The sequence below is a fragment of the Arachis hypogaea genome, chromosome 9 (assembly GCF_003086295.3).
Source record: "Arachis hypogaea cultivar Tifrunner chromosome 9, arahy.Tifrunner.gnm2.J5K5, whole genome shotgun sequence".
Classification (NCBI taxonomy): Eukaryota; Viridiplantae; Streptophyta; class Magnoliopsida; order Fabales; family Fabaceae; genus Arachis; species Arachis hypogaea.
Genome location: NC_092044.1, coordinates 110,766,480 through 110,902,032, shown reverse-complemented (window position 1 = coordinate 110,902,032; position 135,553 = coordinate 110,766,480). Strand labels below are relative to the sequence as shown.

The 135,553-nt window shown below is 31.0% G+C and overlaps 12 protein-coding genes across 22 annotated transcripts; 6 read left to right on the top strand and 6 right to left on the bottom strand.

The window, feature by feature from the left end:
• Nucleotides 1-24,056: 24,056 nt before the first annotated feature.
• Nucleotides 24,057-30,991, top strand: LOC112711806 (linoleate 9S-lipoxygenase 5). The gene is made up of 8 exons (XM_025764528.3): nt 24,057-24,554; nt 24,911-25,203; nt 27,958-28,537; nt 28,627-28,712; nt 28,942-29,049; nt 29,207-29,511; nt 29,623-29,886; nt 29,969-30,991. The coding sequence occupies exons 1-8, from the start codon at nt 24,350-24,352 to the stop codon at nt 30,735-30,737; spliced, it is 2,610 nt and encodes an 869-aa protein (XP_025620313.1). The 5' UTR covers nt 24,057-24,349; the 3' UTR covers nt 30,738-30,991.
• On the bottom strand, nt 30,861-33,678 carry LOC112711807 (thermospermine synthase ACAULIS5). Its single transcript, XM_025764529.3, has 10 exons — nt 33,371-33,678; nt 32,812-32,878; nt 32,642-32,736; nt 32,457-32,559; nt 32,277-32,365; nt 32,006-32,162; nt 31,838-31,913; nt 31,665-31,723; nt 31,414-31,550; nt 30,861-31,328 (listed from the first exon to the last, which is right to left on the bottom strand). Exons 1-10 carry the CDS (start codon nt 33,484-33,486, stop codon nt 31,256-31,258), a joined length of 972 nt encoding a protein of 323 aa, XP_025620314.1. The 5' UTR covers nt 33,487-33,678; the 3' UTR covers nt 30,861-31,255.
• A 9,073-nt stretch (nt 33,679-42,751) lies between these two features.
• LOC112711805 (photosystem I reaction center subunit II, chloroplastic) lies at nt 42,752-43,587 on the top strand. The gene has a single exon (XM_025764527.3). It carries the CDS (start codon nt 42,752-42,754, stop codon nt 43,382-43,384), a length of 633 nt encoding a protein of 210 aa, XP_025620312.1. The 3' UTR covers nt 43,385-43,587.
• Nucleotides 43,588-44,191: 604 nt separating this feature from the next.
• On the bottom strand, nt 44,192-47,614 carry LOC112711803 (uncharacterized protein C24B11.05). 2 transcript variants are annotated; one of them, XM_025764526.3, is made up of 7 exons: nt 45,710-47,614; nt 45,456-45,619; nt 45,329-45,366; nt 45,153-45,240; nt 44,847-45,056; nt 44,688-44,753; nt 44,192-44,577 (listed from the first exon to the last, which is right to left on the bottom strand). In XM_025764526.3, exons 1-7 carry the CDS (start codon nt 45,747-45,749, stop codon nt 44,404-44,406), a joined length of 780 nt encoding a protein of 259 aa, XP_025620311.1. In that variant the 5' UTR covers nt 45,750-47,614; the 3' UTR covers nt 44,192-44,403. The 2 variants fall into 2 exon arrangements, with proteins under 2 accessions (XP_025620311.1, XP_072059974.1); XM_072203873.1 differs by lacking the exon at nt 45,329-45,366 and having other exon boundaries at nt 45,153-45,253; nt 45,446-45,619.
• Nucleotides 47,615-56,957: 9,343 nt separating this feature from the next.
• Nucleotides 56,958-59,713, bottom strand: LOC112711802 (thermospermine synthase ACAULIS5). 2 transcript variants are annotated; one of them, XM_025764525.3, is made up of 10 exons: nt 59,201-59,713; nt 58,735-58,801; nt 58,556-58,650; nt 58,371-58,473; nt 58,166-58,254; nt 57,862-58,018; nt 57,703-57,778; nt 57,563-57,621; nt 57,324-57,460; nt 56,958-57,258 (listed from the first exon to the last, which is right to left on the bottom strand). In XM_025764525.3, exons 1-10 carry the CDS (start codon nt 59,314-59,316, stop codon nt 57,243-57,245), a joined length of 915 nt encoding a protein of 304 aa, XP_025620310.1. In that variant the 5' UTR covers nt 59,317-59,713; the 3' UTR covers nt 56,958-57,242. The 2 variants fall into 2 exon arrangements, with proteins under 2 accessions (XP_025620310.1, XP_025620309.1); XM_025764524.3 differs by having other exon boundaries at nt 56,958-57,239.
• A 4,001-nt stretch (nt 59,714-63,714) lies between these two features.
• Nucleotides 63,715-69,596, top strand: LOC112711801 (amine oxidase [copper-containing] alpha 2, peroxisomal). 2 transcript variants are annotated; one of them, XM_025764522.3, is made up of 5 exons: nt 63,715-64,236; nt 65,749-66,595; nt 67,160-67,544; nt 68,555-68,668; nt 68,740-69,596. In XM_025764522.3, exons 2-5 carry the CDS (start codon nt 65,835-65,837, stop codon nt 69,451-69,453), a joined length of 1,974 nt encoding a protein of 657 aa, XP_025620307.1. In that variant the 5' UTR covers nt 63,715-64,236; nt 65,749-65,834; the 3' UTR covers nt 69,454-69,596. The 2 variants fall into 2 exon arrangements, with proteins under 2 accessions (XP_025620307.1, XP_025620306.1); XM_025764521.2 differs by having other exon boundaries at nt 63,717-64,236; nt 65,744-66,595.
• Nucleotides 69,597-72,328: 2,732 nt separating this feature from the next.
• On the top strand, nt 72,329-75,445 carry LOC112711799 (amine oxidase [copper-containing] alpha 2, peroxisomal). Its single transcript, XM_025764519.3, has 5 exons — nt 72,329-73,141; nt 73,792-74,176; nt 74,245-74,358; nt 74,472-75,010; nt 75,091-75,445. The coding sequence occupies exons 1-5, from the start codon at nt 72,357-72,359 to the stop codon at nt 75,287-75,289; spliced, it is 2,022 nt and encodes a 673-aa protein (XP_025620304.1). The 5' UTR covers nt 72,329-72,356; the 3' UTR covers nt 75,290-75,445.
• Nucleotides 75,446-75,490: 45 nt separating this feature from the next.
• Nucleotides 75,491-77,847, bottom strand: LOC112711800 (primary amine oxidase 1). Its single transcript, XM_025764520.3, has 3 exons — nt 76,673-77,847; nt 76,354-76,467; nt 75,491-76,267 (listed from the first exon to the last, which is right to left on the bottom strand). The coding sequence occupies exons 1-3, from the start codon at nt 77,831-77,833 to the stop codon at nt 75,560-75,562; spliced, it is 1,983 nt and encodes a 660-aa protein (XP_025620305.3). The 5' UTR covers nt 77,834-77,847; the 3' UTR covers nt 75,491-75,559.
• Nucleotides 77,848-87,206: 9,359 nt separating this feature from the next.
• LOC112711797 (heat shock 70 kDa protein 8) lies at nt 87,207-89,846 on the top strand. 3 transcript variants are annotated; one of them, XM_025764516.3, is made up of 2 exons: nt 87,207-87,422; nt 87,830-89,846. In XM_025764516.3, exon 2 carries the CDS (start codon nt 87,841-87,843, stop codon nt 89,557-89,559), a length of 1,719 nt encoding a protein of 572 aa, XP_025620301.1. In that variant the 5' UTR covers nt 87,207-87,422; nt 87,830-87,840; the 3' UTR covers nt 89,560-89,846. The 3 variants fall into 3 exon arrangements, with proteins under 3 accessions (XP_025620301.1, XP_025620302.1, XP_072059591.1); XM_025764517.3 differs by having other exon boundaries at nt 87,244-87,422; nt 87,812-89,846; XM_072203490.1 differs by having other exon boundaries at nt 87,247-87,422; nt 87,712-89,846.
• Nucleotides 89,847-92,299: 2,453 nt separating this feature from the next.
• On the bottom strand, nt 92,300-95,768 carry LOC112711796 (uncharacterized). 2 transcript variants are annotated; one of them, XM_025764515.2, is made up of 7 exons: nt 95,264-95,768; nt 95,043-95,160; nt 94,681-94,769; nt 94,556-94,602; nt 94,374-94,462; nt 93,807-93,940; nt 92,300-93,377 (listed from the first exon to the last, which is right to left on the bottom strand). In XM_025764515.2, exons 1-7 carry the CDS (start codon nt 95,369-95,371, stop codon nt 92,727-92,729), a joined length of 1,236 nt encoding a protein of 411 aa, XP_025620300.1. In that variant the 5' UTR covers nt 95,372-95,768; the 3' UTR covers nt 92,300-92,726. The 2 variants fall into 2 exon arrangements, with proteins under 2 accessions (XP_025620300.1, XP_025620299.1); XM_025764514.2 differs by having other exon boundaries at nt 93,807-93,949; nt 95,264-95,605.
• A 17,382-nt stretch (nt 95,769-113,150) lies between these two features.
• LOC112711795 (probable serine/threonine-protein kinase WNK9) lies at nt 113,151-117,499 on the top strand. 5 transcript variants are annotated; one of them, XM_025764511.2, is made up of 9 exons: nt 113,151-113,603; nt 113,733-113,768; nt 114,096-114,251; nt 114,388-114,425; nt 114,598-114,825; nt 114,922-115,142; nt 115,312-115,469; nt 115,564-116,005; nt 116,143-117,499. In XM_025764511.2, the coding sequence occupies exons 3-9, from the start codon at nt 114,171-114,173 to the stop codon at nt 117,153-117,155; spliced, it is 2,181 nt and encodes a 726-aa protein (XP_025620296.1). In that variant the 5' UTR covers nt 113,151-113,603; nt 113,733-113,768; nt 114,096-114,170; the 3' UTR covers nt 117,156-117,499. The 5 variants fall into 5 exon arrangements, with proteins under 5 accessions (XP_025620296.1, XP_025620298.1, XP_072059588.1 ...); XM_025764513.3 differs by lacking the exon at nt 114,388-114,425 and having other exon boundaries at nt 113,494-113,603; XM_072203487.1 differs by lacking the exons at nt 113,151-113,603; nt 114,388-114,425 and having other exon boundaries at nt 113,654-113,768.
• LOC112711793 (pentatricopeptide repeat-containing protein At2g22070-like) lies at nt 117,500-121,760 on the bottom strand. The gene has a single exon (XM_025764510.2). It carries the CDS (start codon nt 121,592-121,594, stop codon nt 119,228-119,230), a length of 2,367 nt encoding a protein of 788 aa, XP_025620295.1. The 5' UTR covers nt 121,595-121,760; the 3' UTR covers nt 117,500-119,227.
• Nucleotides 121,761-135,553: the final 13,793 nt, after the last annotated feature.

The window sequence follows — 135,553 nt, the reverse complement described above, 5'->3', positions numbered from 1 at the left end:
AAAATTAAATAATTTTTGAATTTATGAAAAAAATTAATAGGATGTATATTACTAAATTTACACTTTACTGTTTCTCATCTTTTTTTTTAATTTTTTTTATAAATCTTTTTTTCTCTTTTTTTCTTTTTCTTCTTTCTTTTAATTTTTTATTTTTTTGTCTCTATTTTGTTTAACATATATTTGACTCATTATTTTTTAATATGTATGTATGTATCTATATATATATATATATATTGTTATTTATAAAGCATAAAGTAATATTTTTTCACTGATTATTTATAAATGTATTAAGAGAAAATATATTTTTTCTGATAAAAAAGAGAAGAAAGAAATCATAAAAAGAATATCTCACAATAACAAGAACACACATATATATATTCTCTTTTTTAAAACTCACTAAAATAATTTATGTAAGAGTGATAGTTATTTAGAATGTTTCAATTTTCATTCTATTATCAGAAAAAAAAAACTTTCTTTGTATAAAAAAGGGAAATAAAAATAAGCACAAATTATAACACGATTGAAAAAAATACATCTTTTCAATGATTTTGAGGTTCATTCTTTATATTATTGTATACATTTAAATAATTTGTAAGAAAAAAAATATATCATATATATATATATATATATATATATATATATATATATGTGTGTATGTATATGTATAGACTTTTTTACCTAAATGCGCATCTAAAAAACATTAATTCTCAAAATGCGCATGGCTGGAAATCTTTCTGAAAATGCGCATTGCCATTTCTTGGCCTGTGCCCATGAAATGGATTTGAACTCCATTTCACTGAAGGTGCCCATGAAATGGGCAATACATGTCAGGGCCAGCTCCCACGAAATGACTATTCCATTTCCATGGTGGCAGCAGCAAAATGGAAGGAAGAATTCTGAGCAGGCAGGCGTGAAATGGGTGTACTACCGAGTTGAGACTCCATGTCTCATTGATAGCAATACTTGTGGAAATTTGTCTTTGTTAAAATTTAAATGTGACAACTTTATTTATTGATATTATATTCATTCATGAAGTCAAAATAATATGATCAACGTTATTACCGATTAATATTTCATATTTTATGACATGATTTTCAAGTTTTCAAATATATATATAGACTTATTTATTTATAAAAAGCTATTACATTGATTAATATTCCTTAGTAATATTACTAAAATACTATCGTTGAGTATTAATTTGTGTGAAAAAAACCATAATAACTTTGGTATTCAATATAAAAAAAGTGTTATTCCTAGATTGATAAATGTATTTTTTTTCCATTTTTATACCAGTTTATTTGCCAATAATTACGTTAACAAAAATGGATGACTATACTATCTTAAAATATGGGAGAAAAATACATTTTTGTATTATATTGGCAAATAAACTGGTATAAAAATGGGAGAAAAATACATTTATCAATCTAGGAATAACACTTTTTTTTATAGAATAAATTATATATATTTATTGAATACCAAAGTTATTATGGTTTTTTTTACACAAATTAATACTCAACGATAGTATTTTAATAATATTACTAAGGAATATTAATCAATCTAATAGCTTTTATAAATAAGTCTATATATATATATATATTTGAAAACTTGAAAATCATGTTATAAAATGTGAAATATTAACCGGTAACAACGTTAATCATATTGTTTTGACTTCATGAATGAATATAATATCAATAAATAAAGTTGTCACATTTAAATTTTAACAAAGACAAATCTCCACAAGTATTGCTATCAATGAGACATGGAGTCTCAACTCGACAATACACCCATTTCGCGCCTGCCTGCCCAGAGTTCTTCCTTCCATTTCGCTACTGCCACCATAGAAATGGGATAGCTATTTCGTGGGAGCTGGCCTTGACATGTATTGCCCATTTCGTGGGCACTTTCAGTAAAATGGAGTTCAAATCCATTTCACAGGCACAGGCCAAAAAATGGCAATGCGCATTTTCAGAAAGATTTATAGCTATGCGCATTTTGGGAATTAATATTTTTTAGATGCGCATTTAGGTAAAAAAGCGATATATATATTAACAGAGATGGATTCATGTGTAGGGGTGTGGGGGCAATTGCCCCCATTGAACTTTCAAAAAACTAATAATAAGTATATATGTGTAGAGAATGGATTTGGATCTTCTAAAGTTGTAAATTTTACTTTAGAAAATAAAGTGTAATTTTCTACCCTTGAATAGTTTTTCTTTTATATTTATTTTTAGTCCCACCTATGAAATTAATAGTGAAAGATCACACTTTACTCTTTAAAGTGAAATTCAAACTTTAGAGAATCTAAATTCATAGAGAATTGCCCACATTACAATAATTTATTTGCCCCCACACTTCAATAAAAATCATTGTATTATATAAATTCAAAACAAATATTAATAATAACTAATAATAATCTAATGATTTAATTGCCTAATAAGCTTAACTTTTTAAATATAAATGAGATTATTAGTATTTAATACTTTTTTATAATTTATATAATTTATTTACTTTTTATTGTTTTGTTTAATTTAATTTTGTTTATACATACATATAATATTATTTTCGTTAAAAAAATTTATTATAATATTATAAAATATCAACTTTGCAATTAAATATCAAAAAATTATTTGATATTTGTTTAATAAAAAGAAATATATTATTTTATCTATACCTACGTATAAAGATAATTGTGATTGTTTAATTTGAATTTTTATTTTTTTCATAATTTTTTTGTCTCTCTCGCATAATTTTAGAAAAAATTCAAACATCAAAATAAAAAATAGTCAAAATTCTAAATTAATTCATTCGAGTTATATTCCTTATAAATTTTTTAGCTATTGAGTTATAATTTTTTTGTATCATAAAAAATAATCAATATAAATGTAATTTGACGGATATCAGATGCTTGACTAAGCGCAAGTATTAATAATAAATATATTACTCATACAATATTATCGAAATATTAAAATAAAAAAATATTTTCAAATTAAATTACTATACTTTTAGATGTATCAATTATATTTATTTATTAGAAATTTGATTAGCTAATACATTCCAAAATTTAAATATCTAAATATATTAATATTAATATATATTTTTTATTTTTTTATTATATTATTTTGCTCCCACTTCTAAAATTTTCTGAATCCGTCACTGAATATATATATACCAAACAAAGCAAATGTCTATATATAATAACCATGGTTTATTCAACAACACAAAGAAACATACCCACACATAGAAATTTAAATATATGAAAGAGAACAATAAGTTTCATAAATATCACAACTCCGAAAATGAGTTGATATTACATACCAAAATAGATATGTTGACAATAGATTTTACCAATTTTCTAACTATTTAACACAACTAAACAAACTTCTGACAATTTTTTACAGAGTTGAAATTATATTATAGATATCTATATATATTGTAATGTAACAAATGATTAGCCACTACACTCATCCATCCTTTCAACAGCCTCAACAGTATTTTCACATTGTCCAAAAGCACTCCAAAGCTCTTCCCTAATAGTGAGAGGCTGATAACTCCCAAATAAATTTGAACCTTGTGAGGACGAGATTCTTGCATGAAAATCATGGTTAACAGCCTACAAATAACACAGCAAAATATAAGAACAACGAATGAAGAAGCCACAAGAAAAAAGATGAGAAATAAACCAGGTATGATGAAACTTTGAAGAGTAATAAAACAAATATTAAACAAATAAAGTGAAAAAATTTAAGTGATACATATGTAGGAATATATCTGTTACTGTTCACATAGTTTAGCAAGAGATAAAGAATCAAAGTGCATTAGGTCAACAAATACCCAACAATTTCAGTTGAGAACAGAAATGGGTGAAGCCTGACCCACTGCAGGACTTGAGCTTGATGAACATTGAATGCTTGCATTGGAGTGAAACTGAACTGGATTCTTAAATTCGAAAGAAAAATGAGGAACAAAGGGATTCAGATCAAATTTCTAAATTGAACAACAGAGAAATAACATCAGTAACCATTAACACATGACACATGAAAAACACAGAATAATATAGCCAATTCAGGTTGACCTGATTAGAAGCAAATTCGACTAACTCTCCCAGGAAAAGCTCGAACGACCTTCAACGAAAGGGTACCTGTACCCGAAACCGACACCGGTGGGTAGGTAGAGAATACCTAGGGGCGCGAGACAACTCTCTCTAAGGAACTCAGCAAAATAGCCCCGTAACTTCGGGAGAAGGGGTGCCCCCTCATAAAGGGGGTCGCAGTGACCAGGCCCGGGCGACTGTTTACCAAAAACACAGGTCTCCGCAAAGTCGTAAGACCATGTATGGGGGCTGACGCCTGCCCAGTGCCGGAAGGTCAAGGAACATCAGATTCACTTAACAATCTTATCACCTGCTGTTGATTATCATGGCTAGAGTCCTCCAAAAACTTCACAATTTCAACATCATCACATACTGCACGAACAACGTGAAGAGATGTATTCAATTCATATCCAACAGGTCTAGGATCCACTATGAAAACAATTTTCTTGTTCATCAACTGAGAAATCATCCCATTCGAAACAGTGTAATCGTCGGTTGACTAAGAAAAAAAAGAGAAGGTACATTAGCAAAATTCACATACCTGAACCATAAATACTAAAACAAAAAGAAGGACAACTAAATTAAATTAAAACCAAAATGATTACTTGGGAGGATTTTCTTTCGTCTATCAAAAAGTCTGAACAACTCTTTTTGAGTAATTGCATCACCTCATCATCCTCAAGTATGAAAATATTGCTGCCATTTGAATGGGAAACAATAATTTTGATCCGATACCTAAATAATATAAACAAAAAATATACAGTAAGAAATATGTGCAGAAGATGCAATAAACCAAAAAAAACTGGTACCAACAACTCTGAGAGATAAAATAGATACCTTCTTATGCCATCAACACACTCAACTCTACACAGATAACAATAAAATACATTTCCAACATGAGAAACAGGTGCATTTCACAAACAACAGTAGTACCACCACTTCTGATGTTTCAACACATCAATAATATCACCGATCAAAAAATAAATCTGATCCTGTAGACAAACAATAATTGGTATATTATGATACATATTTTATTATATTACACATTTTGAAACACAGTTCAGATGGTTGAAAATAAAAACATAATGCTAACATTTTTTGATGTAGAAGAATATATCTTAGCACAAAGAATGTCAGCAAGCATCTCTTTAATGCTATGTAATTGTATTGAAACACCAGATATGAGTTGGTTCTCATAACTTCTAAGCTGTCCATACAGAGAGAAGTCTTCAAATATTGGGCTAAAGGCCAAATCAAAACTAACATCCTTAAAATTTGGAAACAAAACATGAATTATTAAATGCAGCCAACTTTGTAAAGTATGAGGCAAAATCATGTTGGCATGTAAAGCATACCATTCAAAACAACAGCCAAATAATTAGAAAATTGGGATCAACAAACTATATATAAAAATGACTCCTAAATTCATCCATACCTAACATAAAGAAAGAGTACTAACTTTGATGCACTGATCACCCTGAAGTTTGTTGAAAAAATGTGCATCACTAATGACATTGATGACTTTAAAGGTACCACAATAATCTTGAGTACTAATCCTCTTTACTTTAACTTTGAAAATAATTTATTTTCCAAGGAGTTTATGAAAAAACTATGGACAGTATCGGTGCTCAATTCTCTGTCATAGATATTGAAAAGTGATCACTAATTAGTGGACAAAAATGAAGTATAAGAAATACTTATTCATAGAGTATACAGCAATAAAATCTAAGTGGATAAACCATACGTCCATTTCATCTTCTAACAACAAAAAAACATCAGAACAGGTTCTCCTTAATAGCTTAGGCAATCACATCAACATTCATGAAATGGATGATAATGAAACCTCATACCTTTATAATAATTCCCAAATTTTCAATTTCTAATAAAGAATATATAGCACAACCTTATTATGTGTGGAGAACACATTTTGATGGGAAGACTAGCTGGTGGATAGTTTTTTCTTTGGCTAAGGACATGTGCTAGTTAGACAAAGAATACCATGACCTATTTTACTTGCACAAGGCTATTCTTTTCTCAATGAACCTCTTAACTTGAGGCCAAGGAGGTGTATGTCCATCTAACAGCTAAAGTATAAAACAAATTTAACACAATCAACAGAAAAATTTAATCCAATTCAGTTGAACTTAAAAAATAAATAAATAAACAACAGGCTACACATCAATTTTTGTGAATCACATCACCACTGATAAAATAGATTAGGTACAAAACTGATTTCTTCATAATTACCCACACAACCCACATGCAATCAGAAGCACAAATAGTGGAGTGATGCCATAATTTTTTTCTCTAATTATCAATAGAAAATAAGAATAGAAAAAATTGGGAAAATTAGTTAAACTTTGGGACAGACCTAGTAACACAAATAGTGGAGTGATGCCATCTTATTCTAACAAAGTCACTTTCTTTGTGAATGACATCTCAAAATCAAGAAAAGACTCTCATATCTTTTCAAGAGGTGAAATACAAAATAATTTTTACATAAATAATAAAAAAACTGAGAATGCAATTGAGTTGAAAAAAAAATATTTCATTCAATGAGAAAGATGCTACGAATCAATTTATATCAATCACATCAATACTCACCAAATAGGTTAGATAGAAAGTCCATACCTTGAGAGGCATTTTCACATTCTTATCTCCATTTAATGGCATAGAGACAACTAATCATAGGAGCAAAATCTGAACCAACACAAAAACAGAAAAAACAAGTGAAACTTTCAAAAAATCAAGAAATAAGGACCAGAAATTGAGATATGAGACCATACCTACTATAGTGCACCTACACGTCATAAGACCATAGGGAAGGCAGTAATCAACTACCCCAAATAATGATTGTACTCATCACAATGAGAGTTGATAAATGTGTAGGTAAGGATACATTGAAAATAGGAGATGAGTGAAAAAAAAAAGTATAGACAAACATGAGTAAAAATCTTTCAATGACATCAACATTCATGAAAGGGATGAGATTGAAACCTCATACCTTGATAATGATTCCCAAATTTTGAATTTTCAATGAAGAATATACAGCACAACCTTATTATGTATCCAGACTATATTTTCATGTGAATATTACATCAAACATAGATAACAGAACATGTTTCTGAATACAGAAAATAGTTTAAAAACTCAAAGAATTTGTTGAATGTACACAAAATAAAAAATTAAAAATATATTCATGAAAAATACAACACACATGCAACAAACAATTCAACAGGTAACAAAAGGAGATCTGATAATAAGTTCAAAATGAAGGTTAACAGCAAGTCCCAAAAAATGTAACCAGGAACATGAACCCACAAAAAAACCAAGTCACAAACACAATTTACAAATTAAAAATTTCACAAACCCTAGACAATAACATATGCGTTAAACATCGAACAGATACCCAAGACGATCACAATTTGCAAGATTAGGAACTTCACAAACCCTAGAGAATAAAATGTCGCTTAACCATAGAACAGATACCAAAAATGATCAGAATTTGCACAATTAGAAATTTCACAAACCATAGGCAATAAAACCTAGGTCAATCATGGAACAGATGCCAAAATTCATCACAAGGATCGACACAATGAAAGAAAAAGAAAAAGGATGAAGAGGAAAATAGGTTTGGATGCACCTGATTGATTGATCTGAGATCTTGAATCTGAGCGGAAAATTAAAAAATCACTAACCCGGATGAACGGCAACGAACAAACTCCCAGGAAAACACAGCTCATAGACAGAGTTTCGTACGGCAGACGAAACAAAATTTGGAGAAGAAAGCAAAGCTTCTAGGGTTCAAAGAAATCATTACCTATTCAAACAGATCCATCAAGAAGGAAGGTTACCTCAGTGATTCGGTGAAAAGGATGCGAGATTGCATGAGAGAGAAGCTGAAAGGGATAGTTGACGACTACTGTCAGAGGAACACATGCATCCCTGAACGCGAGAAGCCAGGTGGAGGAGGTGCCACCGTGGAGGAGAGCCTCCACCTGGGACTGGAACTGGCGTGGGGTGCGGAGAGCTCTCCAATTCGAAGATGAAACTACGCCTATCTAGTGTATATATATATATTAATGAAATTTATTTATTTTTTGTTTAAAAATAAACTCAGTACGAATAATATTTATTTGGATTAATTATATATAGGAGAAAGTAAAAATTCAAATACAATTAACTTTACGTGAAATTATAAAGTTAATAATTGAGAACTGCTAAATAATTTAATTGATTTAATTAAATTTTTATCTAATAATTTTTAACTATTAATTTCACGAAATTAACTATAATTGAGATTCCAACATAAGAGAATTAGTAGTTAGTTTCGTACCATCAAAAGATACTTTTGTTTATTGAGAGTCAAATAATCAAAAGACTAGACCAGAAAAAAACACAAACAGATGATTAGAAGACGGCAGAGGCTTTTGTTTATTCATGTGGCTTGGTGGTGAAGAATGAAGATTGCCACTTGCCAATCTGTTCCTTCTATTATCAGCATTGGAGAAAATGAGCAAAACCCGTTATTATTATATTAAAAGTTTAATAACTTGTATCATGTACAAAAATTATCTTTTAATAAATTTTTATAGGCATTTTAGAATGAAAACTTGTAAGACTAATTAATCTATTTTAAAAAATTATAAAACAAATTTTAACATTTGGGAAAAGCTATTCTAATATTTGTGGCCCGACAAGATAAAAAGGCTGAGACAAATCACAAATGTATGAGCACTTTTGTCTTCTTCATCTGTTAACTATTCTGGAGGCTCAGCTTCAATGCGATTCACGAGTGCCCCATAATGGGGAAAGCGTAGCAACTTACCTGTAATAGTCCAAAGCCAGAAAATAAAAAAAAGTGAAATAGAATTAGGTTTAAGTGTTTAACTACCATCTATTAAGATAATATATTAAAATAATTATTATTTAGTATAAAATTTAAATTGTTTTAATAAATTTATAATAAATATATTAGAAATTTAAATTAAATATATTTTCATAAACATTTTTTAATTAATAATTTTTAACAAATATTCTTAGCTAAATGACTTAAAATTTATAAAGTTAATCCACTAATCATTAAGAAAAAATCTAGCCTTTAGCATTTTTATTAAAATCTTACCATCATTTATCTAGTAAAAAAAATGAATAATTCTACGCTATTAGATATAATCTTCCACTATTAAAAATATTAATGATAATTAATTAATGACTACAAATCACAAAATCGGCAATAATTACTATGAAGCTATATTAGTACTTTTAGTTAGACCTTCACAAATTAATTTAGAGGAATGCTGGGGCAGTAATTTTGGTGTTTTGTAACCATCAATTGGCTATCAATAGTATTTTTAATAGTATGAGATTACATCTAATGGTAAAAAATCACTTACTTTTATTTTGATGGTTAAGTACTGATCAAAAAACACAAAAATTACTGACCCCATAGACTTTTTCATTAATTTAAGTTGATCGAATTGAGTTGATTTATATATTTAAATAAATATTTAAAATTTAAATTTTATTATATATATATATATATATATATATATATATATATATATATATATATATCAATTCGTTGGTTCTTTTAAATAAAACTCAAATCTAAATTAATCATTGGTCTGTTACTACTTACTATAAAAAAAAAAGTTAGATCACAACAATGTAAACATTGATAAAGCGATTGACTTTAACAATGTTAATTTCCTACTAAGATCTTTTATTAATATTCCAGCAAAGCCGCTTTTATTAATAAATAAGATAAAGTAAATTGCATTAGCCAAATTATATATTTTTTTTTTAGTAATTAGGTCCGTTTAAATAAGTGCATAAGTTATTTTTTTAATTTATAAAAAGGTATAGTATTAATATTTGATATAATTTTTAAAATTAAATTATAATTTTTTAAAAAGTTATTTTAGTGTTTATAGAAAAGTTAAAAAAATGACTTTTTTCATAATAAAAAGCATTTTATTACTTTTTTTAAGATAAACTAGTGTATGTTCCCATACTCTACACGGAGTAATACATAAAATTATATAAATTTTTTTATTAAAATTTAAATGAAAAATATCTATTGTAATTATTATTATAAATATTTTACAACTTAAAAATATTAAAAATAATTAATATTTGTTTTAATCAATTTGGATTAGTTGAATGATTATCTCATTTGTCCGCTTAAGCAAGTATTTAGAGTTCGAATATCGTCTTGTGTATATAACAATCCATTAGTTAGCGACAGACTCTTAATAAATAGAGCATCAATATGTGGTGGATTAGTTCTCGACTTGTCGAATTAGGAAATCCATAGAAAAAAATTGTAATTATCTTTAAAATAAAATAATTTTTCATTAATAGCAATTGCCAATTTTATTTGTTGGTATCATATTCATTCTTGAAATCAAAACAATATGATCAATATTGTAACTTGTTAATATCAAATAATTTTCAAATTTTCAAATTCATAAACTTATGCTATTACAAAAGTTATTAGATTAATTAATATTTCTTGATAACATGGTGTACCAAAACACCATCGTTGAGTATTAGTAAGTGTAAAAAGAAACTAATAACAACTTTTATTATTCAATATATAATTTATTTTATTGAAAAATAAATTAATATTTTCTAAACTTGTAAATATATTTTCTTCTAATTTCTTACACCATTTTACTTGACAATATTTACCATTAAAAAATAGTAAATGACCATACTATCCTATAATATATGTGATGTACAAAGTGATTTCTTATCTTGAAATGAATTCTAGTTAGTGAGATAAAATTTAAAATATTTTTTATTTTCTTATTCAAATTTAAATTTAAATTTAGAATTGATTAATAACTCCTTCTTTTTTAATTTCAGTAAAAAAAATAAATTGGTTAGATGCAAAGTATTCAACATTTAATAATTTAAATTATTTAAAATTTAATTACCAAAAATTGGATTAAAAATTAATTATAAACTCAATAATCGATAATATATATATATATATTAGTACGTAAATAATAATATCCAATGTATTGATTATTTTTTATAGAATTAATGTATAATTTATTGAGAATTGATTTATTATTCAAAACTTTTTTCATAAACTTTGTAATATGTGATAATAGTGATCTTATTTTTTATTATTATTTAAAAAATTCTTCATAATTTTTTAATTATGTAATTAACTTAATTAATAACATTTATTATTATTTTTATATTAAAAAAATATCAATTTATACTATTTACATATTTTTTTAACTATTAATAAATAAATAAATATTTATATTATTATACTTATTATATTGTTTTAGATGATGACTTAATTAAAATTACTTATTTTATATGTTAAATAATATTTTGTATGTTAAATTTATTAAATATTAAGATAAAAAAATTATTCAATAAATTATACAAATAGTCATTACAGAAAAGAAAAAAAATTATATATCATATATAATAATCCTTGATATATATAGTGTCATGTATATATTAAGATTATTTATTTTAATTATGTGAGTGATTATTGTTATTTTTATTTTTTTCGTTACATTATAAAATAATATTTAAAACTAAAAAAAAGATAATTAATTTTTTTAATTTGAATTAAAAAAAAGTCTTGTAAATATGTCTAACTTTTATATATACTAAGTGTTATAATATTAAATAGTATAGTATTTGCTATAACAATGACTCAAAATATTAATCTAAGATATATTTGGACCTAGTAAAATCTCAATGCAAGCAAGATAAACTAAAATTCATTGTTAGGGTCTCAAATCTGACTTAGATTCATTACCTTAAAGGCCCAATGCAGATGAAGTCCACGTGTCTCCTTTTAAATCGGCTCAGATTGGATCTCCGTTGCTAGTTAGATATGGTAATGAGTACTCAGGGGAGCGTGAGAAGCCCCCTTTTCATCCCTCACTCCTATTTAAAAGAAAATGCCCCCATTCTTTCTCTGTCATTGCAAGTTCTTGTTTAATTACCCCTTAAAAAATACAGATCTTCTCGAGTATCTATATTCTATAAATATTCTTCGAAAATTTTTGAAAAAAATTAACACAAAAAAATATAATATAATAATTATAAAATAATCAATTCAATATAATTCAACAGAATTTATAACATATTCTTTATGAAAAATAACATTTCAAAAGGAGAAAACATAAAAACATATTCCAACATAATAATATAACATAATTTTTTGGAATTATATTAAGCAACGTAGTGACGAATTTGAGAGGTATAGAAAGTGAGTTAGAGAGAGATGATCGAAGATGAGAATGAGTCTGAAAGAAAAAGGAAAATTTTGAATTGGAGGCAGAAGGTAAGGTTACTAAATAAAAGAAATGGATTTATGTATATATATATAAATTAGGATAAATTAATAATTTTATATTTGCGTATATTTAATAGGTTCCATGGGGCGAGTACTTATGTCCGTGTCCCCATTAGGGGTGGCAAATAGAAAAGTCCGTCCTATCTCGCCAAAAGTCCTCCATCTAGTGGGCTGGCCCGTCCTGCCCTGCCTGATAATAAGGCGGTCCTGAATTTTTCTCCCGTCCTGACTAATGGTAGGCTGGCAGGCTCTCCTTTTCTTTTTTTATAAACCGTTAAATATTAAACAATATATATAATTTCACAACAATTTCAATAAATTTATAATTTTTAAAAATATAAAAAATATATTTTTTAAATTCACACACATTAAAGTCTTTATAATTATAAATATGTAATAAACATAATTATAAACCAAATTTTTTTGAAACAAAATAATAAAATAAACATTGTCCAAAGTAAAACAAATATTATCCAAAACATATAATTAAACATCTTCAAGTTTATAATCAATCAAACATAAAACATAATCCAAAATATAACTAAGAACATCTTCAATTATCATCTTCACCCTCTTGTAGATTAATAATATCATAGAAATTTGTAAAAAAAATGGCCCTGATAAATTAAAAGCTTAGCCTAGTAGGGAAGTCAGCCCTACCCCGCCAAAGCCCATGAATTAGGTGATGTGGGGGTAGATGGGATTTTTAAGTTTGGCGATCTTAAATTTTCAGCCCAATCCACCTTTTTTGGCGGGTTATACGGGTCAGCCCGATGGGTTTCACCCCATTTGCCACCCCCTAGTCACCATCTATTTTCGCATGGCAGGTCGTGAGGATTTCACGAGTCCCCATCTAATCCCAAAACACGAGTAATCTCTGCAAATACCTGTTTTGGTTGTTTTTGTGATCATCCCTATTGCTAGTACTCATTGGTTCGTGACGTGGAGCTATTTTAGCCACTCAATAAATTCTCAGATAATCAATTTAGGTTATATCATTTTTATAAAATTATATGTATTATTGTTATAACAATATTAATAGAAGATAAATGGATAAACACTAAATTATTGTTTGGATATAAGATGGAAAATAAGAGGATTGAAAGAAAATGAGAGGGAAAAATTTTTTTTGTGTGTGTTGTTTAGATGAAGAAAAAATGAATGAAAGGAAAATAGAAAAAAAATTCTTTTGCTTTGATGGAAGGAAAAGTAAGAAGAGAAAAAATTATAATAGAGTAAAATTATATTAATGTTTTTATATATTATATATAAATTATAATTCAAATGGTAACTCTGTATTTTTATCCATATTTGCACTTCTGCATTAGTTTTCTTCGCAACTTTGAAGAGAAAAAATTTGCATGAGCTCCAATACACTTTTATGTTTTCAATTCAATTTCTTTGTTCACTACTACATTATAGACATTTAGTAACATTTACCTCTTAACATTTATTAAAATGTTAGTAATTATAAAAAAATTACATCTTACGTAACATTTACGCTAAAATGTTACCAAATACATTTTTTTAAATGTTACCTATTCCTAATTATTTATTCACATTTATAGGAACAAAGAAACTTCTTAGGTCATAAAATCAAAATCTCACTCACACTACGATCTAATCACTTATTTTTTCGCGCATTTGCTTCGATCTCGCTAGATTTCAATTCCAGTCTCACTCTTGCTCGATCTTAATCTCGCTCTCGCTTGATTCTCGATACTCGATTCTTGCTCTCGCTCTCGCTCTCGCTCGATTCTCGATGGAGCCAGCAAGTTCGACTTCACCGTGCAGAATGACGGTGATCAAGTCACGCTCAAGACCAAGATTGTTACTGCCAAGATCGCTGGAACGCTCATTGACGAAGATCTGCTCGCGATCTACACCATTGATAAGGTTCTGCTTCCCAATGAGCTTTTCAAGACCCTGGCTCTAATATAACTAAAAAAATGTTACTAAAAATCTTTTGTAACATATTTTAAGTGTTACAAAAAATATCTATGGTAACATTTTTTGAAGTGTTACAAAAAATATCTATGGTAACATTTTTCTAAGTGTTACATAAAATATCTATTGTAACATTTTTTAAGTGTTACAAAAAATATCTATGGTAACATTTTTCTAAGTGTTACAAAATATATCTATTGTAAAATTTCTTTAAGTGTTACTAAGAAAGGTCTATTGTAACATTTTTATTAAATATTAAATCCTTAGAAAAATGTTAGTAAAACTCTTTAGTAACATAGGGTATATTTAACATTTGTTAAAATGTTACTAATATACATAGCTAACATTTTAATATGATTTTGTATCATTTTTTAAATGTTAGTAAAAGTCAATTTTGTAGTAGTGGTTGATCCAAACAATAACAAATTGATTTTTTTTATCCATTTTTCTCTAACATTTTATTTTTCTACAAATTTTTCTAATCCAAACAATGCATAAATAAGTCACATTTTTCATATATATAACAATAACAAATATCACATATTAGGTTAATTTACGTTGATAAACCAAAGTCACCCTAAAATTACCTAAATCACCCAAATCTAAAAACGTTACCTAGTTGTCTCCATTTACATTTCTATATAAATCGAATTTAATGAATTCGAATTAGGGTAATAAGTAGTAAATCGAATTTATAGGATTCGAATTACTTGACATTGAGATTCGAAAGTAAATTGAATTCAAAGAATACAAAGTAAATATAATACCTACAACTTTTATACTACCACGATAAGATGATTATCATAAGTCTTTTTAGCATAAATTAATCAAAACAACATATAATAATAAAGAAACAATCAAATCCAAAAAAGTTATAGAACACATGTCATACATTCCGACTATTAGTATTGAGAAAGTTTTAACCATTTATTTTTTTATTAGCTACCTATCTTTTTATCTACTCTACACTTTATCTACGAATATGTTAAGGACTGAACCTATGCTTCAACCTTTGAAAATCTTATATATTATTGCTAAACACAATATTATTATGCCTTTTTTTTTTATAGAAACCATTGAATAGAAGAACATTGGTAAAAAAATGAGATTCTCTTATAATATGTATGACTTTTTATGATAATAAAATAAAAATAAAAAGCATGAAATAATATTGTGTATATTTAAGTTAATTTTAATCTTTTTTTAATAACCAAATTTATCATAACGTAACTGATAAACAATGACAGTTAATACGGATTTGATATGTTTTGAGTATGCTATACATTTTATGATTTTGTACGAAACAATATTAGTTTTAATTTATATATTTATTATTGGGTATTAAAAATAAAAAGTATTTGTATTGTTAGTATTTTTCAAATTTTACTCAACTTTGACCGTGATTAGACCTAAAATTAAAGATCACCTACCTCGTTGGAAATAAATGTAATCCAATCAATTTTTACCTGATAGTGCTATACATTCACATAATCATAGGAGAATTAATTTTAGCAAGATAACAATATAGTATTTAGTTATTACTACATGATGAGTATTTTTATATATAGAATTATCAATCAATTATGTATGACTTCTGATTAAAATAATATATTCAACATGGATATTATTTGTTAGGTAAAAGATAACAGATTGACAAAGAAAATTAATTACAATGGGTATATTCATTTTAAAAAAATTTTTCTATGTAATATTATAAAAAAATATCATGGTCACCCTGAATTAATACAAGTTCAACTTTCATCGACAGCGGTAGAATGTCTAAATTGAGACATTTTCAAACTATAATATTTGTCAAACAAATAATTAATGAAACACGAATTTCGCTAGAGAACCAATGGAGTATTTGTACAATGTGTACAATGAGCTATTTATTTGGCCCAATATGAGTTAAAAAAATGAACATCCACGGTAAAATACTACTAATTTCTCAAACACAATACACTCATACTATCCAGAATAACCATTTGGGTACCAGGGATAATAAACATCTGATATTCTACTGAATCAAATATCTCTAAACCCCCCATTGTACACATTGTATAGATACTCCATTGACTCTCTATACTTCCTCATGAAATACCCATCCATACCTTCTCATTTTGAGTACATTTATACATAAAAAAAGAGTTGAAATAGCAAAAGTGATAAAAATAATAATTTTTATAATTTTGTGTGGCTATTTATATATAGAAGACCAGAAGACCATAATTATCTAACAAAATTAATTTTATTTATTGCATTCAATTTGAATAAGTAAAAAATCATCTTATTTTAATTTAATCCTTAATTCACATGATTTAAATTTAGCTCAATAAATATAATTTGATTTGATTTAAAATGATTTATCCAAAAAATATACCTCTTTTTATTTAAAGTAAAAAATCAAATATAAAATAACTTATTTATAAATTATTTTTAATATAAGTATTTATTATTTAAGTTATTTTTTTAAAAAAAATTTAATTAAATTATTTACTCAGATTAAACCTTAGTTTAATAATATATTTAAGTAAAGATTAAGAGTTTAATTTTTATCTTATACATATAATAATTTATATAGTAATTTATTGATTTGCAACGAATCCTTTCAGAATACTATACAAATCAAAATTAATAAATAACTTGCATATATATGGAAATAAATTATCAATCTAACAGTAACAGTCACTTTCTATGACACGGATCTTCATAACTGGATAATGCTACCGGAGAATAATATTGATAAATCTTCTCTTTTTTATTGGAAAAATAATTTTTTTGTTACTGGCTGGTATTTGTGGAAATGAAAAAATCAAGAAGTTCACTCTCCACCTTTTGATAGACCTTGAAATGATGTGTTAATAATTAGAAATGTCATAAATCAGTCAAAGAAAGCTTTCAAAAAATTGAACATGATAAAAGAAGGACAAGTGATAGCAGAGACAAAAATTGAATAACAATCTCCCCTTATTAGATGGGTGAAATTGAATACAAATAGACCAGTAATAGAAAGTGTGAGGACGACGGGTTGTGGTGGATTGATCCGGACTCATGAAGGTGATTGGGTAGGAGGATTCACGACAAATTTAAAAAATTGTCATGTCTTTCTGGCAGAACGATAGGATATTTTTCATGGTTTCAATATGCCATGGAACTTGGGGATGAGAAAAGTAATTATCGAAACTGATTCGTTGGAAGTTTACAAAAAAATTAAGTAAAGGAAGAAAAAGCTAAAATGACAAATTTTTTTTGTTAGAGAAATTCAAAAATCGAAAGTCTTAGGAGAACAAAGTCATGCATATACATAAAAATGACCATGTTTGACTACTTGGGCAAAGTTAGTATAAAAAAATAATTTAAATTTTATTTTTTTGATAATCCACCTAAAGAGATGAAAAATATCCTTATAAATGACATAAATAGGGGCATTAACCCCTTCAATTAGTTCTCTTTTTCTTTTTCTTGGACTTAGACCTCGCTGATTTACCAAAAAATAAAATAAAATAACGTGCAGATTTTTTGTTTCCCTTGTAGTGATTCATCATTCATAGCACAAGTACCAACAACTTCATAAAATGAAAAGAAAAAATACCAACGAAATGAAAATAATAGTTTATCTTTCACAAAGTTTAACTAAGGAATACGTATTGTTTTGGTCTCTAACATTTAGGATCAGAAACGAAACCGTTTTTAACGTAATTTTTTATTTATAATCATTCTTAACATTTTTTTCGTATTAAAATCAACTAAATTTTTTATTTAGAATAATTCTTAACATTTTTTTCGTATTAAAATCATCTTTTTTAATAAAATTTTTAATTTTATTACTAAATGACCCTATTCTAATAAAAAAAATTATAAAATAAAAAAAACAACGCTAGAGGAGAGGGGAGAAAGGAAAGGGGAGGGAACGGGAAGGGAGAGGGGGGGAGGGCAAAGCTTGGAGCCGCCGTCGCCATCGGAAATCGCGAGGGAGAGAGGAGACGCAAGCCACTGCCGCCGCTGCTCTTCGCTGCTGCACCTCGCCCCCTTGCCGTCTCGCTGCTGCACCTTTTCGTTTCTGTTTTTACTTTTGCTTCTTGTTTTTTCTTCTTGTTTTTTGCTTTTGCATCTTGCTTCTGTTTCTGCTTCTTGCATTGTTGCTTCTGCTTTTTGCTTCTTATTTCTGCTTCTATTTTTGTTTTTGTTTCTACTTTTAATTTTGATTTTGATTTGTTATTTTTTGATTTTATTGCAGTTGTGTGTTGATTGATATTATTATTTCTGAAGTTGATTATTAGTATTTAATGACAGTAAACTAAGGGAGATGGTGGTGGTGTAATAAAAAAAGTAGTGGTAATGATAAAAATAGTGGTGGTAGTGAAAAATATTTTTATATGTAAAAAATTAAAATGATATTTTAATACGAAAAAACATTAAGAACGATTATAAATAAAAAAATTACGTTAAAAATAATTTTAATTTTGATCTTAAACATTGAAGATCAAATAATACTTATCCCTTTAATTCACGAAGAATTACTATTAATGTATCAACCACCCATGCATGAATATTGCATTTGCATTTACCAACCAATTTGATTTTATTGAATCTTCTAGAACAAATATATAATAATAAATACAGAACTCATCTAAAAGTAAGAAAAAGTAGTCTCTATTGCTCTATATTATTATTTTATAAATACAAGATATATATTAAACAAGAAGGAATGAAGAATAATCCTTTCCTTATTTTAGAAGTAGTTTTTTTTTCCTTAAAGTTGATTTTCTTTTTAAACATTTCAATTCCTTCTTATATCATCTTTAATTTATTTCTATACATCAGCCACCAGCTTATTGCCAGTTTGTCACAGTACATGACAATAAGAGAATTAGGGATAATAAAATGGATCAAACCCATCAAATTCACTAAAAAAGACAAGTGTGCTAAGATTTAAAATTTATTGAATAAAAAAAAGTCAAACTCGGACTGTTAAATTTATAAATTTTGGCGGAGCAGATGGACGACTCGTCAGATTAAATGTTTATATTTTTTATTAAATAAAAAAGTTATTAATATTACAAAATTAATAATTATATAATTTTAAATTTTTATTTTTATTTTTATTCTTTTTTTAATTATTAATTTTATTTATTTTATTTTATACTTTTGTATATATGCTTAAATTATGCGACTTAGTTTTTTTAAATAAAAATAGTTTTATTAACAAATATTATTTTAAAATTTTTTATTAAAGTATAATTTAAAAATAGATAATAAAAAGAATTATATTGTAATTTAATTATTATTTTCTATTAATTTTAATAAATTTTATTTTTCTAAAAAAAGTCAAATAAATTAGCTTAGAGTACATCTTAGGATTTTGGAGTTTACTAAAAATCGAACTCTTGACTTTACAGATCTAGAGTTTTAATACCATGTTATGATACCACTAATTCCAAAAATTTTAAATGATAAAAAAATGTAACACTAATAATTATATCTCTAATATTTCCTAAACTTCTATTGTGCACATTATAAATATATTCTATTAGCTCTTTATACTTTTTCATTAGATTATAGATTTCTCAATCTGCCATAAAATGAGGCGAACTAACGTTTTGAATTTATCTTAATTAACGGGAGACGGGTCGATCCATTCCATTTTATGATGCGGGTTTAAACGGAATGGATTAAGGCAGACTGACCTGGTTTGCGATCCCTACTGAGAACAATGTTAAGTTGTTTAATTTTTTGGCTGCTGGTAAACTAAATTTAGTTAGTGAGTACCCATATATAATTTTTTTGCTTTTAAATAACATCGTTTTCAATTTGAATTTGATCCCTTCCATGTCCAACAAGAAAACCAAAATAGAGAGTATCAAACTGTATCTAATAAAATTAATCAACTTTACTTTTGTATATTGCTTATTAATCATCTTTATACATATATAGCAACATATAAGATGCATGCAGAGGATATATGTCTTCATTTTGTTGCATCGTGAGCCTCGGGGTCTCACAGTGATATATATATATATATATATATATATATATATATATATATATATATATATATATATATATATATATATATATATATAAATTCAGTGACTACAAATGATTATAAGTTGACTAGTTAACAAATCTAAATTTAACACGTGGCTTGTTTTAATTATCAATTTTGTTTTACATTATTAAATGAAAAATGAAAAATGACAAATTGTCTGCTGAGCATAATGTGCAATGTTATACAATAATTGAAATGATATGATGTGCTCAATCTATCTTAAGATATATTGGTGGAGTTAAATTTCACGTTCATCATGATGAGAGGAATAAGTTGTACTGATTTAATTTTGATTTTTTAATTATTATAATTTGATCTTTTAATTTTTTAAAAATATATTAATATAGTTTTTCGTGATCAAAGTTTAATTTATTAGTGCTGTGATCTAAGTCTTACTGTATGTTAGACATATTAAAATAAAAAAAGTATAAGTAGATAGTGAAAATATTAAATAATGTGAACAATGAATGTATTAAATGTTCATTATTCTAAGAGCAATACTAGGGAACCAAAATGGTATTAGCCAAAAATCAGCCAAATACTTTTGGGGTGAATTCAAAATTTTTACGAGTTAATATATATGGATGTTTCTTCTACTAAGTATCAGAATGTTTCTTTTTCATACTAAATGGATGTTCTTTTATATATTTTTTGAATTTTTTGTATTATAAATGTGAATGTCTCTATTTTTTTAAGAATTTTATATTTTTTTTAAATGTTATAGATATTTAATTATTTTTACTAAAATATAACTGAATATTTCTTTTGTTAATTATTAGGATGTTTTTTTCATATTAAATGAATGTTTTTTTTTACATTTCTTTCCAAAAAGATCAACTAGGCATGCACAGTGCTCTCTTTCTACTCTCCTGGATCCTCACGCGCCGCAGCCCTCTCTTTGTCTTTGCTCTCTTCAACGCTATCATTGCCGCCCTCCTGGCCCAGTCTGCCCGACCGCCTCCGATCACCGCACGTCCGCACCTCCCACTCCGAACCTCAAGCAGAGCACCGACACAATCAACTAATAACGGATCGAGCTGTAACGGATACGTGTACGGACAATGGTTCATGTGCCGCGGCGAATTCAGGTTCCAATTTCAGATCCCAGAGAGTTTTCCAGCGGATTCGATCGGAGAAGTTGGAGGAGGATGAGGGAAGGACAACGGAGAGGAAGAAACTGCGGCGATCGGAGACGGAGACAGAGACGGCAAAGGCGGTTGTTCTTGTCGACGGTGGCGAATCCGACGAGCTAGATGTCGGTGATAGAAGAGGAGTGCATCGCGGTGGGGAAGTAGAGAGGGTCTGACGGTGAGAGAGATCTGTATGTGTGATTGTTGAAGGTGAGTAGGTTAATATGAGAGAGAAGAGAAACGTTTTTATAGGTTTTAATTAGGTTTACTTAATCAATTTTAAATTTTTTAAATTTCAAAATTTTAAAAAATTAAAATTAATTATTAATACAAATTAATGTGATTTTGTTTAGTTTTTGGCTGATAACCTTTTGGTTCCACATACTTTTCCTTATTCTAATATTAAGATTTAAGTGGATAATTTGGAGATTTAGTGTATTTTTATATGATTGGTGATTGTTCATGTTATTCAAAAAAATCATTAATTACTTAACATTGCCTATTAAAATAACATCGTATGTATTTTAGCGATTTAAACAATTAGTATTGTTAAAAAGGAAAGATGTAATGTTTTAGTATTATTCAAATCCTCAAATAACATCATTTTAATATGTTTAGCGTGACAAAGCTTGTGCTAGATCATTAATGGTGTTAAACTTTGACGATATAAAATATACGAAAAATTATATTATTGGTATACTTTTTTTAAATTTAAATGATCAAAGTATAACAATTAAAAAATTAAAAACTAAATTAGTACAATTCGTCAATCTTAAAGACTAAAGTAGGGTTTAATATTATATTAGTGATAGGATTTAGATCTTCTAAAGTTTGAATTTCATTTTAGAGAATAAAGTGCGATATTCTACCCTTGAATAGTTTTTCTTTTATATTTATTCTTAGTCCCACATATAAAATCAATAACGAAAAATTATATTTTATTCTCTAAAATAAAATTCAAACTTTAGAGGATCAAAATCCTCAATGATATATGTAATATGTAACATGTTTACATATATATGAAATAACAGCAACCAGAAGGAACCCTACTAATAACTAGGTTATGTTTAAAATATACAAATTAAAGGGCCCATGCTAGCTGGTTGTTGTTAACTACTAAAGCAGAAAAGTCTAGGCTTCTAGCCATCATAGAAGGATAACACTATCAGAAATATTTGAGTATTTAGTATTATTACAACTTTGAAATCTATATAATTGTATTGTTATTTGTACATATCACTCGTCAATCTAATATATTTGTCTTTAGTTTGCAACTTGCAAATCTATGTAATTCTTTGATAGCTAAGTTATATATTAATATATAATAATAATATTTAGTTTTTTTGGTAACAACTCCGCTATGAATTATGAGTATTGCACAAATAGTGCTGCAATTTTGTTTTATTTCATCATAAATTATTATGGGTCTAATTACCCTGGACTTTGATGTGACTTGGTGGCATGACAAATTGACAACAAAACATAAAAAATTGAAAATGTTAAAAAGATAATATTCAAAATTATTTTATATAATATAATATTTATAATTATATATATAATATATATAATTATATGTTTATTAATTTAATATTATATAATTATTTTAATGATAAGTAATAAATATTAATAAAATAATTTTAGTCTATTTGAATTTATATAATATAATATTTATAATTTTATCCATATAATACGTATAATGATATATTTATTATATTTAAAATTATATAATTATTTTAGTGATAATTAATAAATAATATTAAATAAGAAACTTTAATTTGTAACAAAATTAAATTTCAGTAAAAGTTTTTTTTACAAAGTTTAATTTTCTTATGGTGTATATGTAATACTAATAATTCTAAAACGACCAATAATTGACTGGAGAATATATAGCACATGGAGAACATTATTTTTGCTAATTCCATACCTTCTTTGACCTAGCCATGATGCATGTGAATGAAACATATGGATTATGTGGATGAAAGAGACCCAATAGTCATCAATATATATTATAACATGTGAAACTGAATGTAAATATCTAAGCATAATGTTGATAGATGGGAAACAATTAGTCATATATTTTTTTCCCCACAAATTTGATGATATATCTTTTTAATGTGTTGATTCAAGATAATTGTAAGATTGTGAAAATAGTTTGAAAATAAACATGAACATAATTAAAATTGATACCTAAATCAGTTGTAGTCAATATATACTAATATATAATTAAGTGATCAACTTATTTATCTACTTAAATAAATGTTAAGAATTTAAATTTTATTTTATATATATAATAATTTATTAGTCAACAAATTTAGATTCGCGAAGAATTAGTTCATGTTTGGTCCAGAAAACATGAAAACAGATAGCAATAAAAGTAAACATGAATATAAGATTTTATATGTGTGGGAAAGATATGCAGAATTAAATAGTAATAGAAAAACATGTAGCTTTAGAAGAACGTGAGATAGGTAGCCCCAAGCCAATGGTTGCTTTAGAAGAATCAGGTCCTTTAATTATCTACTGATAAAATTAAGGAATAATATTTAGTATTAAAAGAGGTGTAATAACAAATAACAATACTATAATAGTATAATACATACAAAAGCATATGGGTCCCCACCAAATGTGACGCCACATTATATTACAAAAAAAAAGGACCACTCATGTATGTGATTATTTATTTAACCAATTGTGTGAAGACAAGCAAGAGAAGAGAAGGAAGAGAAGCAAGGGCAAAGCAAAGCAATACTCCGATCCAGAAGTGTATGAAACGGTAAGAAGGAAGAAGCTAAGGCATGGAGAATCACAAGCAGCAGAACGGTGTGGGTGGTAGCAGCAGCAAGGAGAAGAAGAAGACTAGTGTAAGAGGGAAGGTGGTGTTGATGAAGAAAGGGGTGCTGGATTTCCATGACATCAAATCCAACGTTCTTGATCGAATCCATGAGTTGATGGGCAACGGTGTCTCTCTTCAGCTTGTTAGTTCTCTCACTCCTGATCCAGGTTATCATAACTTAGCTTCCTCTCATTCCTCAAACTTGCCAACTCCACAAGAAAAGAATTTTTATCTCTCTCTGTCTTGTTTGACTTGGATCTCACTATCATACCATAAATAAAAGGTGAAAACTCGTGTGGAATGGACTTTACGCGAAATTGATAATTGAAAGTTGTTAGATGATTTAACTGATTTGACTAAATTTTTATCTAATAATTCTCAATTATCAATTTCATGTAAAAATAACTGCACATGAGTTTTCACCTAAATAAAAATTATTTGTTTTATGTTATCACTTTATTCCTTGCATTTGGCTGTGAGATGACTGAAGCTTATAAGTAACAATTTAATTAATGATATACAGTGAAGGGGAATAGAGGAAAGCATGGGAAAGTGGCATACTTGGAGAGGTGGGTTTCAAAAATAACATCATTGACAGGAGCAAAAGAGACAGAATTTGGGGTGAAATTCGATTGGGACGAGAGCATTGGGGTGCCAGGGGCAATCATAGTAAGGAACAATCACCATAGCCAGTTTTATCTAAAGACAATCACCATTGAAGACATTCCTGGCCATGGCTCTCTCCATTTTCCCTGCAATTCTTGGATATACCCTGCTCATCGTTACACCTACGACCGTGTCTTCTTCTCTAATAAGGTCATTCCCATTTCACTCTTCAAAACATCACATTTTTAATATTTCATTCTTCTTCTTATCCTATATATATATTCTCAATAATGATGTTACTCAACCACTATTATGGATCACATATAATACCTTATCAAAATAATAGTATTAAAAAGCTTTTAAATATAAACGTTTAAGTAAATATTAGCCGTTGATTGATACATTTAAAATTTTTTCAATAATATTTATATAATTATATGTGCCGTGCACTTACTTTTATATATATTTATCTTGCTCTTACTGTCTTACACCCACTTCTTTTAGTTTATTTTATTTTATTTGTCTTTTGTTAAATTTTTTCCCTGTCACTTCTTTTTGCAACATGTTTTAAATTTTTTTTCTAGTATTGTTTTTTTTCTAAATTAAACCTAAACTAACCAAACATCTCTGGCAAGAAAAACGGGTAATAAATCCCTTAAATGGAGCTCAGTATCGCGTCGGATTAATTCTTGACCTGCTGGATTAAGGGATATCGTGAAAAACTAAAAAAAAAATAGGAGAACAAATAACTCGGTGCATTAACTATGAAAAAAAATATATTTATACCAATTTTTATGTAAAATTATATATATATATATTATTTTTATAATATAAACTTATATTTTTATTTCTATTGAATTTTTATTGATTAATTTTAATACAAAATGAAGAACATACAAAAAAAAAAAAAACTTACACAAATATTAATTTGATTCCCCTGAAGGTTGGGGTTCATTGTGGGAATAGAACAATGAATAGATGAAAACTGAAACCATATGTGGTTTACTCACTTGTGTCTTGTGTGCCAGCTGGGTCATGTAGTTCCCGTCTTGCATGCTTTATTTTATTATTATTATTATTATTATTTGTTTAAATTCGATCCAATTGGTACAAGGTTATTTTATTGTCACTGTCAGTGGAATGCATCTCAACATATTCTTGTCATTATTATTATATTATTTTATTAGAATGGATCACTCCTAATCATTCTCGCAAAATAGTCACTCTGATAGAGATGTCAAAAATGTATTTTTAAAGATATTTTTTAATAATTAAAATTTAATACGTATAATTATTTAGAATATGTTATTTTTATTAAAATTAAATTAGATAAATTAATTTAATTAAAAAATTAATAAATTAAATTTTAAATTAATTTAAATTATTTTTTTATAAAAAATTGATTATAATATTTTTATTATAAAAAATAATTAAAATATTCTTATTATATATATATATATATTAATTTTAAAAATTTTAAATTTTAATTCTATAATGATAGAAAAGAAAAGAGTTAAAATTTAAAATTTTTAAAAAATTAATATATAATAAAAATATTTTAATTATTTTTTATAATAAAAATATTATAATTATTTTGTATGAAAAATAATATTAATTTAGATCAATTTAAAATTTAATTCATCTTTTTTTTGGTTAAATTAATTTGTTTGGGTGAATTTAAAAAAAAATATTTTTTATATTATCTTCTTTTAAAAAATTTTATAAAAAAATAAAAATAATTTTATATTTAAATAATTCATACAAAAAGATTAATTATGTTTAGATATAATTATATAAAAATATTTTTTTATTTATTTATTACGTAAAAAGTATATTTTTAAAAAATATAAATTATAATTTTTTAAAATTTTTTTGATTTTTTAAATATTTTTATTTTTATTTTTATTATCAAAAATTTATTAAATATACTAAAAAATAAAAAAATTATATTTATTAAGAAAATTATTAATTTAATGAGACCAAACAAACATTTCATTTGAGTGGCTCCTTTCTCGCAATCTTCTGACCCAGTTGAAAAGATAAGGTTTTAGGATTTGGGGTAAATCTGTAAATTCGAGTATAATGAATTGTTGGGTTATATAATATTGTGATAAGTTTGGGTTTCGTTATAATATATAAAAGTTGTTAATTAATTATTAAAAAAATTCTAAATGATTCTGAAAATTATTTCGAAAGACAAAGAGGTTTAAAAATAGTTTATAAATAAGTTATTTTGTGTTTGAATTTTTAGTTTTAAAAGTGTTTATTTTATAAAAATATGATAAAAAATAGTAGTATTATGAGAGAAATTATTTTTTTAAAATTTTTTTATAAGTTCTTAAATAGTTTTTTATAAACCCGCAATTTTGTTTTAAAAATTGTACCAGATATTAATACTACTACTTTTTATAAGTCAAAAGCTCAAAAAAATTACTTTTAAAATTTGTCAAACAATCTTTAATATAATCATTTATTATTTAAACTATTTTTTCAAAAGAAACTTATTTAAATTATTTATCCAAAATAGCCTTAATCGCACTTATCAAATTATATAACAGTTTTAATTAGGGCTGGCAATAGGTACGGTAGGGTTAAAAATTTTATTAAAACTCTACCCTACCCGGTTAAGAATCTCTCAACTCTAACTCTACCCGCTCCCTAAAACTCTAAACTCTACCCTACCTTACTCTACTCGCAGAAATATCAAATTTTTTTTAAATAAATATAAAATTCAATTATTTTAAATTTTATACATTTTAATAAAATAAAAAATAAAAAATTAATACTCTAAATTACTAAATTAACCAACTAATTTAATAATTATTCATTTATTATAAGTCATCACATAAATAAATTGCCAGCCCTAGTTTTAGTATATCAACTTTACACAAAGATTAACTCGACACGAATTTTCACCTATAATATTATGTTAATTATTATTGCAATTTTGTTGGCTTAATTCAGGCATACCTACCAAGTGAAACACCGGAGACACTTAGGAAGTTGAGGGAAGAAGAGTTAGCGACGCTTCGAGGGACAGGGACCGGTACCCTTAACGAATGGGACAGAGTCTACGACTATGCCTTCTACAACGACCTTGCTCTTCCTGACAATGGTCCCCATTTTGCTCGTCCCGTTCTTGGTGGCTCCCATGACCTTCCATACCCACGCCGTGGAAGAACCAGTCGCCACAACTCCCTCACCGATCCCGATACTGAGTCCAGATTGCACCTTTTCAATCTTGACATCTATGTTCCCAGAGATGAACGCTTTGGTCACCTCAAATTCTCTGATTTTCTAGCTTATTCTCTCAAATCCATTGCTCAAGTTCTTCTTCCTGAGATCAGATCTCTCTGCGATAAAACCATTAACGAGTTTGACACTTTCCAAGATGTTCTTGATATTTACGAGGGAAGCCTTAAGCTGCCCAGTCCAGGTGTCGCTTCTCAACTTCGAAACCTCATTCCATATGAACTGTTTAGAGAACTTGTTAGGAATGATGGTGAGAGGTTCCTCAAATTCCCAGTACCTGATGTCATCAAAGGTAATGCTTGCTTGCTTGCATATGCATGCTTATCCATTCCTGTCTTTGATTATTATGAACTAAGCTTTAACGAACTACAAATAATGCAGCTAGCAAGACTGCATGGAGAACCGATGAAGAATTTGCCAGAGAAATGCTTGCCGGTGTTAACCCTGTCATCATTCGTCGTCTCCAGGTACTATGCAACAACCATTTATATATACAGATGACTACACGTGGAGTTGATATTTAAAAATCGTTAGATAATTTGATAAATTCGACTAAATTATAGTTTAATGATTTTAACTATCAACTTTACATGCAATTGCACGTGAGTTTTCATCTTATATGTAGTTGTATTCTTGGTTTGGATATCATTAGAAACCTTTTGGTATTAAAAAATAGAAAGTGATTTACATCTGCAGGAATTTCCCCCGGTGAGCAAGTTGGACCCTGAAATCTATGGAGATCAAAATAGTACCATCAAAGCAAAGCACTTAGAAAACAGTTTGGATGGACTCACTATAGATGAGGTACTAACTACTTTCGTCTTGCATTGTATTTAGTGTGTGTCTCGTTTTAGCAAAACATTTTCTTTTAAATATTCTTAAAATGTGTCCTACTTGAAGAAGCAACACCTAATCCATATTGAAATGCTCTGTGTATTTGATTTTGATCATTCTTTTATAGGCGCTTGAAAACAAGAAGTTGTATATACTCGATCACCATGATGCATTGATGCCATACTTAACTCGAATAAATTCTACAACCACAAAGACTTATGCCACAAGAACACTCTTGTTTCTACAAAATGATGGTACATTGAAACCATTGGCTATTGAACTGAGCTTGCCACACCCACAAGGGGACCAACATGGAGCAGTTAGCAAAGTTTTTACTCCCCAAAAAGAAGGAGTACCGGCTACTGTTTGGCAACTGGCCAAAGCTTATGTTGCTGTCAATGATTCAGGATACCATCAACTAGTTAGTCATTGGTATGAGACTATTTGAAACTTCATTCATTAATCTTCTTGTTTTCTTTTATGGTTCCCAATAATGATGACTAAATAACAAGAAAGCCATTAAGCCAAGCTCATTATTTGTAGGTTATTCACTCATGCAGTGATTGAACCATTCATAATTGCCACAAACAGACAATTAAGTGTTCTTCACCCAATACATAAGCTTTTGCAGCCACACTTTAGAGACACAATGCATATAAATGCCTTAGCTAGACACACTCTCATTAATGCCGGAGGGGTGCTAGAGAGAACAGTTTTTCCCGGTAAATTCGCCTTGGAAATGTCAGCTGTTATATACAAGAGTTGGGTTTTCACAGAGCAAGCACTTCCTGCTGATCTTCTCAAGAGGTGAGTTTTCAAAAAACTTCATACCAGAAAATGATTTATATGATCATAACCAAATTGTAATTCTGTTATTGCTGAATTTTAGAGGGATGGCGGTTCCAGATTCAAGCAGCCCTCATGGACTTAAACTCATGATAGAGGATTACCCGTTTGCTGTGGATGGCTTAGAAATCTGGGATGCCATTGAAACTTGGGTGACTGAATACTGCAATTTCTACTACAAATCTGATGAGATGGTTGAGAATGACACTGAAGTCCAATCTTGGTGGAAAGAAGTCCGCTATAAGGGTCATGGTGACTTGAAAGACAGGTCATGGTGGCCAGAGATGAAGACTAAAGATGAACTCATTCAATCATGCACCACCATCATATGGATAGCTTCTGCATATCATGCGGCAGTGAATTTTGGACAGTACCCTTATGCCGGATACCTCCCTAACCGGCCCACGGTGAGCCGCAGATTCATGCCAGAGCCAGGGACACCGGAGTACAAAGAGCTTGAGTCGGATCCTGACTTGGCATTCCTGAAAACAATCACAGCACAGTTTCAAACATTGCTTGGTGTGTCACTGATTGAAGTTCTGTCAAGACATTCAACAGAAGAGGTTTATCTTGGGCAAAGAGAGAATCCTTACTGGACTTGTGATGCTGAACCATTAGCAGCATTTGAGAGATTCAAACAGAAGCTCATAGAGATTGAGAACAATATCATGGAAAGGAACAAGGACAAGAGATTGAAGAACAGGAACGGTCCAGTGCAGATGCCTTATACCTTGTTGTATCCAAATACCTCAGATTATTCAAGGGAGGGTGGTCTCACTGGAAAGGGAATCCCCAACAGTGTTTCTATCTAAGTAGTAAGAATTTCCCTGTTTGCCAGGATCCCTTCTCTTATTGGGTTGTAAAAGATGATTGTTTTTCAGCTTAGTATTTAAATGTAATTGTTTATGCCAAGACTAGAGTATATGTGAAATCTATATGTTAATAGGCTTAACATTATCATGTTAGCACTTCATTGATTTGTTGGAACTTGTACAATAATACATCATGTAATGGTTTTGATTCCAAACTTGAGATATACTAGTAATGATCCTTCTTCTTTTGTTAAGTAGTTGACTTTAGTTTTTTTGCATTTAGAGTATTAGCATAATCGTTGACATGCTCATACACAAAAGCACAAAATAGAAACCACTTTTCGCTCATTCATATATAAATATATATGAGCCTTTTTGGGGAACTACACACCAAAAGGAAAAAGAAGCTAACAAAAAGAAAATACATAGAATCAAAGAAAAACTCAGAGTCTTTTCACTTGCGTTGTGTCTTATCTTCCTTTTCTTTATGTGTTGTGATACTTGTCAAGCTTGGTTAATTAAGCTTGCTTGCCATGGCCATGTATGAACCTTGCAGCTTCCTCTGTATATACATGAGTTTCATTGTCCAACCTGCCAATAGTAAAACATTTATGTCTGTCAACACTAGTATATGAGATTGGGAAAACTTCTTGTCATAGGTTAGCATTTCACTTACGATTTACGAACAACTTTGCTCAATGTTGATGCTGAAGAGAATGTTCTGCCGTCCAGATATCTATTTTCCCCTTTAATTCTTTGTCTCATTCTGTTGTCTAGCTCTTCCACACTCAGATCTATTGGAGAATCTGAGGCCTATTGTATTCCAACAGAACCCAAGAAAAGAAAAAAGTCAGCATCAACTCATCTATTTCATTCTATGATATTGCATGCCAATTTGTCTCGAGTCTTATAAAGAAAGATGTTTACCATGACCCAGCCCCAAATATCAGCATAGGATGGTATGTGAGCTGAATAAGGCACAACATCTGCAAACAATAGGAAACGTGATTGATTTACTATAACTGGGTATCAAATGCAACAAAAAGAAAGGACCATATCTAAAAAGGGAAATCTTTCGAATGTCCTGGAAGATTTCTTACACTTAAAAACCTGTCTCAAGGTGTTGTAGATAGATGAAAACACCTCAGTGTGGCTGAATATTCCAGCTGGTCCTGCCTGAAGTATAACAACAATGTAGAAATGTTACTTTAGTTTTGTTTCCTCTAATAAGTGTTTGATTCATGTTATGTACACTGGTCTTATAATACCTGTGTTACAAATATGCCACCCTGCTTCAGTCTAGGCTTGACAGTGCAATCATAGAAGGACTTGGTGTAGAGTTTATAACAAGGGCCTCCATCAATTGGGTCTGCCAAGTCCCCAATTATCACATCATACCTCTCTTCTCTGCTTTCTAGCTCGGCCCTTCATATAATGACACATTGCAGTAAAATTTATCACAATTTTTGCATTCATGGCTGATACCTATTAGAACTTGGTAAATTCAAGAATCATAAGTTATAATTTTGATTAACAGACCTGGCATCATTGATGATGACCTTAAGTCTCGGATCATGGAATGCTTCCCTGTTTGCCACTAAGTATGATTTGCAGAAGTCTACCACCTCCTGATCAATAAATAAAAGCTTTGAAGAAATGAATTTTGATAATATAGCTCCATGGAATGTATATTATCCAACTTAGGAGACATTAATTTACCTCATCTATATCACACATTATAACTGTGTCAATGGTATTATGCCTGAGCAATTCCCTTGCAGTGGATCCCTCTCCTCCCCCCATAATAAAAACATTCTTTGGGCTGAATGAATAAAAGTTCTAGGTAAATCACATGGGATTGGGAATAAAATAAGATTCTTAAAGAGCATATAGGAGGGAGTTACTTAGGATGGTGAAGGAGTGGTGGATGAACAAGACATTCATGGTAGATGAATTCATCTGTCTCAGCACTTTGAAGCTTCCCATCAATTACCAATGCCTGTAACAGCCACATAAACTTAGTTTCCTCTTCATAAAGGTAGATTTAATTCTTTTGTATAAAGAAGATGCTTACCTTTCCAAAGGGCTTAGTGTCCAATAGTGCAATGTCTTGGTATTGGCTAGTTCCTGTATGCAATATACTACAACCGATCCAAAGAAGAAAATGAAATTACTCTTACATTAGTGTGTCTTCATAATAAAAGCAAATAAGATAATTGAAATATAGCTACACTTTGCAATATAAAAAAAAACTCTTATTTTCATTTATGTACTGTTTGTATATGTATGTATGTCTGCCTTTTTCATAGCCATAGGCAAAAGGAGCTTATCATTTTTTAGGATCACTTTACTTTTCCTAGCATGAGAAGCTGCAATCACTAAAGATTGTTCCACTTGTTCTATTTTTGTCTCATTTGGACTCAAAGAAGTTCTTGCTTCTCTTACCATATTGTCTCTGGCTTTATTCTTTTCATGAATCTTCTAAAGTCAATAAGAAAAAGTTATAATAGTAAATCATAAATAAACATGAAAAGGCCAAAATGCTAGTGTGGTATTTCATGTGACAGTTAGTGATATGAGGTTTTGGATTAGCTAAGAACAGGGAAGAAAAAAGAGTAGTTAAAAAGATGTACCTATTAAGAGCAAAGCACCATCTTAAGTTGTCTTCAATCTCTTCTTCATACCAACAACTCTTCCTGTAACCATTCATAGAATGGCTCTGCCCATTTGAGAGAGCTACCTCACCCATATCTCCCTAAGCTTTAACAAATCAAAGAGAGCTAAAGAAGAGAAGTGCAGTGGTGAACATATATATAGAAGGTGAAGATGGTCGTAATAAAAAGGAACAAGAGAGAGTGATGATTATGTGAGGAAAAAATCTAGCAAAGTAGAAGCAATGTATTCAATACTTGAAAAGAACAATATTCTCCTGGAGTTTCGTAAAAGCTACAATACAAATAAGCTCTATATATCTTGTCGTTTTTTGATGTTGATGCTCCGGAATATACGAGTAAACTATTATTTTAACTCTAAAAAAATTTAATTTTTGATCAAATTAGTTTTCAAAAGATAGAAATAACAATTTATCCTTCTAAAAATAATCTCAGTTAGACAAATATATTCATGATATAGCTAACATGTACCCTTAGGACTTTTTTTTCTAAAAAGATGGGAAGATTTGAACTCGGGACTTCTAAATAAATATGGAGAGACTATGTCATTTGAGTTATAACTCGTTGGCTTAAATTTTTTCATTTAATAGATACAAAACAAATGCATTAAAAACTTAAATTTTTTGTATTTTCAATAAAAATTTGTCAATTTGTAATCTTAAACTATGACTTTAGGACATATGATTGATAAGCCTAAAAAAATATATAAAAATCATATCTCAACATAGTCTTTTGTAAACTTACTTGAAAAATATAGGATATTTTCTCCTTCTAATTTTAATAGTTTTATAATTTATACTAAATGAATATTTTTAGGAAATATTTTACACGAATGCCAGAAGATTAAAAAAAATTGAAAACAAGGTCTAGTAATAAAACAATTTTTTTTAGTGTACTTGCTAAATAATTTTCTGATATTTCAATAAAATTTGGACCAAATACATGAGATGTATGTTTGTTTGTATCTTATTAAATAAAATAGTACATTTGTGTTAAACTAAAATAATCTTTAGAGGACCAAATAGTATTTTCCTTGCAATTTGTGTGTAAATAAATAAATATATAGATTGCATGCATGCATGCATTATGCTGCAAGTTGCATTGACACGTTGGAAATGTATGTGTAATGTATAATATTGTCCATCTTATTAGAAGGAAAAAAGATAAAAGAGAAATGGCTAGGCTAATTATTAAAAAAAAATATATTCTCTTATGAAGTTTGTGAAAAGATGGAAACATATTCATGCAAAATTAATATTTAAAAATAGTTAAATAATTTAATAAATTTAACTAAATTATTATCTAACCATTTATAATTATTAATTTTATATGAACACTAGTATATCTAAGTGTTCTTTCTTTCAAAAAATAAGAAGAGGGAGAGAAGGAAGCAACAAGAAGAAAGCGTGCCTCGGACATAATCATAAATATTCTCGTTTTGCATCAAAAGCTATGGGCGAGAACTGCGCATGCCAATTAGCATATAAATATATTTATTGATTTATTCCCTTTTTGGTTGCAATTGAACTGCGCATGCCATGGCATAAGTAATCATCATCACTATCACAATCAACCCCAACCCATGAATAGGTAGCATGATGTTTCCACATACATAGGCATTGATGAAGACAAGGGAGACAAGAGATATTGTTGCTCATGCTGCCCAACCATGAATTCACATAAATCATCCTTGGTTTCGGAGTTCTTTCGAAGCTATCATGGACTCATTGTCCTCGTGTGCTTCCTCCCTCAACACTGAAATTAATATATATATATATATATATATATATATATATATATATATATATATATATAAAATAAAACTAAATGACCCCCTAATAATATAAAAAGTCCTTTTATGTAACATTTTTCTCTGTGCTACAAAGCCAATTTCTTTCTTCCTCTTGAACTCTGTTATAGGCCACTACTGTTCTTACTTTTCATGATCCTTATTTCTTTTTTTCACATGAACTATCTCCAAATATAATTAAGGCGATATACAGTATATGTATAACATGATCTTCTTTTCTTTAGCTGATAGGGATGAGGCTGGTAATCTTATCTTGTAAATGCATAACTTTATCATCAAACATAAATGACTTTTGTACCTAAGATAAGTTTGGTTTGATCCTAAACTACAGGAGATTATAGTGCCATTGATTAGTACTATATATTTTTGTATGCTTTAATTTGATCAATTGATCTCCCTTTGGTTATGCGTTAAAGTTCCTTTTTGACATTTGCCTATCACTCAAAGCTAGTCTAAATTATCGTCTAGCACATAATAGTGTATTCTACTATTATTAAAATATTATTTGTACAATATAATTAACTACTAAAATCAACTATTAATATATTTGTGTATAAATAATATATATTATTCAATTTATTTTTTATATATATTTTATATTTTATATAAATAACTAATTTTAGTAACTGATTTTAGTATAAATTATATGGATGGTATATTATATATGTATAGTGCAGTGTTTAATTTGTTTGACAAGTTGTTTGAAACTTATATCCTCTTCGTGAAATAAACAGGTCGCATAAACGATAAAAGCTGGGACTCCTTACTTTATAACAAATCACATTCAGTTATGTACAAATCTTCACATGAATATGTGCCTTTTCTTCTTCTTTTCTGTTTGTTTTTTTTTTTTTTCTCTCTTATAATTTAGGTCTAAGTTTACCTACCCATGCGCTTCAAGTCACCTCCATATGATGACAGGTTTGTTATAAAATAAAGGATATATAAAATAAAGATGTATAAATAGAAGACTCTATTATTAATATAATTAGTTCAATAATTTTTATATATATATAATAATATTATATGTTGTATTGTGTATATATATACAAAGATAAGAAAAAGTATTAAAAATAAAGAGAGAGAGAATTGCATTTGATACTATCTCAATATAATAAAGATGGTTAATATTGCTATTAATATTATATGTAAAGAGTAATAGAAAATAGAATTTAAAATACTTATAAAATAAAAGAAGAGAAAGAATTGTAATAGTAATATAAGGAGAAGAGTATTTGATTGCAACATAAAAGAGGATTGATTTATTTGTATGAAAAGGAAGGAAGAATAGTATTTTGTTATGTTGTTATGTAACTTTCAGAGGCTTGGACCTCTATTTATAGATGTACATAGGATAGATTTTCAAATGCTTATTAAAAGCATTCTTCCTTGAGAATACTACACCGCCCATCATAAATGGGCATCCACGTAACAAATCTTATCTCAACACTCTCCCTTGGATGTCCATTTAGGATTATTGCCTCGTTAAAACCTTACTAAAGAAAAACCCAGTGGAAAAAAAAAACCTTAGTGAAGGAAAAAGAGTACAATATCCTTTAGTGATGGGGACTGCCTCATTAAAAACCTTGTCAAGAAAAACCCAATGGGAAAAAAACCTGACCAAGGGAAAAAGAGTACAGTCTCCCCCTCTTGCCGACATCATTTAATGTCTCGAAATCGGCGCATTCCAATCTCATGTACCAATCTTTCAAAGGAGGATTTTGGGAGTGACTTTGTAAATAAATCTGCCAGATTGTCACTTGAACGGATCTGTTGGACATCAATTGTCCCTTGATTTTGAAGGTCATGAGTGAAGAAGAATTTGGGTGAAATATGCTTTGTTCTATCACCTTTGATGTATCCACCCTTAAGTTGAGCAATGCATGCTATATTATCTTCAAACAGGACAGTTGGAGCTATCTTATGATCAATCAGTCCACATGATGATAGAATATATTGAATCAGACTCCTCAGCCAAAAACACTCGCCGACTAGCTTCATGAATCGCCAGTATTTCAGCATGATTAGAGGATGTTGCAGCAATCGTCTGTTTCGTGGACCTCCAAGATATAGCTGTACCACCATATGTGAACAGGTATCCTGTTTGAGATCTCCCTTTATGTGGATCAGACAAGTATCCGGCATCTGCATAGCCAACTAGTTGTGACTTGGATCCATAGGGATAAAACAATCCCATATCAACCGTTCCATGAAGATATCGAAAAATTTGTTTGATTCCACTCCAATGTCTTCTGGTTGGAGAGGAACTATATCTTGCTAGTAAATTCACAGCAAATGATATGTCAGGTCGCGTATTATTAGCAAGATACATTAGCGCTCCAATGGCACTAAGATATGGTACTTCAGGACCAAGAATATCTTCATTTTCTTCTTTAGGACGGAATTGATCCTTTTTCACATCCAAAGATCTTACGATCATTGGTGTACTTAATGGATGTGACTTATCCATATAAAATCTTTTCAAGATCTTTTCTATGTATGTTGTTTGATGAATAAAGATTCCGTCTTTTATATGCTCGATCTGCAGGCCGAGACAAAATTTAGTCATTCCAAGATCTTTCATCTCAAACTCTTCTTTTAGAGTTTTTATAATTGTTGGAATCTCTTCAGGAGTCCCAATGATATTTAAATCATCAACGTACACAGCAATTATAACGAATCCAGATGCAGATTTCTTTATGAAAACACATGGGCAGATATCATCATTCTTGAATCCGTTTTTGGCCAGATACTCAGTAAGACGATTATACCACATTCGTCCAGATTGCTTTAGACCATATAAAGATCTTTGCAATTTGACTGAGTATATCCCTTACGAATATTCATTGGATGGTTTAGATATCTTTAGTCCTTCAGGGACTTTCATATAGATATCCCGATCTAATGAGCCGTATAAATAGGCTGTTACCACATCCATTAAATGCATATGCAGTTTATGATATGCAGATAAACTGACCAAATAACGCAAAGTTATCGCATCCACTACAGGGGAATACGTTTCCTCATAATCCATACCGGGCCTTTGTGAAAAACCTTGTGCCACAAGTCGGGCTTTATAGCGCACAACTTCATTTTTCTCATTTCGTTTTCTCACAAATACCCACTTATATCCAACAGGTTTTACATCTTCAGGTGTACGGACTACAGGTCCAAAGACTTCACGTTTTGCAAGTGAGTCTAATTCAGCCTTCATGGCTGCTTCCCATTTTGGCCAATCATTTCTTTGTCGACATTCTTCAACTGATCTTGGCTCAAGATCCTTACTTCCATGCATGATATCTAATGCCACATTATATGCAAATATTTCATTGACAATTGTCTTATTTCGGTCCCATTTCTCTCCTGTAAAGACATAATTTATCGAGATCTCGTCATTTTCACAATTTTCAGGTACCTGAACGTCTTCTGGCGTTATATCAGAATTTTGGATAACTGCAGGTGTCTCTACTATGTCTTTTTCAACAGGAATATTATTTACCTCTTTTCTCTTTCGAGGATTTTTATCTTTGGAACCGACAGGTCTGCCACGCTTCTGGCGTGTATTTGCTTTCGTGGCTACTTGTCCTGCTGGGACATCAATTTGAATTGGGGCATTTTCCGCCCTGCCACGCTTCTGGCGTGAATTTGCTTCAGTGGCTACTTGTCCTACTGGGACATCAATTCGAATTGGGGCATTTTCCGCTAGTATATAAGATTTGGTTATCCTCTTTGTATCGAAAAATGCATCAGGCAATTCATTTGCTATTCTTTGCAAATGTATAATTTTTTGAACTTCCAGTTCACATTGCCCTGATCGAGGATCTAAATGCATCAATGATGATGCATTCCAGTTAAGTTCCTTTTCAGGAAACTTATTCTCTCCCCCTAATGTTGGAAATTTTGATTCATCAAAATGACAATCCGCAAACCGGGCTTTAAACACATCACCAGTTTGTATCTCAAGATACCTCACTATAGAGGGAGAATCATATCCAACATATATCCCCAATTTTCTTTGGGGTCCCATTTTGGTGCGATTAGGTAGTGCAATGGGAACATATATCGCACACCTAAATATTCTTAAATGGGAAACATTTGGCTGCTGGCCAAAAGCTAATTACATAGGAGAGAACTGATGGTAACTCATTGGCCTCAATCGAATAAGTGCTGCGGCATGTAAAACAGCATGCCCCCAAACCGAGGTTGGGAGATTTGTTCTCATAAGTAAGGGTCTAGCAATTAATTGGAGTCATTTAATAAGTGACTCTGCTAACCCATTTTGTGTGTGAACATAAGCTACTGGATGTTCAACACTTATTCCATTAGCCATACAATAAGCATCAAAAGCTTGGGAAGTAAATTCACCAGCATTATCAAGACGAATTGCTTTAATTGGATTTTCTGGAAATTGTGCTTTTAATCGAATAATTTGAGCCAGTAATCTCGCAAACGCCAGGTTGCGAGAAGATAATAAGCACACATGTGACCATCTCGAAGATGCGTCTATCAGGACCATAAAATATCTAAAAGATCCACATGGTGGATGAATAGGTCCACATATATCACCTTGAATCCTTTCTAGGAATTCAGGGGACTCAAATCCAATCTTTACTGGTGATGGCCTTAAAATTAACTTTCCCTGAGAACATGCAGCACAACAAAATTCACTAGTTTTAAGAATCTTCTGGTTCTTTAGTGAATGTCCATGAGAATTTTCAATAATTCTCCTCATCATGGTTGTTCCCGGATGACCCAATCGGTCGTGCCAAGTTATGAATTCATTTGGGCTAGTAAACTTCTGGTTTACAGTGGCATGTGATTCAATTGCACTAATCTTGGTATAATACAACCCAGATGAAAGTGAGGGTAATTTTTCTAATATAACTTTCTTATTTGAATCATAAGTTGTGATACATAAATACTCATGATTTTTCTCATTCATCGTCTCAACATGATATCCATTTCGGCGAATATCTTTGAAACTCAACAAGTTTCTCAGAGACTTGGTAGATAATAGTGCATTATTTATTATAAATTTTGTTCCTCCAGGAAACAAAATTATAGCTCTTCCGGAGCCTTCTATCACATTGCCTGAGCCAATAATAGTATTAACATATTCCTCTTTTGGCACAAGATGGGTAAAATATATATCACTTTTAAGAATAGTGTGCGAACTTGCACTATCCGCAAGGCATACATCTTCATTACATATCCTTGCCATTTTCTTCAAAAAAAAAAAATAATAAAATGAGTAGTATGCACAGTTAAATTGAATACTTGATCAAAATTATTTTTCTAAGAAACACTGTACATAAAATAATGTCATATACTAAAATTTTATTTTAAAACATAACACATTTAATGATTTCAAAATTCATAAACATTAATATTTCATTATTTATGTACATCACATTTGAAACTTAAATACATAGAAAATAAAATTTAACAATAAGTTCTTTACATTATTTATTTACATAGATACTTCACAATTTCACATATTAAACTATTCCATCATTGATCAAATGGCCAATATTTCCTTCAGGGTCCTCAAAGAAATCAGATACATCATAATGAGTGGTGGAGTTCTCAGCATCATTTGAAACAAAATTTGTTTCCTTTCTTTTGTCGTTCTTTTTCAAAGATGCCTGGTAAAGATCGACTAGGTGCCTTGGGGTACGACAGGTACGTGACCAATGGCCCTTTCCACCACAGCGGAAACACTTCTCCTCGGTTGATTTATTCTGCCCGATATTCCTTTCTTTATCCCACTTCTGGTGAGATCCTCTCTTTTGAACATAATTATTTTTCCTTCCATAACTTTTCTTGTTATTAAAAGCTTGCCATTTACCTCTTCTGGGGTAATGATTTGCCGCATTTACTTCAGGAAATGGGGCGGCGCCAGCTGGGCGCGCTTCATGATTTTTCAATAACAACTCATTGTTGCGTTCAGCAACAAGAAGGTAAGAAATTAACTCAGAATATTTTTTAAACCCCTTTTCTCGATACTGCTGCTGCAGGAGCACATTCGAGACATGAAAGGTTGAGAAAGTTTTCTCCAACATATCATGATCAGTTATTTTTTCCCCACACAATTTCATTCGTGAGGTGATCCGAAATATTGCAGAATTATATTCATTTATAGATTTAAAATCTTGTAAACGCAAATGCGTCCATTCATATCGGGCTTGAGGAAGTATTACCGTTTTCTGATGATTATACCTTTCTTCAAGGTCTTTCCAAAGATCTGCAGGATCTTTTAATGTAAGATATTCATTTTTCAATCCTTCGTCAAGATGACGACGAAGAAAAATCATGGCTTTAGCTTTATCCTTCTGGGATGCATTATTTTCAGCCTTAATGGTATCTCCAAGATCCATTGAATCAAGATGGATTTCAGCATCTAGTATCCATGATAAATAATTGTTTCCAGATATATCAAGAGCATTGAATTCAAGATGAGAGAGCTTCGACATAATGAAAATATTACCTGAGTCTTCCTAAAAATTTGATCAAAGTCTCGTGCTGATAACGTGTTATAAAATAAAGGATATATAAAATAAAGATGTATAAATAGAAGACTCTATTATTAATATAATTAGCTCAATAATTTTTATATATATATAATAATATTATATGTTGTATTGTGTATATATATACAAAGATAAGAAAAAGTATTAAAAATAAAGAGAGAGAGAATTGCATTTGATACTATCTCAATATAATAAAGATGGTTAATATTGCTATTAATATTATATGTAAAGAGTAATAGAAAATAGAATTTAAAATACTTATAAAATAAAAGAAGAGAAAGAATTGTAATAGTAATATAAGGAGAAGGGTATTTGATTGCAACATAAAAGAGGATTGATTTATTTGTATGAAAAGGAAGGAAGAATAATATTTTGTTCTGTTGTTATGTAACTTTCAGAGACTTGGACCTCTATTTATAGATGTACATAGGATAAATTTTCAAATGCTTATTAAAAGCATTCTTCCTTGAGAATACTACACCGCCCTTCATAAATGGGCATCCACGTAACAAATCTTATCTCAACAAGGTTATCATTATTTTTTCTTTTGGTATTAGAGGTTCATTTTTTTGGGTCAAGGAATTACAGGTTATTTTTTCTTTTGGTATTATAGGTTATTATTTATAGTAGGACCTCATCTTTTAACATGAGCCCACTGAGTAGCCAACTATGAAGCTTAAATTAAAAAAAAAAGAGATGCTAAGCCCATTGAAAATAAAAAGAATGTTTGTTTGTTTGATGGGGGTTGTCCAATCCATCGACCAAAAAAAAAAAAAAAGAATAATAGCATTGAGTATGATGGAGAGGGAAATAAGAGGTGTGAGGCTGTGGAGAGACATGGAATCAAAATCATGAATCATAATTGGTGTAAGTCATATTACCTTATCCATATATCCACATCCAAATCCAAATCCACACCACCCATCTAAATTTCAAAACAATACCTCTTCCTGAATCCTGATTCCAATTGATCTCCATCTCATTGTATCCTCTCATCCTGAAATGGCAATGGCAACACAAGCCTCCCTCTTCACTCCACCACTCTCTGCTTCCAAGCCCAGCGACCGTGCATGGAAGCAACCACCCGCAGTGTGCTTCACCACCGCAAAGCCCCAGCTCAGGTTCGCAACCATAAGAGCTTCGGCTGCAGAGGAGAAAGTAGAGGCTGCAGCACCTGCGGCTGAGAAGGAGGAGGCACCAGTGGGGTTCACTCCACCTGAGCTGGATCCAAACACGCCATCCCCAATATTCGGAGGAAGCACTGGAGGGCTATTGAGGAAGGCCCAAGTGGAAGAGTTCTATGTGATAACATGGGATTCCCCGAAAGAACAGATCTTTGAGATGCCCACAGGTGGCGCCGCCATAATGAGGCAGGGTCCGAACCTTCTGAAGCTTGCAAGGAAAGAGCAGTGCCTTGCGCTTGGGACAAGGCTTCGGTCAAAGTACAAGATCAAGTACCAGTTCTATAGGGTCTTCCCCAATGGCGAGGTCCAATACTTGCATCCCAAGGATGGTGTCTACCCTGAGAAAGTCAACCCTGGTCGCCAAGGTGTTGGTCAGAACTTCAGGTCCATTGGCAAGAACGTTAGCCCCATTGAGGTTAAGTTCACTGGCAAACAACCCTATGATTTGTAATTCCAACTTCTCTTGATGAATCATTGGTTCCCTGATTGGGTTTTTCTCTCTTGTACTTATTATGATCATATTTATATGTGACAAATTAAATGTATGTTAAGCTCTGTACTTTTATGGTTTTCCTTTCCCCTTTTTATATTTTGAAGGGATTAGTATCATCAACATGTTTTCGAATATCAATAAAAAAAAAACATGTTTTGGAATATGATGAATTTACTTTAGCTTGATCAAGACTACTCGAGCGGACAAATTCTCTGTATGTGAGGATAGAATTCATTTGTAAAGGATATGAATGAAGTGCATCTTAAAACATATATAACATATATAGAGACAAAGAAGAAAGAGACTCATATGGCAACTTACAAGGTGATGCATTTCCCATTGGCATCTTCGCAGCTTCGGAGATATATATTAACTATACATTTGGAATAGGGAATAGATACTCTCAATTGTTAAAAAAAAAAATTAAGAGTGTCTTCGTTATTTTTTCTTTCATAAAATTAATGGTAAGAGATACTATTTTATTTTTTTCATTGTTAAAAAAAATTTGAGTATCCTTTCCTCTCAGAATCGGATCACCACATTCATTTTCTGTTTGGTTATCACCATAAAGCATAAATACTACCTCACCAACTAATTAGGAATATTTTGAGCTTCCGAAATATCTAATACGTACGAGGTGATTGAAGACTCAGTTTCTTTTCGGGTGCATCATCGTTACTAAAATGCTCATTAATTGATATTTATTAATCACTTTCACAGTAATAGAGTAAACTTTATTCTTAAACCATTTGATATTTTAAGATGTACAGGTAAAATAGGAAATAATATTATTATTATTATATTACATCTTACAGTAAATTATGCACGTGATTAAAATGACGCCAATAATATAGGGGTCCTTGTGGTATTTTATTTATGTTCATTAATTATCCTTGTAAATTGGTTGGGAAGTTGGGTATGTACAAGAAGATGGGCCTTGTAAGCCCACACCTAACACCCCAAAATAAATGTAATGATCAGGCTCCAACTGCTGCAGTGGTTAGCACAGCCTCTAGATCGCTCTTAGAACGTGTCAACGTTTCATCAGCACCGTCCATTTCGCTTACCCATATCTCGGGAATTACTTGAGGAACACTCTGCACACTCTCCACAGCATAATCTGCTCCTTTACATTTCACTGTCTTCCCAACCTTCACAAATCAACCCAAAAGCCATCAATTAATTCTAATTATAAAAAACTTGGTAATGAAATGAAACTTCGTACTTGTACGGTGGTTTAGAAATTAAATTAGAATATTACCAGAGCTGTGTGAAGACCCGTTTCTTTTCCCGCCGCAATATTGCGAGCGCTGTCATCCAGAAACAACTGCAAACATGCATTCCATTTTTTAAAATTTTGAATTTTCTTCCTTCTAAGCGATTATATTAAAAATTTAACTTAGTTTTGTTTTCATTATACCGTGTGACGTGGATCCACGTTGGCAGCTTCGAGAGCGACCTTAAAGGCTTCCAGCGACGGTTTGAGGAGAACCGGGAACTCATCGGGTCGGGTCGCGTTGGGTAGGTTCGGGTTAATGGTCTCGAAGCATATGATCTGTTCGAAGCAGTCCTTTATACCAAGGCGGTCCAACACCGTCAGCGCGTGAAACCGGTCCGAGTTGGTAAATATCTTGAGCATAGAAATAAAATAATTTTGCAATTTTAGTAATAGTATATATATATTTCGTGAAATTACTATATGAGAGAATTAAACATTTAAACGTACAAGTTTCCTTTGGTTGATACTGCATAGGAGGTTGCGTAACTGGATATCAGGCTTGATCACCTCGTACGGTAGCCTTCCGTGCACGAAACTGTATTTGGTGTCTCAAATTAAAATTGATCGACTTAAACAAGTAATTAAGTAGTTGTTAGAGTTGTAATTAATGAATAATCACTCACCTGTGGTAATCTTCTGCAGTTATGTCGTAGCCTAGTGCCTGCAGATTAAGAAATTAAGCTAAGGAATGAAGGTGGGAAAAGGGATTAGGGTAGAAGTGAATAGTGAATAGTGAATACTACTACTGACACGCAAACCGGCGAGGGTGCTTCCGTAATTTTTGAAGAGTTCAACGCGGAGTGTGGAGGCTTGCGTGTGGGAGAATCCACATTTCTCGATGAGGAAGAGTTCGATGTTCTTCTTCACGCACTTGTCGATTCCCAGGGTTGATGAGTACAAGGTGTCATCCAAATCTGCTTGTTCAATTCACAGATGGAATTAGAGAAAACAAGAAGAAATTAAAAGCTTACTGTTCAATTATAAGAGAGTAGTGTAGTGGTTACCGAAGAGGATGCAATGGAAGGGAGAAGTGGAGAATCCCATTTTGGATTTTGATGAGAGGAAACGAGAGAGGGAGAGCGGAAATGAAGCTTCAGCTGAGGTCAATTTAAAGGGAAGGAGATGATGACGTGGAGCACGTGGATTGGATAGGCATTGAAAAAATAATAGTGAAGATGTTGCGAACCGAGTAGAGCAGAGGGAATGGACCGGGCCCCACACTATTGGCGCGTACCTCTAACTACCATCTACTCTATTACATATACACGGACCAAAATACCCCCATCTCAGTGCTGGATTAATAGGCACCCACTTCAATTCATGGTAAGAAACAACTATTTGCATGGGATATGATACCGGGGTAAATTCGGAAGTTGATAACTGGTTATTTGTTTACCTATCATGCCATTTTGTCCTATGAGGAGTCAGATATGCACACTGAATTATTTATCACAATTTAGAAACTAAGTTATTATTATTTTTTTCGAACTATTCACCTAATTGTGAAAGTATGATTTTAACAAAAGAAGTTTCAAACAAATGAAAAGTAGAAATGAAAATCTTAAACGACGAATTTTAAAATATAAACTATTTTGCTGTATTTTATTCATATATCGTTTTTTAAGTTAGATTTAATTATGAAAGCTCGCTCTCATATTAGTCATTAGTCATTAGTCATTTTGCATGGCATCTAATCATCTATCAATATTCGGGCAAATGTTGGAGTAGATAAATTTAGAACCACATACCCTGGTTTCAAATCAGGTAAGCACAACTAATTAAATAAAATTTTTAAGAATAATCCTCGTCATGAATCATAATGGAAAACAAATAAACAATAATACGTCAACAACTTACGTACTCAACCCTCTAATGACAAATGACAAACGACAGTTTTGGAATCCAATTGAAGAGGAATAATAATGCACCGACGGAAATCATTTACAAACTCCAGATATTCTTTTTCTTTTATGCTTCTATGAATATGAATACAACTTATGAATTTTAATTTTTCATTATTTTGGGTAACAAATTAAATACTATACAGTTTTTTCTTTCCCTAATTATATATGTTTAGAGGTGTGCTACATATACAAGTTTTTTTTAGCTTACAAATCTTACAAGTCCAATAAAACACACGCATTACACTTAATTAACGCATTACACACTTCCACATTCAAGAATAAATAAAACGCACATTATTCAACAACTTCCTGTTTCCAAAGCGCGCTACTCACCATGCATTATGAACGACTCTTCTTCTTCTTCCTCCATGAAAACAATTTTTTTGCCAAATTTGAAAATAATGGAACTTCAGAAATATACCCAAACGATTACAGAAATACACCCCAACAATTACAAAAATACACCCAAAAGATTACAGAAATACACCCAAACGGTTACAGGAATTCACCCAAACGATTATAGAAATACACCCAAAGAATTACAGAAATACACCCAAAGGATTTAAGAAATACACCCAAAATTCGTTGAAGTACACATTATACATATTTCAGAACTCTTTCTCTTTCTCCTCCTCATCTTCTGTTGCTTTTTTTTTTTAAAATGATTTCAGAGTTTGATGTAAAAAAAATGAAAATCGAGAATAACGAAGAAAGAAAACAGAGAGAAAAGCATGTAAATGAAGAAGAAGAACAGAAAGAGGAAGAAGAACGTGCAGTAAGAAGAAGAAGAAGGAGAAAGAGAAGACAAGAAACGAAAGAAAAGAAGAAGAAGAGGAAGAGGAAGAAGAACGAGAAAGAAAAAGAAAGAAACGAAAGAAAAGAAGAAGAAGAAGAAGAGGAAGAGGAAGAAGAACTGCAGCAAGAAGAAGAAGAAGAAGGAGAAAGCGAAGGCAAGAAACGAAAGAAAAGAAGAAGAAGAAGAGGAAGAGGAAGAAGAAGAAGAACGTACACCTTGTATCGCATTTTTTGAATTTATTCGTTAATTAACTTGTAAAGAATACAAGTCATATATTCAGAACTTTTTTCGTATGTTTATTCTCATAAAAATTGAGATTTTCTAGACATAGGGCCACACGCATTTCTAGACATAAGGACATGATTTAATAATGACATGTGAAAAGTGTGACTTATTATAGATTCTTGGTAGAATTCATTCTAGGATCCACTAATTTCCACGATGCTTCATTAACGATAAAAAGTAGAACAGAGCATCAGTACCCAGTACGTAGTATTATAGAATAACATCGATTACTCGAGCTTGTAAATTAAGCGGATAAGAACAAGCCTCTGATGTTAATTAATTTATTTAATAAATTTTCTTTAGATTATGAGTACGATAATAATCAACGAACAATAATACTAAAGTGTATGCGCCTTCGATTATATACATCTATCTTGTTGAAGATAGATAAGGGCAAACGAAAACTCTTCTGGTTCTGGATAGGATCGGAAATTTAATAACACCATGTATTGTAAGCGATGACTCACTAGTAATAATAAGACAACTTTATATCAGAACTTATTAAAAGCTGGAGTGTTATATATTGTTTTTTATATTTTATTTTGTTGTTTGGTCTTCGGGTTTGCTACTTGCTAGTGCCAACTCAAATCCAACAAATTATGAAAACCAAGATTCATATCTTTTCTAACTCTTAGTTTCTAAGAAATATATATAATTTCTAATGTATTTAATATGTGTAATATATAGGATATATATGAGAGAGATATTGTATGTGCATAATAAACAAAAAATGTCTATACACTAAAATAAGTTATAATAATATTTATATTTTAATATATATTTTATATTAATGACTGATTTTGATGTATGTGTAACATAATCTTTTTTTTTTTTGAAGTTATCATTCATCATACATAATTTATAAAAATATACTTTGCAATATCTGAAATTTGAATTTATAATTTTTAATTTGAATATGAAATACTTAACATCTTAAATAATATTATATTAATGTCTATCTATATGTATGTAAAATATTCTGAGTCTTTAATTTATATAAGGAAAGAATGATATTAAAGTATTTTAAAGTGAGTTAACAGTCAAAATCGTCCCTGAAAAAAATTTTGATCTCCATTTTCGTCTCTGAAAGATAAAATTAATCAAATTCGTCCCCCAAAGATATCCTACCTGGTCACGTTCGTCTTTCTGTAATCTCTGTCGTTGAGTTGGCAAACGTCCACTGACGTATGCCGTTAACTGCCAAAGTGGCAAATGCCAAGCTATACCATGTCTTTCCTGATAAGATAAGTCTTGTTTTAGAAGTCAAATTAGTCCTTGAGTGGATAAACTTTAATCCCAAATTCAACGATAAATACAGCGCCGTGAACACTTTTGATGGCATGCAATAGACCTCGGTAGGAGCTGTAATCCTTGGTTTGCTGCCTAGATGGAGATAGGAAATGGGGGTTGTGGTGGTGGTTTGTCGCATGCATCGCACGACAGTCATGGTTTTAGCGCTTCGATGCGAAGGAGGAAGTTGAATATTCATGACGAATCATGTTTCTGTGGGCTGAAGACTGTGATTAAAAAATCTGGGACAGCAGAAAATCCGAATAGATTGTTCCATACATGTCCAAGGTACTGGGTGAGTGATGTTGAAAGAAGTTAAATGTTTTTCATCTTGTTCTGTGCTGTTGGGTGTTCTTTGATTTTTTTGTTTACTCCTTTCTGAAATTGCAGAAGGACAGTCATTGCAAGTATTTTAAGTGGGTTGATGATGATGACTATAAAGCAGTGGATGTATGTGGTACAAAGAAAGATGCAGGAACTGATATGGAGGTTGAAAGTGACTATAATGAATGGAGGGTGAATGTGGCATAGAAACTGCTAATGATTTTGATGTCTGGATTAATTGTGGTACTCTGTTGTTTGTTATGCACTTCTAAATAAACCCAGTTATGCTCTGTGAACATGTAATGGTGTATTGAATTGCATGGCTTGGATGGAAGTAGTTATTTGAAGTTGGAAATAATTTCCTGTCAATTGTTATAAATTTATCAAATTTGGTAAACAATTCTCTGTCGCTGTTCATATGAATTATTATGTTAAGCCATAAACAAAATAAGCAACAAAGTAAGTAATCTTAGTAATAACTTGTCATTGAAGACTAATTGTCACATTGTCTTAACAGAGAAATACCACAACAAAGTTATAATGTTCTCATGTCACCACAATACATTGTCTTTAGACTTAAATACCATACAAAAAAAATAAGAAACAGAATGTTGTCCCATACAAAAAAAGAGTCAACCACAACACATTCTTAACAAATCAAACTTTTTCATCATTCTTTCTTGGAGCCTTGAAGCCCAGAGTAGGCACAAAAGTCATGAAGTTGGCCAGCCTCTTAGTAGTTCTAGAACTTGTCCCTTTAATGGTCTCAGCAGAAACAGCCACAGATCCAGTTGCAATAGGTTTAGGGGAGGACCTTAACCTTGCTTTTCTTTTAATCACTTGTAACTTAGGTGGCCTAGCTACCAATTGATCCTGTATACTTCAGTACCAAATAAATTTGTTAGATGATTAAATGAAGTTGAAATTTTTTAGGATTGAAGAGTGATGATACTACCTGTTGTGTATCTTGGGTTGGTGGAATGCTTTCAGATTGGCTTATGTCAATCTCTGATGGAGGCTGGATGGGTCATGGAAGTGAAGGCAAAGGTGCTTCTGCTTCTGTAGCAATATCAGCATCAATAGAGGCAGCATTTAGTTCAGGTTCAACACCTTCTGTAGCAGGGGCAACAACTGTCAGTTGCAGCTACATCTGCCTGGCATATTTCTCAGCATCCACAGCTTTTTTCTTTGCACAACCTCTTTTGTTGTGTCCAACCTCACCACATTACATGCAGCGGATTGTGTTATATTTTCTTTTCATCTTTGTGTTTGACCCAGTTGGTTGTTCTTCTTTGTCCCTTCTCCTTTTCTTTGTCGGCCTTCTAGGTTTAGGCTTCATTGGGGGTGGTACTGGTGCTGGATGTGGAGTTTTTTTTTTTTCATAGATCCTGCCCCTTAACCGGATTAACATTGAAACAGTAAGTTCACCTATACGCTTCCATCTTCAACCAATCATGACAATATTCTTCAGCTCTCTTGTCATTCTTGTCTTGTATAGCTGATATTGCATGCATACACGGCATTCTTTTCAAACCAAATAAAAAGATCCATTAAAATTGTTATCATGAATGAAGACATTGTTAACTAATTGAGAGAAGAAATAAAAGTTGTTACCTATGAGCTGCCAAAATCGGCAAGTGCATGTGTGCTTGCCCAGGTCAACCACCGTATTGGTTGGCCAGCCATGCACTTCGTACAATTCTTCTTTTTCATCACCAGACCACTGAAGAGCCCAATGGCAAGACAACTTTGTCATTGCTTCCAACCTACTTTGTTGAACATGAGGGAGAATTCCTTGATAGTTCAACAACTTCTTCCTGTTATCAGCCATACTCTTCATGATGATTCTTCTTACTTCTTCAGCTAGGATCAGGATGGGCTTACTCCTTTCGTGCTTGATCTTTGCATTAAATGACTCACATGCGTTGTTGCATATATTATCCACTTTTGAAACCTCACTGAAATGCGCCTTCGTCCATGTTTCTTTCGGCCATTTATCAAGATACTCCCAAGCTTTCTCGTTTATCAACTTAACTCTCTTCATGTTTCTATAAAATTCAATTGTTGTCCTTGACTGAGCTCAATCCCACACAAGGTCTTTTAACTTGCAGCTACCCCACTGCTTTGAGAAATTGCGCCACAAATGCCACACGCAGAAGCGATGGTGAACTCTTGGAAATACTTCCTTCACGGCAGGGATAAAATCCTACACCAAAGGCCAAACACAAAAAGATATTAAATCATTTAAGTTCCCAACAAAATATTCATTAAATCAAATTAGTCCTTGAAACATGTTATCGTGAATGAATTACATTCTTATCTTTTGCATGTCTGAAATGAAGCACCATTTGTTCTCCCTATAGTCTCCAAGATCATTGTGAAGAAGCTCTAGAAATCATTGTCAATTATCCTTGTTTTCTACACTGACAATCGCATAAGCAATCACAAAGATGTGATTGTTAGCATCTTGTCCGCAAGCAGTAAGTATTTGTCCTCCATGTAATGTCTTAAGAAACGCTCCATCTAGTCCAATTAAAGGTCTACAACCCGCCTTAAACTTTCTCTTGCAAGCATCAAGACAGACATAGAACCGATTAAACAAAGAAGGACTCTCAGACATGGGGATGACACCAACTTGTACTATGGATCCTGGATTGCTAGTAAGTAATTCATTTGCATAATCCCACACCAACCCATACTGTGCTATCTCATCACCCTCTACAACTTTTTTAGCTGTTTTTAGAGTCCTAGTGATGCATGTGCTATTGAGGTACACATTACATTTTCTTACAAACCAATCATATACCTCTCGATGTTTCATAGTCGAGTGCTTTCTAAGCTTAGGTACTAGTTTACTAAGTGTCAAGGTTTGGGTGGCAGTTCTATTTTTCCTCCTTCTAGGACAGGTGTGATTATCAACTAGAGTTTTAATTTGTCATGGCAAGTCTTGTTTGTTACATGCACAATGTACCACCCATGGACAATCCTCTGACTCTCTAACCCTAACTCTATCATTCTTTGTAAATAAAATATTTTTACCCCACTGGATAGTGTAATCCCTAGTAGCTTGCATAAATTCAGCTTTTGACTTGGATATCATACTAACCTCAAATTTCAGGTTTTCAAATTTGGTCTTTTCATTAAATTGAGGATAAACAGTTGGTGACTCCTCATCAGTGTCTAACTCTTTGTCAGAATTCTCTGAGTGCCATGAGTCAGCATCTAATGCACCATCAAAATCATCATCATCTCCTTCTACATCTACCAAATCAAAATATGAATGACATTAAACCTTGGCCAAATCAATTAATAAATCAATACCACTAAGGAAACCTTAAACATATCAGATTCAAAGCTTTCTTCATCTTCAAAACCCTTATAGCGTGAGTTATCAGTGTCTATTTCTTTATCCCCTAATCTAGACTTAGGAGACCTATGCTTCTCCATGGCTTCAGCTTTCTTTTGCTTTCTTGGTGCACCTTTTCTGCTGTCACTATCACTGTCACTACAATACAAATTGTCTCCTAAAACTTTGGGAGGCTTGTACAACTCATCTTCGGCACTCTCATATGAGTCATGAGAGTCAGAATCTTCTTCCTAGATGGGACCTTCTTTTACACATCTTCCAGATCTTGTGAATCTGCATACACTGGTATTTCCTTTGTTTATATTACTTTCTGAGTTCTTGGCTGGTTGAGATGATATTTTGGAATAAGGTGTGATTGTCTTCCCTTGAAGGTTGGTTTTGGTTGGCTGAGGGTGGAGTTTTGTGGACTGCAAGGGAGTCTTTATGGACTGAGAGGGCTTATATGCTGGTTTGGTGGGCTGAGAATTAGGCTTATTGGGCTTACTGGACTGTGAGACTGCTTTAGTAGGCTGAGAATTGTGCTTACTAGGCTGTGAGGCCGCTTTAATGGGCTGAGAGGTTGGTTTTTTGGGCTGAGGGTGCATTCTAATAGGAGTCTTGACAGGTTGGGAATGATGCTTCTTGGCCTGAGATATGGACTTCTTCTTCTTGCTACTTCCTGCTTCTAGAAGAAATACATCTTCCCCTATGTTGTCTACTACACATAGCTGTGAGATGCAATCCTCAAAGTATAGGTTGATCAAATGTTGGTTCCTCTTACAATCCTTGCACATTGCAAGCAAGTCGGCATCTGTCACCAACTTCTTCAATCCGGATGCAATGGGAACTCCAAGAACTTTCCACCAATAGTTTTCAGCTTCAATATATCCCAACTCCTTATAGCAACCCCTTACAAAAGACACATCAAGTGTGTCTCCCTCAACACCCATCAATACCTCTGTATTATCAGGTTCATAAACCATCTCTCCATCCTCACACGTTTTAAACAACCCTCCATGTTGAAAAATAAACGTCATGGGAGGACATTCCATCTACAATAACAAACACGGAAACACCATTAAAAAAGAGACCAGCAACAACTACTCTCTATGTGTCACCAACTACTAGACCCAGTTTGTACCAATCAACCATTAACCCAAAATAAACATGCAACAGATACCATCACTAAATTCAAACATTCCTTACTAAAAATCATAATCGAGCCAAATAAAGCAACACAATCTCATACACCAAAATGATAAAAGAACACTTATACAAACCCTTGGTCACCCCAAACCCTACCTTAAATCAAACGAACACTAACACCACGATAGTAACAATACATCACACTACAGAACAAGTAAAAAATCATGAAAAAAGTTACATCTTTACCTCTCACCGTCTCAATGCCTTCTTTCACTATCAATGCTGCTTCAGTATAAGATCAACTCTGCATTCAATAGCGACAACTTCTCTATTGTAATCGTCAACCAGCACTAACGATTGTTGATGAGGTGGTTCAGAACTTGGGTCAAACGCTTAGCGCATACCTTGTGGAAAACGATACGTTTTGGAACGAAACAGAGAGAGATGGTTGATATGAGACGGGGGTGAGGCTTTGCAACGTTTAAATCTCTCTTCTAAAGACAAAACGGCGACGTTTCAAGACTAGGAGAGCCTTCTACCAAAACGGCATCGTTTTGATTGTCTGTCACGTTGGCAATTAACGGCACACGTCAGCGGACGTTTGCCAACTCAGCGACGGAGATGACGAAAGGACGAACGTGACCAGGTAAGGTATCTTTAGAGGACGAATTTGATTAATTTTATCTTCCGAGAACGAAAATGGAGATCAAATTTTTTTTTCAGGGACGATTTTGACTATTAACTCATTTTAAAGTGTATGTACTAGTTGATGAGATATTATCATCTTTTGAGAAATATGTAAAATGTCTTAGATATTACTATAAATAAATGATAAATGCTATCCTATCCTCTTTAAAATAATATGTAAGTTATTTTTTTGATGTGTCATATTTTTAATGGGTGTTTATTTATTTTAAATTTTTAGTAGAATTTATTGGATGACTAATTTATCTAATAAAATATAAAAAATTAATTTTGGGTCATTAAAATTTGTTGAAAATTTAACAAAATATTTAAAAAATAATGTGATATATTACTCTTTTATTTTTCACACAAAATCTTTGATTTCTATCAAAAATTAAATAAAAACTCAAACCTTCATAAAAAATAATTGCAAACTAGCTATATTAATTTTTAAAAAACAAGATATAAAGTGTTTCAATTTCTTCCTTTTTTTCATATAATTCGAAACCAAATTGTATATAATAAATTTTCAAATTAAAAGATATATTTAATACGATAAACTTTTCAAATTGAAAATTTTTCCAGTGACACTATTTTGTGTTTTTATTTTTAATTTGTCACATCAATATTTTAGTTTAGATTTTAGTTAATATAAAAAAATTAATTAATATTTTAATAAATATATAACAAATGTATTAAAATAAACATTGAATTAGAATGTAACACGTCAGAGAGAGTAATTTACATGTTACTTTAGAGAGGGTAGAGTAGCATTCACCTAAATAAATTTGTTATTTAAATATGTAAGTTTGCAATTTTTTCTCAATGGATAGTTTTTTTTTTTTTACTAAACATGTTATTTCTCTAGTATTTTTTTTAAATTTAAGGAAATTAAATTTTCTTCTTTGAAAATAATTGTATTAGTTGGCCAATATTTTTTGATCCATTCATTCTAAATAATTATATCTATTATATTTTAAGTTACTCTCTAGAACTTTCTCAAATTAATTATGAGTTTGTATCATGTGAACTTGAGAGTAGTGATTTAGAAACTTAGCCGTGTGAAAGTTCCTTATGAAACTTTAATTTGAACAATCGAAATGAAAGTATGAAACACGCTTATTTGCAATTTCGTGATTTTAGTCTTTTGTTCTATCTCTTTCTATCACCATTCGAGTTCTTAACGTAATTATAAATTAGACTCCTCGAATTTCATATATACATGGACTTAAAGATATTAATTCAAATTGCAATCTTATATACTCATTTCATTTGACTTGGTTTAATTATTTTAATCAAGAAACTAAATCTATCCTACAATACAATAAGAGTCTTTGATCAAACTAAAATACAAAAAAAAAAAGAAACAAATTCACTAATAAGTTCAACAAGGTGAAATTGAGCAAACTAAGCCTTATACGAAAAGAATACAAGATCCATAAAAATAATTGCTATTATAAAAGCATGACAAGCCCAATGAAGTAATATATCTGACTTGGATTGATTTGTTCCACTTAACATTAAGCCAAAATAATATAAAAGAGGACTGAATTATATTAGATCAAACAACTTTAACAGCAAATATTGAGTGTGATTGATGATGAGTGACGACGAAAACAATTAATAATGTGGCTTTCATCATGCGCCAAAGAGCGTAATGCGGTGACGGGCAATCAAATTAAATTAAAAATTCAAAAATGTATTCTTAGCTATATGATAATCGGGTTTGATTAAGAAAGGGTAGAATGTGTTTTGTCTCAAGCAACAAATACAACTAACCAATGTATCAAACGGTGTTATATGTTACGTAAATGTGCCTATCATTGATTACCCAACCACTTTAATTTAAGATATAAACAAGACATACATCTGGTTGTTATTGGTCGGTGCATTGTGATCATGGGATGCATACTGATTTATATAATATAATAATATAGAAATTGTATTATATACGATGTATGATTGTATACCAAGGCATGAAATAATTAGCAATCACTTCATCGCTCTTAAAAGAAAGTGCAAAACCTTCAATGTCCACATCAGATGAATAATATTTTTATTAGAGGATCAAATTGAGATGGGTAAAGAAGATTATTAATAGTTCTTATCATCCAAGTCTCTTGTTACTAAATAGCTCCTAAATTATTTTTTTTTTGGTAATTTAGGGGGTTCCAAGTTTTCATTCTTTTTTTTTTTGTTGGATAAGAATATATCCCGTTTTGGACTTGATAAAAATATATCATGATGACATGCATATTCCAAGTTTATGCCCATGCCTCCATGCCCAACTTTTGCTTAACAAAGTCAGGCCCATTAAAGTAATTTGGGTTAGTCGAGTCAAGTGGTCAGCTCACTCGTTTGTTTAAATAAGTGTTTGAATTTAAATTTCGCCTTATACATACAACAACTCATTAGTCAGCAGCATATTGTTTGTTGGATTAGTAACTACCATGAAGAAAAAAAAATAAACAAGCCCATTATAAAAAATTCATAGTACTAGTAACGATCCTTGTACTTCCGTTAAGTAGTTGACTTTGAGTGAACAACACACTAAGGAAAAATAAAAGAAAAGAACAAAGCTAGGTAAGGGAACACATGAAAAAAAAAAAAAATCAAAGAAAAACATAACATGGGATTTCACTTGTTTTCTTTATATGTTGTGATATTTGTTGTCAAGCTTGGTTAATTAAGTGTGCTTGCCATGGCCATGTATGAACCTTGCAGCTTCCTCTGTGTATACATGAGTTTCATTGTCCAATCTGTTAATAGTGTTTATGCCTGTCAACAACAGATATTTGAGAGAGGCAAAAATTACAAACTTATTATAATTTGATTTCACTTACGAATTGCGAACAACTTTGCTCAATGTTGAGGCTGATGAGAATGTTTTGCCATCCAGATATCTATTTTCCCCCTTAATCCTTTGTCTCATTCTCAGGTCTATCTCTTCTGCATTTAGTTCTAATGGAAAATCTGAAGCCTGTTATATTCCAAGAGCAAAAGAATGATGAGGTCAATTTCGTACTGTGGCATAAGATACAAAACAATTTCTTAAAAATTATGATAAAGTAATAATCTTTACCATGACCCATCCCCAGATATCAGCATAGGATGGGATATGAGCTGAGTAAGCCACAACATCTGCAAAAGTGGTCAACTGCTTTATTTGGTCACTATCAAATCAAAATAGCATTACATAAAGAAGGGTAAAAGATTGCTTACACTTAAAAACCTGTCTCAATGTGTTGTAGATAGATGAAAAGACCTCAGTGTGGCTGAATATTCCAGCAGGTCCTGCCTAAACAATATAGAAATGTCACTTTAATTTTGTTTCCTCTAATAAATGTTTGATTCATGTTATGGACATTGATCTTATAGTACCTGTGTCACAAATATGCCACCCTCCTTCAGTCTTGGTTTGACAGTGAATTCATAGAAGGATTTTGTGTAAAGTTTATAACAAGGGCCTCCATCAATGGGGTCTGCTAAGTCCCCAACTATCACATCATACCTCTCTTCTCCAGCTTCTAACTCAGCCCTTTAATTCATCATGACACATTCCATTAGAATTTATTCATTCCTAGCTAATAGAAACTTGTTACATATGACCAAAGTCAATAAACCATTATGTTGATGATCAATAATCCAAGAAGCACAAGAGTTTATTATTTGATTATTATCAGACCTGGCATCATTGATGATGACCTTAAGTCTTGGATCACAGAAAGCTTCCCCATTAGCTACCAAGTATGATTTGCAAAAGTCCACCACCTCCTGATGTGATAAAATCAAGCATCAATGAAAACGGAATTAGTTAATACTCTAGCTCTATCATCATGTATAACAATTATTTGTTAACTTAGTACTTAGGAGGTTTTAATTTAATTTACCTCATCAATGTCACACATTATAACTTGGTCAATGGTGTTATGCCTCAGCAGTTCCCTTGCAGTGGATCCTTCTCCTCCCCCCATAATAAAAACATTCTTTGGGCTGAATGAACAAAAATTCAATGTAAATCACATGGGATTGGAAATGAAATTAGATTCTTAAAGAACATAGAGGAGGAAGTTACTTAGGATGGTGAAGGATTGGTGGATGAACAAGACATTCATGGTAGATAAATTCATCTGTCTCAGCACTCTGAAGCTTCCCATCAATTACCAATGCCTGCAACAACCACATAAAATTTAGTTTCCTCTTCATAAAGGCATATATATCTAATTCTTTTATATAATGATCCAAGAGGCTCACCTTTCCAAAGGGCTTTGTGTCCAACAGTGCAATATCTTGGTATTGGCTAGCTCCAGTATGCAATATACTACACCCACAAAGATAGAAAAAGAAAGTAATCTTATAATAGTGTCTTTGAAACAAATTAATAAGATATTTGATATAGTGCTAAAGTTTGCAATAGAAAAGCCCTGTCTTTGTTTTCATTATGTGTTGTCTTTTGTCTCCCTATTATGGAGACAGGTAAAAAGAGCTTATCACTTTGTAGGATCACTTCTACTTTTTCCTAACATGAGAAGCTTGCTTCTTTTAAACAAAAAATAAAAGGTATCAAGATAATAATGAGAAAAGCATGGGAAGCAAAACTTCATTTGATTCTGAGCAGTTAAGGAAACTAAACTGTAATGTGGTTTCTCTAAACAGCAGATATGATACGCTTGGGTTGCCTAATTAAGAATTTGGAAGAAGAGTAGTTAAAAGAATGTACCTATTAAGAGCAAAACACCATCTTAAGTTGTCTTCAATCTCTTCTTCATACCAACAGCTCTTTCTATAACCATTCAGAGAATGGCTCTGCCCATTTGAGAGAGCTACCTCACCCATATCTTCCTAAGCTTTGACAAATTAAAAAGAGCTAGAGAGGAGAAGTGGAGTGGAGAGAATGGAGAATGGGAGGAGAATATATAGAAGGTGAAGGGACAATGATGATTGATATCAAAGAAATCTGGCAAAGCCAACTTGAAAAGAGAAATGATATCCTCCTGGGATTTCGTAAATGTACAATACCAAAGAATCTCTGGGGAGTTTATGAGGTTAATATCAGTCACAATGCATGTAGCTATATACTCCTATCTGTTCAATCCATTATAAAGTTCAATCACACGTACAAACTGAATAGTTTATTTTTACCATGTCCATGTGAAAATGTAATATAAAGTAACACTTCTTTTTTGTGTAAATTAGATTACCATAATCTTGCTTTTGTGACAACATCTAATACATATTTGAAAGTTGTCCATGTGTATTATATATTATATACTATGATCCGGTGGGTATTCTTCCATCTACTTGTAATCATGGCCTACAACTAAACTATAAAGAGCACGCAAATTTATCCATTGCAGCATCGGTATTTGAATATTAAAAGGTGGATGTGTCATTTTAAATCCGTGTAACAAGATGTAAAGGTGGAAAACAACACTAGCTAGGATGATATTCAGTATTCAAATTTAAGCATAGTGAAATAAGTGTTAACATAAAGTATAATATAATATCTTTTAGATGTATAAAGTTTAAACCAAAATTTTCCTATATATATATAGTATGTGATATTTATATCAATGATCATAACCTTAATTACTAGATAAATGACATGGATATTGTTCTTATGTGATGATCTTTGTTCGATGTACATTTCAGTTCTTGAAATAATTAAATTTTATTCTTCTTCTTTAAGGATGAAGTATAATTCAACTTTCTGAAGAAAATAGGGTAGACTGCAAAATGCATGCATTTTGATGCTCAAGTGAACTCAGAATGTTTTATTAAAGATTTTGCAAATGGAAAAAGTTTTTAAAAATTTATTTTTATTTTATATTTTATTTTTTATTTTTTATTTTTTAATAGTCTATAGATAAAATATGAGTTATATAGTAGAAATTGTTAAATTTTTTTAATTTAATCTCTATAATTTTTGTATAGAAATTGTATTTTAATGGGTAAAATGTAATAGAGGGATGTTAAAAATTTAATTTGGGAGAAATTGAAATTAATTTTGAAAAGAATATTAATGACTTTAAACATCCAAAAAAAAGTAGATGATAAGGAGAGTGAGTGATAAGAAGGTGTATGTCACTTGCTTATTAAGAAAATATAAATTGTTATGTAACATTTTTATATTGTAATTATTCTTTGGCTACCTAACATTATCCCAGTATGAGAATTAATAACAACAATAAAAAAAAGTTAATAGATTTACCCTTATCAAATTATATCATTAAAGTGATAATTTTTTACCGAAATAAATTTTAAATTTAACCAAGTTATAAGCACCGAATTACATATATAATATAAAAGGAAGAAGCAAAATTCTTTTTTTAATTAATTTGAAAAATAAACAATAATGACTAGTAGTGCAAATGATACCAAATGTAGTATCTAGAATTTTGAAAAAATCATAGAATAATTAAGAACCATGCAACCCAAGATAGAACTGTAATTTTGATTTTAGTCAAAATTGTTAAACTACCATTATTATCCAAACAACTTTTAAAGCATTCAAAATGCATGTACAATTCAATTCAAGTGAAATAAACAAAAAAAAGATGAATAGGAAAGAAGAACAAATTAAGAACATGTAGTTGAAAATTTCGACTAAAGTCAAAACAAAAATAAAGACAATTGGATAAGAAAAAGACAACTTGATATGATTAAATTGATATTTATCAAACTTGATATCACGACAATTTGTTAAATTTGTTTGTTTATATTATTACTTTTAGCAAACTATATATAAATGGTTAAGACATTGTTAACGTATATGTTAAATTTTACATAAAATTAATAAATAAAAACTAATAAGGTCTTGTAATACTTTTGTATAAATTTTCATAATATATAAAAGAATATTATAAACCTCTAATTTCTATTATTTAATAATCATACTATTTTTATTATTGCCTAAACTATTTGGTTCAATTCCATTTATTTCTCATTTACAAATTTAAGTGGTGTTATTTTATCCCATTAGCTCTAGTGCCTTAACATATAATATATCATGGTTTTATATATGTATAAAGTAAGAAAAGAAAATATAATATATATTAGAAGGAAAAAGGTAAAAGATGATGATGATTGTATGTGGGAATAAGAATTGGCAAAAATGTGGTTATTTATTTGTTGTGAAAGCATAGGATAGCATAGCATAGCATAGCGTGCAATTTGGGAGATGATAACATAGAGGGAGCGTGCGAGTGGAGACCATCATATATATTCTCTTTGTTGCTTCAAAAGCTATGAAAGAGAAGCATACGCGTGCCAATTGCCATCTCCATAACTAACTAACTCATCATCACAAAAGAACATATTGTAGCTACTATATGCAACTTCAAAGAACATTTATATTATTTAATAATAACAAGATATGTTTCTTGCCCCCTAAATAGTGGTAAACATTTATTAGCTAGTGTCTATGTATTACAAAGTGGGGTTCTATTACGTTGATGTAAGTTTAGCATCAGCATGATGATGGTTTCCACATAGACATGTATGTATACGAGAGGGGATGCTATTAATTAATACTTATTATTGCTCGTGCTGCTACCCAACCATGACCTCAATTAAATCATCCTTGTTTCGGGTTTTGGAGAAGCTATGATGGACTCAACCTCCTTCTATGCTTGTTTATTATGGCCTCCTAAACACCGTACTCTCATTCTCAAGTTGAACTCACAAATATCTTTAACATACTAAATTGAAACACTATATTTTTCTTAATAAAAAAAGGGTTTTGGACCTTAGTATGGTTTGGATCTTAACTATAAGATATAGTAAAACCTCAAAGCTAGTTAAGGACTAATAAATTATTACATACATAAAATATAATGCAAACGTCTGATACTTACTTAAATAGAATAATAAACTAATTACTAGATTAGTTCTTATTTATTAATATATGTAGTTTTATAGAAACAAATTCTTGTGCTGATAAATTGGCATTATTTGGCCATAAATTTTTTTTTTTTTTTGTCGATGAATTGGGTAACCCCCAATTCTAGGTTACACACTCACACACCCACTTACACACACTAACCTAGTCAATGCTAAGGTTCGAACTTGTGTGGCTTTGGATTGAGGCAAATGCTTTTGGCCATAATTTAAGTTATGGTTATCATTTTTTTTATTTTTCTCTTATATTTTTTTTTTATTTTTTGGCTGATGTTGTAGAACTGTTCATTCTAGGATAATTTTTGGTTAGTTTTCTTTGTTTTTTGGGCTTTAGCTGTTAATAAAAAATTATTTTTATTTTTTTGGCTGATGTTGTAGAACTGTTCATTCTAGGATAATTTTTGGTTAGTTTTCTTTGTTTTTTGGGCTTTAGCTGTTAATAAAAAATTATTTTTATTTTTTGGTCATATACTTATTCTTTTTTGTGAATGATTTTTTTAATTAAAATGGGGCCAAAGGCCCAAAGAAAATGAAATTACAAAGGAGAAATTGATGGAGATAAAGCAATCTCTTTACAGTCATCCACTAAAATAACTCTTATGACTAGCTTGATCAATAAAATGACATCCCTTTTTTTCAAGGAAAAGTATAGGTGAACAATGAAGATATTAAACAATGTAAATAATAGATATATCGGATGTTTATTTTACTAGTGTACGGATGGTTATTTTAATATTAAAATTTAGAAGGTTAATTTGGAGATGTAGTGTGTTTTTATTTGATTGGTGGTTGTTCATATTGTTCAATAAAGTTATTGTCCCCTTAGCATTCCCTTTTTTTAACCATCTACTTGTAGGCTATGACAAAAACCAAAGCATCTTCTTGTAGGCCAACAATCAAACTTTTTCAAGGGCTTTTTCTCTGGGCCTCCCAGTGGTACAGACCAACCTTGTAGGCCTATTGCATTGGCTCTTAGCCACCACAAAATTTAATGTATTCAATTAGACGCCAAAAAAGGAAAAATATTATATGTATACAATTGTGTGTACTGAATCAATAAACAAATTGTTTTAGATAAAAACAGAAGATAATTGGTGACCATTGTTCTGAAAACCGAACCGGACCGGCCGGTTCAACCGGATTAATCGGAAACCAGTCATCTAGCCAGTTCGGTTGAAGTATAAAATCGTCTAGCAGAAAACCGGTAAAAAATCGGTCGAACCGGTAGTTAACCGATAAACCGTTTGAACTGAACGATTTTTTTCCGGTTTTCAATTTAAAAAAAAAAAGAAAAAAATAAAAAATATATAAATCCTTTACCTTTCCCCGTTTTCTCTCTCTCACTCACGCACAAGACCCTCCCCCCTCCTCACTCTCTCCACTCCACGGAACCCTAGCCCCCTTTTCTTTCGCCCTCCCAACCAACAGCAGCAGAAGCCACCGTCCAATGCCCAACGCCGTCGTCGCCGACGAACTCGTATCCTCAGCCAGCGTCCAGCCTCGTCGTCGCCGATCCTCTTCTCCTAGATCCCATGCATCTCCTCGCGTTGCTAGGTCTCATCGCGGAACGGATAGAGGGTGTTGTCACCGCCGGGTGGAACTGACCGTGGTGGCATCAAGAATCGTCGCCTGTGGAAGGTGAAGGTATACTCGTCGCTGTCATCGTTTCTCTTCCCCTCGCTGTCGTCTCTCTGTCGCTGTCGAGCCCTCTCTCTGTCTTCGTCGTCGTTGGCCACCCTGAAATCGTGTCTCCGTTGATCCCCTTCTCTCGCGCGTCAAGCTTGTCTTCAATCCCTCTGTGCCTGAGCTCACTTCCCCTCTTCCATCGCCATCACTTGGATTCCTCCTTCGCTGACGGTCTTCAATTTAATTTTGCTTGTTTTTGTAATTACATTTGGGTTCTGATTTCTGATTCTAAGTTTACTGATTTCTTCTTAGCTTGAGTTTATGAATTTCTGAGTTTGTAAGCAGATTCCTGCCCTGCTTCAATTTTCAATTTTGGGAGTTAATTGCTATTTTTTTGGATTTGATCATGTTGCTTGTTTGTGTGGGTTAATCGTTGTGCTTCATTGCTGTCTTCTGCATTTAATTTCTGTTGATTGTTGCTGTCTTTTGCTTTTTAGCTTTTAATTTTGTTAATTAAATGAATTAATCAAGTTTTTTTATTCTGTTTTTGTTCTGTTTTTAATTTGTTATTGTAATTGGATTTCATAATTTGATTGTTTGATTTAATAATATTTTTATAATTCTGTCTGTTTGTTCAAATTATGATTATGTATGTTCAAAATTTAAATTATGATTATGTTTGCAAATTCAATGGTTAGTGGTTATTATTGTGTTTCAAATTCAATTGTTTGTTATTTTTTATTATTAGGTTATAGATTGAAATTTTAAATTTTAAATTTTATTAGGTTAAATTTTATTGAAATTTAAATAATTAAAATTATATATTAAAATTTTAATAATTTTATTTAATATTTAATTAAACCGGTTGAATCCTAGTTGAACTTCGATCAAACTATTAAACTAGTAGTCACCAAAAAATCTAAGAAAAAAAAAAAAAAAAAAAAAAAAAAGTCACCAAAAACTATTAAACTAGTAAACCAGTCATCTTATCGGTTTATTGATCGGTTCGGTTCTCACAACTTTATTGGTGACAATAATATGTCCACTTGATCCTTGGTGACAATGAAAATATTCAATATATTCTGTCCACGTGAAAGCTGCTTGATTTCGATGTTGATTAATAATTAGATATAGTTGCTGTTAAAATAGGGTTCAATAAATTAATTAAACGTTAAACAAGCATACAATAATAAACAAATAAATAAAAATCTGATGTGATCGACAAGAAGACGTGGAGCAATAAAAGAAACTTAATTTAAGCAATATTTTTTGAATGCCAACTGCTCTTTCAAGTTGTCTGATCCAGTATAATTACACGCACGGTCATTCAATTAGGTAGAAACTCATGTTAATTTTATTTGAAGTTGATAATCAAAAGTGTTAAATAATAAGTTAGTTAAATCTATTAAATTATTTAATAATTATTAATTCTTAATTATCAATTTTATATAAAGTTAACTACTGTTTTGAATTGGTGAAAATTTAGTTATAGTTAATTTTACGGTTGAAAACCATTAAATAATTTAAATAATTTGACTAAATTTTTATCTAACGACTCTCAATTATCAATTTTACATAAAAGTTGACTGTAATTGAGTTTTTATCCTCTGAATTTCTTCCATTGAATTATTATGCATGTGTTGTTTCAATTATCAATTTTACATAAAAGTTGACTGTAATTGAGTTTTTATCCTCTGAATTTCTTCCATTGAATTATTATGCATGTGTTGTTTGACAGAATAGAGTGAAGCTCAGCTCAATTATTATGATATGATATATAAGATCTAGAAGTTAAGCTTAAGCAGGAATGGTTAATTTGATGCAAGAAAATGAAGATAGTGGTGGTGTTGGTCCTGATCCAAGCTTGTTGGAGGTGTGCAGAAGCACACCCTCTTGACCCTCTGACTCCTTCAGAGCTCAACCTTGTTCGAACCATAATCACTAATTCATACCCAACATCATCATCATCCAACCTAACCTTTCAACACGTGGCATTGGATGAACCCGACAAGCCACAAATCCTTTCATGGCTCTCCTCCAAGTCCATGGCACCGCCTCTGCCGCCGCGCCGCGCCTTCGTCATTGCCCGGTTCCAAAAGCAGTCACTGGAGATCACAGTGGACTTGTCAACGCGCTCCATAATCTCAACAAGAGTCTACAAGGGGCATGGCTTCCCCACGTTGACTTTTGTGGAACAGGGTCTTGTTTCACAGCTACCATTCAGCTATGAACCCTTCAAGGACTCGCTCAACAAGAGGGCTCTCAACATGTCTCAGGTTGTGTGTGCTGCCTTCACTGTTGGTTGGTTTGGAGAGGAAAAGACCAAAAGGGTCGTCAAAGTTAAGTGTTATTACACAAATGGAACCGCCAATCTTTATGCTAGGCCTTTGGAAGGTGTGGCCATGGTGGCTGATCTTGATGAAATGAGAATCTTTTCTTTCTCTGACAGGTTTGGGATTCCGGTGCCTAAAGCCGAAGGCACTGAGTACCGATTGTCGAAGCTGAAGCCACCCTTTGGTCCTAAGCTTAATGGGGTAAATGTCACGCAACCACATGGACCTGGATTCACCATTGATGGTCACTCTGTAAGGTTCGTTATCATCATTTTTTTCTATCATATTAGTCAATTATTTTCATATTTGTCGCATTCATAATTTCATTAGGAAACAAACATATACTAGTGCCTCTACGAGACCATTATTGCCTTTGTTTCATTCTTTTGTTTGTTTGCAAGATTGGTGCCTTGTTGGTTTATCTCTCATATGCTTCGGTTAAATGTAAATGAGTGTGATATTTTTATGAGAAAAACTAAAAAACTTTGACTACTACTTATATACAATGAAAATTAGAAGTAAGACTCGAATCCGCAACCTTTATGTCATTTGAATTATAATAAATTAAAAAATACATAATAAGTAATTTTAATATACAAATAATATTTTTATTTTAAATATATAATAAAATATAAAATATATATTAAAAATAAATAAAATAATATATATTTATATTTCAATATATAATGAATAATTTAATTATTTTTTAGTGCGTACATGATATTTTTGTTGAGAAAGTATATATGAAATTTCTTTTATTAATATTAATTTAAATAATTTAACCATAATTAAGGGTGATTGATTGGATTTGGTGTGATCAGTTGGGGCAACTGGAAATTCCATTTGGGGTTCGACTTTCAGGTTGGGGCAATAATTTCATTGGCCTCAATCTATGATATTGAAAAGCAGAGGTATCGTGAGGTGCTATACAGAGGATTCATATCAGAGGTGTTTGTGCCATATCAGGACCCCACCGAGGAATGGTACTACACAACTTACTTTGACTGTGGCGAATACGGCTTTGGACAATCTGCATCTTCACTTGAGCCTCTCACAGATTGCCCTCCCAATGCTCACTTCTTAGATGCATTCTATGCCGATGCCAATGGCAATCCAGTTAAGATAACTAATGCTTTCTGCATCTTCGAGAAGCACGCCGGTGATATCATGTGGCGTCACACAGAAATCGCAATCCCAAATCAACTGGTACCATTTTCTTCTTCCATCTTTTTCTTTAATCTATATAGATAATTACTAAATTAGTGAGCACATTTGTATAAAATAATATAAAGTAAATGGTTAAATTCGTCTAAAAAAACACAAATTTTTTAAATTGATTCGTTGAAAGATTTTTTTTTAATTAAATCTGTTTTTAAAGATTTTAAATTAATCACATTTGTTATTTCCTCACTTCTGTTATTAATAATGTTGAAATTTGTTAATGCGGCGTTAAATAACATTATACTGATTGGAATCTATGCATAATGCCTGAATCTAGTATTGTAAATAGGTTTAATTACTTTTTGGTCCTATAGTTTTGCAAAAATTTTAATTAGGTCTCTATATATTTTTTTAAATTAGGTTTTTATACTAATTTTTTTTAATTAAGTCCCTCTTAATAATAATTGGTTTAATTGTATAAGGATCCAACTAAAAAAAATGGTGTAGGAACTCAAATAAAAAGAAAAAAAAAAGTGTATGGACTCAACTGAAAAAAAATTAATGCAAAGACCCAATTAAAAGAAAAAAAAGTATAAAGACCTAATTAAAAATTTTGTGAAACTATAGAGACCAATAAAATAACAACAATATTAGGGAACCAACTCTATATAAGCCAAGAATCAGCCAACTGGTAACCGGATGTTGCTATTAATAGACACACGGATGTTTCTTTTTCTTGTAAATTGGATGGTTTTAGATATAATTTCTATGTTTCATGTGTTACGCATTACTAAAACATAATTAATTATATGGAATCAACTAATGAATGATCAAAGCATCTGTTCCGTGATTCTCTCCTTGGTCAACAATAATTTAACAAACAAATTAAATTATAAATTAATAAATCTAATTATAATTAATTATGTTGTTCCATTCTTAGCTGATTATTAGTTCTTCCATATACTTTTCCATAAAATAATTAAACCTAATAAATAATTTGGCGGCATGCCCATTTATAATAATGTCCATTTGTGATGTGATGATTTTGCTGTTAGATAACCGAGGTTAGGGCAGATGTAAGCCTAGTGGTGAGAATGGTTTCAACTGTGGGCAACTACGACTATGTCATTGACTGGGAGTTTAAGCCAAGTGGTAGCATCAAATTCGGGGTAAGGATTAAGGTTTAATTAATTCTAGCCAATGCTGATTTAATTACTAATTAATTAGTGACAATAATTAGGTTGGGCTTACTGGAATATTAGGGATGAAGGGAGGGACATACATCAACACGGATCAAATTAAAGGGGAGACAGACATCCACGGCACATTGCTAGCAGATAACACAATTGGTGTGTACCATGACCACTTCTTTACCTACTACCTTGATCTTGACATTGATGGTCAACGCAACTCATTTGTGAAAACCACCTTGCAGACTCAGAAAGTCAAAGATCCCAAGATCCCTAGAAAAAGTTACTGGACAACTGTGAGTGAGACTGCTAAAACGGAAGCTGATGGGAGAGTGAAGCTGGGGTTGGAAGCTGCTGAGCTGGCAGTGGTGAATCCTAACAAGAAAACAAAACGGGGAAACAAGACTGGCTACCGGTTGTTACCGGGGTCAGTTGCACATCCTCTTCTGGTAAGTGATGATTACCCTCAAATTCGAGGGGCATTCAGCAATTATAATGTTTGGGTCACACCTTACAACAAATCTGAAAAATGGGCCGCTGGATTATTCGTGGATCGTAGTAGAGGGGATGATACCTTGGCCGTTAAGAGCAGGAAGAATAGGGAGATAGAGAATGAAGATATAGTGTTGTGGTACACGATGGGGCTTCACCATGTTCCTTCACAGGAAGATTATCCGGTTATGCCAACGCTTAGTGTTGGATTTGAACTTAGGCCAACCAATTTCTTTGAAGCCAACCCTGTCCTTAAAGCAATAGTTAATTAGTTCCCTTATCTTTGCACTTCATTGAAATTTGAAACCATTCACCACTCTTGTAATTTCTTCAATTTACACGACTATAATAAATTAATAATGTAATGTTATTAAGTCAATACTTTGATTAAGTATAATCATCAATCAATTAAAAAGCGACCCTATTTTTTATTTTGTTATACCAAAATGTTACTATATGTCATTTATCAAACCAAAATATTAATAAAAAAAATTATTAGGTCTTTAAAATTTATTATTTTTAGTCATTGTCTAATTTTTTTAATCTAATAATTTTATAATATCTTTTTAATTTGTATTTTTAAATATTAATAATTCACCGTATTAATAAAAAATAATAAATTTTATTAATTCTCTAATATTCTTCTTACTAAAAAAATACATAATCACATTCTAAACACCGTATTAATAAAAAATAATAAATTTTATTAATCCTCTAATATTCTTCTTACTAAAAAAAATACATAATCATCACATTCTAAACATTATTAATCAAAAGTCCACAATATATAGCATACTCATTGAAATTTGAAACCATTCACCACTCTTGTAATTTCTTCAATTTACTCGGCGACTATAATAATGTAGTGTTATTAAGTCAATCCGTTATGATTTAAGTATAATCATCAATCAATTAAAAACCTATCCTATTTTTCGAAGGGTTTTGTTTAGTGTTTAACTTTTACCTAAATTATTTTTTATAATAATTTTAAAATATTTAAAGTTTTTTAATTTTTATATTTTTAAATTTAAAATTAATTATTTTACCTATTTTAGTAATTATGCAATACTTTTTAGGTACCATAGCAAACACCTTTTTCGAATTGAAAAATCTTATTTATAAACTAAAATTAGTCACTAAAATCAGCTACCAATGTATTTGTATATAAATACATATGTAAATTAATTTATTTTTAATATGTATTTATATTCTAGCATATATTTTATACTGGTAACTGATTTTAGTGGCTGATTTTTGTGTACATATAGCATAATTTTTTTTCGAATTGAAAATATTATTTATACACTAAAATCAGTCACTAATGTATTTGTGTATAAATACATGTATAGTTTAATTTATTTTTAATATATATTTATATTCTAACATATATTTTATACTAGTGATTAACTTTAATAATTGATTTTAATATACATATAACATAACCCTTTTAAATTTGTTATACCAAAATGTCACTATATGTATGTCAGTTATCAAACCAAAATAATAACTAAAAAAAAAATACTAAAAAATCTATAAAATTTATTATTTTTAGTCATTAACTAAATTTTTTAATCTAATAATTTAATAATATATTTTTAATTTATATTTTTAATATTAATAATTAACTACTAATAAAAAATAATAAATTCTATTAATGCTCTAATATTCTTCTTGCTAGATACATTGTCATTTCATTCCAAACATTATTAATCAAAAGTCCACAATAGCATATCTTTTCGTGCCATCTCATAAGATATATATATATATATATATATATATATATATATATATATATATATATATATATATATATATATATATATATTCTCTCTTTCTTATATTTTTAGTCATTTGTCAATATGAAAATTATATATGAAAAATGACATTCTTTTTTCTCTCGTGACAAATATTTTTTTTGTTCTTTATAACAAAACAAAAAGGTTAAATCTAATGATATATTAAATTAGTTTCAGCACATTTGTTTCTAAATTAATAAGAGATGCTACATTTAGTTCTTTATGTAGTCATCAGGTTCTAACCGGCGGCCATTATCATTGATCAAAAGTCCGCAATAGCAATCGCATATATATCTTCCTGCCATGTTTTAATAATTAAGTCAAACGAAAAGTTGTTAGATTTAAATTGTAGATAATGACACACATTCTATGTAGCGTCCTCCAATTGCAAAGGTTACGTTACGTTGTTGTATTTTATTCCCCGAAGAGGTTGGTAAGTAATACTTAGGATACTTTCCTCCGGATGTATAATAGGACGATACATACATATATACCTGCTGTACATAGTCTTCCTTTAAATATTTTAAGGGTCTTTTAGAATAATATCTTGAGTTCTATCTATCTTTCTTTTGAACAAACTTTTTTTATTTTTAAAAAAATTATACTAAAAAATTATCTGAATTTATTATTTTTAAATCCAAAAATTCTGGTATACACATTTCAACTACTTATATTTTATTTTTTATTTTTTATTGACTAAAGTAGGTATTATAGTTATTAAAATCAAATCGAATCAATTCATTCAACCAACAAACCAATAAATCAAATTTTATATCAATTTAGTTTGATATTTAGACCGTAAAAGATAAAAAACCGAAACAAAACGATTAAATTTAAAATGAACTGGTAAAATGAATTTAATTGAACCACTTAAAATTTAAAATTCTCTAAAAAAATGTCCTTCACAGCCACTACCCGACCATGTTTTTTGTTAATATATATACAAATTATATAATATATATATCATTAAATAGTTTATTTTTATTTAATAAATTTTAATTTTAGTTATAAATTTACATATTTTTTGTTTTTATAATTATATAATATCTATTAATATTATTTTTTAATAAATATTTATAATATATAATAGTATAATAAATATAAATTTATTAATAAATAATTAAAATTTAAAAATAATAATTATTTTAATATAAAAATAAAATAATAATATTTGTAATAGAATAAAATTAACAAAATATTTATTATTTCTGTTTCATATTATTTTCAAATAGTTAAATATTCTTAAAATATTAAAAAAATATGCGTATTAAATTTTAATTTAAAATTTTTTATTTAACAAATATGGTAGCTATAGCTAGGAGTTTATACTATAAATATAAGGACAATCGTTAGTTACTATTGGACATAGTTTTCAAACCATGAAGAACTTCATCTTCTTCTTCATTGTGTTCACCACCATTATTTGGAGCTCGAACGTAGAGTGCAGCAGCCACCTTCACCCACTTGACCCCATAACCCCTTCCGAAATCAACCTTGTCCGTACCATAATCCTCAAAGCCTATCCACCAGAAACCTCAAAAAACAGCACCATCGCCTTCCAATACGTGGGCTTGGATGAGCCACAAAAATCAACCATCCTTTCATGGAAATACTCCAAAACCAAAACCCCACCACCAGCGCGGAGAATCTACGTCATTGCGCGGTTCAAGAAACAGTCTCTTGAGATAATAGTGGACTTGTCAAGACGCTCCATCGTGGGAAGCAAAGTGTACAAAGGCCATGGCTACCCTATGTTAAACATTCAAGAACAAGTCGCGGCGTCGGTACTACCATTCAGCTATGGACCCTTTAAGGAGTCAGTGAAGAAGAGGGGACTGAACATATCGGAGGTTGTGTGCTCCGACTTCAGTGTTGGTTGGTTCGGAGAGAAAAAGACGAAAAGGTTGCTGAAGATAAAGTGTTACTACACAGAGGGGAGTGTTAACTTGTACATGAGGCCGTTGGAGGGTGTAGAAGCGACGGTTGACATGGATGAGATGAAGATCGTTGATTACAAGGATAGGTATGTGGTGCCGATGCCGAAGGCGGAGGGGACTGAGTACCGTGCTTCCAAGCTGAAGCCTCCTTTTGGTCCTATCCTCAAAGACATATCCCTCATGCAACATGCTGCTCCTGCTTTCAACCTCCATGGTAACACTGTAAGGTAATTAATAATAAGAAAAATACTAGAAAGTCATCCAAATTTATTATTTTTAATTAATAATAAGACTCTTTAGCATTTAGTTGCCTTCGCTTTCACATCTAACTACTGTGATTTTTCTCCTTGGAAAAATATTGTCCAAGTTTGAACTTTCTAAAAGAAAAAAAAAATCAAATTATTGAGAACTTATTATAAAAATATGAACATTATTTATTATAAAAATCCATTTAAACAAGGATGTTGTTGAGCTACACAGAGTGGAATGGTTGTGATCCTTTTAGAATGTGTGTGGTTCAAGTATTACTTTGTTATAAATATTTTATTCCTGTGGGAATCAAAGATATCCAAGGAAAAGGTGGGAATTAAAATGATGGTATTTTGATTCTCGAAAATCAAACTTGCTTAAAAATAGTTTTTCAAACTTTGAATCAAACATGGAAATATGATATTCCTATCTTAAAATTTCTAAAAATTATTTATAATTCCTTCACCCACACACACCGTTAGTGGTTGATGGTAATACCGGAGATGTCAGGGAATTGGTTTCTTTGTTTACAATATTTTTATGTTTTTATTTGTGTGTGTTTTGTTCCACTTTAATGTGTTATAAAAATCTCGTTGCTGGTTCATTGACACTATTGGAATGAACACAGTTGGGCGAACTGGGAGTTTCATGTTGGATTCGACGTTAGAGCTGGCCCAATAATTTCTCTGGCTTCAGTGTATGATCTGGAAATGCAGAAATATCGGCAAGTACTATACAGAGGCTTCATATCAGAGCTTTTTGTTCCATACCAAGACCCCACTGAAGATTGGTACTACACATCCTATTTTGACAGTGGAGAATTTGGGTTTGGACAATCTGCTTCTTCACTTGAGCCTCTCACTGATTGTCCTTCCAATGCTGAGTTCTTAGATGCATTCTTTGCTGATGCCAATGGCAAACCTGTTAAGATACCTAATGCTTTCTGCATCTTTGAAAAGTATGCTGGTGACATCATGTGGCGTCACACGGAAGTCGCAATCCCAAATGAAGTGGTACGTTTTCACATGAAGACAACTTTACGTGAATAGTCGCTTATTTATCTTTTGTGTGGTATATGCAGATAACGGAGGTGAGGCCAGATGTAACACTTGTTGTGAGAATGGTGTCAACTGTTGGAAACTATGACTATATTATAGATTGGGAATTTAAGCCAAGTGGTAGCATCAAAGTTGGGGTAATACGATAAAGACATATTATTATTTGTTTGGTTATGTTATATGCATGCACGCATGCAATGGTAAGTAATTAATTATTAATAAGAGTGTTGATGTTTGAAAATGGAAATAGGTTGGGCTTACTGGAATATTAGAGATTAAAGCAGGGACATACACTAACACTGAAGAAGTAAAAGAAGACATATACGGCACATTGCTAGCGGATTATACCATTGGTACCTACCATGACCACTTCTTAACCTATTATCTCGACCTTGACATTGATGGGGAGCACAACTCCTTTGTCAAGAACACTTTGGAGACTGCAAGAGTCAAAGATAGGAAGATACCAAGGAAAAGTTATTGGACTGTTGTCAGCGAAACCGCTAAGACTGAAGCTGATGCCAAAATCAAGCTGGGGTTGAAGCCTCTTGAGCTAGCAGTTGTTAATCCAAATAAGAAGACAAAGCCTGGAAATAAAATTGGGTATGGTTTGATCCCGGGTTCAGTGTCACACCCACTTATGCTGAGCGATGATTTCCAACAAATCAGAGCTGCATTCACCAACTATAATGTTTGGGTTACGCCATATAATAAATCTGAGAAATGGGCTGGTGGATTATTTGTTGATCGCAGCAGAGGTGATGATACTATAGCTACTTGGACTCAAAGGTACATGACTAATATTGTTTTCTAATTAAAGACTTATTAATGTGATGTAGTTGATTGAGTTTTCATAACTGAATGTACAGGAATAGGGAGATAGAGAACAAGGACATAGTGTTGTGGTACACAATGGGATTTCATCATGTTCCATCACAGGAAGATTTCCCAATAATGCCAACCTTGACTAGTGGCTTTGAGCTGAGGCCTACTAATTTCTTCGAGAGAAACCCTGTTCTTAAGACTAAATCACCTGAACCTGCGCACTGGTCTAATTGTACTAAATGAATGATTCAATCAGATATTGTTAATTTCGTTGTAATTTGCTGATTTCATTTGTACCAACCAACATCTCTTCTCGAATAAGATTATAATGTATAGTGTTAGTTTATGTTTTCATGTCTAATACAAAGTGAAATAATGCATCAGGTTCTATGTTCCTAACTTGTTTTATCTCCGTCCCTGGAAAGAAAATTAGATAAAATATGCGAATGATTATATCATTATGTAATTTATTGCCATGTTGGTTTGCTGGATCAAGTTCATTGAATGTATTATTCAAAGCAATGGATTGCTGTCGAAAAAGTTAGCAGGCCTGAGTTCAAATCCAGCATGAATTGCTGGCATTGCAGGGAAATCTTCTTGGTAAGGAACGTGATGAAGTCCTATGGTGTGCCACAATACTATGTCTTTATTCTCAATCTCTCTGTTCCTTTCACTCCAAACGGCTAAGCCATCATCTCCACGGCTCCTATCAGAGTAGAACCCACCAGCCCACCTTTCTGACTTGTTATAGGCGGTCACCCAAACTTGATACTGTGTGTAAGATGCTCTTATTTGTGGATAATCATCTTCGGATAGAACAGAGGTAACCGGCTGTGAACCGATCAGCCGGTAGCCCACTTGGTTCCCTACCTTTGTCCTTTTGTTGGGGTTCACTACCAATAGCTCAGCCGGCTCCAAGCCGAGCCGAATTCTAGCCTCGGCTTCCCCCTTAGCGGCTTCTCTAACAACAGTCCAATAACTCTTCCTTGGTGTTCCAAATAACCCATTTGTTGCTCTTTGCTTTTGTAACTTGGCATTGATGAAGGAGTTTTGACTCTCATCAATGTCAAGGTCAAGATAGTAGGTTATGTGGTGATCATGATTATTGGCTATGGTGTTTTCTGCCACTAAGGTTCCAAACACTTTTTCTGATGATGATATTATCTCATTGTTTTGTGTATATGGGACTGCTTTCATCTCCAATATGCCTGTTAGATCCACCTATATATCAATCAAAATATCTTAGAAGTGCTTAATTCCTGAAGCACTAATTAAATAGACATGAAAACACAATGAAATAATCTTACTCCAACTTTTATGCTGCCACTCCTAAGAAATTCCCAATCAAGAACATAATCATAGTTTCCCACAGTAGCAATCATTCTCACTACCAAATTAATTTCAGGCTCTCCATTTCTTATCTGCACCAAGAAAAATGGAACAGCATCATGTATTATAATAAGGTGATTAGCTGAAAATTGTTACACATATCTGAACTATCATTGTCAATCTTTAATAATAGATATTTTCTATTGTACCTATCACTCACTTGCCTAACTCAAATATAAAAATAGAGGTGGATCTCAATAATAATAACAATAGTAATAGCTGTGTTGAATCATATACCATTTTGATGGGATTATTGATTTCCATGTGCCTCCAAGCCACATTTCCAGAACGCCTCTCAAAAATGCAAATAGCCCTTGGAACTTGTTGAACCTCTGCATTAGGTCCAGCCATGAAGCCATCCATGAAGACTGCATTCAAAGGGCAATCAATCCCTGGTTGCAGGCTATCAGCTGCACGTCCAAAACCAAATTCTCCAGCATCCATGAAAGTCCTAAAATACCATTCCTCTGTTGGATCCATGTAAGGCACAAATGTTTCAGACACATGACCCCTATACATCACCCTCCTATATTTTCTCTCCCTTTCATCAAATATTGAAGCAGTGGATATTATCATCCCTGCCCTTGCATTGAACCCAACATGGAAAACCCACTTATCCCATTTCACCTCATTCCCATTCATGCTGAATCCAATAGCATTATTATCTGATACATTAATATCACTAAGGTTTCTCATTGAAGACTGAAAGTCTGTGCCTTCAGCTTTAGGCAAAGGTGCTTTGTACCTATCATTGTACATTGTGATCTTCATTGAATCAACATCAACCAGAACTGTGATTCCCTCAATAGGCCTAGCCCACACATTCACTGAACCACCTCTATAAAAACATGCCACTTTGAGTTCTCTCCTTGTGATCTCTTCTCCATACCAACCAATTGTAAACGGCACACAAGAAACTTCTGAGAGATTCAAGCCTCTCTTGCTTATTGATTCTTTGAATTTGGGGTATTGAAGGGGCAACTTGCTTGCTTGGAAAAGCTCGGTGAATGTGAATGGGGGGTATCCATGGCCATTGTAGATTCTGTCAGATACAATGGAGCCTCTTGTTAGGTCAAGTACAAGCTCGTGTGTGTCACCATTGGCTCTAACAACTACCTTGGCTTGACGAGGAACAGTTACACTAGGCTTGTCTTTTGTGTTGTTCTTTGAAGATAGCCACTTTAGGACATCGTCTTTGTTGGGTTCTTCAACATCCACAAAGTGATAGGTTAAGTTAGGAATGGCACCAAGGTAAGAATTTTGAACTATGTTTCTTGTATTGTTGATTTCAGATGGTGAGAGAGGGTCTAAAGGGTGTGATTTTGTGAAGCTAATTATGAATATCAGAAAAAATGCTATAACAATAATAATCATGTGTGCTGCTGCTTTATCAAACATTTTGATTATATTCATAATAATTATGTTTGGGATATAACTAATATGATGCAACCTCCATTTATATTTCTAGCACTGATGATTTAAATGTTGAGTGTATTCTAATGAATTAAGAAAATAGTAACAACCAACCAAAATTTTGTTGTCAAGATAAAGTGATTTACGTTAGAATGATCCCAAAGATTCTGACTTGGTAATAACATTAGTGATTATTAGTCAATGCGTTTAACGGAATCATATTCCTTTCTCTACTGGCCAAGAAACAATTGAGTAAATTAAACTTTCTTAATGAAATAATTATGCATGCTTATTTAGGACAATTATTTTAAAGCCGGGAACAGCGCCGCCGTTTGATTTTCAGCAATATCTATCTATATTATATACAAGTTTTTTCTTGAGTTTACACCAAGAATGATATTAATAATTTATATTTGTTTGCTTTACTTGTACATTGAAACAAGAGTATGTGATTATTACTCATTAGCGTGCTTATCTTCGATGACATGCATATGTTACTCTTGAAAAATGAAATGAACCACGTGAAAGATCGAGTTTTAAGAATAATGAACACTAAATTCCTTTATATTTATTTGGTTCCGTTTTTAAGCTACATATATAGATTGCTTTGAGATGAACAAGAAGAAGTGTTATGAATCCAAATCATTGACGTCAAATTAAGAATGGTCATGACAGAACATTGTTGCGTGACATGAGTTGGATTTTTTTTTTTTTATCAAATGGATTGAACAATTCCTAATTTTAAGTATCAGGGCATTAAGAGACAAAACATCTTTGTGACTTTGTCACTACATCACATGCCTCAGCCGGCTTGAGCGTATTAACTTGTTACCACCGGTTTTTTGTTTTTGGTCACCGCCTCTCTTTTTGTTGAGTCGGTCCAACCTAAATCGTCACCACACGTAGTTAAAATTTTGGGCTCGGTCCAATTTGGGCTTGGCCAAACATATATTGGATCACTTTTTATTTTAAGTCTACACCAGCTCAGAGAGGGAGTCTGGCTATGTCCAAAGAAAAAAAAAAAAGAAGACTAATCTTCGTCCTCAGTATAATAAAAAAGAAAAATGATCCTAATTGTAATTTGTTCAACGTAATATTAAATAGGGCTTGAATGCTGGTTAAATTCCCAGTCCGAATTGAAATGTACAAGTATTGATTCTAACATTTTATGAGAATTTTCTGCAGTAAATATTTTACCAATTAAAAATAGCATCTATCTACTTAATATACTAAAACTGAGTTTCCTCCAATTACTAAAGGTGACGTGTCAATTTCTCATGCCTCTATTTTCCCTCCAAAATGAATGAAATTTTTTACATTCTAAATTATTTTATAAAAAATATCTTCATTGTAATTATATTATAATTAATATTTAATGAATAATATATAATTATATTATTTTAGGAACATATCTTCATTATAATTATATCAAATCAATATTTAATGCACTATTAAATTTCTTATTAATTATCAATTAAAAATACTTTTAATCATTTTAATGATAATAATAATTAGTATAATTATATTATAATTAGTATTAGAAAATGAATGATATATAGTTATAATGGTCAAATTGTCATTTCTTCAAAATCTATTACTTTAAATTATAGAAAAATGATTAAAAATATTTAAAAAATTATTTAATTATAGTAAAATGAATGATACATAAAAATTGTCAAATTGAATAAAAAATTGGAGCATCTTCAAAGCGAATAATTAAATTTATTTTAGAGAAATATCTTTAATTAATATAATTATATTATAATTAGTATTTAATGAATGATACATAATTATACTAATTTAAGAAATTATCTTTATTATAATTATATCAAATCAATATGATATGATATGATATGATATGATAATAATATGCTAATGGCACGAGTTATTCTAATCATAATAAAATTCTTTTCAATGCACGGATTATTCGATTATTCTGTACTTATAAGTCTTTTTAATAATAATAATAATAATAATAATAATAATAATAATAATAATCTACGTAATTTATTAAAATTAATTTTTTTAATTAATAAAAATGAGGTATCATTTCTTGATGAGTTTTTTTTCCAAAATAAAAATATTAATCTTTAATATATTTATATTTATTATTTATCAATTTCTTTTATTTTTATTTCTTATATTTGTTAAAGATTTTTTTTAATTATTGTTATTTAATTTATTTATTTTAGATATTAATTATTAATAAGTCTTCACAATTATTTTTCAACTATTAGTATTATTGGTATATTAGTATATTTTTAGAAATATTAGAAGTGAGATGCAATTTTTTATGAATTTTTTTATTTTCAATATAAAAGCGCTACTTTCAATAATATTTACTATCTTTTCAATCTATTTTAAAAAAATATCTTTTTTATAATTATATAAAAATTAATATTTAATACATTATTATACTAATGTCAATCATTAAATATTTTTAATCATTCTAATTATTATATTAATTTATATAATTCTAATTCTCAATCATTATGCAAATTTATATACACGTTGATACAAGTTGATACTAATTATTATATTAATTATATAATACTAATTGTTGACCATTAATATTTTTAATTATTATTTTTAAATTATTATTTTTAATCAAGCATAATTAGTAGCAAATTGATACATACATTAATGGTGACAAATTGATATTGATATTAATTAATTAATTAATTAATTAATAATAATAATAATAATAGAAAAGGTCTAAACAGCACATGCACACATTATATTTAAAAAAAGCAAACATATTTTTAAAAAGATTAAGATATTAATAATTAAAAAAAAACATAATTCTATAATTCTAATTGTCATAAATATAATACTAACGTTGATAGTGGTAAATTGATATTGATATCAATAATTAATTTCTATAGTTATTTTTGTTCTACTAATTGCCATAAATATGATACCAACGTTAATAGTGGTAAGTTGATATTGATATCAATAATTAATTTCTATAATTACTTTTGTACTACTAACCTAGGTTATATATAGTGTTTCTTTTGCGATTTGTGAGTCTAAATCTAACAGGTAAAGCATTCTTTTTTTCTAATTTGTTATTCTTCTTTGATTGAGCAATTGTTTTCAAGGAGTTTTGTATGTCAAGGTCAAGTCTCATTCCCTCCATGCTTTCTACGTTTGTCCGAAAATATTCGAAGTGGAGCATCTAATAAGATTGAATTTCCTCAATTTATGTTCAATTTTAGAAAATTCGTTCAAATTTGAAGATGCAATTTCAAAGATTGGTACTATATTTAAATTTTCTTTTCTTAAACTTTTGTATTAAAATAATTTTATAACATACTGTGATTTTTTCAGAAACTACCGGCATTCTGGTGCATCAATGCAATGTCATTGAGAAAAATAAAGGTCAATTTAGTTTGACAATTTTAACAAGAAGATAGTCTGAATTTGTACAGATTCTAAATGTTCGATCTTATGATGTTATTTTGGTTGGTTGTCGTTACTAGAATGACTCTAATCTATACGTATCTAATGACTAGAATAGATTAAATATTATTTAAATAATTTAGTTCTAATATTAGTATTTGATTAAATTAGTTTTAGAGAAATTTAAATTGTTGCCTCAATTTATATATTATGACTATTCTTTTTGGATATGTTATTTTTAAATTTTTTAATATGAAATTTCTTTCTTTTTTGATTTTAAGTTTATTTTTTTCTTGAATATATGTATAATCTTTTTTTATTTTTTAATATGATATGATATGATATGATATGATAATAATATGCTAATGCCATGAGTTATTCTAATCATAATAAAATTCTTTTCAATACATGGGTTATTCGGTTATTCTGTACTTATAAGTTTTTTTAATAATAATAATAATAATAATAATAATAATAATAATCTACTTAATTTATTAAAATTAATTTTTTTAACTAATGAAAATGATGTATCATTTCTTGATGAGTTTTTTTCTCTAAAATAAAAATATTAATCTTTAATATATTTACATTTATTATTTATCAATTTCTTTTATTTTTATTTCTTACATTTGTTAAAGATTTTTTTAATTATTGTTATTTAATTTATTTATTTTAGATATTAATTATTAATAAGTCTTCACAATTATTTTTCAACTATTAGTATTATTGGTATATTAGTATATTTTTAGAAATATTAGAAGTGAGATGCAATTTTTTATCAACTTTTTTATTTTCAATATAAAAGCGCTACTTTCAATAATATTTACTATCTTTTCAATCTATTTAAAAAAAATATTTTTTTATAATTATATAAAAATTAATATTTAATACATTATTATACTAATGTCAATCATTAAATATTTTTAATCATTTTAATTATTATATTAATTTATATAATTCTAATTCTCAATCATTATGCAAGTTTATATACACGTTGATACAAGTTGATACTAATTATTATATTAATTGTATAATACTAATTATCGACCATTAATATTTTTAATTATTATTTTTAATCAAACATAATTAGTAGCAAATTGATACATACATTAATGGTAACAAATTGATATTGATATTAATTAATTAATTAATAATAATAATAATAATAATAATAATAATAATAATAATAATAATAATAATAGAAAAGGTCTAATCAGTACATGCACATGTTATATTTTAAAAAAGCAAAACATATTTTTAAAAAGATTAAGATATTAATAATTAAAAAAAAACACAATTCTATAATTCTAATTGTCATAAATATGATACTAACGTTGATAGTGGTAAATTGATATTGATATCAATAATTAATTTTTATAGTTATTTTTGTTCTACTAATTGCCATAAATATGATACTAACGTTAATAGTGGTAAGTTGATATTGATATCAATAATTAATTTTTATAATTACTTTTTGTACTACTAACCTAGGTTATATATAGTGTTTCTTTTGCGATTTGTGAGTCTAAATCTAACAGGTAAAGCATTCTTTTTTTTCTAATTTGTTATTCTTCTTTGATTGAGAAATTGTTTTCAAGGAATTTTGTAGGTCAAGTTCAAGTCTCATTCCCTCCATGCTTTCTACGTTTGTCTGAAAATATTCGAAGTGGAGCATCTAATAAGATTGAATTTTCTCAATTTACGTTTAATTTTGGAAAATTCGTTCAAAATTGAAGATGCAATTTCAAATATTGGTACTATATTTAAATTTTCTTTTCTTAAACTTTTGTATTAAAATAATTTTATAACATACTGTGATTTTTTCAGAAACTACCAGCCTTCTGGTGCATCAATTCAATGTCATTGAGGAAAATAAAGGTCAATTTAGTTTGACAATTTTAACAAGAAGATAGTCTGAATTTGTACAGATTCTAAATGTTCGATTTTATGATGTTATTTCGGTTGGTTGTCGTTACTAGAATGGCTCTAATCTATATGTATCTAATGACTAGAATAGATTAAATATTATTAAATAATTTAGTTCTAATATTAGTATTTGATTAAATTAGTTTTAGAGAAATTTAAATTGTTGCCTCAATTTATATATTATGACTATTCTTTTTAGATATGTTATTTTTAAATTTTTTAATATGAAATTTCTTTCTTTTTTATTTTAAGTTTATTTTTTTCTTGAATATATGTATCACCTTTTTTTATTTTTTGTATTTCAGATTAGTAATGCAATTATTAAAAGAAATATAATTCATCAATATACTAAAGTGATTAAAAATTTAATTATATTGTATGGACACAAGATTGATTAATTAAAGATTAAAGCGTGGAAAAAGAAAAAGAGTCTCAATACGTGATTTTGTTTTTTTTGCTAATGTATAAAAATATGCAAAAGAAAAAAATATAAAACATCACCATTTAAAATAAAAATAGTTAATCATCATGCGTATGAAACGGGATTGAGAAATATGCATGGATAGAAAAAATAAAAATTATTGCATGATTGTAGAATAAAAAATAATCATATATATATATATATATATATATATATATATATATATATATATATATATATATATATATATATATATATATATATATATACACACACACACGAAAATAATCATAACAAAAAAAAATATATGTGACTTAAATATTTTTATGTACAATTAATATATATGTATACATAAATAAGAAAATATTTAGAATTATTTAACAAAATTAATATATACGTATACATAAATAAAGAAATTACTATAAAAAAATCATTATAATTTATGAAGATTACACATATGATGATATTAGTAATAAAGAATAAAAAAATTATCGACTGATTGTAGGCTAAAAAAAAACTATGATCAGAAAATAACTAATATATGTGATTTAAATATATCTACATACAATTAATATATATGTATAAACTAAATAAGAAAATATTTAGAATAAATATATTCTGAGAATAAAAAAATTATTAACTAAACAATTAATATATACATATAAATAAATACGAAAATTATTATTTATGAAGATTATTATGTGTATGATGGTATTAATAGAATAACAAAATTATTGAATGATTGTAGGCTCAAAATAAAATATTCATAATCAAAAAATCAAAAAATAATTAGCATAGGTAACTTAATATATATGTATACTTAAATAAGAAAAAATTTAAAATTACTTAAACAAAATAAATAAATATATCCTACCAATAAAAAAAATCATTGACTAAATGATTAATATATACTGGTAGCATAAATAAAAAAATCTCTAAATAAAAAAGAAATATTACGTTTTTTATTTTGGGAATAAAACGTAAATAATTATAATATAATGATTTATTTCATTATTAATATTTATAATTATTATTTTAATCATAAATTTTGAAAAAAAAAATTAACAAAAATGATTAATGATTATATTAGAGTTGTAACACTTAACACCAGATTAAGAAAAAACAAACGCATAACGTATTACTTTTTTATTAATCAAATTATTATAATTTAAATTAATTTTAATAAAAGAATTTAAAATTATAATTTCAACCTTATTACGTGCATGGTACAAGTTATTGAACAATTTATTATCATATGCATGGCACGAGTTATTGAATAATTTCTCATATATTTTTTTCTCTAAAATAAATACACTATTTTTATCTATAATTATTATTCTTTATCAATTCTTTTATTTAAATACTATTATTATTTATTAATTCTTTTTATTTTTATTTTTCACATTTATTAATTTTTTTTTCAATATTTTAAGTATTAATTATTGTTATTTAATTAACTTATTTTTGGTATTTAATTATTAAAACTTTAGGTATTAATTATACTCCAATTGCGATATTAAGACTTTGAACATGAGGTCAATTTAATTTTGGGCAATACCACAAACAAATATATATATGATGTTTTAAGTATTAATTATTGTTATTTATTAACTTATTTTAGGTATCTAATTATTAAAATATTAGATATTAATTATATCCTGTTTATAGTGTTAAGACTTTAGAGATAATCCCAATTTAATTTTGAGTAATGTCGGAAGCAAATATTTAAACTATTAGTATTATTAGTATATTTTTTAAAATATTAACATATTATTAATATATATATATATATATATATATATATAATAAGTAATAGTAAATTTTCTCTCACATATTTATCATTTAAAAAATTTATAATTTTGACATAGTCTTTATTCTATTTTTTTCTTTTTCATATCTAATGGCTACTGTCTACTATCTTATCAATAGTATCACCTACAGTAAATTATACGAAGAAAAAATATGAAAAATAAAGACCAGAATTATAAGGCTATAAAAAGTCCCATCCAAGTTGACAAGAACAAGATGACTTACATAGAAATAGTTCTTTTACTAAATTAGTTGATTCTTTTACTAAATTTTTTCAAATAATGCTAAGTTCAATTTATAAATAGAGTTTAATTTTGATATACTGACAGTGTAAAATGTTTTACACAATCGTGCAATCACATCCGTTCTTTTGTATGACCATTCACGCATTCAATGTGAAAAGTAGTTATTTTTACTGATGTGTCATTATATAATTGGATGCATGTGTAAAACTACTTTACATTGTCAGTGCATCAAAATTAAATTCTTAAAAATATTTGTAATTCGTATTTTAAGTTAATTTTATAAGTATGCATGCCATTTCACAAGTTAAAGACAATTCTTTTTAATAGCTTTGTAGAAGCTGATAACTTTTATATTTAATTTATTTTGTAGTAGTACGATAAAATTTATTGTTCAATCAAGAACTATTTGACAAAAATGTTTGAGAATGAATTGGTATAAAGGAAGGTCTATGTCTTTTCAAATTTTGAGATTGAAGAATCAAGCGGAATTTAATTTCTTATATTATTCACTCATCTGTTCTTAATTTGGTATTTTTAATTTAATTTTTTTTGTTCAATTAGATATTATTGGGCTCTTGAGTGGAAAAGAAAAACTTATATCATGGTAAAAGATAAGGAGAAGTGACCAGTACATTGTAATTGATATTCATGATTTACAGTACGTATGTAAAATTTTAATATTTTAATGTGAATATTTTTTTAGTAATAATTATGTGTTGTAGTGCAAAATCTTTTTTTATATATATTACTACTTATTTCTCTTAATTCTCGCTTTCATTTAGAAATGAGAAAAAAAAAATAAGATGCACATTGTGATATCAATTTATAATCTAATTAATTGATCATCTATGTGATCACTAAACAACCAAATACATAATTATTCTCTAGTTTACAAAATTTAACAAAGACATTGGTAAGCATATTGGTTTAGTATTTATTTATGTTATATTTGTAATCATATTATATCTATTTTTATCAATATATGTTTTTTTAAAAATATCGTTAGTGTTAGCATATGGTGTATTAAATAAATTGAATGATAGAAACACGTAACTATTTTTTTTTTTCAGTCAAGATTTAGAAAAATATATATTATAATGTAGACTTGCAATATCAGTATATTAATAGTGAAGTGGAGAAAAAATATAATATCATATCAAATTCTTTTAAATCATAATTGTAATTTATGATTAAAATCATAATTTCAATATTTTAAATGGGATAATTTTATTTAAAAAATTCATAATTCAAACATAATTCTTATACACTTAATAGTTACATTTGAGTTAATATACTTAATATCATATTTAAAAAAGAATAAACAATATACATCATATTACTTATTTATTAATTAAATTATTATAATTTAAATTAATTTTAATAAAATAATTTAAAATTATAATTTCAATTTTATCACGTACATGACACGGGTTATTACCTTGTTGATATATTATTTTAGAGACACCATTAGATAGGGAAAAAAAATACCCTAACCCTAATCAAATGAGTAGTTTACTATATTCCTAAACAGCTAGCTAAAGTGTCTAATTTAGCCGCAAAATATAATAAAACAAATTAATTAATATTACTGTAAACTGAAAAAGAAAAATTGTTCACGAGTTGAGTTGAGTTGAGTTGAGTTGAGTTTGTGATGTTTCTCTATGAAGCTCTAGAACTCGACAACATTTGTAGTTGTGCGTGTGTTTTTCATAGTGAAGTTGGTTTTCGTACGCTGAACTCCATCCCTCTGCAATTCGATCGCTGCATTAAGGTCTGTCACCTGCGCCTTCCTTTCTTCTCATTCTTGCTTCTTTGTCGGTATCATTTTTGCTGAAACTCTCTTAATACAACAGGGAATACCCATTTCTCTTAGCTTTAATTTGTTCCCCAATTGTTACGTGGCTGATGACTCTTTACCCTGTTGGTCATATTTGACACTAAAGTTTGAATTTTTGAGAAAGAACTTAGACATTATAGTTACTTAGGTTTCCTTTGTGTTATTGAAATTGATTTGTATTTTTATGAATTAGCCTGAACTCTTTAATCATTTTTCAAAACAGGTGTTTATAAGAAAACCTACATGAAATGGGCTTTTTTGGTTTTTAGAGTTTACTTCCTGAGTGTTGAAGTGTTCTGTTTCTGAATTGTGATGTTTCTTAGAAACTTTTTCTCAATCAGTGAAATGAAGGATGGCAGAACCTGCATATACTGTAGCATCTGATTCTGAGACCACAGGAGAGGAAAAGTCATCTTCAACTTTTCCTGAAATTGCCATTGGAATTGATATTGGCACATCTCAATGCAGCATTGCTGTGTGGAATGGTTCCCAAGTGGAGCTTTTGAAGAACACAAGAAATGAGAAGATAATGAAGTCCTATGTCACTTTCAGAGATGATCTACCTTCTGCTGGAGTTAGCAATAACCTTTCACATGAGCATGAAATGTTATCTGGATCTGCAATCTTCAACATTAAACGATTAATTGGCAGAACTGATGCTGATCCAATCATCCATTCCTGTAAAAATCTCCCATTTCTGGTTCAGACATTGGAAATTGGTGTCCGCCCATTTATCGCTGCCTTGGTGAACAATATGTGGAGATCCACCACTCCTGAAGAAGTGTTGGCAATATTTCTGGTGGAGTTAAGAGCAATGGCTGAAGCTCAATTGAAATGTCCAATAAGAAATGTAGTGATTACAGTTCCAGTTTCATTCAGTCGGTTCCAGCTAACCCGGGTTGAACGTGCTTGTGCCATGGCCGGCCTTCATGTCCTCAGGCTGATGCCTGAACCAACAGCTGTGGCTTTGTTATATGCACAACAGCAGCAGCAGACATCTAATGAGAATATGGGCAGTGGTGGTGAGAAAATCGCCCTCGTTTTCAATATGGGTGCTGGTTATTGTGATGTCGCCGTGACTGCTACAGCCGGAGGAGTTTCACAGATAAAATCCTTGGCAGGAAGTACCATCGGTGGGGAAGACTTACTTCAGAATGTGATGCGCCATCTCTTGCCAGATTCTGAAAGCTTATTTAGGAGTCACAGTGTCAAAGAAATCAAGACGATTGGCTTGCTTCGACTTGCAACTCAGGATGCAATTCATAGGCTTTCTTCTCAGTCCAATGTCCAGGTTGATATAGACTTGGGAGATGGACTGAGGATATGCAAGGTTATTGACCAGGAAGAGTTTGAGGAAGTAAACAGAACAATATTTGAGGAGTGTGAAAGCCTTATTATCCGGTGCTTGCAAGATGCGAAGGCAGAAGTTGAGGATGTAAATGATGTGATAATTGTTGGTGGATGCTCTCATATTCCAAAGGTGAAGAATCTTGTTAGTAGCATATTCAAAGGGAAGGAACTTTATAAAGGGATGAATCTCTTGGAAGCTGCCGTCTGTGGCGCAGCAGTGGAAGGAGCTATTGCTTCGGGTATCAGTGATCCCTTTGGGAACTTGGACTTGTTAACCATCCAATCAACGCCTCTTGCTATTGGGATTCGAGCTGATGGAGGCAATTTCGTCCCTGTAATACCTAGGAATACTGCAACCCCTGTGAAGAAGGAGCTAGTATTTACCACTCTTCATGATAATCAAACCGGGGCATTGATTATTGTATATGAAGGTGAAGGAAAGAAGGCAGAAGAGAATCACTTGCTGGGATATTTTAGGATAATGGGAATACCTTCAGCACCAAAAGGCATTCCAAAAATTAATTTGTGCATGGACATAGATGCTGCAAACATGTTGCGAGTTTTAGCTGGTGTTGTGATGCCTGGATCACGACATCCTGCAATTCCTGTCATGGAAGTGAGGATGCCAATGGTTGATGATGGGCATGGTTGGTGTGCTGAGGCTCTAAATAGAACCTATGGTTCTACACTGGATTTGGTAACTGTACATACAAAGGGATAGGGAATAGTGATGTTTAGCATCATTGTAACTCTTTTGGTGCTATGTTTTATTGTGTTTCTGAATACTTGATACACGTGCAATTGAAATGTAGCTCAAACAATATGAAAGGTAATTGTAGAATTCAGTTAAATTAGTTGCAGACCTGCCTGGGGAGCCGTTAGAGCTATTAGAGTTCAACTGATTTTTAGATTGCATAATATATATTTTGTTTTTATGTATAGTGCAGCACTGTAAAAGAAGCGATATTAATTGGATCTTAATCTTCTCCAGTTTCTAAATCAAGAAAAGCTCTCTCACCCTCAATTTCTGTCACTCTCAATATCAAATTCTCTCTTGCTCTTAAGTCTCAACCTCCCTGGCTCCCTTTCTCTGCTCTCTTTGCAATTTCAGCAGAGTTCTTTAATTTCTTGCTGCTTAAGTTGCTGGTACCATTTTACATGGTATCAAAGCTTTCGATCAAACAAATGGCAATTAATTTATATGACTAAATTAAGTGTTTGTGACTTGTATTCTGAGAATGCAAGGGAGACTTTTGGTAAAAAAGAAAATGAAAAGTTGACTAGCTTTTGCTCAAATGCAAGAAAAAAATGTTGGTAATATGTTCAGCCTCGTTGCTCGAGTATGGCTTAGAAAGTTGACTAGTTTATTTATTAAATGATTTAAGTTTAGCACTTAAAAAGTTTCAATTCAATTTTATATTTTAATTCATATTTTTTTATATGGTCTTTGAATTATTGTTACTTATCCTTAATATTCATGCTAAAGATCAGAGGTTGAGATAAACAAGAAGGTAAAAATTCAAATCTGTGACTACTATAAGTCAAGTGGGTTCGTGGCTTTGTCGAATATGAATGGGTTGACAATGCTGAAAAGGACTAGGAAGTTCAGAACCTCAATAATTTCATTAATTTGAATCTCATTTTGCAACATCCAATCAGTGAGATGCTTGTTCTTAAACCATGTGTGGATTAATGATATAAAAAGTGGGGTTTGATTTAAATATGATTGCAAGAGAGTTGACTCCTGCTGAATACTGACATTAGCTGAATGATAATACAAATGGAAATAAGAAATGAATTAAAAGAATCAAGACATAGAAAATGAAGGGTTTAAAGTGGTTTGTTTAATGTGTACGATGTTATAAAAACATGTTTGTTTAGTAGGAAAGTGATTATGTACATTGGAGGGCTCCAAAAACCTACAAAAGAAACAAGGAATAAAATCCAAAGAAGGGTGGCATGGGACAGTTGTAGTAGTAAGAAAACACATAGATTCAGAGAGTAATTTGTCCACATTCACTGAAACAGCAGAATCTCGGGCTAAACTCCAAAAGCCCAGATTAGGAAGATGTGAAAGCTGATCCATACACACACACACACACACACACACACACACATGATTTTGCTAACATCATCATCATCTTAGTTTCTTCTACTAACTGAAGCAGCTAGCCTTGATTCCTAAACGACGATTGCTATTGGACAATCCTTCATTTTATTTTACAACTTTCATGTCTCATTTCCCAACACACCAAAACCTATATTTCAATTCACTCTTATAGATTCATTTATCATTACTAATAAGGTGAGATTTGGTAACAACTCACCTTTTATAATTGGATTCAAATTCAGTAGAATGTAGCATAAATGAGACTGTATAAAATCTATATTCCATAACAATAATTGAGTTGTAAGTTTATATGATATCTCATATCTTATGTCTACATGTAATATTTTTGGTTCCAATTCAAAGATGTAAACTAGTTTATTTAATTTTTAGTAAAATAATACAACTGTGTTATATAATAACTACCATAATATAAGTCAATCATCAATCAAGTACTTATATAAATATACGAAAGAATCTCGTGTTCACATTTACAATCAAATTTGACAAATACTATAATCAAAATTTATTCACAAATATAATCAAAATACAACTAAAAGTATAAAATTATATTTGTAATTAATTTTTATGTTCATAAAAAAATTAGTTATTGTTAGAATATATTAAGATCAATTAACATTCATTAGAATTATTTAGCATATCTAAATATTTATTATAAAATATTACGTCTTTGTTATTTCGATTCTTTTAACACTTATAAATAATTAAATACTCTTCTATATTGTATATCATTCCAAACAACTTGAATATACACAAATCTTTTTTAACAATTATTTTAGTAATATTAAAAAAATATGTATAAAATATATAAATATTTAATGACGGACTTTTAGTGTTTATATTTTATAATAAATTTTAAAATCAAATTTGTCTAAGTGGTAGGTATTTTAGTATGTGATTTTTTTTAAAAAATATTAAAATATCCTTATTCATTGTGAATTTAGTTTGGTTTAGTCGATTTTCTTATAGTGTGATTTAAATATGGCTTATTGAAACAAAAAATAATAATAAAAATACTATATATTTATATATTAAAACTAATTATCAAATATTTTTAAATAAATATATATAATTTAATTTATTTTTAATACATATTTTATTTTAATAATTAATTTTGATCATTAATTTTAGTATTAAAAAAAATATCACTTAGTACTGGAATTGGAATAAAGAATGGTGGCTTACCTGAGCTGAAGTGAACTGAGTTTGACTTCTGAGTTCTCACTGAGACAACAAAACCCCGACACATATTCCTACCTACCCTCTCAATCTCATCGTATAACTCACTCTCTCTCAAAAGATAAATAAATCCAACCACAACCATACAATAATATTCAACATTTCAAACTTGTTCTCCGATCCTGTTTCTCTTATTATATAAAGACAAGGTCCAACCCCCATGTTGCTACAAAAGATTCCATTTATACTACCCTACTAATAAGTAATAAGGCAACAAAAAAGAAAAGTGGAAAAATTAAAATTACAACGGTGTTTGTGGTTTTCATTTTGAACCTTCGCCGTTTCGACCACGCTCCCTTGTTCCCATAAATTATGAACATGCACGCCATTTCACACCCCGCTCAGCACGTCGTCGTTTTTTGATCACAATTACAGTAGTAATTAACGTATTTAATGAGTGCCATTTCCCACTTAGTAATTTCATTTCAAGTCTAGTAATAGTAGTATATGTTGAGTTCATTCAAAAAGAAAGGGTGCAACAATTAAGAGTTAATTGCGGGTGTCGTATATGTTCAGTTCATTCAAAAACGCTGTGACATGGACACGTGGCGTCGTCTGAGATGTGGAGAAACGATTGAGATGAGCCCACCCAATGGGGGCCGCATCTTCGATCTGTACACCATCTCGTCGTACGGCCTACGGTAGAACTTCAGGTACGCCGAGAACGATTCCCTGCATCTCTCTCCCTTCCTCACCTGCCCCTCTCGCCGGAAGAACGCCGCCGGAGACTGAAGGAACGACGCCACTCCCGCTCGATGCGGCTCCGTCACGCGCTGCGGCATCGGCGTTGACGGGAACAGGTCCTTCCTCGTGGCAGCTGGGCCGTTGATGCTGCCACGTGGCGTCCTGGCGACGGGCGATGCGAAGGAGAGAGAGCGAGCGTTGAGTGGCGAGATGAGTGCTGGGCTTGTGGGCCCAACCTTGGATGCTGACGTGTCGGTAAGGCTTAGGTACCAGGGCTTGAGGGAGTCCAGGTGGTGGGATACGGTAAATGAGAAGCGGGACGAGGAGCAGGAGCCAATCTTGGCCGTTGATTTGATTGTGGATGGATCGAATCGTAGGGACGAGGCTCGAGGGTACGTTTCGAAGTGGCTCAAGTCCATGGATTCTTCGAACTCCAACGATGACACCACTGTTACCCACGCTGATAACTCCACGAACGGGCGAACACCCTGCACCCGCACAAGTACTGTGAAATTTAAATTTAATTTGATATAATCTTCAAAACGGTAGATATTTTATTAAGATATAGATATTAGATACGTGCACTCATTTTTCATATAGTCAAATTTTAATAGTAACTAATCACATGAAAACATGTTAAATATCTTATTTGTTTTATCACAAGGCAGAGAGTGTAGTGGTTAGTGGATAGATTTGAATTTGAGATAATGTAAAAAGGAAAAGTGGGAAGTGGTAGTGGATGGCTGGGGCAGACCTAAAAAGGAAAGGATCGGAGATAGGAAGTGGTCCGTCCGGTCCATATTATATATTGAAGATGGTCAAACACATGACATGCAAGTGGCACATGGGTAACAGTACATGGTAGACTTCTAAAATTAGGCATGTAAGGAATTTGAATTGGTTAGTTATTTTCTCACCTTCCACAAGTATGCGAAAAGGGAGGGAGGGTCTATCACAAACGCTTTGCTTAGCCGGCCTGGGTAGTACTCCGCCACTATTTTCAGTGCTCCCACCAACATGTTCATAAATGCAGATGCTGACCTGTAAAAGCCTGCCCCCACTAATATTGTTATTTCATCTTAAAAGGGGTGTTAGTGCAAGCTAAAAAGGAGGATCACTACACTATACCATTATTTAAGGAAACAATAAAGATTGATTGAAATAGAACAATATACAGAATATTAATAACAACTCCATTTCCCCATATTACCCTTTAGCAGTAAACATGGCAACTAATGAGGGGGGGCACTCCGGACATTATCTGCGACCCATTCAGGCTCTGCCGGGATTCATTGTATCCCCTGCTATCTCATTTATTGATTCTGATCCCTCAATCTTTTCTGTTTCACCCCCCCTGATTTCATTTCCCCTTTTACTCCTTTATTTGTTTCTTTCTCATTAATTAATGTTAGCTTCAAAGGGCAATACAGGGATTTTGGGACATGTGACTGACCAATGTGCACTATACCTATACTACTACTTACTTGCGTCGAAAAGCATCACAAATTCTTCTACGTTTTTTGGCATCGTTGAAATTGCTACCTCCATTGTGAATACCAGCAAGCGGGTCAACCTTCATAAGTTCAAAAAAATATATAAAATTATAAGCTAGTAGTAAGATATCAAGAATAGTCAAAAAGAATTGTTCTCGTGTTTGGTAACTTACAGTTTTTGAGAATGTAATTTGGTATAGTCTTGTTTCATCCGAAAAATCTGTCACCAATTAAAAATAAAGAATAAATTAAACAATTCAAACCAATTCAAGTCAGATAAATGAAGTACTGAGATTACCAAAACAGGTCTGGATTCTTCATCATGACCAGCTACATAGGCCAGTCCATCAGCTAGTTCAGCTGAGAAATCATCAGCTATCAAATATTCTGCTTTTCAAAAATTTAAAAACCGAAAATTAATAATATTATTATTATTTCAATAAAAAGGATAAAAAAATCGAAAAGAAAAGGACAAAGAGATTTGGTATTTGGGTATGATGCGAGAGAGCGGTAATGATTTCTAGGGAGTAGGGTGCGTGTTCTTTTTCTTTGACGCATAATTCAAATAAAAAAAAAAAGAAAAAAGTAAAGCAAGATTCAAAAACTAAGAAAAAGAGAAGTGGATGATTGAAAAAGTAACTGAAAATGCATATACGATACCAGTGACAATGGTGTCTCTCCATGAAAGGCATGCCCTGAGTTGCTTTGCTGCCTTTTTCACATTATCACCCTTGGCTTTCAAAAACCGTTTCACACAACCATAGTTACAGAACTTCTCCTGCACAACCATAATAATAAAATCAGTAATAATTCTATATCATATTGCAAACAGTAACCACCTCATGAAGAAGATGAGTGAGAGAGAGAGAGAGAGAGAGAACCTGCTTGAGAGTGAGAGGGGTTTGTTTTCTGATGATCTCAAGAACAGCTTCAACTTTGGCTGCTTCCTTGCGATCACTCTTCTGCTCATAATCATCTTTCTTCCCCATATTTAAACGCACGTAATCAATGTGTGACGGCGCTCTCCGATGAACCGAATAATGTCCAACACCACAAACAACAACAAGTACTGATATTATTATTCCCAACTTCTGCTTCACGCAACCATCATAAATCAATAATAGTAAACAACCTAGCTTCTATAAATGGAATTCAAACTCAGAGAGAGAGAGAGATATAGAGAGAGAGAGAGAGAGTTATGGAAGTGAAAAACGTTGAATAAAGTGAAGAAGGAACATAGAGGCTCTATTTATTATGATGAAAACGACATAAGTTAACGGCGTTTAATTTGTTTAGCGCTCAAAGGCTAAAGGGCTTCTTATTTTTTGAAAAAATGAATGAATAGTCGTTAGGAAATGTCAACGGAGTTAGTTTGTTGCATGTGTTAGGGTTGAGGAGAAAACAGAAAAGTGATTGTAAGTAAGGGAGGGTCAATGTGGTAAATTAGAACGCAGCTAGCTAGGGTCAGCAGATCAGAGACCACTCACCACCGCAATGATATTGATTATTAAAGCCTCATCCGACACGGATTCTTAACAGAAAACGCCCTCTTACAATCATTAATCAACCATTTAATGCTTCTTAATTCCTTGTTCCCTTAACTACTTATATATTGTACTATTATTTATTGTCATGTCAATCAACCGGGACACTTATTAATTAAGGTCTCAATCTAAAAATGTTAACCCTTAATTTATGGAATGCCATAAATAATCTAAGAGTTCATTGGTGCTCTCTCTTTGTAATTTTTAGTGTGTTTGGATTATGATTTGTAAAAAAAAGTTCGTATAAAATTAAGTTTGTAAAATTGATTTTGATTACAAGTGAGTTGGTATTAATGTGATTTATATTTGGTAATTTTTATTTAAAATGAATTATAATAAACTAAATATTGTTTAAAATATTACATTATTTAAAATTACTTTTAGATGAAAAATTATAAAAAAATATAAATTTAAATAATTATTTTATGTTATTTTATAATTTTATTTTAGATATCTAAATAAATTTTAATTTTTTTAGTACTTTCAGTCTTCTTTATTCTAATAGGATTAATAAAATCATAATACAAAGCAAAAAAATAATTTATACAAAAAAATAACAATAATAGTTAAAAAATTCATATAAACAAAAAAATAAGAGTTTTATAAAAAATAATAATATAAATGGGAGAATATTGGAAAAAAATATTATAAAACAAATAACAAATACATAAATAATGAAAGACACAATTGGTACATAGAAATTATTTTTAGTCCAACTAAAAAAAGTGAACGAAAAAGCAAGAATTTATAACTTCTGTTAAACGAAGAGTAGAATTCAAATGACAAAAAATTGTCAAACATACAAATGAAGCGTTCAAGAGATTCAAACGCACTTCTCACTTCTCTGACGCGTTTGCCAAATACACAGACAAATTCCTAAACCCACTAATTACTTGGTCCCCTTTACAATAATTAAGTAAAACAGGGAACTATATAGATAGCTAAGTGCTACCTTAATTTTAATTTTACAATTTGAAGTGGCCTTCCTTAAATTTTAAATAGAGAGTGTAGTGCAACTTGAAATTCAAATTACTTTTTTTTTATCGGTACTATATATTAATGAAAGAATATAAAGTACATGTATATACACAAGCAGTAACTGAATATTAGTTACCCATGTATATTATTTTTACCGTAATAGATAGAGTATATATATGTATTTGTTTGGGTTTGAAAATTAGGGTCAGATGAGCATATGCATATGCATATATTCCTTTCCTCATTATTAATGTGCAGCAGGAGACAGCAGTAGTAGCGGCAAAGAGGCATCGATTTTTCACGATGACAGTTCAATAATGATATGGTAGAGGAGTAGTAGTAGTAGGATCGGATCGATTAATTAGGACTGAGACTGTAGTGTGTGTTGTGATTTACATGCATGACATGAATAATGAATCAAGTAATTTTTGGGAAAATGGAATGCATGAGACGATAGAGATAGAGATAAGAGGCCAAGACACGTGAACGGATATTGCGGGATAAGTAGAAGTATATGATTAGTGTGTATATGTCTCCATTCCAATAAGATTACATCTTATTTTGTTTGTACTATATACTAATAATAATTTCACTTTCATATATACTCATTGCAATAATGGACTATATCATGTTTCTTCTTCCACTCCTACTCATCTACTATATATAACTACATCTACCAGTTTCAGAAATAATAAATTCAAATTCATAGGAATTTGTGTGTATTTTTAGGTGGAAACTTAGGAGCAATCGACTTCACATCAAGTTGATATCTGAGAATCATTAGATAATTTGACTGATTTGACTAAATTTTCATCTAACGACTTTCAGATATCAACTTCGCATGAGGTCGTCTTCAACTGAGTTTTTACCTTAAATAAAACTCTTAAATGATGATATGATACTAATATTTTTCAGTTTTGGTGTAATAATGTTTATTTGATAATTAAGTTTAATTTTCAAGTGTTAATCCAATCTTCAAACTTTTATTTTTTTTATATATATTGAAGTGGTGGCTACTGTAAAATAATCATGATCTCACTATATTATTTTATATAATTAAATGTTCAGGTTTAAAAAAATAAACCTCGGCTGCTATGAAAATGATTGAATTAAAATTTTGTTCCTATGTATATGCATGATGAGGCATGTTACTTGGTGTAAATAAAGTATGAAGTGACTTCCTAGAAATGATGACAAATTGTATGTTTATAATCCTTTAACTTTGACGTAGGTGCGAAAAAGAAGTAACATATAAATAGAGAAAAGATGGGTAAAGATAAAAATGGACATCACCATGCTTGTCTTAAGGCTTTTGTGTGTCACTTTTGGAATCATAATTTTTGTTATTTTCTATACTCAACATACATGCATACCTATATCTATATATATGTAGGTGTATGTAGGTGTCTATAGCTATAAGATAGCATTCAATCACAAATTCACGTCAATGATGTCTATGGTTTCACCTATGTGAATTATGGTTTACTACAACCTTTGCGTGTGTGGTGGTGAATTGAAGGAGTAGTGAACAGTGTTGTGTATGTTCTTGGCGTAGAAGTAGAAAACGGTGAGTCCAACTTTTTGGTATCAGATTGTTCTTATTGCATGGCGGGTTAAAGGGAATATTCATAAACCGTCACCGCCATTATTATTAGCTGTTTAGATTTGATGGGAGATTCTCGTCCTTTTATGTGCCTCCTCCAAAAGAGAAAAAGGTTTTATTCTCTGCTCTCTCAAATCTGAATTTTCGTGTGAAGAATCATTTGGATGCATGTATGCAAGATATAATGTATACACATACATTATTTTTATTTCTTTAATGATTATTCGCGCCAGCCTCGGAATCTCATATATATATATATATGAAAATTAAGATGTCGTTAACTTTGATAAGATTTGATTAAATTTTAATCTAATAATTTTCAACTATTAATTTTATATATATTTATATATATATATATATATGAAAATTAAGATGTCGTTAACTTTATGTAAAATTGATAGGATTTGATTAAATTTTAATCTAATAATTTTTAACTATTAATTTTATATAAAGTTAATATCACATAAATTTTATTTACTGACACTTAACTATCAACTTTTCATAAAATTGATTGTACTTAAATTTTTACATATATGTAGGTGTGTTCTTTTTTATTCATATAATGTATGTGCATGCATGATTCATCAATAATGGATCGGTGTGTTCTATAGTGCTTACAAAATACACATAATTTAACTTCATAAAAGAGTGAGTCTCATCTCTATCTTAACACTTATATTTAAGTAATTTAGACACAATTTGTAATTGTAGACACCGTAGAATTACTCTTATATATTGGATTAGTTATTAATTAAATATCTACAAATTAAAATAAAATTAGATTAGAGTCTTAGTAATTTCTTCTAATAAAAAATAATTTTATAATATAGGATTAAATTTTTATAATAAAAAAATTTTGAATTTAATTTTTATTATCATCAAACTAAAATAATTATTAGTATAAAACAAATAAAATAAAGAAAGATAAGTTAAGTTTTTTAAACTCTAATCCATGATCATAATTTCCAAAATGGATATAATTAATAATATCAAATTCTGACTTATATAATATATTTATACTATGAAAATATTATTATGAGTATATCAAAATTAGCTCTAATATATTTATATATAAATATAAATATTATTTAATTTATTTTTAATATATATTTTATATTTTAATATATATTTATATTAATAATTTATTTTAGTATATACTTAACATAATTATTTATACTACTAATATTAGCTAATAGTAAAAGCAGTTAAGGGCTAATTTACTTATTTGAATAAAGTACTATGATAATAAGTAATCAAATTTACTGTCTTGTTAGGAGATATACAAAACATAAATATTTGAAAATTCAAAAACTACACATTTATAACTCATAACTCATGTTGGTTGATTATTGATTTTTTTTTTAGGATTTAATATTGAATTTACCTTTTCCATTATGAATGAAAATGAACAGGTAGGCATAGTAACATTTTAATTATTATATAAGAAGGATGCATAGTAATGCATGATGAAATAAAGACGCTCCATAAATGACTAGATCTCATGAATACAAATCTGATTAATTAAACACACGCACGGTGTTGCTAGACACAAGGAGAACATTGTTCCAAAGGCACAAATTTTGTAGTACTATAGTAACTTGGTTCCAAAAGTCAAAACCTTGATACTTGTCCTTCCATGCAATTTCTAAAACACATAGTTAATTAAACACTAAATAACTCTTATGTTTATAGAAGTCCAAGCCCCGTTGTCCTCACGGCGGTGACCCACCAATAACACAGAGAGAGTGATTAATTAGATTGATTAATTAGATTCATCCCCAAGACATTCTCTACATGTCAAATTTTTTATTTTGAAATTGATATAACAATAATAGTGATAGATTGTTTTAGCATATCGTCCTCTTAGTAATTTAATTTTTAGACTTGAAAAAGTTAAAGTATCATATCATATTGCATAAGCATAAAGTATTAATATATATATTTTTTATTGATATGAGATAATTCTTATAAATCAAACTAAACCAATTTTTAGAATTAAGTCTACTTAATTTAAACAAAAGATAAAAATATCTTTATATTTTCAAATAGAATTGAATTAAAAAGTCAACTTTTGTTAATTAATATTAACCAACTTTTTAAATAATTTTTTATTCTAAATTATAATCTTAAATTTTAAAATCTAAATACTAAACTCTAACTTTCAACCCTAAAACCTAAATTTTTTAGACATATGATATAACTAATAAGTACCAGATCTTTTTCCTCGTTTTTTCATAAATGATTTCTCAATTGGTTATTAATTATACTTAGCTATCAATGTTTGCGTTGTTTAAATAATGGCGTGTCTAGAAGTAAGTAGCCCCATTTCGAAAGCCAAAGTCAATATGCTGAAATATATTGTATATAAATATTAAATAAAAGATAATAAAAGAAAGGCGAATAAAAGCATATACTCGTCTGTTAACTGAGAAAAGAGTGAGATTTGTGGGGTTTAGGGAAAGTAATCACTAATCACCATGCTCAAGCGCTATTTAGGCTGCTAAGTTGGTATTTCCAAAGTAATCTTGTAAGCTTTATCGTTCTGGTTAAACTAATACTCACAAAGCTGGAATTTAGTGTGACATTTCTTTCTTTTGTCCTCATTCAAAATTCACACAGATTCTGTGTATCATCTTTTTTTTCATATTTAAATAAGTAAAATTAAATAAACCTTAAGAAATCGAAGCTTGGATTCTAGAAATAAACTAGTATTTTAATACAATTAATGTTAAACTTAATTTGGGGTCAGGTTGGCATAGTTGTTGACCTGACTGGTTAATTATTATTATTATTATCTTTGTCTATGGCGGAAGAGAAGATGAATAGATATATATCATTAGTTTCACATCATATTAATTAAAATAACATAATAGATAGTTTAATTAGGTTATTAATTATTTAATTGTCTATATTCTGCCTTTATAAAAACAAGAAAGAATATATTTAATTAGTTAGTACTTTTTCTGTTTTTTTTTTTATTTTTATTTTATTACAAAACTATTTTTCAAATAATTAATAAAAAATTTATAAGCGTCAATAATTTTTAATATTTTTTATTATTATAATTTATTTAGTACAAATATAAAATTTATTAATTCATGTATATAAATTTTAAAAAAATTAATATTATTTTATATATATATATATATAATTTTTATAAATATAAATATAAATTATATATTTTTTATATAAAATATATGTAAATATAAATATAAATTATTATAATTAAATACTGATTAAAAATAATAATATTTACTGAATATATAGCTTTGTCCATTATTAATATGATTAAATTTTAATATAGTATTTGCTTAAAATCTCTCACATGGCCGGTGTTTAAACTAAATTAAAGTTGTTGATGATGATGTTGTTTATCTCACCTACCCATATGATAGACAGATATCTCTTTCACTCATTTCAAAATTTGAAAGTCCCTACTCTCTCCCTCCCTAGTCTCTCTATTGCCCTTGTGAACTCAACACATAGAAAGCTTTTAAATATATCAATATATATATATCAATTATTTTAATAAATTTAATCGTTAATCTTAATTATATATATTATAAATATTTTTTATAATTAAAATCAACGGTTGAAATTTATTCATTAATATACTAATATATTTAAAACTTTTTTTATAAACAATTATGCATATTATTATTTCACATCACACATCGTGTATACTAGATTTTTTTTTATATACTATATTGTAGCCACATCATGATTGAATCATTATCCCCTTTAAATTCAAAGTGTACGTTGCTTTTTCATACCTGGCTTAAAGTCTAGCTTCTCTCAGCCTCTCTCTAAATAGTAGGTTTTCACTGTATTGAATATTTTTAAATACAGAAATTTTGCAAAAGAGTAATTTTTGTAATTTAACATTTATAATTTTATATATATAATATCTAAAATTATATGTTTATTATATTTAATATAAAATATTTATTTTAAATATAATTAATAAATATAAAATAAAATAAAATAATTTTTGACTAATTTAGATCGATTTTGATTGTTCAATTTTTCAAATATTTTTGTTTGCGAAAAATTTAGAAGCGACTGTATGAAATTTAATTTGATGAGATTTTGAGTAGGTAGGGCCTGGATGTCTGCTTTTTGGACATGAAAATGGACAAAACTACTCATCACTAATACGGATTCACATTATTATTATTATTATTATAAAAAACTGTGGAAGTGTGAAAGCTATGGATTTCTTTCTTTCTGGGACATACCTCACTCATGATTCATAAAATGCCATGTTCTCCACCAAAAGTTTGCTCACCGTATATTTAGGATATATAATTATATATAACAAATTTAAAATTTTAATTCACCTTTTTAATTCTTTTCTTAAATTTTAAATAAACAAGTTTTAAATTTTATTTTTTGATGTTTAAAAAAATAAGATATATATTTTAAGAAGAAAAATATTAAGTGACAACATTTTTTCTTACTTTTAACGAAAATTTGTTCATATATATATACGGTGAATGCTACCATGCCTTTTCTAAAATAAAAGGTAAATTACCCCTGAGATATATAGTGTTTATAGTTATAATTAAGTTGAATGTTAATCATAATAATTAGGTATATGTTTTCTACTTTTTTTTTTTGTGATTATTTAAATTTAGTTTAGTACCGCCAGTCTATGGTGGTGGTGGTGGCTGTCACCAAGGTGCATGTACGTATTCAGTTCGTTACACGTGACAACATATGTGCTACCGAGGTATACGGAGAATCTCTGCTACATAGGCGCCACTCCTTTCCAACCTTAGCGTACACCCATTGCGCCACCTCCACCCTCTTCTGTATGGTGATAACATTCTTGGAGTTCACTATCTGCAAAATTTTTGTCCTATGAAAGTGATATTAAATTCTTGTGCATAATTGTCACCTCATCTTGCAAATCCTATTGTCTGCAATTGAATTCGACTTGATCTCCACCTCATCGACAACAATGTCTTTAATCTCATGAGGATCCGAATCTACCATCCTTTAAAACTTGTATTTGACATCATCAACAACAATGTCTTTGACTGTGTTTATGACTTGAGGATTCGAAGAATCTTTTCAAATGTCTTTATGACTTCTATCATCACAAATCATAAGCTCTCCTCTACCTTCAAGTGCATCAATTACATTCGTAAAAATATCTTCCACTTCATAAAACTCATGTGGTGAATCACTTTCAATATATATATCATAAGGGGATAATTTACCCTTTATTTTAGAGAGGATATGATAAAATTCACCTATATATATACCTATCATCACTGATTGATATAAACATCAAGGAAACTATATATATAATGTTCTGTTTTTTGTTTTCTTAATTTTTTCGGTTTGTTTTTTCTTTTAGGCTTATGTTCACCAAAAAATATATATAATGCATTTTAACATATTAGATTAATTAGTATTATATAAATATATAGAAGTATTGTTGGGAGAGATCTATAGATAAATTATCAAAATGATAATTAAAAATTTACATTGCTAAAAACATAATTTTGACAAATACTAATACAACAAATAACTTTTTTAAAAGATTTAAAAATACAAAAAAAAAACAAAAGAATAATATCATTTTTCAATAAGTGACAATCAACAAACTACTAATAATTTGTGCGCTGGAATTTTTTTCAGAACATTTGGATAACCATTTAAATTGTGAATATAAAAATTAAAACAAAATTTGATTGTTAATTTTTTTAAAAAAAATCCAGTCATTTGGAACAAAAAATTAAAAAAATGTTTATATATTATTTTCAGTCTTTCGAAAATTATTCATTGTTGATAACTTGATACTTTTAAAATATTTTTATTAGTTACATAAATTTTCAACCACTTGATACTTTATCCTAATATATTTATCCATGACCCTAACCTCGCTAAAAACTCAGAGTGAAATTAGTTACTAGCATCTCAATGGAAGCTTGCCCACAAAATAAGCAAGGGTTTAAAAGGAGTTTTCCTTATATAATAAATTACAATTATATTAATTAAGTGTACACTAAAATTAATTATTGAAATTATTAATTATTAGTATAAAATACATGTTAAAATATAAAATATATAATAAAAATGAATTAAATAATATATGTATTTATATATAAATAAATTATAACTAATTTTAATGTATAAATAATAATTTTAAATAAATTAATAATTAAATGCCACGTTAAAAGAAAATGACCTTAAACTCCCATTATTCCATGTGAATAAAAAGTTTAAAGTTGTTCATGCGTGCTCAAACTTTTTTCGATCTTAAAGACATAGAGCCAATAATTTGTTTCCATTTTCGACCTAAAGAACCATATCACTTTACATAGCTTCTTTCTCTAAAATAGAAAAACATTTGACTAATTTAACTACTTTGACGTTTTTCTTAACCATATGGAAATAATACATGGAAGACTGTACCTCCTTTAGTGGCGCATTATTCAATGGTCACTAATTAAGCGAAGAATATGATCCGATTGAAATGTATTATATATAAAGATAAAGATGTGAATAAAAATGTTACAAGGACTTAACCATCAGAAAAAGCAAAAGGGGTAAAGGATAATTAATTAGTGGCAAGAACCCATCATTTTACAGTTGCAGGATTCAAAGCTTTTTGCATTAGTGTGGTAATAATGAATGTAATTGTTGGAGCACCCCATTATTTTGTCCAAAGGATGAAGATGATGATGATGATGATGATGGTGGTGCTGTGCCTGTGAGGAACTACTGTATTGTTGATCAGTGGATATTGCATTTGTGATCTGTTCCTTTGCCTTTTTTCGTTGCTGCAATTTGCATATGGACCCACCGTTGCAAAAATTGCAATTGCATTCACCAATATATATCCCTTCCTTTAACTGTTACATATATAAGCTAATTATTTTGAAAGATGTAAAAACAATGAAACACATACACAATATCTAATGATGCTAAATTGTATGGCTATCATATATATATTTTGCAGAAACTATGAATCGATGGCTTCACTGATATTTGTTAGAGCTATGACGATAATTGATATGTGCAGTGGCATGCACAATTATAATTATAGCAGTAAGTAGCAGAAAATAAGTAATGTTTGTTTAATTTTTTTTCTTTTTCTTTTTTGAATTTTAACGATTAAGTTGATAAGTAAAGGATTTGTCTGCTGCGAAATTAAATTCTATTTAAAAGTTTGTTATTAGTTAACTATGATGCACGAATACTAACATCGACATGGAACATGATACGATATGGAATATGCGATACGCGAACACACGAATTTTAAAATTTTATAAGGCACAAAAAACGATATATATATATATATATATAAAAATATAGAGTATTTTTTAGATAAATTACGATGAATTTTTGATATTTTATTGGTATTAAAATATAAAATAATTTTTTAACTGTTTTTAATTTATTCTTTTGACTATATAAAAGTATTTAAAATATTTTGTTTTAATAAATAATAATATCTATTATTTCTAAATTCATTTTAAGAATACATGTTAAGAATAAAGCTGAACACGCTGACACGTAATGGTATTTAGGTGTGTTCAAGTGTTTTCAAAAAAAAAATTTTATTTTTTATTTTTTATTAAGACACAGTTGGACACGACTGATGCGTGTCGAATGAATGTCGATAAGTGTTGTGTTTGAAATGTGTTGGACACGTGAATATGGTAATTCAACAAAGTGTAAGTGCTTCATAGTTAAAGAGGAGTGTTAGGTAAACAATAACTATCTTGAACAATATGAATAAACACCAATCAAATAAAAATACACTGCACCTTAATTTAATGCTACTAATTAAATTTAAGATTAATTTACTCTTTTAACCCTATTAATTCACATTATTTACATATTGTTCAAAAATGTTGTTAGTTACCTATACTTTTCTAATAAATTATTATTTATATAAGACGGTAAAATTTTAATTCCTATTACTTATTTAAGCAGATTAATAAATTAACTACTTAACCAATCTAAATTATTTAATATTGGTCAATCTAACTATTATGAGAGATGTAAATACGGTGGCAGATACTATAGCAAAGATGATGATAAAGTTATAATTTTCGCATGTAGAGCTTCTTTCACCTTAGAAGGAGTTTAAGAGTAGTCTTAAATGAGACTGTCTCTCTATTTAAACAATTTCTTATTTTATTTGTTTTGTTTTTTTTTGTTTAATTTATTCCGGTCACAAAAAAAATTGTAACTTGTAAGAGTAAACTAGATATATATGTTTGCGATTCAATAATATGATATTTAAGAGGTGTATTAGCAATATAACTACTAATATTAATATATTGAGGACTAAATAAAGGTGATTGAATGATTTGAATCCCCTCATAACCAACTTTGCAATTGATTAATTTTTCCATTAATTAATAATTGAGTTGAACTTGTCATTATTTATTGGTTGAAACCATCATCCCAAAAGACAAATATACATATGACTGTTGTAACTCTTTCTAGTCTCTGCCATTTAGTCAACACAAGGATCAATTATCCTCAAGAAACGACGTATAGGAGACTATTGTGTGGGCAAAAGGCAATAATTACTTGTGAATATCTGTTTCTAGCAAGTTCAAATTTCAGAGATATATCTAATTCATCATTACTCGTCCAATAATTGTATCTTGTCTAATTTGGCATATCCTACTACGAATCAAGTGTAGCATCTGCATCTCCTAATCCTAAGGTAAAAATAATCATATGAACTTTTGCTTTATATAATAAGTTTTAATGCTCTAAAGTTAATTCATTTTATTTTGAGTATATGTTATTTAATAGAATCAGTATAGAAATCACCGAGAGCTCCTACGTATGTTGCATGCATGGTGATGATGGATTGTCACAAGTTGAATATACAATTAAATTAAGTATTTGTGATACTTTTTAGTGCTTGTGTTGGCGCCATTATTTTGATAAAAAAGATCTTTTTTATTAAAAAAAGATTTTTTTATTTATTAGTGTGTTTGGTAAATTTTTAGTAGTAAAAGTAAAAGCATTAGAAAAATAAAAAAAAACATCTTTTTTTGAAAAGCTGTAATTTATATCTTTTTTTAAAAGATCTTTTTTCCTTAAAAAAAGATGTTTTTCATGTAATAAATAAACAAAAAAATACTTTATATTGTTATACCCAAACATAATTGATAGATAAAAAGATCTTTTTGGATGAGATATCCAAACATATATAAAATTACTTTTACTTTTTCATAAGATCTTTTAAAAAAAGACAACTCAAGAAAAAAAAAAATTTTTAAAATCTCACCCAAACAAGTCCTTAATTTCTTTTTTTGGGGAGATTGAGTTGGACATGGATAATGGGCTTCAAACTTTAAGCCCATATAGATAACTGGGCTTAAAACTTTAAGCCCTAAAGTAGATTCTTGGGTTACATTTTTGGGGGGTTTAATAGGTTATCAGAAAAAGTGCGTATAAAAAGTGTTGGATATAGGCCAGGTCCTAAAACTAGAAAGTAAAAGATAAATCAAGTAAAACTCTTTTTGTGTCAGTATTAAGATAAATGAATCCCTTCTCATTTGAAAATATAATATAATTTAGTTATATCTAGATTTTGTTCCAGGAGTAATTTGTAGATATTTTACTATCAACTAGAAGAGTAGACCATTGTTTAATAAAAAATTTTCTGCAACACTAAATTTCTCCAAGCAATTCAAATAAAATAAAAAATTTCTCTCTTTCATTTTTCAAAAAAGAAAAAAAACTTAAAAGTCGAAATTTCAATTGTAGGATAGAATGCTTCTTTCTGTAGTGATTTTTTCAACGTTTTGTCCAACAAAGAGTGTTAGGTGAGATTGTATTGAATAGGTGTGGGAATTCATATAAAATTTTAATCTTTTATTGGTAGGTCATATTTAAGTATCAATGTAAAGTTTATTTTTGTGACATATACCCAAAATTTTTCATGTGGTAACAAACCAAAGAGATCAGACATTGCTGGACATAAAAGTGAGCATTGATATTAGTATTCTTTTATAGTGCATTTACTAATTCATGCTTTAAAAATAGTTATAAATAGAATGAATAAATTTGCTGTAAGGAACTTTTGAGAATGCTAAGGTTTAGGGGTTTAGTAACTTGGTTATTCATGTAACAAGTTTTGAAACTAAGGTAAGTGAAGTGAGTGATGGGAATAGATTGAAACATGTGAGTGAGTGAGTGAAATTTAGCAGTCTTATAAGGCAACCTTGTGGAACAGGTGGACTCACATGGAAGCAGAGGCTTGTGGTAGATGCTCTTAAAAAGAGAGGCATATACTTGCTTCAAATGCAAGAGGAGAGTGCTTTTTAGCACCTTGGTGAAAACCATGGTTTTCTTGAGGAACAAGTCAACAAGGAAAGGTGAAATGGATACCAATAGATGCTTCTATTCTGTGGTGATGATCCACAGGTTATTGGTCTTATTGTTCTTATGCCATAAGGGAGAAAAGGTTTGAAAGGGACACTGTACCTGCAACAACAATGTTAATTCAATATATACTAGTTTCACCCTTGTCTAAGCAAAAGAAGGTTAGAGGGTCTCTGCTCTGATCTTTATCTATCTTACCCCTCTCTCTCATTGAGTTTGCTTCCTCTGAATGAGTCACAACTAGTTTTTAACCAAATGGGGTGGCTACAATCCCTCCTCTCTCCCTTGAAGAAGCTCTGGTTTCGGTTGAATTCGAATCAAAACAAGAGTATGCATTCTCATTATGTTTAGTTAGTTCTCTCTTCATGATGCTGGTTTACATTGTTTATCTCATGGTTTCTTCTCCTAATAACATTGCAGGAAGAGGGATTTACATTCTGTATGAAGATGTCAAATCTTGCCAGTATGAAGATGTGCATGTCCTTTGGTCTATACTAGTGGAATCACATTCCCCTTCTTTGCCATCCAAAAAATAAAAAGCCATGGGAACATAGCATCACACACATTCAGAAGCGGCTGCTCCTAATGTACATAAAAATATTTATAATTAATGTTCATATAACATAAGAGACTATTTTATTTTTCACTTCTTTCTTTTAATAACTTTTGTAGCATCAAAGCAGAATGGTTTGATTCTCTTTCAATTTTGTTCTTAAAGGATCTACTATGTTCTTATACAACTTCTTTTCTTTTTCTCTCTGAATGATGTTAGTTATTGTTATTATGTCTATTTTAAGTTGCTGAGATGGTAGTTTGTTCCTTCTATTTCCCTCGTTGAAGTTGACCAATGAAAGTAACTTGGGTATTTAAATTACATAAAAATAAGATATTAGACTATTATGGAGGCATTGAAGCAGTGACATTGACATGTATATGCCATAGTAACCAAACCACTAGGGGTCTAGATTATTTATTTGGCAGTTGAAATCGCTTTCTGCAAAACAAAGTAATCTGCAGAGAAAATGTAATCTCAACCTATGAAAAAGGTGGGTTGAAGAGGTGTGATATACTGATATTAGAATTATTTTTAGTCATGTGACCCATGTTTTTCAATAGGAAATCAATAGTTGCAACTTTTTTAAGCGACACATGAGACAATTAAATATACTTTGTGACAATTATATGTTGTTAGCTGCATGATAAGCATTTAAAAAATTGCAATGTGTAAGTGCTGCTTAGACAAATTGCAATTTGTAATCTGTGTCATCTTGATCAATTTGAACACCTCTTACCTACAAAGGTAAAGTGTAAAAACTAAAAACACATTACATTACATTACATTTTAGCTTAAAACACATTACTAAAGCAAAGTTACCTTATTCTTTTTATGTAATAAGATGCTATGACCTAAAATTTTAGCTTCTACATCCTGAGTTAAACCATTTCTTCAAGACGCCAAAGGACTAACAAGTAAGCAACCTTCAACAATCATAACTCTGCCACTAACTATAACCTAAGAATTTAATTTTAATGCACTGTAAAGTAATTTTATACGTGCATCTAATCGTAATGTCACATCAGCAAAAATAACTACCTTTCACATTGATCGCGTGAATAGTCATCTAAGAGAATAGATCGGATATGATTGCGCGACTGTATAAAACATTTTTGTTGAAGGGAAACATATAGAAAATTGCATCAAAATTAAACTCAACCTAAATCCCTGATCATATCTCCTAATGGGAAACATATAGAAAATTGTAACCAACTGCTGTATGTCCTGCATCATGTTAAATTTCATCATGCAATGAATTTAGATGATCATGATCATGTTAGTTATGTTGTCCAATAATGATGGTCATCACATTCTTGAAGGATGTGTGACTAATTTTTGTTGTTGTTTGATGCAAGGTGACCATGACTTGAAATATGGTTTATTATTCAGTGTCTCGAGACACAATGTCTATGTCAATATCTCATCTACCAAAAGTGATTGTGTTTCCGTGCTTGTAAACAAATTCGATATTATATGAGAAGCCAGGTTTCAAGTCCTTCCGAGGAAAAAGGATTCAGTGAAAAAGAGTAGACAGAAAATTGAGAATTTCACATGCAATGATGCAGACACTGTCCCATATTTATTTATTTGTTTTGTCTTCAAGCCTAATGACAAACACAAGATTAGGGGATTAAAAGAATCAATACAATGTGGCTTATTATTAAATGGAATTTTGAAAAAGGAAGAAAATTGGAAGTGAACTTCTTTGTAGCCTCTTGTTTTGGACAGACACACTTTGCACCTGGAAATCGTTTATTGGATCACTATAATATAAATAATAAATCATCAAGACAAACATAACTTTGGATTTTTGTACACTTTGATTATAGTATTACTACTATTACTCATATTACACGACTTTCTATTATTGTCTTTTGTTCTATCGTTTATCGCTTATTAAATCTTTTATGATGAAGGTGTTTGATCCAAAAGACCAGACAATGCATGAGGATTATTTAATTTTTGTGCAATTATTAAATGAACTTATAAGTTTTTTTAGGGTACTAGGTGTAAACTCTCTAGTATTTGAAAATTGAGAGAGTCAACAACTAATTTTCAGGAATTTACTTTAAAAATCGAATCTGAGTCATAATGTTTAAACAACTAAAACAATTATCACCTTTAGTAACCAATTTGAGATTGGTCGAGTGGTTAGCTCACTCATCTACTTAAACAAGTGTCGAGGGTTTGAATTCCGACAAACTCTTAAATAGAGCTTAAATCCGCGACGGATTAGTGCTTGGCATGTGGGGATAACCAAAAAAAGTTATCACCTTTATTAGGTTACTTAATACTTCTTTCTTTCCTTCTCATGTTCAATTAGTAATTATGTTGAAAGCTCATTTAATTTCTTATTGCCTCTCACCACATTTCAAAAGTACACCAAACATATCTTTAGGGCCAAGACAATGACAGTAGCAAAAAGGAAAGATGTGAAAAGCTATGTGAAAGAGCTAAAAAAAGTTTACAAACATAACTCTAAGGAATCTATATACAATGCTTAATTAAGTTATTGAAGCATGTATGTATGAGTTTTAACAGGCTCATCAACCAATTAAGCCATACACAAGCAAGAAGCTTTGGGATTTTAGACAATCATTTACAGCAAGCAAGCAAAAGAAGAAAAGGCCTAAATTAACAGATAGTGATGGTATACTGAATATTATTGACTAATGTTGATATACATCACAATTCAATTTAATTCAATTCAATTCAATTAAACCGAAACCTTTTCTAGTTTCTTATATATCAATGCTATTAAATGATGAAGTACATATTTTCCAGGCTTATTGAATGGTTTATCATGGATCAGGTCTTACTTTCTAATATCTTTTATTTATTATTTTTATTCCAACAAAATACACACCGAAAGACATACAAAATGGTTGTCAGAAAAGGAAGATTCTGGTTTCTATAAGCTGCAAAATGTGGCAAGCTAAGGCACAATAGAATACCAAACCAACCCTTTTGCCTTATCTGCCACCGGCCTCTCAATGATGGAAAGCACTAAAAGCCAGTTGGGGCAGCATGTGCTATGCATATAGCCATATATTATACCAACATCTGTTACAAAGAAATGCACATTAATCAAAATTTTAGGTCACTTGTTTGGTATATATCCTGAGGCAGAGGCATGCATGCTTATTTATCGAAGTGCTAGTTTTTTATTACAAAAAAAAAATAATTTTGATGCACTACCAATATAAAATAGAATAATACAGTTTTATATAACAATACGTCAATCAAAATAACTATTTTGATCACATAAATTAGTCATCCGAAAAAACAAATAAAATTGGATAATAATAGAAAATGTTTTACAATGAATCAAAATTAAATTCTTATCAAAACTAGAAAGAAAAAAAATCCTATATCCTAATTAAACTTGATAAGGTATTGCTCCAAAAACCAAAAGTAAAATATGAGGTGTGAAACAAAGCAATTGAGGTGCAAAAATCTTGCAAGTTCCAAGCATGCACGTTAGGGTAGAGGGTCTAGAATGGAATAGGAGTATGAGTGGTCCCCTACTCCACATTGGGGCCAACCAAGTTGATCCACCCTACTTACTTGTTAACCAATTATTTCTCCACTCTAATCCTCATCATCTGTGGTCCGTGGTCCCTAACACCAAAATTTGTAGGCTACCTGTCCTATGCAGTACACAACTCTGAAAAGGACATAGCCTATTTAAGGGAGAGTACATAGTTGAAACTAACAACTCAATTTTTAAACATATTAGATTGCTGCTAAGTGCTAACTAGTGATCTAAACTCTTTAAAATGATAAGGTTTTAAGGAAAGGAAAATAACTTGGGAAGAAAAATATATTTGGATTGTAATCTTATTATTATTTATATTAAAGCAACTATGTATTTTTTACATCTTACAAAGAAAGAAACTCTAATAATAAGACCACCATAGTCCCAAGTAGATAGAACATTTGTGATGCAAAGCAACCTCTTCCCATGCCATAAATGCAAATGACCCAAATTCCACTCCTTTGTGATACAAACACCCTGAACACCACATAAATTATTTGTTTAACGAGAAAAGCTTAAAACTTTGGCTGGCCCATGAAGTGCAACCTGTTAGACTCAGAGAGTGATTATGGTTTTACAGCTCGTGATGAGATGGAAGAAAAGGAGAGTGTGTTTTGTCAGCTTCTTTATGGTGATCAATTACATGTTCTTAAATCACATGCCTACTATAACAATATTTATATGGTTAAATTCATTTTAAATAAAATTATTGTTTATTAAAAAATTATAAATATTTATAGAATACATAATATTTATGCAGGAAAGCGTGGTAGTAGATTAGATGTATGACTGAGAGGTATCACTCTCCAACCTTGTGAAAATCTTTGCCTTGTATTCCAGGGTAGTTTAGTTGGCACTTGTTGGCAATTAACTTCATTTCACTTTGTCTTTTTGATGGAACTTCCTAGGCACACAAACACTTTCTCTCTCTTTCTCTTTGTTCTCTCTAGCTAGCGTCACGGAATACCAAAAATTAGTTATCAAAGTTTTGTTTAGTTTAGTTTGGTTTCATCTGATTCTTCCTTCCATATTCCATATGCATTGACAAAACTAATACCTTTTTCTTTTTTCTTCTTTTTAAAATCTTTTTCTGTTGTTCTTTATCTTTGTGCTCACATAAAAGCAAATAAAAGGCTTTGTGGAGTGCAAATCAATAAAAAACAAAAGAAAATAGCATATAGATATTAAGAAGCAAAGCATGAATGGCGGTGCAAGTGCTGAGGCAGAGGCAGAGTACTCTGAATTTGTGGAAGTTGATCCTAGTGGAAGATATGGAAGAGTATATACAATACACTTTATACAACTCTTCAGATTTTGGTGTTTTTTTTTTTTTTTTTTTTCAAAGTAATTTACACATTATTATGCTATCAAGGGCCTTATTTTGATTACTGGTTTTGAATTCCATGTTTTGACAGTATAATGAAATTCTTGGTAAAGGAGCTTCCAAGACAGTGTATGCACCATATCCTTTATTATCTTGTTTTTCAGCAGAGCCACCTCAAAATTTTCAAAGCGAAATCTTCAATTTCTTTTAGATTTTCTTCCTTTTGCAAGTTGAAAATTGTGGGGGTGCCACCAACATGAGATTTTTGTTTTTAATATGAGGTCATGTCCATTTGTTGCAGTTATAGAGCATTTGATGAGTATGAAGGGATAGAAGTTGCATGGAACCAAGTGAAGCTTTACGACTTTCTGCAGAATCCAGAAGACCTTGAGAGATTATACTGTGAAATTCATCTTCTCAAGACATTGAAACACAAGAACATCATGAAGTTCTACACTTCCTGGGTTGATACTACCAACAGACACATAAATTTTGTCACTGAGATGTTCACTTCTGGGACTCTAAGACAGTAAGCCTTATCCATTTTGTGTTATATCTTACCTTCAATGCTTGGTTTCATTTGCATGTCATTCAGCTTCTTGATCTTGGCTTTTACAAACTGCAGGTACAGGCTTAAACACAGAAGGGTTAACATCAGAGCTGTTAAGCATTGGTGCAGGCAGGTTTTGGAAGGGCTTCTCTATCTACACAGCCATGACCCTCCTGTGATCCATAGAGATCTCAAGTGTGATAACATTTTCATCAATGGCAACCAAGGAGAAGTTAAAATTGGGGATCTTGGCCTTGCTGCAATTCTTCGCAAATCTAATGCCGCTCGCTGTGTTGGTGAGACAACAACATGAAATTAGCCTTTATTTTTTATTGTCACCATGATCAAATACACATGTTATGCCTTCTTCCACAATTAACTATTCAGATGAATTTTATGATGTTCTCAGCATATTTTGAGTTTGTTAGCATGGCTTATTTCTGTTCATTGTTTTACTTCATTTAGGCACACCTGAGTTTATGGCCCCTGAAGTATATGAAGAGGATTACAATGAATTGGTTGACATATACTCTTTTGGAATGTGCATCTTGGAGATGGTCACCTTTGAATATCCTTATAGTGAATGCAACCATCCTGCTCAAATTTACAAGAAAGTTTCCTCTGTAAGAACTATTTCTTTCTTTGGCCATGATTATTTTTGCAATTTGGTTTCATTATTTTTGTCCAAATTACTAACATGGAATGCATATTTTTCAGGGGAAAATGCCAGAGGCTCTTTACAAAGTAAATGATCCCGAGGTTCGGCAATTCGTAGAGAAATGCTTAGCAACTGTGTCCCTCAGACTTTCAGCAAAGGAACTATTGGAGGACCCTTTTCTCCAACTTGATGATTATGGATATGACTTGAAACCATTCCAATATCAAAGAGACTGCTTTGAAGTAACCCCAATAATTAGACAGTCTCTTAATGGAATTCATAGCAGCAACACCACCTTAATGAGTGGCTCCACCGATAATCCTGGTGGTTATGGACCTGTGTCTGAACTGGATTATCACCAAGATGATTTTGAAACAAGTGAAATAGATCTCTTTGATTGTGAGGAGGACGAAAAATTAGCTGAATTCGACGCCTCAATTAAAGGTAGGAGAAGAGAAGATGATGGCATCTTTCTGAGAATCAGAATAGCAGATAAGGAAGGTTGGCATTTCCCTTGTTATTTCCTTCTTCAACATTTTCAGTCTTTGATGATTCCATATTCTGTTGCTCTTTAATTCGCCTTGGTTACTCAGTAATTAGTTACTAAACAAGCCATATTAACAATGTCTTCTACATAGGTCGAGTTCGAAACATCTATTTCCCGTTTGACACCGAGACTGATACTGCATTGAGCGTTGCTTCTGAAATGATAGCTGAACTTGACATAACTGACCAAGATGTAACAAAGTTAGCAGATATGATAGATAATGAAATTGCAAACTTGGTCCCTGAGTGGAAAAGGGGACCCAGAATAGAGGAAAGTTTACAATGTGAAAGTGAACATTTCTGCCACAATTGTGCTAGAAACGGTTCTTTATTTGATTATGCATCATCAGATAATCCATGTGCCAAGAATCTGCAATTTTTCCATTGTTCTAAGAACGGATGCGCAGCAGTTCATGGCAGATTCGAGGAGATTACTTATCAAGTTGAAGGGTCTGAAAACTGTGCTACAGAAGGTGCACAAGATCCATCATACCAACCCAAAGGCATTAGTTGTACTGATATCTGGGCGCAGCGCGATGAACCAGACTTGTGTTCTGAAGAGTTAAAAGACATACAATGTGACGACAAGTCTAATGAGACATCAAATCAATCAACCATCAAGGATGGTGGAAGAACTATTGATGTGGATGACCAAAGTGATCTCAATGCTAGAAAGCTACCTTCTATTCCTTCATCGGATTGTGTTCTTCTGGACTATGAGAATGAAATTAGACAAGAACTGAGATGGCTAAAAGCAAAGTACCAGATGCAGTTAAGAGAGCTTAGAGACCAGCAACTAGGGAGTAAACCAAAATTTGCTAGCACATCCCCTGACACCGAAAAATTAGAGCTATCAGCTACATCCCACTCGAAGTTACAGGACAAGAAATCATTGCTGAGGCCTATGGTTTGTGGTAACAATTTTCTTGTTGATGCTGAGAAGTGCACAAGTTTGGCTGATCAAATGGTTCAAAATGGTGATGAGACAAGTGAGGCTAACAGTCCAGAACAAATGATCACAGCCAAGGATTTCTTTGCAGGAGCCTTGCTTCCACAGTCCCTTTATAGGGCCACTTCTCTTCCTGTTGATGCAGTAGATGTCTAGAATCTCCAAACCACTCAAGTTTCCATAATTTTCTCATCATTAAATGGGGCACCATTGTAAGTAAAATTAAAGAAAACCCAGATGTAACTTAGTGTACGTAGTTCTAGGCACCCTTTTCTCTATGAAAATCACTTTGAACTTGACATGTTATGAAAAAGAGTCATGTAAATCATACACAGATTAACACAATCACATTAATGTAAGCAAAATCTTCCCCTTGTGTTGCAACTCCATCTCCTAGTTAGAGGTACCTACTTATGAGATGCTATTGTTGTGAAATGCTTTCTTGTATGCTTGGTTCATAAAATGCTCTATTTGATATAATACAAGTTCTTATACATTCATATTTTTCTTCTTTCTTGTTACTTTTTAATTTTCCCTAGTGTGAGTTGTATGCATACCTTATCCAGAATGTAGGGGAAAAATATCTTAGACTTTTATATATGCATGCACAAAGGTAGCTTGACCAACACCTACCTACTATTCTCCATTTTGATGGATATTGCCAAAGATCAGATGACCCCTCTGACAAACATTGTGGGGCGATTTCAAAGGACAAACCAACAAATTTGTGTGATGCTTGTTCACCCTTCTACAAAATATGAACATACAAACATAACAACGGCCATGTAGTTTTGCTGCTGCATATAACTAGTGGCCAACTTGGTAGGGTATATATACATACACACATTAATATAATAGAAAGTTCTAAGGTATAAATAGGTTAGGTCCCTATCCATTAAATGGCCACTTTATAAATGAGCCATGTAACTATTTTTATATCAAAATTAGACATAAATATGAATACAATAAAGCAAAGTACAGAAAAATGTAACAGTGGTGATGAAGGAGGTTCAAACTCTCAATTTAGATCTTAAAAGAATAAGACACCTGAATGAGACAAGTCAAGATTATTTATAGAATTAACTATGTATAACACATCAGCAACAATGAAAAATAATGTGATGACACTGTTATTCTTGGATGACTATCTGTTGTCATTAATGCACATGCTGGAGAGGCAGGGTATGGTGTCCACCATTTTTACCAATAAAAGACTTCAATATGGCATGGCATTATAGGATAAGAGGAAGATATAAAAGGTTACGGCCATGTACACGAATGAAAGAAGAAATGCATCATAATTTATACACGTAGACGAATACTTTTATAACTCTACTTTAAAGTAATGGCACTTTACAAGTGAATTGAACGGTAAATATAATAGAGATTAGGCAGTCGCTAGTTGGAAAGCAAAAAGCAAAAGCTACGTACTATCAACACCGGCATAGCGGATCCATCATTGTCTAAAATAACATATTGACTTGTCCATGATTTTAAGCAAAATTACGTTGCTTAACGGATATATCTTCCAAGCTTTTATTAAAACTACCATGGACATATATTCATTATTCCCAATGAATAACACAAATAACACATAAAATCAGCAACTTCTGTCAATTATGTGTATATTTCCATCTTACATATTACTCATTACTCTGTGCTTTACAGATATACTATCGACAGAGCATCACACCTACATATTTTATGCTCGTCTTAATGTTATTAATCTTGCTACAAACTACATTCCTATAGGATACATTTCCCTTAAGCCACTGAGTAATACAATGATTAACTGTCATCAATATACCCCAAAAAAATAAAAAATGAAAAATCATTTCCCTCAGGCCTATGAATCAGATGCAAGAATTGAAAGTCAATTAAAATAGGTGTGGATACTATGAACCAAAGCAGACTAGGTAAAGAGAGACCACCGAATTATCTGAACTGATTGATTCAAATCCAGGGTTATAGAAAATGTACCGCCTCCAATTTGGTAAGATTAGACCTCAACTGCGAGATATCTTGACAGGCATAAACAAGAACACAAGCATTTGATTGACTCGGAAGCATTCTAGCACGCGTCCACTTGAAGTCAGACCTCAGGCAAACTCATCTAAAAAAGTGAATGATTTTAAGCTCCTGTGTACATTTATATATTTTCAGTTTAATATACTTGTAAATTACTCATCAGTTCTAGTCGGATTCTTCATGAAATTCCACTGTTTCTTCTACCAGTAATCCTGACATGAACATGAACCATCCTTGAAATGATGAAAACGTGTGGAGTCTCTTACAATAATTTCTCTACCGACAAGCTTAGAGATATATTTTATGGCGGAATGACAGTCATTGCAGACTCTAAGGTTCTTCATGATCCTCAGTGTGGCATATCCTGGAGTATTTAACAAAGCAAATGCAATAGCGAGTTTTTCGCTATGGTGTCTAAGGATTTGTTCCTTCACTTCCTGGTCTAGATCATGCAAGACAGAATCAGTGTCTGGAATAAAGCCCATTTTCTTTATCTCCATCCATATTTTTGAAATCATTCTATATATTGCATCTCTTTGTGGATGAAGCCCATCTTCAACCCCAAAAATATGGACCTTGTTCTGGATTTGAACCCAGCTGATTCCTTGTTCCTTCTTTACTGCTCTGTCCTTCATTGATTTCCTAATCATAGCAGCATCTTTCCATCTTCCACAAGCTGAAAGCGTATTAGCAAGTGCTGAGTAAGCCCCACTATTGTTGGGATCAAGAAGAAGCAAATTTTCAGCTGCCACTTTAGCTAAATCCACATTTTTATGAACCCTGCAAGAAGCCAAAAGTGAACCCCAAGCTATAACATCTGGTTCAACAGGCATGTTTTTTATAAAATGATATGCTTCTTCAAGCAATCCAGCACGCCCAAGCAGGTCAATCATGCAAGCATAATGGCTAGAGGTGGGTTCAATGTGATGAACATTTTTCATTAAACTAAAGTAACTCTTACCCTGTTGTACCAATCCCACGTGCGAACAAGCAGACAAGACACCAACATAAGTAATTTGGTCAGGCTCTATGTCAAGTTTCAGCATAGTGTCGAACAGTTCTACGGCATCTTTTCCAAGACCATGTTGAGCTAGAGCTATAATCATGCAAGTCCAAGTCAATTTATTCTTGTTAGAGCATATCTGTTTGAATACTTTCCTTGCATCTCTGATGCTTCCTGATCTTGAATACATGGTAATTAAAGCATTACCAACAGAAATTGATGATGCTTCTTGCAATCTTATGGCAGTTGCATGAAGCTGCTTACCGTGATCAAGAGAAGCCAAGCTTGAAAAGACACTTAAAACTGCTGCTAAAGTATAGTTGTTTGGCTTTGGACCTTCTCTAACCATTTTCCTGAAGAGATCCAAAGCATCGCTAAGTAAACCATTTTGTGCATAACCTACAATCATGGCTGTCCATGCAACTATATCTCGAAATTCTAATGAGTCAAATATATCTCTTGCTGGGTTTATATCCCCAATTTTGACAAAGCCATCTAGCAGTGATGTGAATGCTATAACATCCAGATTTGAGATACCTGTAATATCTACAATCCTATGAGCAATCTCAATGCCACCAGACTTTGCATACATTAAGATCAGAGCATTTCTCACAGCTCCAGATATGTCTATATTAGCTCTTACCATGTATGCATGGACTTGTTTCCCAAGTTTCAAATTTTCAAGATTGGCACAAGCTGACAAAATACTTCCCAAGGTGTACTTATCTGGCTTTGAAGATGAACTGCTAAGCATAAGCGAAAAAATTTCAAGGGCTTTGACATCATGTCCTTGATGAGTATATCCTGTAATGATCGAATTCCAAGAGACAATGTCTGGATCAGTCATTTCCTGAAAAAGGGCAAGTCCAAGGTCAAGTTGACCAAAATGCATATGCATCGAAATCATAGTATTCCAAGTTGATTTGTCTTTTAGCCTCATCCGGTCAAACACAACTTTCGCCATTACTGAATCACCTGACTTTGCATACATGTTAAGAAGTGAATTGGCCACAGGAACAACACTGAACAATCCAAGTTTTACAATGAAGGAGTGAACCTTTCTACCAATATCCAGTGCTTCAGTTGCAGCACATGAAGCAAGAACATTGGTAAATGTGAACTGGGTTGGCGACACTCCACATGAAATCATCCTGAGAAACATATGAATGGCATTATCAAAACGACCCAACATGTTATACCCCACTATCATTGAAGTCCAGGAAACAGAATCGGGTTCAGGAATTTCATCAAACACTCGCTGTGCAGCTTCCAAGTTCCCCCTTTTGGCATAAGCTGACAGAATGGTATTCCAGGAGAAAATGGTCTTCAGCGGCATTTCAGCGAACACGCGGTGAACATCAGAGAAGGAACCAGTTTTAGCATAAAAATTGAGGAGATTGTTCATCAAGAAGACACCCAAGTGAAGGCCGTGTTTGATGATTCGAGCATGAACGGATCTTCCGACAAAAGGGTCTCTGGATTTGATAGCTGATTGGAGAACATCGGCGTATAGATCGGAATGGGAAGCATAAGAAGTAGTGCAGGGAGGATTTGTGATCCCCATCAACACAAAGTGAGAGTGTTGAATTCAGCACCCGCATGAAGATGGAGGCTCTATTGGTGAAGTTGCGGAGAAGTTGTAGGAATTTAGAATTTAAATTCTGAAATCAACCTACAAATTATATCATGTGTTAGTTGGTTTCTAAACTAACTTTAACTTCCGTCACAATTTTATTAAATTGGTAATGAATTATTTTCTCTGAATCTAATATATGTTCACATTTTCTGATATTAATTTAGGCTACAATCTAAATTTCCCCATAATTGAAAAGAACAATAGCTTGGCACTATTAAAAGTGAGTTCAGTTAGACTAAACTCAAGTTCAACTATCGGTTCCACTCATTAATAATTAAGCTTATTTCGTAATTCAAGTTAACGAGCTGACTTAAATAATAGGAATATAATCTATAATTATATATTAATAAAATATAATCTATAATTATATATTAATAAATTATAACTTATATATATTACAAAATATTAAAAAATAAATTTTATTTATTATCTATCTATCAATTATAAATTTTTTATTTATGTCCTATATCAAAATTATATAAAAATTATTATAAAATTTTAAATAATTAAAAACATTAATATATATGTAAAATTATATATTACTATTATATATATATATATATAATTATTAATACGCATATCCTATATGTATTTAATTTATATTTTTAATATTATATATATAATCGAGCTAGCTCACGAGTTAATGAACTGAGCTTATCCAAACTTAAACTCGACTCATTTAATTTATGAGATCAATTTTAAGCTCAAGCTCTGCTCACTAGCTCACGAGTTCAGCTTATCAAACTATTAATTAGTCGAACTCGAACTAATTCATGAGCGAACTTGACTCACTTTCACTCCTATTTAAGACTTAGATACACCAGTGTATCGATAATAAGTATTAATCTGTTTATTTGTCCAATTTTTTCTTATATAATAATAATAATAATAATAATAATAATAATAATAATAATAATAATAATAATTACTTAAGATGCTACATAATAAAACCTCTTACTTTATAAATTATATATAATAACATATATCTTGAAAAGATGAAATAGATAAATAAATAATACAAGGAGGTTTTGTAGATCACAATCATAAAACATAAATATAAACATGGGATGATCTTATTTTTATTGAGAAAATAATTTTTTTTCTATAATGTTTGGTAAAGAATTTATAAAGTTTGAAAAAAATTATATCAAATTTGATCTAAAAAATTAGAAATAGTTACCAGATTTTTTTTAAAAAGATCATTAGATTTTTTATGTAATCAAATTGTTAGTTTTTGTAGAATTAACGTTGTAAATGATCCGTAGAATCTGAAAAAAATTATAATTAAGTAAAATACCTAAATTTAAACGAAATTTATGTGCGCGCATCTTTTTCATTTAGGTTGCTGTTGTATTTTTTTTCTTCTTCTCTCATGTTACTACTGTTTCTTCTTTTCCTCTTTTTTTTCTTATTTTTATCTTTCGTTATCATCGTCGTCATCATTATCACCTCATTCTCCTCCTCATTTTTTATTTAAATTTCTTTTTCTCCTTCATTTTTCTCCTTCTTCTTGTCTATCTTCATAATCCACGTCATTACCATCATCGTTATCATTATTGTTATCATCATCGTCTTCTTCTTCTCCTCCAACATCATCTTTCTCTTTTATTATTGTCATCACCACCACCACGCCACTACCTCCATCTCATTCTTTTCTCATTTGAATTTTTTTGATCTCCTCCTTCTTTAATTTGTCCTCTTCCACTTCCTACTCCATTATCATTATTGTCATCATCGTCTTCTTCTTTTTATATGTACAATTGTTCTGTTGACTAGATCAAACAAAAATCATATTCCTAATTTCTTTCATGCATCTTTTATGTATATAGAATTAGTTATAAATCTTTTTCTTTTTTTGGTTTAGCTTAATTTTAGGAATTTTATGATTAGAAATCTTTCCTTTATTTTAGACTAGTATTTTTTCCTTCTTTCCCGTTTTCTAGTTATTTCTATTTCTGTAATTCCTCTATAAAGAGGATGATTTCCTGTACATTTAATAGAACATTATATTCAAACACTTCAACTTGGTATCAGAGTATGATCTCTACACTGTGTCTCTGATTTATAGCTATGGTTGACAGTTCCTCAGTCATTAATTCTGAATAGAAGGAGAGCACCACTCCTACTCCAACAGATTTAAAATCTGAACAACAGGTACTAGTTAGTGGTGATTTTCATTCATTTAAGACCACTACATTTTGAATCAATGGGTCAAACTACCTTAGGTGGTCTCAATCAATTCAGATGTATATCCGTAGAAGAGAGAAGATTGGATATCTCACCTGTGCGCAAAGCCAGCCTAACGTCACTGACCCACAATATAATGTGTGGGATTCCGAAAATTTCATGGTGATGACATGACTCGTGAACTCAATGAAGGAGGATATTAGTAGTAACTACATGTACTACCACTGCTAAAGAATTGTGGGATAGTGTCAAGAAGATGTATTCTGATCTTTGGAATAAATCCCAAATTTATGAACTTACTCTAAAAGCTAGAGAAATTCAACAAAAAAATGACAATGTCATCAAATATTTTCACACATTGAAGCGGGTGTAGCAGGATCTTGACCACTTCAATAAATATAAGTGGAATTCAGCCGCTGATGTCAAACACCACCAACAAACAGTGGAAGAAGGAAATATATTCCAATTTCTTGCAGGCCTCAACGTGGAGTTAGATGAAGTTCGTGACAGAATTATTGGAAGAGCAATCTTACCCTCAATTGGAGAAGTATTTACTGAAGTTAGAAGAGAGGAAACTCGTAGAGCTATGATAATGGAAAAAGGCAAGACTAAACAGATTTTTTTGGAGTCTAATGCATTCTTAGTGGCATCTGCTGCACTTAAAAATTCATCAAATCAGAAGCACCCCTCTAATCCTTGGTGTGACCACTGCAATAAACCTCGTCACACCCGAAAAATCTGCTGAAAGATTCATGAAAAATCAGCACATCTTAAAGGCAGTAAATCTGGTCCCAAAATACGTTCTATCCCAACTGCCTATGAGACTGAAAAATCATTCTTAAGTAAGAAACAGGTTGAGCAGCTCCGAAGGCTGTTAAATTATTCTAGTTCTGTGTCTAGTACTCCTAGTAGTTCTTTGGCTCAAACAGGTAATTTTAGTATTCCTATATCCCTTAATCGCACCTCAAACTTGAATACACCATGAATTATCGATTCAGATGCACTTGACCATATGACCAACCTCTCCCTTTTATTTAAAACTTATTCTCTTTGCTCTAGAAATGAGAAAATTAGAGTTGTTGATTGTAATTTTTTATGTATTGCTGAAAAAAGTACAATTAAATTGTCCAAAAATATTGATATAAGAAATGTCTTTATGTACCAAAACTTTCTTGTAATCTTCTCTCTATTAGTAAAATCTGCAAGGATTTCAATTGTGTTGTGACATTCTTTGACACTCATGATATTTTTCAGAACCGGACTCGAAGAAGATGATTGGAAGTGCTAAGATAATGGATGAACTTTATTATTTTGAAGATATTTCGGAGGATAAAGTAGCTCAAGGATTTAGTGGTATAAGTTCTATGCCTATAAAGGACCAAATAATGCCCTGGCACAATAGACTAGGATACCCTAGTTTCTCATATCTCAAATATTTATTTTCAAGTTTGTTTAAGAATATGATTCTTCCTTATTTAAATATAAAAATTGTATTCGTTCAAAGAGTCATAGAGTTCCTTATTACTCTCAACCTTATCATGTATCTAAACCTTTTCACTTGATTCATAGTTATGTATGGGGTCAATTAAAAATAACAATTCAATTTGGAAAAAAAAAATAGTTTGTAACTTTTACCGATGACCACACACGACTATGTTGAATCTATCTCATGCATGAAAAATCCAAGGTTTCTAAATTTTTTCAATATTTTTCAACAATGGTAGAAACACAATTTGACACAAAAAATTTAAATATTAAAAAGTGATAATGGCATTGAATACTTTAATAAAAATTTTGGTGAATTTATTCAAAAGAAAGGTATTCAATATCAATCTACATGCCTCAATACTCCCCAACAAAATGACATTGCTGAAAGGAAGAATAAACATCTTATTGAAGTAGCACGTGCCATTATGTTTGACGGTAATATTTCAAAGTATTTATAAGGAGATGCTGTTCTAACAGCAACCTATCTCATAAATCGAATGCCCACACGTGTCTTAAATTATTGCACACCGTTGGATACTTTCAAAAAGAAATTTTCAGCATATAGGTTGCATTGTGACTTACCTTTAAAAGTATTTAGTTGTACTGTGTTTTTGCATACACCTTTATATCGAAGTAAACTTGATCCAATGACAGAAAAATGTATTTTTATTAGCTATTCTCCAAGTTAAAAGGGTTATAAATGTTTCAATCCACACACCAAGAAATTTCATGTAAACATGGATGTTACTTTTTTACAACCATCCTTGTAGTTATTAAAATAATCATCTGACTACCTAGTAAAATAACCATCTAATATTTGTTAGATATACTTAAACCAAATCGAATAAAATAACCATCCAATTAAGAATTAAAATAACCATCTATATACACAGTAAATTGATCATTTAGTCTATTTGACATTTTTTAGAATTAAAATGTCAAAATTATTGTTGGGGTGGTGGAAACTTGAGAAGAAGTGAAGTGAAGCCCCGACATGAAACAACTAAGGAAAGGAAATAGAAAAGGAAAAAAGAATAGTGAATAGCTTTTTTTTAATTTGGGTTAAAAATTTGAAGATGAGTTAGTTAATTGACCATGAATAACGAAGTTTTAAGCTTACTCTTGGTATAATTTTTAACAGTTGACCCTCTGCAAACATACTACTAATGATGATTTGGGTTTTACGCTGGCTTTCCTTATTTGAAAATAATGGGTGATAGAAGTATGAAAACGGTCCCCTATATCTCGCGTTGGGAGGGAGAAACTTTCCAACTGCGGAGGAGGTTGCACGACTGGGTGCAGCAGGAATGTGGGAATCACGCTACGGTGCTGCTGGGTGTTCGCATTGTGCACATCAGCGTTAGCTGTAGTTATAGACGACTGCAGTTGGTGTTTACATAACTGTTGGAGAGAGAAAAAAACTGGACAAAAAAAAAATCACATAAGATAAGAGAGAGGAGCTATCTTTTTAATTTACATTACAAATCTTTATTTATTTTAAATTTTAAATAAAAAATTATTAAAAATTAATTAATTATTATTTAATGATAATTTTAATTTAATTTTTTATTGTACGCATTGTATATTAAATTTATTAGCTTCTCATACTTTTTTATTAGAAATTTATTGAGAAATTTATTCGGCGACATATATCTAAGAATTTTGAGTTGCATGCGGATGTAGAGGAATTAATACTCCATGTCGTCCACAATTGTCCAATAGCAAAGAATATTTGGATTAGCATTTGCATTAGCAATTTCCTTCAAACATTTTGGAGTTCACAGCTCTTAAATTCGATTGATAACAATCTAAAAGAAGTTACTCCTAATTTCAATGGGGTTCTAATACCCCTATTTTTTTTTTTTTTTGTATAACTTGTTATAACATTTGGTACTAACGTAAATGTCAGATGTTTGAGAATTTAGATTGCTATCTGGACTCGTGTCTTTGTCAAAGTTTGAGTATGACCGAAAAATATGAGTCTTTGTTGGAGTGTTCGTATAAAAATAAGGTTTAAGTGTTTGAGTTTTCAATTATTCACATAACTTAATATCTTCTATCGAAATTTTGGATAAAAATCAACACAAATGGATTAATTATAGGTTCAGGATTAGCATCATTTGATAGCATCTTTTAGAATCACCATGACAATTTTATCGCAGTCTTTAGTGTAACTTTAGATAATTGCACAATCATTTTACCAAAACTTCGGATTTATTTTTTTTGACTCTATTTCTTTCCAATAACTCCGTCTATGTTATATTTGTGATTCATAACGGGTCCTAAATCCAAATAAAAGAGAAGAGTTGTGTTAGGTTTTCGACAACCAATATAGAAACTTAGTCAAATCTTCATGATATGGATCATAGATGTTATTATGCTAAAGTTAGGTCGTTGTCCGAAAGTAACGCGCTTTTGTTGATCGAAAAAATATTTTCAATAAGGGTAAGTTGATTTGAAGTAATAAAGAGGTCGAAGACATAAGCAGTTTTCGAAAAGATACACATGCAAACATGGACTGGAGGTATTCGACGCGGATTCGATTTCAAGACACTTTATTAAATTGAACAAGTCTAATCGAACAAGATATTCGAGACAGGTAATCGAATAAGTTATTCGAATAGTATATTAAGCAGTTACGTATGTGGAGAAATTGAAGGCCTTTGTCACGTGAAGAATTTAATTTATGTGTAAACGTTTATTAGCCAAAAGGCGGGAACGGTTACTAAGGAGTATGCATTCAAGGCTGTGATTTTGTAATTAATTGTCAGTTACCAAAAGTAGATTATAAATACTAGAAAGTTTTAGGGAATAGGGGGTTGGAACTTTAACTCAGAAAACACTCAAGCACACTCACATCCCCAAAGAATTCCTGAGTCTGCGATCGAGTTACTTTTCTGTAAGGTTCCTTCCATGTTTTTATTCTTTCAATTTATCTTCTTGTAAACTTTATTTTTCAAGCAAGTTTATCTTTCAAGTATTCTTTACTTTCAATGTCTAATTTACATTTCTATACTGTTAATTTTCATGTCAAAGCCCTTTGACTTAGTCGAAAGTACTTTACTGCTTTCTTTTAATTTTAACGCAATCCTTTCCGATCTCAGCACATTTTCTTTTTGAAAACTTTATTCCTTCGTTTCTTTCATTGATTTACAAATTTTAATTTATCTTTTATCCCAATATCCATCTAATCAAAGACACTTTGATGCACTTTTAGAAAACTGGTACCTACAAAAAGGAGTAGGTTTCGTTCTCAGACCACTAGACATCGAACCACCATCGATTTGCTAAAAATCGACAAAACAAATTGGCACGTCTGGTGGGACATTTTTTTTTAAAAAAAATTGAAGTGTGTCAAATTAAACTTTTCATATCGTTTGGTGTATACGATTACGAAGTGAAAAGATCATTCACATGGCTGATGAATTGTCTAATGTGAATGGTGGTTCATCCACCAGTGATAGCCTACCAGTAATTGTGCAACAGGCAGACGTGACTTCACGTTCGGAAGGTGTAATTGGAAGTGAAAGTATAGCAATTATGACTGTTCAAACTGGAAACATCGGACATAACACTCGACCACGTGACACTTTGCCACCATTCCAGCCTCCATTAACCACTGGTTGGCCTCCTTATGGTCTTCCTCCTGGTTATACCCCACCAGTGAGTGGTTTTGTTCCTCCTGTCCGATTTGGGAGTGTAAATGAAGGGAATAATTCTTAAAACCCACAACAACATTTCGAGTATTCTCGTGATTACAATGTGGGATCTACTTCGAATGCTGTTAATTCAATGGCAGTATATCAATAGTAAGTAGAGGAAAGTCATCATGACTTAGTCAATTTATTGACTCAACAAATTACTACAATTCTAAATCCTATAATGGCATATCAAAAATCAAAATTCGAACATCTTGCTAGACAAGTCGAACGTATTGCTCAAATCGTAGATTATGAGGAAGGTGAAAGGCATAATGCCAGGAGAAATAATGAAGGATTTGAAGACATATTTCAAAATGAAAACAATATTTTTCATAAAGAAAATCCTCATATAGTTCCCCATGGTCAAAATACTGATGAATTTCTAGCCAGAATACGTGCTAATCATGGTGGTGAACGTTATCAAGTCACCAAAATTGTGGAAGAAGTACTTAATCAAGTTGGTCTAAATGTTGGTTTTATGAATCGACCCCACTTTGTGTCTGCCTTCCCCCAAGTTGTTCAAATGGCTGAAGTGCCAAGAAGGGTAAAAAAATCCAAAGATAATCACAAAGTTTGCTGGAAAAATTGGAGAGTTGACTACTGAACATGTCGCTCGTTACTTGGTTGAGATTGGAAACTTAGCCAATGATGAAAATTTGAAAATGAAGTTTTTTCCTTCTTTGTTAACGAAGAATGCGTTTACTTGGTTTTCGAATCTCATACCAAATTCAATAACGACATGGAATCAGTTAGAAACTGCTTTTCACGCTCAGTTCTATCGAGGAGAAATGAATATGGCAGTTATTGATCTAGTGGCTCTGAAACGTGACGATGGTGAAACCATTGACGATTATATGATATGTTTCAAGAACGCTAGGAGTGATGCTATGTTTCATACCTGAGAGTGAAGTGGTGAAAATAGCAACTATGGGACTAGGGTTTTATATGCGCAGAAAGTTGCTTAATGTGCATATCTCTGATTTAGCCCATTTGGCCGAAAAGGTTCGTCAGACCGAACTTATGAAAAAGGAGAAGGAAAAATATCGGAGTGAGCAACGATCAAAGAGTAAACTGTTTACTCAAAAAGAGAAAGTTGCTTATGTAACTATGGAGTCCTCAGAGGAGGAACTCGATTTTGAAACAGAGGTCGATTTGGCCGAACTTAAGAAAGGCCTTCCATATGTCTGTTCTTTACTCAGAAAGCTTCCTAGTAATGAAAAGTCGAATGATTCAAAACTAAAAAGCGGAAAGAAATATAGTTTTGATATTTCAAAATCTGATCAGATTTTTTATGTGTTGCTTAAAGATAAACAATTAATTTTTCCTGAGGGTAGAACTTTACTTTCGGTGAAAGATTTAAAAGGGAAACCTTATTGCAAGTTTCACCAAGCAATCAGTCATTCGACTAACAGTTGTGTTCGTTTCAGGGACTTAATCCAGGAAGCAATAATGGAAGGATAGTTGAAATTCGATGATGGCAAGAAAGAAATGAAGGTTGATGTCGATCCCTTCAACGTTGATGCCAGCTTTGTTGAGCCATGTCTCGGGGTAAACATGGTTGGCATGTTCTATGACTTTGATGTGGCTCTTGATAATTTTGAGTCACAAGTTAGATCAGTGTATCCCTGGGCGGGAGATGGTTTGTTGGACTTTCTGGTTCAAAAAAAATTAAAGACCGGGACGTGTCTCTGTATCCATGGTGTAATGCTGTGTTTGATGCTGAAGCAGCGGCAATTTTTAAAAAGGAGAGAATGAAGAAAGAATTGGTTCATAGAGAAGAGCAGGCACGTCAGAGACATCCGATTTGGCGCATAGAGAGTCAGAGTTCTAATACCCCTCAACAAAGTGTGGCTACACCTTTAAGTCGATCCCAGGCTATTGGTGTTCAGTGGATTCGGAACTGTCAGGAGTTTCAGAAGCGAGATGCTCTCTATCGATGCAATCCACAGTGGGGACATCGGGGACCTCCTCAAAATCAATATCCCTACTATCGTGGTTGAGTCAGAGGGTATTCGAGAGGCAGAGGAGGCAGAAGAAATTTCAATCAAAATAAAAAGCCTCAGGCAGAAGTAAGTAAGGGGACAACGCCTTCTGTACATTCCCGAATTGTCTTTCCTTCTGATGGAGAGACTTGCCCAAAGAGAATTCCATCTCCTGCAAAAATGGAAAAGGGCAAGGCAATAGTTCAATCCTCAGGAGTCGATAAAAACAAAGAAGTCGATGTCAAGGAAGAATATTTCGAAGAAGGGGATGATGATATGATTGAAACGATTTCGATTATTCCAACTGAGTATTTGGGCGAATATGAAGGTAACCCAGAAAAAGATTATGATATGGAGGATGTGGAAGCCTTTTCCTTCATTCGAATTGAAGACGAGCCGGGGTATTTTCTTCGGCCTACTGAAAAATAGATGTCTCATCTCCGCCCGCTCCATATAACCACTACTTTAAGTGGGATCAAAGTAAACAAAGTGTTAATCGATTGGGGGGGCAGCAATCAGTCTTCTGCCTGAGAGGATGTTAATAAAAGTAGGAAAACATCTTGATGATTTGGTTCGCACAAATATTGCTATAACGGACTTTAGTGGGGTCTCGACACTAGCGAAAGAGCTGGTCACTTTGACTGTAAAGGTTGGATCATCCGAACGAAATACTGTGTTCATGGTGGTTCCATCAAAGGTGAGTTATAATGCTTTGCTGGGACGAGATTGGATCCACAGTGTGGGGGCTGTACCTTCTACTGTGCATCAAAGCTTGCTTCTTTGGACGAAGGATGGCAGACCTAAAGTTATCAAGGCAAATCTGAACCTTTATGTCGAACAGTTGCACGTTGATTTCAGGATGTATAATCCTAAATTGAAATCTCTGAATGTTGACCGAACATTGAATTTTTATAATTGTGAAGGTTGCTACTGGTCCTCAGAGGGCTTGTCAGTGAAGTTGCGTTACCCAGAGTTGGGATTTGCTCCAACTGGTTAGGACTGTCTGCCTTGAAGATCTTCTGAAAATCGCTCTATGGACCAGGTTGAGGAAGTTTCTGATTACCTGGTAACTTTGCATAAATATTTAAATAGTTTTCTTCTTGTAAAGAATAAAGATGATTCTTCTGACGAAGTAGAATCACATAGGATTATGAGTTCTTTGAATGATAGTTTTATCAGCTCGATATCTTCAGTCGAGTTTTGTCATAATTTAAATATTTCTTCTATGAGTAATGAAAGTGATGCTTCGAATCCAATGGCTGATTTAATAGCAGAGGCACATTGTAGTGAAAATTGAAGTGATATCAATAAAGTAAATAATTTAGTTTATTCTATTTCTAATGAAGTTATTGATTTCACCTTTGACTGTATCTATGACTTAGAACCTTTGGGTTTCGAAAAACATTCGGTAAAGGATGATGAACTTTATAAAGGTTTTGAGTCTTAGGATCCCTTAAAAGAAATTAACTTGGGAACTTCTGATGATGTTCAAATCACTTATATTTGTAAGGGTCTTGTTAATCCCTTTCGAACTGAACTTTATCATCTTTTACATGAGTTTAAACATTGTTTTGGTTAGGATTATCATGAGATGCCAGGTTTCGATCGTTCACTTGTGGAACATCGATTAGTATTAAAACCGAATGCTAGACATGTGAAGCAAACTCCAAGACGTTTTGCTCCAGAAATCAATAAAAAAATTAAAGAAAAAAAGAATGCTTGATTAAAGCAAAATTTATTCGAACTGCACGCTATGTTAAGTGGGTTTCGAATATTGTCACTGTGATGAAGAAAAATGGGAAGTTAAGAGTATGCATTGATTTTCAAGATTTGAATAATGTTACTCCAAAAGATGAATACTTTATGCCAATTGTAGATATGTTGATTGATTCTGCAGTAGAAAACGAAATATTAAGTTTTATGGACGGTTATTCAGGATATAATAAAATCTTCATTGAAGAAGATGACGTGTCCAAAACTGCTTTCCGTTGTCCTGGGGCATTAGGTACTTATGAATGGGTAGTTATGCCTTTTGGTTTAAAGAATGCAGGCGCAACGTACCATCGAGCAATGAATGCTATTTTCCATGAGTTTATTGGAAAATTTATGGAGGTGTGTATCGATGACGTTGTGGTCAAATCGATTTCAGTGAGTCAACACATTGACCACTTAAGAAAGGCATTTCTCGCCATGAGGAAGAAGGGATTAAAAATGAACCCTTTAAAATATGCTTTTGGGGTATCGGCTGGAAATTTTCTAGGTTTTATTATTCATAAAAAAAAGAATTGTGATCGCACACTTTGGCACGATTTTCATTAATTTGGGTCAATTCTGTTTCGAGCCTTATCTTTTCTTTATCATAAAAAGCTTGAATAGAAATAATGTGAGAGATCCTCAGGTCAAATTTTCATGAAAAGCTTTTTTTTTGTTGAAGAGCAGAATCACAGTTATCTATTTCAGTTTTGAACTTAGCCTCTTCGTTTTTGATTTCTTGGAGTTTATTTTGAGATGCTACACTGTTATTGGCAAGCTGTTTGAATTGTTAGACTATGGCAGAATACAAAGTAGAAGCTAGAAATTCAAAGGTAGAATTCAAAAGATCAGACAAAAGCTGGTTGAGGAGGGCATCCTTGATCCATGCAGCAGGTGGATGATCCAAGAGTTTAAGAAGTGACTAGAGTTGTTCTCAAGTATTAACATCCAACTCGAATAGAGGATTTGATGAAGAAGGTCTGGGAAGTGTTGGAGCAGAAACATGCACTTCATCCTCTTGGATAACTCGATTTAAGACAGAGATTAGGTTAGCCAATGTAGCACTTGGGGGTGTGGTAGAAGCACCCGAATTTCTAGATTCTTGTCCAAGGGGAGTTTGGAATCCGACTTGTTGAGGGGGACTGGAGAATCCTTGAGGAGTTTCTAAAACTCTGGATTAAGATGAGTCTGAATTGGTAGTTTCAGCAACTCGAGAGACAGAATCAGAGTCTGGGGCCACTTGGTTCTCAGCAGAAAGTGCAGCTTGATTGTTTGCTGAGGTTGGTCCAAGGATTTGAGTTTGTGTTGGAGAATGTTGTGTAAGGTCTTTTGTCAGATCAATCACTTGTGTTCTAGGGGGGACGAGGGAAAGCAACCTGTAGTGGTTCAACAGACCTTGTAGCCTATATTGAGTCATGAGATGTGGAGTGTTCCGAATCAAGGTGTTGTTGTAGAAGTGGTTGTTCAGGTACCACAGGAGATGTGATTGAGTGAGCAGTAGTGGTGGGCTGATATAAAAGGTACACAATTATAAGCTAAGATTTATTCCAACTCAAACGAAATTTATTTAGAGATGATGACATTACCAGAATTAGTCTTGATTTTCGAATTAACTGAGGACCAGGGTATGAATCGGCTGTATCCTCTTATTGAGAAAAAGCAGCGAGGGTGTTCCTGATGGTTTGTTTACTTCCATCAGAGCTCTCACTTGACGGTTGTAACTGTAACTGATAGAAAAAATCAAAGTCAAGAGTTGGTAGATGGATGTTATTTTTTAAATATTCTAATTCGAAGTACATGGGTATGTGTAAAGGAAACAATAGTTACCCTTCTGGAAATCCTGGTGGGAGTTCTTCAACTTTTGTGTTGTGATTGTCGAGAAGAGGCTGTGGTGTCAGTTTTTCTTTTTTGAGATTTTTGGGAGAACTTTCAGCAGCAGGGTCTGTTCAAATAGCAGATTGCTGGATTTCCTCTAAAGTACGATTATACCTAGAGTAGTAAGTGGTCCACCATTTGAGACAAGACTTGGTGATGTATGAACTGCGATCATAAACAAGGAAATTAAAATGTTCCTTGTGTTGTTGATTTATTGCAAGGAGGAAATCAAGGTCACTTTGAGAAGGCAGAGTGATGTGGCAAAGTGGTTTGTTGTTTTGAGGAAATGGGGTTGGAATGGCCTGTGAGAATCCCAATTGCCTAGCTGTAAAATAGGGATCGTATAAGGTCACCTTGAGCTTTTCTTTTTTGTGCTGGGGTAACCCTGTAGGAATTACTTGAACAGCTAGTAGGTTTGCCCAGTTTTGATTAGCTAGTTCACTCTCCTCGGTATCATGTTGAAAGAGCAAGCAATCGAGCCACGCAGGACCACAATTTCGACACAAAAAGGCGGGCAAATTTGAGGTTTTCATTGTAAAAGTCTTTACAGGAATGGAAGAGGCAAAAAATAACCCAAAATCGATGTTCATCTGATTGTGTATTTGGAAAATTGGGTTTGTAATCAGCCAATCGAAAGCCTTCAATGTGCTGTTTATCAGTGGTGCCACTTCCAGGTTTTGTCATGAATTTTTCAAAAATGGCATTAAGCCATAGTTGGAGGAGCCAGAGAGGGCCTCCTGTACTGATTATACTATTGTCTCAGAGACATTGAACGAATTAACCAAGCTCTTCGAAAATATGCCCCAAAAGAAGCTTGGCCAAATTAAGAGCTTTTCCTTCATGAAGTAGAGCAGCCAAGGGAAGAAAAAGCTTTGATATCTGGACACTTCGAGAACAAAAAA

Excerpts from the sequence above, each read along its gene's own strand:
- LOC112711797 (XM_025764516.3), top strand. The coding sequence starts at position 87,841 with ATGGCAGAACCTGCATATACTGTAGCATCTGATTCTGAGACCACAGGA.
- LOC112711795 (XM_025764511.2), top strand. The coding sequence starts at position 114,171 with ATGAATGGCGGTGCAAGTGCTGAGGCAGAGGCAGAGTACTCTGAATTT. Across the intron at positions 114,252-114,387 it reads CTAGTGGAAGATATGGAAGA|TATAATGAAATTCTTGGTAA; the intron begins GTATATACAATA and ends ATGTTTTGACAG. Across the intron at positions 114,426-114,597 it reads AAAGGAGCTTCCAAGACAGT|TTATAGAGCATTTGATGAGT; the intron begins GTATGCACCATA and ends CATTTGTTGCAG.
- LOC112711801 (XM_025764522.3), top strand. The coding sequence starts at position 65,835 with ATGAAGATAGTGGTGGTGTTGGTCCTGATCCAAGCTTGTTGGAGGTGT. Across the intron at positions 66,596-67,159 it reads ATTGATGGTCACTCTGTAAG|TTGGGGCAACTGGAAATTCC; the intron begins GTTCGTTATCAT and ends TGGTGTGATCAG. Across the intron at positions 67,545-68,554 it reads TCGCAATCCCAAATCAACTG|ATAACCGAGGTTAGGGCAGA; the intron begins GTACCATTTTCT and ends TTTTGCTGTTAG.
- LOC112711796 (XM_025764514.2), bottom strand. The coding sequence starts at position 95,371 with ATGGGGAAGAAAGATGATTATGAGCAGAAGAGTGATCGCAAGGAAGCA. Across the intron at positions 95,161-95,263 it reads CCCCTCTCACTCTCAAGCAG|GAGAAGTTCTGTAACTATGG; the intron begins GTTCTCTCTCTC and ends ATGGTTGTGCAG. Across the intron at positions 94,603-94,680 it reads AAGAATCCAGACCTGTTTTG|ATTTTTCGGATGAAACAAGA; the intron begins GTAATCTCAGTA and ends AATTGGTGACAG.
- LOC112711803 (XM_025764526.3), bottom strand. The coding sequence starts at position 45,749 with ATGGGATTCTCCACTTCTCCCTTCCATTGCATCCTCTTCG. Across the intron at positions 45,620-45,709 it reads CTTCCATTGCATCCTCTTCG|ATTTGGATGACACCTTGTAC; the intron begins GTAACCACTACA and ends TTGAACAAGCAG. Across the intron at positions 45,367-45,455 it reads GCACCCTCGCCGGTTTGCGT|GCACTAGGCTACGACATAAC; the intron begins GTCAGTAGTAGT and ends CTTAATCTGCAG.
- LOC112711793 (XM_025764510.2), bottom strand. The coding sequence starts at position 121,594 with ATGGGGATCACAAATCCTCCCTGCACTACTTCTTATGCTTCCCATTCC.
- LOC112711799 (XM_025764519.3), top strand. The coding sequence starts at position 72,357 with ATGAAGAACTTCATCTTCTTCTTCATTGTGTTCACCACCATTATTTGG. Across the intron at positions 74,359-74,471 it reads GTGGTAGCATCAAAGTTGGG|GTTGGGCTTACTGGAATATT; the intron begins GTAATACGATAA and ends AAATGGAAATAG. Across the intron at positions 75,011-75,090 it reads ATAGCTACTTGGACTCAAAG|GAATAGGGAGATAGAGAACA; the intron begins GTACATGACTAA and ends CTGAATGTACAG.
- LOC112711805 (XM_025764527.3), top strand. The coding sequence starts at position 42,752 with ATGGCAATGGCAACACAAGCCTCCCTCTTCACTCCACCACTCTCTGCT.
- LOC112711807 (XM_025764529.3), bottom strand. The coding sequence starts at position 33,486 with ATGGGTGAGGTAGCTCTCTCAAATGGGCAGAGCCATTCTATGAATGGT. Across the intron at positions 32,737-32,811 it reads ACACTAAGCCCTTTGGAAAG|GCATTGGTAATTGATGGGAA; the intron begins GTAAGCATCTTC and ends TGGCTGTTACAG. Across the intron at positions 31,329-31,413 it reads AGCAAAGTTGTTCGTAAATC|GTTGGACAATGAAACTCATG; the intron begins GTAAGTGAAATG and ends TACTATTGGCAG.
- LOC112711800 (XM_025764520.3), bottom strand. The coding sequence starts at position 77,833 with ATGTTTGATAAAGCAGCAGCACACATGATTATTATTGTTATAGCATTT. Across the intron at positions 76,468-76,672 it reads TCAATAATCCCATCAAAATG|ATAAGAAATGGAGAGCCTGA; the intron begins GTATATGATTCA and ends TTCTTGGTGCAG. Across the intron at positions 76,268-76,353 it reads GTGGCAGCATAAAAGTTGGA|GTGGATCTAACAGGCATATT; the intron begins GTAAGATTATTT and ends ATTGATATATAG.
- LOC112711802 (XM_025764524.3), bottom strand. The coding sequence starts at position 59,316 with ATGGGTGAGGTAGCTCTCTCAAATGGGCAGAGCCATTCTCTGAATGGT. Across the intron at positions 58,651-58,734 it reads ACACAAAGCCCTTTGGAAAG|GCATTGGTAATTGATGGGAA; the intron begins GTGAGCCTCTTG and ends TGGTTGTTGCAG. Across the intron at positions 58,474-58,555 it reads CCAATCCTTCACCATCCTAA|CCCAAAGAATGTTTTTATTA; the intron begins GTAACTTCCTCC and ends TTGTTCATTCAG.
- LOC112711806 (XM_025764528.3), top strand. The coding sequence starts at position 24,350 with ATGGAGAATCACAAGCAGCAGAACGGTGTGGGTGGTAGCAGCAGCAAG. Across the intron at positions 25,204-27,957 it reads GTGTCTTCTTCTCTAATAAG|GCATACCTACCAAGTGAAAC; the intron begins GTCATTCCCATT and ends GGCTTAATTCAG. Across the intron at positions 29,050-29,206 it reads ATGGACTCACTATAGATGAG|GCGCTTGAAAACAAGAAGTT; the intron begins GTACTAACTACT and ends ATTCTTTTATAG.